The 144,179-nt window shown below is 40.0% G+C and overlaps 2 protein-coding genes across 8 annotated transcripts; one reads left to right on the top strand and one right to left on the bottom strand.

Annotated features, from left to right (window-relative positions):
• Window positions 1-46,661: 46,661 nt before the first annotated feature.
• ash2 (Set1/Ash2 histone methyltransferase complex subunit ash2) lies at window positions 46,662-108,585 on the top strand. Of its 7 annotated transcripts, none has more exons than XM_070102800.1 (13): window positions 46,672-46,759; window positions 48,002-48,127; window positions 48,936-49,025; window positions 56,301-56,479; window positions 56,592-56,764; window positions 59,124-59,268; window positions 81,023-81,209; window positions 81,652-81,833; window positions 83,379-83,523; window positions 86,729-86,867; window positions 95,634-95,740; window positions 102,984-103,128; window positions 108,375-108,585. In XM_070102800.1, exons 2-13 carry the CDS (start codon window positions 48,111-48,113, stop codon window positions 108,474-108,476), a joined length of 1,611 nt encoding a protein of 536 aa, XP_069958901.1. In that variant the 5' UTR covers window positions 46,672-46,759; window positions 48,002-48,110; the 3' UTR covers window positions 108,477-108,585. The 7 variants fall into 7 exon arrangements, with proteins under 7 accessions (XP_069958899.1, XP_069958901.1, XP_069958896.1 ...); XM_070102795.1 differs by having other exon boundaries at window positions 59,124-59,298; XM_070102796.1 differs by having other exon boundaries at window positions 46,674-46,747; window positions 59,124-59,298.
• A 19,606-nt stretch (window positions 108,586-128,191) lies between these two features.
• Window positions 128,192-130,398, bottom strand: LOC128702271 (TWiK family of potassium channels protein 18). The gene has a single exon (XM_053796443.2). It carries the CDS (start codon window positions 130,055-130,057, stop codon window positions 128,921-128,923), a length of 1,137 nt encoding a protein of 378 aa, XP_053652418.1. The 5' UTR covers window positions 130,058-130,398; the 3' UTR covers window positions 128,192-128,920.
• Between the last annotated feature and the right edge of the window lie 13,781 nt (window positions 130,399-144,179).

Below are 144,179 nucleotides of genomic sequence, written 5' to 3'. Positions count from 1 at the left end.
AGTAACGGAGTACATTATGACCTACCGATTTATCTTCAATGGTACATCATTCGGCTCACAGCCGAATGATGTTGGTTAATTAGGCTTAAAGCCTATAAACTACTCAAAGGGTCATCAAGGCTGTGTTATCTTTTCGGCAATATCCTAGATTAATCCTTAAAATATGGATTAAACTCTTAATGCATATACACTGAGAAACATACACCTTTCCGGTTTTGATTCATATGAGGAAGAATACGTATGGATAGATTTTACACGTGCTGTTCCTATTTACCTAACAATAATTATATACTCTTGTGTTAGCCGAATACTGTGGGTCGCTTCTTGCGTGGGGTCGAGTTCTAGTATACCCTTCAATGGGGCCGGGCTCAGTCTGTAAACTGAGTTTTTATTGTCACAGGCTTGCCTAGGGGGAATGGGGGTTGTATTGGTGTCTTCTATGGAAGGTGTTAGTAATGGTGTATGGATTAGGAGGTGGGGTTGTGGTGGATAGGAAGGGGGGATAGCTTTAGTTCCCTTGATAAAGAGCTCTTCACCAGCACCATAAGTTTTATACCATGTTGGAGCCACTAGACGGAACTTAAATGGTTATGACCATAACTATAATTTTTAAAGAGGGTGGACCGGTAAGCCAGTGGAAGGCCTTGGTCACATTACCAAAAGCTCCAGCTGCTGGTCATCATATAATTATCCAAGACCCAAGTCAGGAATCACTTGTCCTGTTTCCTGACAAACCTTACCTAACCAGAGCATAATTTGCTTCATTTATGAATTTATTTTGACATAAGTTGTATCAACTTTGAACCAGGCAACACCATTATTATTATTATTATTAAAGATTAGCCGGTATTCTCCCGGCCCGGGCCTGTTCCAAGTGGTGGCCCGGGCCACCACTTGGAACAGGCCCTAAGTCTCCCATGGGAGGAGGCACAAGTACCTCCTCATCTATGGGACCAACTGTCCCCAGGCCTAGCCACAAGCTAGGTCTCTCTGGTCTGCCATCCCCGCCCCAAGGGGGCTAATGGGAATGACAGTCTTATGAGCTAAAGGCTCGGGCTCAGGCACCTACCCTATCCTAGAAGGGTTAGGCATGGTGTCGATCCAGGCAACACCAACGAAAGCGTACCTTTTACCTTGTATCGTATACGCTCTCCCTCCTTGCACAGTACATTAATGGATAAAATTTCTTTTAAAAACTTTACTAAAACATTGGAATAGCTTGCACGAAGCATTTTCCTCTTGCATATTAAATGTTAAACTTCTCTCAGACTTCTTGCCTGAATATTCGTAGGTAAACTCTTGAACACCAAACTCAGATTATTAGAGGGCGAGTTTCCCCTTTTACAGAGATCATTTTATACCTCAGATGTTAACCTTACCTCTTACGACGGTTTGAGACCACGTTTATTCAGGGTGGTCGAAGAAAAATAATCAATAATGATTATAACACTGCTTGGTTTATCCCAAACATAAATTCTGATGATCAAATTCATGTGCATAGTGATAAAATTTGAAAACATGGGTAATGTATGCCATAGGTAAATATATCCGACCTTTTCGCGGATTTAGCCGCGCTACACATCTGTATTTTTCATTGTATATAAAGAACTTTTACTTTAATCTTCAACGCAATTAAGAATTAATGGATATTTGGCGATTAATAGCAAGGCTGATCCCAGTTTTAATGACTCCCTGGCAGTCTATAGATTTTAAAAATGCTAGTAGCAAGAGTGTAGATAAATGATGTACCAATGCATCGTAAATTGACTATAATGCAATTACAACATGTGTACATGAGTGGCTATAAAGATTCTGGTTGTAAGCCAACACTGCTCTATATCTTGCTGCACACCCTCATCCTCCCCTCCCCCCATCACACCTAATCCTCTAATTACAGTTACTTGATCTCCCTGATAAGATTCGTCTCGAAATTCGGTTGGCAGAAACATAGTAAGTTTATTGGGAAGACAACCCCGCAAATAGACATAAGGAACCTGATACACACACACACACACACTATTCTCTTTTGCCGCTTCCTCACATTGTTTTATTTATAGAGGTTTGTGAATAAAAAAAGTTAAGCTTTCCCAGTCCATATTCAATTTGTAAAGATTTTTTTTTGGTTATCAAGGTGCACTTTAAATATGCTAGTATCAGGCATCAAGTAGAGAGTAACATAGCCAGTTAATGGGTAAGATGTTCATTGCACATGGTACATGGTAATAAAGGTAAATGAAGGCCCTGAAAAAGACACCTAAGAATATTCGCAGCAGGAAGTGTACATGGACTCTCTCTCTACAACACTGGCTGGAAACTCTACAAGAAAAATGATTTCACTGTGTTTTCCTTGTCTGGGAAAAATTCTGTAGGAACTGCTGCATAGTCGAAATTACCACCACAATATTCTGTTCCTTTAACAAACATTTTCACACACGCTTTATTCCCCCCCCCCCCTTTTTTTTTTACTGTTCTCTTAGTCTGCATCATTAGTACTAATGTATTAAAAAACGATACAAGTACGTATTACCTGGAGTTTACCTGGAGAGAGTTTCGGGGGTCAACGCCCCCGCGGCCCGGTCTGTGACCTGGTCACAGACCGGGCCGCGAGTGGATCACAGCCTGATCAACATTTTCTCCTAAGTTTGCTAAAAAAAAAAAAGAGACACTGGCACAGGGCCTAGCCTATATCTTAAATAAGAAAAACGGCACAATACCGCGACTGGAACAATACAACAAATAATCCACATGTAGGAGAGAGGAGCTTACGACGACGTTTCAGTAAGACTTGGACCATTTACAAAGTCACACTAACTCCCTCCTCCTCTCCTTTTGTTAGTGTGACTTTGTAAATGGTCCAAGTCGGACCGAAACGTCGTCGTAAGCTCCTCTTTCCTATATGCGGGTTATTTTTGTATAGCCTATATCTTCCTCGGAAACATGTTTTCAAGTAACGAAAGGGTATCCAGACATATAAATCCAAGTATATGCCAGATCGACCTCTTGGATACATAAGACTTTGTATATAATAAGTTTGGGTCATCCCCAACCTTCGGTGCTGAAGTAAGCACGTGTCATTAAACCCCACAATTATCTTTAATGCAAAATACTCACCTACAATTAAAAAAAAATGCCCACTAAAGCTTATCAGAAGTGTGAGACTAGTTAATGGTACAAGTCGGACCGAAACGTCGTCGTAAGTTTCTTTCTCCTATGTGCGGGTTATTTGTGTATTGTTCTGGTCACGGATTGTGCCTTTTTCTTCTTTCAAGAAAATCTGCTGTTGCAATAACAACCTTCATGAGTACACACAATGAATGTCATCATATTAAGTACAGAAAGTGTATTCAAAGTCACACCCAGAGAATTCCTAAATTTCTCATAAAAAAAATTGAAAATTTAACAAAGGTCATACGGGCTCCATGTCAAAGATCATAAACGTTTCCTCCGTATGATACACACACACACACACATATATATATATATATATATATATATATATATATATAATGTCGTGCCGAATAGGCAGAACTTGAGATCTTGGCTTAAATAGCAACGCTCATCTTGCCATATACGACAGCGAAAATTTGTGTATGCAATAATTTCGCCAAAATCATTCTGAATCTAACGAAAAAAATATATTTCGTTGTGCTTCTTTATTATTAATTTATTGCAAACTTATATAAAATATATTTAGTTGGGTTTGGCTAAAATAAATTGTTCTTGTTATAATAAGGTTAGGTAAATCTTCTAAGATTCTTTTGGTGCAAAATTATAAATTTTTACATCAATATTAATGAAAAAAATATATCTTTAAACGTATAAGAGAAGATTTTAGAAAAGACTTTATTTTAAATGAGTTCTTGCTAATTGACCAGTTTTACATATTCGGCACGACATATATATATATATATATATATATATATATATATATATATATATATATATATATATATATATATGCAAAACAAGCACTCTGAAAGAATAGAGAAATTCCAAGTGCTTTCGTGACTACTCACATTATCAAGGAACTTGATAATGTGAGTAGTCACGAAAGCGCTTGGAATTTCTCTATTCTTTCAGAATGGTTGTTTTGCATATTCTGAAATCACCTGTTTACTGTGATCTTATTGCGCATATATATATATATATATATATATATATATATATATATATATATATATATATATATATATATATATATATATATACACACACACACACACACACACACACATACATAAGGTTCGTCAACAATTCCTTGGCTGGTCTGATTCCTGATGAAATTAGACCTTTCTTTTTTGGTGCAACACTTTGAGCACTTAAAAAGAAGGATGGAGGAATTCGACCAATTGCAGTAGGCAACACGTTACGCCGCCTCGTATCCTAAGCTGCTGTCCGAAGTATTCTTGCAGAGGCAGCCATGATGCTTCAACCAAACCAGCTTGGCTTTGGGGTCTCTCAAGGAAGTGAAGCAGCGGTTCATGCAACAAGGGCGTATATCAACAACCTGCCTGAGGACAATGCAGTGGTACAATTAGATTTCAAGAATGCATTCAATCTCCTGAAAAGAGACGTGGTATTAGCAGCAGTACAAGAACATTTCCTTGGTCTCTCCCCTTTTGTTTCAGCTGGGTATAGCAAAGAATCAATGCTTCTCTTTGGAGAGCATGAAATCACATCATCGGAGGGTGTCCAACAAGGAGATCCTCTTGCACCCTTTCTCTTCTGTATAGCAGTTAGGGAAATCACAGTCAGACTGACCAGCGAGCTAAACATCTGGTTCCTAGATGATGGCACACTAGCAGGTACAAAGGAGTCCATCCTCCATGATCTTACACAGGTAATGACACGGGGACAGGAAATGGGTCTCATCCTGAATCCATCCAAATGTGAAATCATCTCAGTCGGTCAACAAGTAATAAATGCAGTGAGATCAAAACTACCATGAACAGCAGTCACTGCCCCCACAAACAGTGTTTTGCTAGAAGCACCTCTGGGAAGCAATGCCATTGACACAATTCTCAGGAAGAAATTGGAAGAGTTAAGGAGAATGGAACAACGAATAGGCAATCTGGACACCCACGATGCCTTGTACCTTCTCACAAAGTGCTTGAGTCTGCCCAGGTTGACATATTTCCAAAGATGTGCACCTTCATATGATAACCCTATACTGCACGAATACGACAGTATCCTGAGGCAGATTTTTACGAAAGTACTTAATTAACCTTACTCTAGAAGACGGGTAGTGGAACCAAGCTACATTTCCAGTCAGACTAGGAGGCACTGGTGTCCGCAAGTCATCACAGATTGCGCTACCTGCTTTTCTGTCCTCATGTATTGCATCCAGAGGGCTTGTAGCAGCGATTCTCCCTGAACATCTTAGGGACAAGATTGTAGTCCAGGACCAAAAGTTCATTGACGGAGCCATGATCTGGGATAATCTAACGGGCTCTGAAACCAGACCTGCACCCCCCAACAACTACAAACAATCGCACTGGGATGGTCCAATAGTGGAAAATATAGCCTCAACAATGCTTCAGAGTGTGTCAGGGAAGGATAGAGCCCGCCTCCTGGCAGTGAGAGCCCCTCATGCAGGGGACTTTCTGTTGGCTGTTCCCAACTCCAGCCTTGGCACACGCCTCGACCCACAGACCATCCGCATGGGTGTTGCCCTTCGACTTGCCGCCCCTATTCTCGCCGAACACAGGTGTATTTGTGGCAGTGAAGCAGCAGACCGATTCGGGTACCATGGTCTTGTGTGCCGTAAACCCGAGGGAAAGATTGCAAGACATGAGGAGGTTAATAACATTATCAAGAGGAGCCTCACAACAGCCGGATGCCCAGCAGTAAGGGAGCCACCCCAGCTATGCAGATCTGATAACAGCCTGAAGCGTCCAGATGGTATCACCCTTCAAGCTTGGACAGACGGGAAGCAGGTGGTGTTGGACTATACATGTGCATCTACCTTGGCTGATACCTACCTCCAATACACCAGGGAGGAATGAGGGGCAGCTCCCAGCTTCAGGGAGTCCCAAAAGTCTAGAAAATATGGAGAACTTGCCCATCATTATATGTTTGTTCCCATAGGTTCAGAGACCCTTGGCTCATGGGGTAAGAATGCATCTAAATTTCTTAAGGAGCTGGGAAAAAGACTCATCAGGGTAACTAGGGATCCCAGGGCAGCTAGTTTTCTGTTCCAGCTGCTCAGTGCGGCTGTTCAAAGGGGTAATGCCTGCTGTATTTTGGGCACACGCCCCAGCTCTGAGGAGCTGGATGAGATTTTCGCCTTATAATCGGTGATACACACGTAACAACATGTACCGTATATGCCACCTTTATATCAACAATGTATCTCTTAAATCTACTGTACCATATTATGTAATAAAATATTCCTATTGGTAAATAAAAAAAATATGAAAAGATGGGGTGGTAGGGGAAGTGGAACATTCAAACGGCTTCAGGAAGAAATCCAAATATTCTTCCTTGAATCCTTATTATCCACTTCTCCGAGGCTATGGGTCCCACAATTTACACCTGAGGTGGACCCCATTATATATATAAATATATATATATATATATATATATATATATATATATATATATATATATAGGGAGATACCACCTCAAGAACTGTCCTGGGGACCCTCATCCTCAGAGAAAAGAATAAATTTGCTTCAGGGAAAACTCAAGGTTTTCCCTGAAGCTGTTTGAGAATTTTCTCCTGGCACCCCCTATATTTCAAGTATGTTTTATTTAAAGACAAAATACATTGGCCACACATTCACAAAAATACAACAGAGAATAAAACAACATAGGTAACTCAGAGCTACATCTCGAATACTTCGTCCAGCTCCCCTGCGGTGGGCCGCGTGCCCAGAATGCTGCAGGCATTTCCTCTCTGGATCGCAACATTGAGTCTCTGAAAGAGGAAGCTGGCCGCCCTGTGGTCCTTGGTTTCTATGATGAGCTTTTCACCCAGCTCTTTGAAGAACTTTAGAGCACACTTGCCCCATGCTCCAAGGGTCTCCGACCCTATTGGAATGAAGTTATAGCAAGGGGGAAGGTCTTCATATTTTCGGATCTTCTGGGTCTCCCTGTGGCTGGCAGCTCCACCCCCTTCCACTACGGAGTATGGCAAGTAGGTGTCTGCCAATGTGGCGGCACAGGTGTAGTTCCAGGCAATCTGCTTTCCATCCTTTCAGGGTAGCATAGTGGCTCCATCAGGACGCTTTTGACTTCCATCAGACCTCTGTACTTGGGGTTCCCGATGAGCTAGGCAACGGGCTGTGGCGAGGCTTCTCTTTATGATGTCATTGACCTCCTCATGTCTGGCATACTTCCCTTCTACTGTGTGACACACGAGACCATGAAGTCCGAATTGATCAGCTGTCGCCCTGCCGCAAATACACCTATGTTCGGTGAGGATGGGGGCGGCTAGGCGAAGAGCAACACCAATCCGAATGGCCTGTGGGTCGAGGCGGGTGCCCAGGGAGGAATTGGGAACAGCTAACAGGAAATCTCCTGAGTGTGGTGCCTTCACTGCCAGGAGACGTGCTTTGTCCTTTCCTGAAGCATTGGAGAGCATTGTGTTGGCGATTTTTTCCATGATCGGTTTGTCCCAGTGGGACTGTTTGTGCTCTTTGGGAGGAGCTGGTCTACTGGAGGAGTCTGTAAGGGTGTCCCACCGAATCGCTGCTTCAGTAAACCTTGGGTCTTGAGCTCCTACCACGTCTCTCAAGCGTTCGGGAACTATCTTCTTGACTAATGCACTGGAAGCCGAACACAAAGACAGAAAAGCAGGTAAAGCAACATGGTTGCTTTGCGCACCCCTATACCTCCCAGTCGCACTGGGAGGGTTGCCTGATCCCATTGCTGGTCCTCTAGTGACAGGTTCAGTGCCTTCTTAAAAGTTGATCTCAGGTGTGCGTCATATTCATCGAGTGTTGGGTTGTCAAAAGAGGGTGCACACCTCAGGAAGTGAGTCTTGGCATAGTAAGACACCTTGTGAGGAGATACAGAGCATATATATATATATATATATATATATATATATATATATATATATATATGAGGGTACCACCTCTAGAACTGTCATAGGGACCCTCATCCTCAGAGAAAAGAATAAACTTGCTTCAGGGAAAACTCAAGGTTCTCCCTGAAGCTGTTTGAGAATTTTCTCCTACCACCCCCTATATTTCAAGTATGTTTTATTTAAAGACAAAATACATTGGCCAAACATTCACAAAAATACAACAGAAAATAAAACAACATAGGTAACTCAGAGCTACATCTCCAATACTTCGTCCAGCTCCCCTACGGTGGGTTGTGTGCCCAGAATGCTGCAGGCATTTCCTCTCTGGATCGCAACACTGAGTCTCTGAAAGAGGAATCTGGTTGCCCTGTGGTCCTTGGTTTCTATGATGAGCTTTTCACCCAGCTCTTTGAGGAACTTTAGAGCACACTTGCCCCATGCTCCAAGGGTCTCCGACCCTATTGGAATGAAGTTATAGCAAGGGGGAAGGTCTTCATATTTTCGGATCTTCTGGGTCTCCCTGTGGCTGGCAGCTCCACCCCCTTCCACTACAGAGTATAAGAACATAAGAACATAAGAAAGGAGGAACACTGCAGCTGGCCTGTTGGCCCATACTAGGCAGGTCCTTTACAATTCATCCCACTAACAAACATTTGACCAACCCAATTTTCAATGCCACCCAAGAAACAAGCTCCGATGTGCAAGTCCCTCTCAAATCCAACCCCTCCCACTCATGTACTTATCCAACCTAAATTTGAAACTACCCAAAGTCCTAGCCTCAATAACCCAACTAGGTAGACTGTTCCACTCATCAACTACCCTATTTCCAAACCAATACTTTCCTATGTCCTTTCTAAATCTAAACTTATCTAATTTAAATCCATTACTGCGGGTTCTCTCTTGGAGAGATATCCTCAAGACCTTGTTAATATCCCTTTTATTAATACCTATCTTCCACTTATACACTTCGATCAGGTCTCCCCTCATTCTTCGTCTAACAAGTGAATGTAACTTAAGAGTCTTCAATCTTTCTTCATAAGGAAGATTTCTAATGCTATGTATTAATTTAGTCATCCTACGCTGAATGTTTTCTAACGAATTTATGTCCATTCTGTAGTATGGAGACCAGAATTGAGCTGCATAATCTAGGTGAGGCCTTACTAATGATGTATAAAGCTGCAGTATGACCTCTGGACTTCTGTTGCTTACACTTCTTGATATAAATCCCAGTAATCTATTTGCCTTATTACGTACGCTTAGGCATTGCTGTCTTGGTTTAAGTGTGTGTAAGTAGGTGTCTGCCAATGTGGCAGCACAGGTGTAGTCCCAGGCAATCTGCTTTCCATCCTTCCAGGGTAGCATAGTGGCTCCATCAGGACGCTTTTGACTTCCATAAGACCTCTGTACTTGGGGTTCCCGTTGAGCTGGGCAACGGGCTGTGGCGAGGCTTCTCTTTATTATGTCATTGATTATATATATATATATATATATATATATATATATATATATATATATATATATATATATATATATATATATATAAATATATATATATATATATATATATATATATATATATATATATATATATATATATATATATATATATATATAAACATTGGCCGATTCCCACTAAGGCAGGGTGGCCCGAAAATTAAAAAAACTTGCATCTCATTCACTCTATCAGTGTCTTGCCAGAGGGGTGCTTTACACTACAGTTATAAAACTGCAACATAACACCCCTCCTTTAGTGCAGGACTCAAATCCGGCCTGCCGGTTTTCCTAAATCCCTCCGGGGAGCTGCACGAGACTCAAATTTTATATGCCTTTTTTTTTTTAGTGTGGGTAATAACAAACAAACTTTTTTCAAATATAGACAATAAATTCGCTTCGTTTTTGCAGCGATGTTTTATCCACGGTTACAAAATCACTGACAGATTCACCTACTGGTGACACGACAGACGTGTAGTGTGACCTTTGATCTCAATTTAATATATCTCACCCACCTGAGTGTTCTAGCTATATACTGAGTGTAAAGGCCAACACAGGACACAATTTAAATCTGTTATCATCAACTATACTTGAGATAAACTTGACATAACCCTTAGGTGGAGATTTCGCTTATCTTTATACTTAAATTTATTTAGGAATTTATCGATTTGTTTTATCTGTTGAGTTCGAGCGGAAAACAAAACTAAATAAAGACAGAGGGTAAACGCCAGTAATAAAAAAAATTATAAACTTCCAGAATCTTCCGGATATTGGCGGAAATGATCTCCAGATTGTGTGTTTTTCTCGGGAGTTCGTAATATCCCTGTGAATTTTGGCGGAAATTACTTTCACGTAAAGAAGACTTGGCCTCTTGTGCCAGTTATTTAGTAGAAAGATGAAACAGGACGAGATTACATCATATGAAAGAGATGGCAGCACTTATATTTTTACGGCCATCCGCTTATTTTCCATCACTCGTGTGGTATTGGTGTTTGAAATTACTGTCATACTGATCTCAAGTCATACAGCATTGGTGCTTGAGAAAGTTGATATATATATACGTCGTGATGATAGCCACCCTGCTGACTACAGGCACGTTACGTAGTGATGGCAGCCACCCTACTGACTAGCAGACATGTTATAGTGTAGTGGCAGCCACCCTACTGACTCCAACACCGCAGAGTGATATAGTGGTGGTAGCCACACTGCTGACTCGAACAAACACGAAGAGTGATACTGAGGTGGCAGGGGAGGCGGCAGCCGTCCTGCTGACACACAAAGACGAACCATAAATATCAACAAGGAATGACAACTTTCAAAATGCCATGTGGCGTCACAGCCTCATCAGACTTGGTTACAAGTACTTCTGGCAGATAGGCATATGCATATACGATAATCAAACTAAATATGAAATATGCAGTTATTCTTGTGGTTACCGAAAACTATTGAGATAATACAATACCCTATATGACGTCAAAGATGGTATCTTCTTTTTTTTTATCTTATTAATGAAAATAAGATACCAGATATACTAACCAAATTTCCTAAATTTGCTTGTAACAGATAAGTGAACTATAGATATGTATTATTATTATAATCAAGGGGGAAGCGCTAAACCCGGAGGATTATACAGCGCCTGGGGGGGGGGGCTGTGGAAGGCATTCAGGCTTAATTCTGGGAACTGGAGCACAGATCCAATTCCCTAAATCAAGAGCCCCTCACCAACATCAAGGAATCTTCCTTGAGGGGTATAGATATGTAGATATAAATCCATATGTATTCATGTTAACCCCTTGGGGCCTAGTTCCTGGGCCTTTTGTGTATCCATATGCTCTTGCGCTGCCGTCCACAGGATGGATATGGGGTGCACAATAAACTAGCCACTTCGATGGCAAAATCTAATCTAATCTTATTGGGGAAAATAAGATGCCAGAAATTTCATGTACGTATCCAAAAATTATTTGTAACAAAAAAATTTATACATGCCCAAATATATTCCTGTTAAGCATTCTACAGGTTAGTTTCTAGGCATTTTATATCCGTATCCTTTTGTATCCCTTATCACTCCATATCCTTCTACAAAAGGGATATCCAGTGCACAATACGCTACAGTGCCAAACGAAAAAAAAAAATGTATCTTATTCTCATCATCCCAAAGTTTCACCACGTTTACCATTACTGAGTACAATGACGTATGCGAAGTGATCAGAAGAGAGTGACATTTGAGATGGATGGTCGAGTGCTGCCTCCGTGGGTTAAGTCCTTGTAAAACCCGGAGGCCAATAAAGGTGAGGTGGTCTTTACACAGACCTCAACTGCGACTGTATTAAGGTCGCCACGCGCCACATGATACCACCTCTACAAAATATTTTCCTTTATTTTTTTTTATCTTCGGTTAATGAATGACGTCTACAACTTGTTTAGATTTTCATTTTCGCTCGTTTCATATATGTAGATATATCAACAAAATTATCTCCTCTACTTCCACATCATTTAATAAAGACTTCAACTTTTTTAAATACATCCACATAACATATTTTGACATTCTGATAAAAGAAAAGTAATAAAATTAACCATATTATCGGCTTTGTTTCTCAGTGATGTGTTACAAAAGCTTTCTTCAAATTTGTGCACTTACATATTAATGTACCTTTCAATTATCTTAACATCATCCAAAGTCACCGGTTAATGAAGGACGTTGCTGTATTACATAAAGTGCTAAACACATATGGGCCAGTCACATACACGTAAAACTCTCCTCCGTCAGCAGACACGTGTGTCCAGAGACCTAAACATAAGATTTATGTAACACATGACTGGAAAACTAACATAATAAATGCTTCCAAAATACACCAGTACCTACATTTTTGGACAATAAATTGGAATAAAGCAATCAGTGTTAAAGAACCAGACCAAACGAGATGTCGGTGTCCAGTTGCAGCAGCTATTCAATTAAGTGGTACAGGAAAACAAAAACTTTTCCAAAATGGTGTATACATATGAAAGTTGAATTCTGAAAAGCCTCATGAATGTTAGGAAGCTGGATGAAGCAACTGAATCAAACTCTCTGTATACATGGTTCCAAAAGTAGATATGATCGAGGCTATGAGCCAATTATTCCAGTAGGTTGACAGCAAAAGGACGAAGCCAGAAGCTTGAGCTCTACCCTGCACTCAAAGTTCGTTACGTTTATAGTACTCCATGTAAACACTGCCTCGTGCATTGCTTCGTCACCTCATTTACCCTTTTCGTGTTCTCACACATATCGGCATTAACTTTTGAAGACAAAGATATAATTCACCCAAAACTCGCACTTAGGAGAGGGACCTTATTATAAGAAAGACAAGTTTCAGAGAAGGCTTTCATTGAAATAATATTACATTCTTTATACATATAAAGCTGATGAATTAGATACATGTGCAACACTTTGTAATCTTTATCGTGGATAAAGATACCCAAGTGTTGCACAAGTATCTAATTCAGCATCCTATCGGTTCTATGAACCATTTAACAGATAAAGCCTTACACATAAACGTTTTCCACACAAAAAGTTTGTTCTGCAGCTTCTCCTCGTCTTCATACTTGTTGGCATTACGCCATTCTATCCATACACTTTGTTATAAACAAATGCATTTCCGTCTTGTTCTCCAGCTCATTTCTCCTCCCACACACAGACTCTTTACACTGCTCACTTTAGCCACCGTCTGTAATGCTCACACACGCTAATTAGTAACCTACTTCTTGGCTCAAATAATGTACAAGGAAACAAAAGCCTTTCCTTTCCATTAGCTGTATAATTAGAGCGACAAAATCTCAAAATAAAAACGTTATGAAATTCTTATTCTTGTAATTCCGAGTGTAATGGATATCATTAAGTAACTTTTTTAGTCTCGCCAGATTAATAGCAAGATTACACATGTTTGCTGTTAGGTGAGACTTGACAAACAGTGCAGAGACTTCTTAGAAGAGGGCTGATAAAATTTTCTCTGAAAACACGAAATAGAGGTGAAAAGGCTTTTTGAGACAAATATTAGATTTCAAGAACGTTTCTTAAAATATTATTGCCTTAAGAGCTCGTAACTCGAGTCGTCTTTACCCGAAGTCATAGTATGTTGGAAACAAACTTGTTACAAGTTTTGCACTCTGGCAGGATTCCTGGTCTTTTCTGGCTGTCTTATAACATGCAAACTTATATCTAAATTGGATATAAATATTTTTGTGCTTTCCTGTTAGCTTCTCTACATTAATTTCATAATTTACAAGGCCTAGTGTGAGGTCGAGCAGTGAGGGAGATTATTTTCAGTAAACAACGTTTACAAATAATCTAAGGAATGGCGACATTAGTACTAGTGAGAGGCCAACTGACGATGGTAACGTTGTTAAAAAGGAAAATATCTTTGCAAAATGTGGCCTCAAGTAGCCCATCTTTTTAATAACAGTGTTTCACTGTTACTAAAAGAGTCAAGCGGGTGACTGTTCTCGAGTCCTAAATTTAGTGACACGATTTTCTACTGCACTCCGTGGGTTGACGTTTTCTGTACGCGCTTCAAAAAAAAAAAATTACCGCGTTTATATTTTATTTATCGGCGTTGTAGTGTTATACGACAATTTAACTTAACCAAACCTAACCGAATCCTGTGAAAGAATACCAGGACAACAGCCCTTTCATTATCCCTTACCTTTAGGATAAAACAAAATTATCAAGTATTTCTTAGAAAGATCTTTTTAGCTCGTGAATAGCTGTTACGGAAACATTTCATGTAATGAATAGTTTCGCTAATAATGGGAAATCCATATATCTGCAGCTTCAAGGAACAGCAGTATTACTTACTATGAGCAATCTCAGAGAAAACAGGACTGTGCTCCAACGTCATGATCTGTTCGCCACAAGGCACCTAGGCTATTTAGTTACACATTCCATTAACTGTTATCCTTCCTCATTTTATATTGAAGTTCAGCCCTAAGTTATACTGTCACTTCCCAGATAACCACCCACAACAGTCGACTAACATCCACGTATCAATTTGTTGCTAGGAGGGGCAGTAGGTGTAAAAAATTGGATTGTTGAGAGTGTCTAACCAAGTCAAGACTCACAACAATGAAGTTGAAGAAATTTAGATTCAGAAAGAATAGAGGGAAGTAGTAGTTTGGAAACGAGGGAAGTATTAGTTTGGAAACAGAGTTGTAGATAAAGATTGCCTATACGATACGTCTCGCCCCGCCTTTCCGAGTTAAGATAAGATTTCGGTTAAGATAAGATTTCGTTTGGATTTTTAACCCCGGAGAGTTAGCCACCCAGAATAACCCAAGAAAGTCAGTGCATCATCGAGGACTGTCTTATTTCCACTGGGGTCCTCAATCTTGTCCCCCAGGATGCGACCCACACCAGTCGACTAACGCCCAGGTACCTATTTGCTGCTAGGTGAACAGGACAACAGGTGTAAGGAAACGCGTCGATTCCACGCCAGGAATCGAACCCGGGCCCTCCGTGTGTGAAGCTGAACTGAACTGCAGGTCACTACAAGAAAATAGACAATTTACAACATGAGGCTCGTGAAGCGAAGAATAAATTCAGACCATAGCTCGGGGTTTAGCTGCATGGAGATTGAGCCACGGCTCACCATGAGAGCAGCACAACGCAGTACTGGCGTCACGGCTCACCATGATAACAGCAGAGTAACCCCGGGCTCACGGCTTACAACAGCAACACAGAGAAACACTACCAAGTGTCAGCAGCATAGAGGAACGTTTGCGTCACGGCTCACCGTGAGAGCAGCACACAGCAACAATGGCATCACGGTTCATCATGATAGCAACACACGTCACGGCACATCCTAAGAGCGAAGAAGTCTCTTAATAGAAAAGCCAATATCAGGCTACGTCTAAGCTTCTAATTACGTGAAGTATATTACAAAACTGTGTATCCTATTCCGGAGTTCGAAAATGTTACAAATATAGTAATGTCCGTGATTTACTGAATGTCATTAATAATGAGATTTTAAAGTTTTGCAAATAAGGCTTAGATTATCTGGAGCTACAGTTGAATAGAAAGACATTATGGACACATTTATAAGTAAAAGAAATCATAACTAAGACAACGAAAACATAAGTATTAAGAAGAAGAATTAATATAATGTTAATTGTAATAACACTGACTATTGAAATAAACTGCATAGAAAAAAAACTTATAACGCAATAGTCACACTTTGGTGAAATGTGGTGCAAAAGTAAATTAAGGTTACGCCTAAGCTCATTAAAAGATGCAAAAGATGTTAGGTTGCAGCGTGGCATACGGGATCATAGCAACCCAACCGTCGGTCCATCTTGAGAAAGGCTAGTCCAGGGATGAGAGTAAGACACATGTGCAACATCTGGGTATCTTTATTGTAGACGTTTCGCCATCCAGTGGCTTTATCAATACAAATTCTAGGACATAACTTGAAGACAGTAGAACTATGTACAGAAGATGAGGTAATCAGTCCCTCAAACTAGGAGTAGGTGCGAACAGCACCATAGTCGTGGAGATTCTGAATTCAGAATCTCCACGACTATGGTGCTGTTCGCACCTACTCCTAGTTTGAGGGACTGATTACCTCATCTTCTGTACATAGTTCTACTGTCTTCAAGTTATGTCCTAGAATTTGTATTGATAAAGCCACTGGATGGCGAAACGTCTACAATAAAGATACCCAGATGTTGCACATGTGTCTTACTCTCATCTTGTCGGTATTATATACCATTTCGTACACTAGTCCAGGGATCATGGCTCCCGAGGCCCGGTCTCAGACCAGGCTTCCTAAATCAAAAAGGAAATATTACTGGGATAGGCAAACCGTCGGTTTAATATAAGTTAGGTAAGATTCGTCAGGAAACAGAACAATTGTTTCCTGACGCGGGTCCAAGTCATATGATATCCCGCCACTGGAGCTTTTGGTCATCTGACTGAGGCCTTCCTCTGGCTTACTGGTACACCACTTTAAAAAAAAGTTAAGATTATTAATTAATAATCTCTTAGGTTTTCTCTGCTTACATGTTTTCATTTACTGCGTACCAGCTTACTGAACTATTCGGAAACAGAAATTTAAAGGTAAATACTGAAAATAAAAGGCTCATAAGATTTACACGTCATGTGCGTGTTCATGGTACAAGCTCAGCAATCTTGCTAACGTAAAACGCCAATCAAGCTTTCGTTTCACACTCAAATGAAAGAACGGTAATACCTCCCTGGATGGTTGCTCTCTACCAACCCATAGAGAAGCTGCACACTGCTCCCCAGGAAGGCAGGAATGGGCGGGTAGTCGGAGACACTCTGGGAATGTGACAAGACCGTTGTTCACGTGCCCAAAGCAACACAAGTGACATCATCTATGCCAGGAAAAGTGATGACCTCTGAGCCTAGGAGGTGAATGTTGTAATCATAAAAGACGGATGAATGCTCCCAAGCTGTGTAAACAAAATATGATGTGGACACGAACCAGGGTCCACCAGTTTATGTGGACAGGAACCAGTGTCCACCAAGTGATGTGGACACGAACCAGTGTCCACCAAGTGATGTGGACACGAACCAGGGTCCACCAAGTGATGTGGACACGAACCGGGGTTCACCAGGTGGTAGCTCCACACCGGCACTACAACAGTGGTCTCACACCTCTGTACCTACACCACGGTAGCTTCACACTTCTACACCTGCACCAAGATTTTGGCTTCACACTTCTACACTTACACCAAGATGGTAGTCTCACGCCTCTATACCTGCGTGAAGATGGTGACCTCACGTCTCAACACCTGCATCACGGTGGCGGCCTCACACCTCTACACTTGCACCATTTGAACACAGCTTGTAAAGTTCACAGCAATGTAAAGGTGTTATCTAAAATCTTAAACAGCACACACAGGAGTTAGTACATGCTGAAGAACAAACAAGGCACGATACAGTGACTGGAACAATACACAAGTAACCCGCATATAGAGAGAAAAGCTTATGACGTTTCGGTCCGACTATGACCATTCACAAGTCAGTGTGACATTCACATCAGTGTGATTTGTGAATGTGTTAGTATATTTTGTTAAAACGACTAACATTCTGGTGAAATTTAAACCTCGTAGGTAAACAGTATATACTACAATGTTGTAAAAATTATTTTTTTTTTTCGTGTAAGTTCAGGAGAAATTTTACGAAAACAATATTGATATCCACAGACACAAAGACAAAACACTATGATGACCACAATGGTGTCCAGATATTTCAATATCAAAACAGATTAGCTACTTTGTATTTGATCATCTGTTAATGAGGAACATAAGAGGAATCTTCCCATACACTGAGCCCCCCCCCTCAGTAAAGATTGTCATAAGTATGATAACATCGCGTGTTTATAAATCCTCTCAGCTGGTGGCAGATCAACGAGCTGGAGGTTTCTGGACACACACTGCTCGTGACTACAAACAAAAGAGAGTCATTAAGAGAGGTCGAACATGAAAAGGTGTAAGAGGAGGCCAAAGAGTGTGAATCGATTGGGTGGGCTGACCGGCCCACCTCCCTCTCCATAACCCACTCTTCGCCCCCTTTGCATCTTACCCAGCAGCAGCCTCCGCCCACTCTACGATCAGAATGAAAGTAAGGAATATAGTTAAAGACAATCTGAACCTACAAGGTAAAATCAGAATCTAAGTTTTTCTTTATTTTTAATTGTTCCGAAAAGCTATGAATTTCTACGCTGATTCTGGCAATATAGTATATATGATAACTGTGTTATATTTACGTCACTACCAAAAACTGTTACCTGACGTCACTACCACTGTTACCTGACGTCACTACCACTGTTACCTGACGTCACTACCACTGTTACCTGACGTCACTACCACTGTTACCTGACGTCACTACCAGACTGTTACCTGACATCACTACCAGACACTGTGTTAACTTGTGTTAGCTACTTCTCGTGTTACACAGACACTGGTACACATGCCCATCAGCCTCTCACAAAAGGGATCATATTTTACCCAAATGTTCTCTTGGACAGCTGTTTTCGACTGGCTGCCAACGTCTTCCTCTTCAGCTTGCAATTTTATGCTTTTAACCACACTGGAGCGTCCATAACACAATGTTTGCGAGCAGACTTACAGCTGTCCCTGCCAACCAACTACCCACAACTTACACTGAAACTATCTACCACGATTTTCCTTCTGTCAGGAATCTTCTTTGTATATAAGAATTCTCATACATTTGTTTTGTTTCAATGTCTTAAGCTTCTTCCTCTGTCAATAATTTCCTTTTCTGTGTCAGTTCTGCTTATTTTTGTATTCATACTATATCTCTTCTCTGTTACTGTAATATTATTCCAGTTATTTGTGTTCATTTACTACTCAATGTCACTGCTGCCGTTTTGCATTTCTATAATTTCTTTTCGTTTTTACATCTCTCCTTAACTGTAATTAATCCTCCATCTTAATACATTCATATGATTTTTTTAAGTTTCCTAACGAGTTCAGGGTTTCAGTTTCTTTAAACGATTTTACCTCTTCAAGGGGGGCTCCTTGGCGTGGTGAAGAGGCTCTTGGTCTGAGGAATTAGCCCTGTCGTTCTTCTTCCTCAGACCGAACCTAATTACCCCCCATTCTCCCCTCCCCTATCCCATCCTCCCCTTTTTCCATTCCTCCTCCTCCTCCTCACCCCTCCCTTTTGCCCTTCCTCTTTTTGGCCTTTGGGATTTCTCCCTCAGGCGCACTAGTTCCTAGGTAGGGGAAAGGACACCGGGGTCCATCCCATTCCGTTGAGGTTCTTGGCGGTGGCGTAGTTTGCAGTGGAATCTGGATTGCCTGGGGATGTCCCGATCCCTCTCTGGTATCCCGGAGTAGCTTTGGGTGTCTTTCCGGCGACGGGTGTATCTCTGGAAGCCACCTTTCGGATTCCGGGGGTGGTGGCCGAAGGAGGTATGCTTTGTGGCGGATATCCAGCCGCCCTCTCTTTTGTCCACCGAGGTAGCTCGGCAGATGTGAGGTTGCTATCCCGGATTGCTGGTTTACTGGCATGAAGGGTAGGGTATGGCACGGGTTCCATGCTGCATCTGCTCTACTAGCGGTGTTGAGGTCCTCTTGGGCGTGGAGGGAGATTTCCGGCCCTTTCATTCCTCCTGGGAACTATTCCTCCCCGCTCCCCCCTTTTTTTATTCTTTTTTTTTATTTTTATTTTATTTTCTTCTTTCTTTTTTTTTCTTAAAAACAAAAAGCAAAGGAGTAACCTAACCATGGCAGCCCTAGTCCATGAACCCACTAACCCCGGGCCCCTTCTTGATACCGCACCCCATTCTGACCCTGCCTTGTGTTTAGACCACTCTTCGGACACTCCTGATGCCCCTGTACCTCTTGCTGGTGCTGTTTCCTCACCCGCTTCAGGTACCGGGGCTTCGACTGACTCCTTCGATTTGTCTGAACTCCGCTCTCCTTTGACTATGCTTCCGGCTTCTCCCTCTACGGTACGGCAATTTTCGAATCGCCCGCCCATTTCACGCCAGACCAACTCCGGTCCTACTCCTAAACGCCAACGTCAATCTCCTGATGATGCTCCTTCGTTACCTTCCCATTCTACTCGGAAAAGACTGACACGTCAAGCACTCCCTCTCCACGCTCAGTTTCGGACCACACAATGGACTAAATTCTTTACTTTAAGACCGACTTCTTCTTCTGCCTACCTTTCTGACCATAGTATTGGCAAAGCGCTCCTGCGTCATGTTGGTAGAGATATTTCATTTCATGCTCTCAAGAGCGGTATGCGCATCGTCACTGTCCAGAATGCTACCCAAGCTCATGATCTTTCTCTCCTTTCGAATATCGATACTACTCCTATCACTATTGAAAAACATCTTTCTCTCAATTCTTGTAGTGGTACTGTCATTCTGCCCCATACCATAGTCCAACAGAATTTCCAGTCATGTGGCAATGACATTTTTGAACAGCTGGAACTCCAGGATCTCCCAATCCTCAAAGTAGACACTTATGTCCTTCCTGCCCGGGGGCAGAGACGTTACCCTTGCAATGTGGCTCGTTTAACTTTTGACAGCCGAGAACTCCCGTCCTCTGTATATGTCGCTCCCGTCCTCTGTATATGTCGCGGGACATCGGTTACAAGTTCGAAAGGTGATACCTACACCGCAACAATGTAGAAATTGCTGGCATTTTGGTCACCCAGTGAAATATTGCAGATCTATGGCCGAATGCCCAGTCTGTGGTGCCGACGACCATTTTAATACATCTTGCAGTCAACCTCCATCTTGCCTTAATTGTAATGAAGCTCACCCTTCGTACTCCCGCCGTTGCCAGGTCTACTTAAATGAACGTGAAATCCGTTGCCTCAAAGAGGCAGAAGGTCCCCCTTATGCTATGGCAGTTACTCATCTCTGCCTCCAAGGGAGACTACCCCGTGTTTCTTATTCTCGTGTTTCCAAACATCCCCCCACTTCTGGGGTCCCATCTTCTGCAGCCTCCTCTGTTGTTACCACTCCCATAGCCACTACGGCATCTAATCCTTTTGCTGTCCTTGGCTCTGACGTCCCGACTACAACTCAGTCTGTTCTCACATCTTCGCGTCCTTCCTCACAAGCCCCAGTATCGACAAGACCTCGTACGACACCTAATAACAATCCCCCCTCTACTCAGAAGTCCAAAAAATCCACATTGCTCAAATCTTCTTTGCCCCTTCCTTCCCTTCTTCCACCTCCACACTTTACCTTTCCAGTCTCTGTACCTAGTTCTTCCCCTCTCTCTGGCTCTATTACAAGTGTGGAGATTCACCCTCCTCCTCGTACTATGCCTTCCACCCCCGTCCCCTCCCAAGTTTCTCCCTCTTCTGCCACCTCCCAGGTTTCTGCCTCTTCTGTCCCCCCCCCACACTTCATCTCCAGTCCCTTACACTCTTCCCTCCCCCTCTACTTTGGTACAGTCCATTACTGTCCCAATCTTTACTCACCCTCCTCCTTCTATCTCCAATATGGTCTCCCATACATCTTTGAATTCAGAAACACTTGAAGCCATTTCAGAATATATTGCAGAGACTAAACCTTCAATGGACACTGATTCACTTCCTGTTCCTTCTCTTCCCTCTCCTCCATCTTCACAACCCCATTCTTCGCAACGCTCCATTCCTTCGCTACTTGAACGTCTTCCAATGCCACCACACGTTGACTTTTCTAACCCCTCTAGTCTGTAGGTGCCTTTACCTACAGATTCCTGATATTTTCTTCGCCAGTCATGGCCTATTTACAGTGGAATATCCGCGGCCTCAGGGGTAATTGGGGTGAGCTTCAGATGTTGCTTTCCAGGTTTTCCCCTGTTGGTGCTTGCTTACAAGAACCAAAATTACACTCTGCTGTTTTCCAACCTATCTCAGGCTATAATTTATTGTATTCTTCGGATCCTTTCTCAGATGGGACCTTTAATGAAAGTGCCCTTCTTCTACGCAATGATATTCTGTACTGCCAACTATTTGTCCATACCTCGCTGCATTACGCTGCAGCCCGTATCCACTTGAATAAGTGGTTTACAATATGTTCTTTATATCTCTCTCCTTCTCGAGCATTTTCTATCCCAGACTTTGCCTTTCTTGTTTCATCCTTACCACCAACACTTCTGTTACTTGGTGATTTTAATGCCCACCATTTCCTCTGGGGGGGGGGGGGTCTCATTGTGACTCACGTGGCATTCAGCTGGAGGCTTTTCTCGCCTCTCACCCCCTCCATGTTTTAAATACGGGTACTCCCACCCATTTTGATCCTCGTACTCATACTCTCTCTTGCATCGATCTATCAGTCTGCTCTTCCTCCACTGCACTAGACTTCACCTGGTCTGTTCTACCAGACTTACATGACAGCGATCATTTTCCGATCATTCTTACTTCTCCTTCCTATTCACCACCTTTCCGTAGCCCTCGCTGGCAATTTGATTGGGCAAATTGGGATCTTTACTCACACCTCACTGCTTTTAGTGAGGTTCCTTCTTCATCCTCCATTGATGAGCTCCTACACATCTTCTCGACGTCAGTTTATACTGCAGCTGCTCATTCTATACCCCAAACCTCAGGCAGGCATTCTCAGAAGTGCGTGCCTTGGTGGTCTCCTGCATGTGCTCGTGCAGTACGTTTGAAACGTGCTGCATGGGGCAGGTACCGGTACAATAGAACCGCTGAGAGACTTCTTGATTTTAAGCAGAAGCGTGCGATCGCTCGCCGTGTCATCCATGAAGCTAAACGCACTTGTTGGCGAGACTATGTTTCCACCATCACCTCTGCTTCTTCTATGAGTGCAGTCTGGAAAAAAGTGAGGAAATTGAGTGGTAAATACTCTCCTGACCCGGCTCCTGTTCTACGGGTCGCTGGTGTTGATGTAGCAAACCCTCTCGACGTTGCCATTGAACTTGGCACACATCTGGTCCGTATTTCCCGAGGGCTCCATCTATGCCCCTCGTTTCTTTCCTCAAAGTCTGCCAGAGAGTTAGTACCCTTGGACTTTTCTTCTCTCAGAGAAGAACAGTATAATGTGCCTTTTACACTTCAAGAACTGGAGGCAACGCTCTCAGCTTGCCGATCATCGGCAGCTGGGCCTGACGACATTCATATTCGTATGTTACAACATTTACATCGGTCAGCCCTTGTAGTCCTCTTACACCTCTTCAATCTTATTTGGGCACAAGGAGTTCTTCCTCAGCTGTGGAAATCTGCCATTGTTCTCCCTTTCCGCAAACCGGGTACTACAGAACATGATGCCTCCCACTATCGCCCCATCGCTCTTACTAGTGCAGTTTGCAAAGTGATGGAACGTCTCGTAAATTGACGTTTAATGTGGTATTTAGAGACACACAACAGTCTCTCCGCTAGTCAATATGGCTTTCCTAAGGGTCGTTCTACCATAGACCCCTTACTACGCTTGGATACGTATGTTCGTAATGCCTTTGCGAATAATCACTCAGATATTTTTTGACCTTGAGAAGGCATATGACACAACTTGGAGTTATAATATTTTGGCCCAGGCCCATTCTTTAGGCCTCCGAGGCAATCTACCATCCTTCCTTAAGAACTTTTTTAACTGACAGACATTTCCGTGTTCGAGTCAATAATGTTCTTTCCCCGGACTTCGTCCAAGCTGAAGGTGTCCCTCAGGGATGTGTTCTAAGCGCAACACTTTTTCTCCTTGCTGTAAATGATTTGGCCTCTGTTCTTCCACCCAATATTTGGTCATCACTCTATGTTGATGACTTCGCTATTGCTTGTGCAGGCGCTGACTGTCATCTTATTGCAGTTTCTCTCCAGCATGCGGTCGACCGTGTTTCCACTTGGGCCACCACGCATGGGTTTAAATTTTCAAGTACCAAAACTCACCAAATTACTTTCACTAGACGCTCTGTTATCTCCGATCATCCTTTGTATCTCTATGGCTCCCGTATCCCCGAACGTGATACAGTCAGGTTTCTAGGCCTTCTCTTTGACCGTCGGTTATCCTGGAAACTTCACATAACCTCTCTGAAGGCAACTTGTCACAGCCGGCTAAACCTTCTTAAAACCCTTGCTCATCTTTCCTGGGGAGCTGATCGTCGAACTCTGCTTCGCCTACATTCAGCCCTCGTTTTATCAAAACTCGATTATGGTGACCAGATTTATTCCGCGGCCTCTCCTGCTACTCTCTCTAGCCTTAACTCTATCCATCACCAAGGATTACGTTTGTGCCTTGGTGCTTTTCGCTCTTCCCCTGTTGAGAGCCTCTATACAGAAGCGGATGGAGAATGTTCCATCCTTGTCTGATCGCCGTGATGCCCATTGCCTTCGCTACTATGTATGCTCTCACGATCTACACAATCCTTCCATTTATATTATTATTATTATAATCAAAAAGAAGCGCTAAGCCACAAGGACTATACAGCCCTTCCATTTATAGAATGGTCACCGATATTAGTAGACATTCTTTATTCGTTCGCCGCCCCTGTTTGCTCCGTCCCTTTTCTCTTCGCCTACATTCACTCTTGTCTTCCCTTCAGTTACCACCTTTATATGTTCATGTAGCATCTCACTTTTCCCTACCCCCCTGGGAAGTTCCAGCTGTTCGGGTCTGTTCTTTCTCACTCCCTTGCTCGAAAGCTCAACTGCCTACGGTGGCTTCCCGCTCTCTTTTTCTTGATCACTTCCACTCCCATTCTCATGCCACCGCTGTGTACACAGATGGCTCTAAGTCTTCAGACGGCGTCGGATTCGCAGCAGTGTTTCCAGACAGCGTCGTGCGGGGACATTTACTATCTTCAGCTAGCATTTTTACTGCTGAACTGTATGCCATTCTTGCAGCACTTATTCGTATCGCATCTATGCCTGTGTCATCATTTGTAGTAGTCTCAGACTCCCTTAGTGCTCAACAGGCTATACGAAAATTTGATACATCTCATCCCCTAGTTCTCCGTATGCAACTTTGGTTATGCCGTATCTCTACCAAACATAAAGATATTGTTTTTTGTTGGGTCCCTGGTCATGTCGACGTACAGGGCAATGAACAGGCAGACACTGCTGCGCGGTCAGCAGTACATGACCTACCAATTTCCTATTGAGGTGTTCCATTTCTGGACTATTTTGCTGCAATAGCTACCCACCTTCGCACCCGTTGGCAACAACGTTGGTCAACTCTGCTCGGTAACAAACTTCATTCTATTAAACCGAGCATAGGTTACTGGCCATCTTCTTGTCATCAGTGCCGAGGTTGGGAGACCACTCTCTCCCGCCTTCGCATTGGTCACACTCGTCTTACTCATGGGTATCTCATGGAGAGGCACCCTGTTCCTCTCTGTGAGCAGTGTCAAGTTCCAGTATCGATTAGCCACATTCTGTTAGACTGCCCTCTCTATCAACGAGCACGCAGAATTTACCTCCAACGCCGTCTTCGTTCTACTACTCTCTCTTTACCTTCCCTTCTTGCTGATGGACCCTCCTTTAATCCTGACTCTCTCATTGACTTCTTGACAACGACTGATTTACTCCACAAACTCTGATGATACTTTTCGCACTACTCTCAGCCCTTTCTAGTTCAGTCTCTTGCTGCCCTTTACCCTTTCACCATCCACTGCCCCGCTGTTATCCGTAACCTATTACTCATCCATCTCCCTTTTGCCACCTGATGCCCTCGCTTCCTTCCTGCCCTGCAGCGCTGTATAGTCCTTGTGGCTTAGCGCTTCTTTTTGATTATAATAATAATAATTTAAACGCTTTTTATCTGATATAGTTCTCCATGTTTTCATTCTTATCTCTGCCTTTCCTGTTTTCCTTCTCATCACTGCCTTTCCTTGTTTCGATGACTGTATTATCATTAAATTATTGCAGTCACAAAAAAAGGTTAAACCCATATGGATTATTACACAAGAAAACGCTAAACCCGTATGTAAAATTATCATCAAATAAGTTCCTTATTTCTATTTATTTAAATTCTAATCTCTCCTGCCGGTCTTCCCTTCTCGTTCCGTGTTTCATTCACCGCTTCCTGCCGTCCCCCAATTTCATTTGACTCTTTGAGACCACTTCCAACTTTTACGAGACTGCTGGCAAACACGGAATCTCGGATTCTTGGAAATTACAAGTCGGAGATAAACTCCAATTTTGAATGATCAGATAAGTTGAAAGCAATCTAAAAGATATAAAGTAATAATAAAAAAAAATCAGCCGACACAAAAATTCATTGTTGCAGCATGCAAAAATGTTGCAGCATTTGGTGTGGTTGGCGTAAAATGTTGTCCATTCGTTTTTCTGAACAAATAATGTTACAGCCTTTGTTCTTTGTTAGTATTAAACAATTTTAACCGTGTGGACAGGACCTGAATGCTCACACATACATACGCTGAATCTTTGCTCACAAATACACACGTTCAGATGCAAAGGTGAGCACACGCACGCACACAGAAGTGCACATCAACTGCATAACATCGACAGCATATGTAAGGATTGCTAATCTTAGAGCAGATCTAAGGGCCCTTAACAAATATTTTTTTTTAAGACTGTATGTGACAAGAGACAGATCTGTTATGGAACCCCACAAGTGGTCAAATTTTGGGGACTTGAGAAATTCCAGAGGTTTACAAGACTCGTCATAGAGCTGAAGGACATTAAGCTATGAGGAGAGACTAAAGAAACTGAACTTGTCGATCGCAGACAAGAGAAAGACCAAGGAAGACATGATTATAACATAAGAGATACTCATCATTTGACAGTGTAGATAGATAGGACCAGTTCAAATATGCGTTCCATATATGAACTTAAAAATACAGAAGACACACAAAGATGATTAAAAATATTTTTAGTTCTTGTTCTTAGTAGTACACCGCTATGGTCCCGGCCCAGGACCATACCGCTGAACCACTCAGAACTAGAACTAAAAACTTGACAAAATATTTCTTAAAACTCAAGAGTGGTAAATAATTGTTGAGACTAGGTGATGCGGTGGAGGCTAATGCCATGCACAGTGTGAAGACAGGGAGAGAATGCATGCACATTTTCAAGACAGGGCCCGAAAAGTCATGAACCAATAATGTTAGGCGACGATAAAGCTCACGGAGAAGGGAGTGTGGACCTAGCGGCGACCAGCGAAGACGCGGGGCCAGGAGCTGTGACTCGACTTCTGTAACCACAACTAGGCGAGTACACACAAAAAAAAAACTAATGGTGATATAATAACGTACAAAATGCTGAAAGGAATTGGCAGTGTGGACAAGGACAGATTGAGAGATGGTAAACAGGTATACGAGGGAACAGCTGGAAACTGACAAAACAGACGAGTCACCAGGATGCTGGAAAGTATTTATTCAGTCTTAGAGTAACCAGGTAGTGGAACGACAGACAGTGGTAGAAGCAGAATCTATACGAAGTTTAAAGAAGAGATACGAAAAGGCTCTCGAAGCCAGAGTGAACCCAGTAGAGGCTAGCGAAGGGGCGGGGCAAAGAGCCGAGACTCGACCCTTGCAACTACCAAAAGGTGACTACATATAAGCGAGTACACACAAAGAATCAGTATTGACAATGTTACTGTGTCTGGTATATGTGAATGACATGGCAAAGAAATACAGTTATATATATATCCATTTTCAAATTATCTAAAATTATACGAGAAGAATAAAAACGGAGGAGGATAAAGAAAGACTACAAAATAGAACTGGACAAACAGCAGGATTGGTCAGATATGTGGTTACTTTGAATCAACACTAGCAAATGCAAGGCTATGCAAACTCGAGAAAAGGCAAAAAGACTGAACTGAATATACCCTCGGGGAACAGACTACAAACCTCACTCAAAGAGAAAGATCTAGGGGGTGAGAATATTGTCCGATATGTCGCCAGTGATACACATTAACCAAATAATTATTTCTACAAGTACATGTATAATATATACAGGCCTAGCTGATATCAATGGCATACGACAATATAGAAAGCCCCTTGTTATGCAGAGCATTTCGGGCAAATTACGTCAATTTTGTCCCCAGGATGCGACCCACACCAGTCTAATAACACCCAGGTAACTATTTTACTGATAGGTGAAGAGGGACAGCAAATGTCTTAAGGAAACATGTCCTAATGTTTCCACCCGTACCGGAGATCGAACCACGGACCTCAATGTGCGAGCCGAGTACAATAGCAATCGAGCTACAGAACACCTGATAACCTGTGCAGGGCATGATTGTTTGGCAAATGTAAGAGTACCTTTCAGACATCTCAGTAAAGAGTTATTCACGACGCTAAATTATATATGGTATAAGTCAGACCCATCTTCGAGTACGCAGCACCAGTATGCAACCCTTACCTGATACAGCATGTTAAGAAACCGCAGAAAGTGCAGAGGTACGCAGTGAGACTAGTCCCAGAGCTAAGGGGAATGAACTATGAGGAGACGCTAAAGGAATTGAATCAGATGACACTAGAGGATAAAAACTGGGGAGACATGAGAAAGACATATACAATACTTAGTGGACTTGATAGGGGGGGATAGGGATAGTTTATTCGAGAGGCATAGAACAGGTACACGAGGAAAATAGTTGGGGAGTTTAAGACCCAGTTGAGTCACAGGGATGTCAAGGAATATTTCTTTATCCTCAGGGTGGACAGAAATGAAATGATCTTGACGAATTGATAGTGGAAGCAGGATCCATACACAGTTATAAGAATAGGTATGACAAGGCCAACAAGGCTAGGAGGGAGTAAACTGACAAGTTGGAAATGAAGAGGCAGGTCCAGAAGCTGGGATCTGACCCCTATAACCACAAACAGGGGTAGGTGGGTACACACGAGAAAGCGATAGGAGTTTCAATCGGACAATGCGGGATTTAGGAGACTTGGTAGTAAGCCGCGCTGCCGACGGGGATTACCATTTTAGCTGCTGCCATTTTTTTTTTTTTAGAATGGAGGACGAGGGGAGGGGGGGGGGGAAGAGGGATTACTGATAGTTGCAGAACCCCAGAATTTCTCAGTGGTAAATGCTCGTAATCGCCTATTTTCTACTGATTGAGCAGGTATTCGCACATAGTAGCTTTTCGTGACACATTATCTTAAGGTTTTTAGATTTATGGCAGTGTTCCAAGGGTCTTTTTTTAGAGAACTAAACGTGTATGGGTCATTCAGCATTAGGACTGGCAGAGGATCGATTTACCGTCTGTTATCACGATACAGAAACTCCTCTCGTAGCCAAGCTTTCCCTACAAAGTTCATTTATCAGGAGTGGTTAATTATGAAACACTCGGTAACATCCTAACTCAAGTGTAGTAACACCTAGAAATACGAAAGTGTCTCCATGATTTTGATAGTGGAGTCACCTCTGGATATCTGCGAGGGCGCCTCGCAACAAAATATACACTCAGTGGCCACTTTATTAGGTAAACCTGTACATCTGCTCGTTAATGCAAATATCTAATCAGCCAATGATGTGGCAGCACCACAGTGCATAAAAGTATGCAGACATTGTCAAGAAGTTTAGTTGTTCAGATCAAATATCAGAATGGGGAAGAAATATAATGAGTGACTTAGACCATGGAACAGTTGTTGGCATCAGACGGGGTGGGTTGAATGTCAAGGCAACTGTTGATCTCCTGGAATTTTCATGTACAAGTCTCTAGAGTTTGCAGCGATTATGTAAAAAACACAAAACATTCACTGAGTGGCACGCAGTTATGTGGCCAAAAATTTGTCTATGAGAGAATTCAGAGAATGGCCAGACTGGTTCCAGCTGATAACAGGAAGGTGACAGTAGCTCAAATAACCATGTGTTACGAGTATGCAGAACATCTCTGAACACAACACGTCGAACCTTGAAGTGGATGTAACACACAGGGTACCACTCCTTTTAGCTAAGAACAGAAAACTGAGGCTACAGTGGGCACAGGCTCACCAAAATGGAGAGCTAAAGATTGGAAAAAATGTCGCCTGGTCTGTCGAATTGCGATTTCTACTGTGATGTGTAGATAGGTTTACCCTAAGTTCTGATCCTATGGGATGCGGTGGAACGGGAGATTCCCAGCATGAATGTGCAGCCAACAAATCTATAGCAGCTGTGTGATGCTATCATGTCAATGTGGACCAAGATCTCCAAAGAATGTTTCCAGCACTTTGTTTAATCCATGTCACGAAGAATTCAGGCTGTTCTGGTGGCAAAAGAGGGACCTACCCAGCACTAGAATATACCTAATCAAGTGGCCAAAGTGTATATTAAGAAATTTAAGGAAAGAAAATCGTCATCCACAATCAGTTACATCCACAATCAGTTACGGTCTTTTAAGTCATCCTCTGATAGGTTACGCTCGCCTCCACAATCAAATTGTCTACAAGACTTTACTGATACAATTAATATATAGAAGAAACAAAAAAATATTAACTAGCTAGTTCACTATCTTGCAGTGACTATCTAAAAGATAACTATTACTGAATATAAACGAACGCGTTAAGCATCAACCTCTTCAATGAGAATACACAAATACAAAACTGTATAAGCCACAATATACATAACAATAAAAGCTTTTTCTGCATATTGTCTTTATACTGATACTTCTCAGAATTATGCCTCTACATCCAGTACAATAATTATTTTGGTTGAGTAAAGTTGCCAGCTTTCCTATATTTCTTCCACCGAACCAAACTGGGATACTCGCTATTCTCAGAAATAATATAAACAATAATATATCGCCAACTCATTTCTTATAAAAACGCTAAACTATTTATTCGAAAGAGGGGAAAGCGCTAAACCGGTAGGCGTTATGCAAAACCTGGGGAAGGGGAAGCAATCAGATTCAATCTAAGGAGGGGAAGGGTAAGTCTTATTCCTCGGAACAAAAGCCTCACACCAGCATCAAGGCACCCCCCGCTAAGGGACCTGCAAAAATAATCACCATATCCTAGATCATTTGTTAGGAGCATATTGTATTATGGTTAGGTATGGTTTGTCAGGATACAAGAAAAGTGTTTCCTGATGCGGGTCTTAGTCATATGATGATCCACAGTTGAAGCCTTTGGTCATCTGACCGAGGCCTTCCGTTGGTTACCCCTCCACCCCTTTAAAAATTAAGGTTATAACCACCACTGGGGAATACGTCATGTGTTATGGCGTTGGCCTATAAAGGCCAATTTATATTTGTCAATATAAATTAAAGATTTACATTTAACGAATCAAACAAGAAAAAAAGTGTCTGGAAACGCAATCAACTAGTCGTGGGGCAAACAAGCCAATCACTCCTCATTCTACCAACAGATGTAAAAATAAAATATAGCAGGAACCAGTTGAGGCTTTTACACTTATTAGTATAATCATAACTAAGCGCTCAACCCACAAGGGTCAGGCCTGAAACTTTTCAAAAGTATTATTTTTGTCGTATTCGAAGGAAACCTCAGAACCCATAGGGGTCATACAACGCCTTGGTAATGTTAGACAATTTTTTTTTTAAATAAAGTGATACTAATTCCCATTCAATAACTAAAGAATTAGACTGTAGGTGCGAATGTGAAGTTTTATTTTTTTTAATTATTATAATAAAAAAGCGCTAAACCTTTTTCTTTAAGTTAAATCAATTACTGGAGAATAATTTTTCTGATAGGCTTCAAACTCTCAATGTTGGTTAGCTTTTATTAAAAAGAAATCTGGTTTTTACCTTAAATTACGCATATTTTAAAGTGCCAATTTTATTACACGAATTAGTCTCCATATAATAGCTAGAGAGTGCCTCTTCTAATTAGCTTCAAATACTAAATGATGTATCTTTATGGTACATATTTTTGTATCGAATCTGGGCTTTGTACGTGCCAATTTGCTTCATACTTAATGTGCTGATGTATTTTAGGATACTGGTCCAAGAGAAGGCCTTTTCAGCGAGACTTCAAGGATCCTGGTGTTTCTCAGTGGAGGGTTTGAATTTATTTAGGGCTGTGTATGTCTGAATTTGCCATTTATATTGAAGAAACTGGAATATTATCCATTTGATGACTTCTGAATATCTTTTCTGATTCACTTCGTCAGTTTCAATACTTTACTGCGTTAGTAACTTATACTCCACTCTTCACTATTGCTATCGCGTGCATGGACGCACAGGGAGCTGAGGTTATGCAACACGCGGATACCTATCTGGGATCGCACAGTGATCGAAATACGCGTAGTTTCATTGGAATACAGAGGTCAACACACCATCCGGTAAGCGCCGCTAGACCGCCAACACGCCGGATGCTTAGCGTATCACGTGATGTCACATGCAAATATTGTACTTATCGAGCTTTTTTCCTTTTATCTGCGGTATAACATTGATGACTAAACTAAATGGTTTGTAGGTGAAGTCTAGTGTAAACAATAGGGATGAGCCGATACCGATACCCAGTTTTCGACCGATACTATTTTAAAATTATAATGACTATGTCCAATATATATGGAGTACTTATTGCACAATGGATATTAAATAACAGAGGAAAATTAAATGTTAAATATCTTAATTTCTTTGAGGTGATAATGTCATTACTTCATTACTTGGCCTGTGTTGATTACTGGTTTTCAGAGGCACTTGATGTTGTGCCTATTTTTGTGCTTTCCTGTGTGTATTCACCTAATTGTGGTTGCAGGGGTCAAGTTATAGCTCCTGGCCGTGTGTGTATGTGTGAGTAACTCACAATTGTGAGGTAGAGTGTTAGTGTTGACATTTTTAAACACACATGTAATATTACTTTAAAAAGCATCGACTGTTTTTAACCAATACCCAAAATAATTCCACATAAGACGTCTGTTCTTCCCGATTAGGGATCTTGATCCAAGGAATTAGACAAGTTCCCTTGGGATTCAACCCAACTACCACTTATTCCCCACGATCTGCAATTCTCCAATGGGTTTAGCGCTTACCCACAATTCCAAAGCGAGTAGTAGAGGTGTGTGGGGTTGCTAAGCATTAATTCTCGAGGTTCTCTGGAATAAACACTAAGCTGCAGACAGACGTCTCTTGATATCGTTAACTTTGTCCTTAACACGCTGTCATCTGAAACTTGCACAGTTCGGAAGTGGAAACACAGTGTGTGCCAACAGTGCAATACTTTTGTAGTACGTATTGTGACGGTTCCATTATATATATCGGCAGGGTCCCTTGTGTGGGGCTCCCTTATCCTATTATTTTCGCTGTTCCTTGATAGTGTGTGAAATCACGAAAGCGCTTGGAATTTCATCATATATATATATATATATATATATATATATATATATATATATATATATATATATATATATATTAGAGAGAGAGAGAGAGAAATGTGTGCGTGTGTGTTTACACCTGCCCCCGTTCATCTACTAGTAAGTACGTAGGTACCTGGGTGTTAGTAGACTGTTGTGGGTTGCATCCTGGGAAGGGGGTGTTGCATACCTTAGATAAGGCTGGGCTTTGAAATGAGATGATTTAGGAAAACATCTCTCAGCCTGTAAAATTGATGCGTAAAAGAAAAATATATATATGACAATAAATTTTCACACTACCATGAATATAAAGTCTGCTACGTGGTACTGCATACAACACCCACCTGAAAAGAAAAGAAAATCATAATGTAAAATTTCTGGGGGGAAAAATGGAAATTAACATACTGAAACATGTTTATCTTTTTAGCTAGAAAACTTTAAACATTTAAATTTACATTACACATTATTATATTCACAAAAAAGCACTAAGCCAGTAAGGGTCATGCATTGCACGCGTATTACACATAATAGCCTCCACGATAATTTAAGTTGTAACAGAAGTGTGATACAAGGTTTTTAATATGCATTATATTAAAAAAAATGTAAAAATAATTAATCGAAAAGCAGTTAAGACTTTTTAATGGCTGCTTCTGAATTACATTCAGGAGGGAGTGCTAAACCAATAAGGGTCATACAGTACCTAGGGGAAGAAGAAACAACTGACTTTTATCCAAGGAGAGAAGTCGAATTCTTTGGGTCAAGAGCCCCTTACCGGCATCAACAAAGTTCCCTGAGGCGGCACTAATTTTGAACTTATGAAGTGCAGCAAGTTTCTGAAACTTATACAGTATAGTGTGATGAGAGTCGGTGTAAACATTCAGATTCATATAAGTGAACAATAAAAGTTCTAAGAAAATAGAAGTCACAGGAATGTGAAGGACTTAAAACCCACAAAGTAATGCACAAACTCTACTAAAACAAGTGTAAAAGGGATTATGGTATGTAATTTGGTAATCTACTTAAATTACCTAAAACCTGCATTATTTCATTAATTTACCAAAAACGGAACTCACAGGTAAGACCCAAACGAGTGAGTGAGGGAAGTGGGGGATAGGGGAAGACTAGTACTAGAGGGGAAGGATTTTTGTTGTAGATAAAGTGCCAGGGTTAAACCCAGCTGCATGGCTTTCTGGGACAGTGTGGGGACATTGCTCGCTAGCTAAAAACAGTGTTTTTTGTAATCTTGTTAAAGCGCTTTAGTCTTCTAACTGAACTACTGTAAAACAATTTTATCTTATTACAAATTATACAATAGTTACATCCCTATATCACTCTATGAAGTAGTGCGGGAGTTTAGAAGTGTAATATCTTCCACAAAGCTTGCAGATGCCATAAAAAAAAAGTTACTCGGTTGCCACCGCTCATCCACAAAATTTGGTGGCCAGTTTTCAGAGGATTAATATTTTTATAATCAAAACTAAGCGCAAAACCACCAGGGTCATACAGCGCTGAGTTTTCAGAGGAGTTGGCTGATTTTGAGTTTTCTAAAACAGCTATGGTGCTCCTGAATTTCATGGACATTATACCGAACTATTTCTTGAAGTTCACCACTACGTTCCTGTATAACTTCACTACATGAAATAATAAGTGGACACATTCATGAACAGTAAACTGAATAGTTTATCTCGAGCTACCCTTAATTTTGTCTGCTTGATCTTTTAAGTGCAACCGCATTGTGTGGCTATCCAGATTTATATATATTTTAAAAGGTTATTGTGAAATACTCTGTAACACAGGATGGGTTTACAAATAGGTAATGAAAGCTGTCACCCGGAGGAGCTAAGAGAATTCAGTAGACCGATGAGGATATTCTCAAATATTCCAATGGTAGTTCAGCAGTTTCGTATGTGGAAACAACGTAGGACTATGTCAATTTGGTAGTGGACAGAAAAATCTGGATACATTGGAATGCCAAGTCTCAAAAAAAAAAAAAAATGGGATAATGGAAGCTATGAAGCCTTACTAATGGATACATAATGCATATAGGGAATATAAAATATTTATGAGAATAAGTCTGAGTAGAAACAAATGGTATAAAATACCGACACAATGGAAATATAAACACATATGCAGTATAATGTGATCCTTTGACAACGTTTCGCCCACACAGTGGGCTTTTTCAAGTCACAAACAGATCTGTTTGTGACTTGAAAAAGCCCACTGTGGGCGAAACGTTGTCAATAAAGGATCACATTATACTGCATATGTTTATATTTCCAAGTCTGAGTAGATTCATCTGTACCAGTATACTACAAGGGAGTATTTGGTATCGTGCTATCGGATGGCTTAATACTAACTTATACAAGAGAACATATTCCCCTGCCTTGAGGTACATCAATCACTAACTATATCTGCATGGAGCAAATGATGGCAGTTAATATTTGTTGAGACAACACAGATGCAGCAAAACATTACTACTGAAGCTGGAATGAGAATGGAAGACTTAGCGATAAAGCTGAAAACCTGAAAAAAAAAAAAACTCAGACTCTGCAATGAATATCAAGAACTATGTGGCGAACTTTGCAAGCAAGACAGCTAAGAGTCTTATAGCGTTAATAAATGTCATCTTGTATTCGATCGACAGCAGTAAAGACTTCAATAATTTATACAAGGAGTAAATTCACTTTCACCTTGTAGTCACCACTCTTGGATGGCTTGCCCCCTTCCATCTGACTACTTAATAAATTAGACTGCACAAGGCAAATCATCTCAGGTTTTAAACTGGCCTTTCTGAAATGGCCATTAAAACGGGAGAAATGTCCGTGGTCATATTTTTATGCATGAAGCTACTATTCTTAAGGTTAGCTACTTAGGCTTACCTCATCTACAGCTAGAAGGCAATTAGTATATAAGACGCGTAGTTAGCAGTTACACTCCAGATGTACCATTCTCAACGCAATTCTATCAGCAATCATTCATTCCGTGACTGAAATTAATTTGTCGTATACGTAAACAACAAAAGATATTAGAGAAATCATATCAAGTGATCAAACGAAATCTTTGGCTCACAGATGGATAAAACTTGACTACACCTTACATGTATGTTGTTTAACATTAAATAAAGTATATGATTATAAATTAACTCAACAATAAATATACTGCTAAGGCCAGGCTTTGAAATGAGCAGAAGACGGTAGCTCACATGTTTTAAATTAAATGCTAGAAAATTAACTTCACTCCCGAGACTGTTCAACTGCCTCCCAGCACACATAAGGGGGATTACCAACAGACCCCTGGCAGTCTTCAAGCTGGCACTGGACAAGCACCTAAAGTCAGTTCCTGATCAGCCGGGCTGTGGCTCGTACGTTGGTTTGCGTGCAGCCAGCAGCAACAGCCTGGTTGATCAGGCTCTGATCCACCAGGAGGCCTGGTCACAGACCGGGCCGCGGGGGCGTTGACCCCCGGAACTCTCTCCAGGTAAACTCCAGGTTGTAACACTCGAGGGAGAGAGAGAGAGAGAGAGAGATACTAGTCATATATTCCGGCAAAATAAAAATACTATTATTATATATGTGGCGGGTAAACATCAAGTAAAGCCCTCTAGCCAGTTCGGTAAGCTCTCTGCCGGCAATGTTTGCATGAAATGAATGTTTACCGATATAGTATGCAATTTTGTATAATATAAAAAGCTTCTGAAAAGAAAAAGAACATTTACATATTTATGGATTGTCCAAAATAATTTAACATTACAACGAGGTCTATTATTTGAAAAACTGTTCGATTCTAGTATCAGATTTTTTTTTTTTTACATAACGAAGTAATGCTTACCCAGTTAACATTCCAAGACCGGAAGAAAGAATATCAGATTATGTATTTCCAAAGATATCTTCAGTGACGCTTCTTGAAAAATTGGAGCTCAGAAGTGTCAGGAAAGCTATCGTGTGAAAGTTTGTGCCACAATATAGGGAAATTGCAATAACATTTAAAGGCGATAGACACTTTTGGAGCGTTAACAGAAAATGGGGACCCAGTGCGAGCACGTAAAATAGTCACATAATCACTTTTCAATATAGTCACAGTTACACATTCAAGTGTCTACGCCACAATAAAACACTGACTTTGAGTAGGATGGACTGATATATTTATCAGTGTATATGCACTTCAGTCAACCCTCTGAGAACTTCAGTTTTATGGATGATGCACAGTAGCCTTCTTCCATACCCTTTGCAATTACCCAGGGACCAGTACTCCGCTTTTATTACGCCATTTCCACGAGGTATCCGCATGTGATTCATCATAATAAAATCTCTAGGGCGAGTCATTAACCTCGACAAAGGAGTCTGAGCTACCCAACTCCCCTCACCCCTCCCCTCCATCATTCGTCTCCGTGATAAATGCCATCAGCAATATCAGCTCTCACGACAAAATTATATTACGTAAGGTTAACATGTTATGAGGAGGTGAGCTGATGTCAACGATGTCAGGAAGGAAGTGAGAATGTCGAGTTAATGTCAGGAATGTCTGATACATGAGCAAGCCATCACCAGCAGGTATGCAGAGGAAAAACTAGTTAGGCATTCAATGTTTCATTTAGTCACATAATACTCCAATATAGAAACTATGTATTGTGCCAAAACAAAAGCATTCACATTGTTAAACTCACAAACTATAATTTAGTCACTCAGCCATAATACCAACTTACTCCATAATTTGTAATAATTTAGGGCTAAGAATTAATCTAAGTCTGCTCGAAATGCCTAGCCATGCTAGGGTGTCCTAGTGGCCCCCTCTGTAATTAGTATTTTATAACATGTAAACCACACAATATCCAAAATCTGTAAACCCCACATTGTAATCCTTATAGAGAATAACTTGATTGATTGAGAGTATGGGATATCAAGATTCAAGACCGACGAGAAAAGTTAAATTAATTAGAAATTTATGATGAAGATACAACGAATGAGAGGGAAGGTTTCTATAATAGATGCACACAGTGAGAATGAAAGAGAATACAGCAGTATGGTTTCTTCCATTTGGATCCTCCTCCAGGATATAACCCAAAACATTACACAAATTCGTAGGTAACTTTTTCGTTTTATTACTAAGTGAACAGGGGACAGCAAGTGTAAGGAGACTCGTCCACATCACGTTCCGTCCGGGAATCGAATAAGGGTCCTTTCGATTTTGAGTTTAATGTTTTTTTACTGAGGCAGATAAAATTATGAGATAGTGAAAAACACTATCATAAAAAACGGGCAGTATACACAGAAAACGTTAATGATTATGATTAACCGCTTTAGTAAATATAAAATAATGGAAATACAAAGCTGCAATAACTCATTGTAAAGTTAAGTTCATGAGCCAAGGTAACGTACATTTACACGAAAAATCAACAATTAAGGTAAGACTACCCAAGAACACGTAAATGTGAAAAAATTTGCACCACCCTGTGCTTAGACGTACTGCCAAGGATGTAGTTCACAAAAGACAAGACTGGTGTGAAATGGACAATGCTGTGAACAACGCTTAGTAGGCAGAATGTTAAGCGGATATCCTACTGAAGGGTATAACCAGTGTTATGAAGATGACAACCAGTATTGTGAGGATGACAACCAGTACTGTGAAGATGACAACCAGTGCTGTGAAGATGACAACCAGTGCTGTGAAGATGACAACCAGTGCTGTGAAGATGACAACCAGTGCTGTGAATTGAGCAAACAACTCCGTAAAGTGAGTAAACAGCTCTGTGAAGTGAGCAAACAGTTGTGGACACTGCATGAAGAAAAAAGGAAAACGTACAGAAACACAAGAGAATGAGACAACCCGAGAATAACGATACATAATACAAGCTAAAAAATGCGAGACAGAAATAAGGCTCGCTAGTCTGTAGAATTGCCTTGCCACTTGTCAGGGATGCGAGATAAACATAAATCTATTAAATAAAAGAGGAGTTTACCTCGGACGAGTTAAAGGATAGTCCGCCGGGCGCCACAGAGGAGGAAGATGAGAAAACATGAGAAAATAAAGGCGAGCAGCAGCAGGAACAACGAGGTAGCTCAGTGTGAGACAAGGCAGAGCAGCAGCGAAGGTGGGAGGGAACTAGATGGGAGAAGTAACGGCGAGTGTGAACTTGCAAAGCAGTATGTTTGCATTTAATTTCAGCACATGCTAATCTTTCATATCAAGAGTCCAGGTTTTAAGTTAATGAACAGTGTAAAGGGGAAATAGGGAGGGTGTGCTAAGGAAACTGGTAGGAAAAACTAAAGATCGTAAGATGAGAAGGCTGTGAAAGTGGGCGATATGCCAGGACCCAGAGGACCAAGAGCTTACACAGGGTACAAACCACAACATGTTCTGTAACATTCGTTGGGAGGCTACCAGGAAGCTAACACTATTCAGCTGAGAGCAAGAATTACACTCCATATACGTATATATACGTATATATATATATATATATATATATATATATATATATATATATATATATATATATATATATATATATATATATATATATATATATATATATATATATATATATATATATGCACATACGTATTTATGTTTGTATATATTTATGTAATCAGATAAAACTGGACAAGAATCGAACCTGAGGCTAATGCGTGTGTGAGGTTTGTGCTGTGGTGGTTACACTAGTAAGGTTGGTGCTGTGGTGGTTACGCTAGTAAGGTTTGTGCTGTGGTGGTTACACTAGTAAGGTTGGTGCTGTGGTGGTTACACTAGTAAGGTTGGTGCTGTGGTGGTTACACTAGTAAGGTTGGTGCTGTGGTGGTTACACTAGTAAGGTTGGTGCTGTGGTGGTTACACTAGTAAGGTTTGTGCTGTGGTGGTTACACTAGTAAGGTTTGTGCTGTGGTGATTACACTAGTAAGGTTGGTGCTGTGGTGATTACACTAGTAAGGTTGGTGCTGTGGTGATTACACTAGTAAGGTTGGTGCTGTGGTGATTACACTAGTAAGGTTGGTGCTGTGGTGGTTACACTAGTAAGGTTTGTGCTGTGATGGTTACACTAGTAAGGTTTGTGCTGTGGTGGTTACACTAGTAAGGTTTGTGCTGTGGTGGTTACACTAGTAAGGTTGCTGCTGTGGTGGTTACGCTAGTAAGGTTTGTGCTGTGGTGGTTACACTAGTAAGGTTTGTGCTGTGGTGATTACACTAGTAAGGTTGGTCCTGTGGTGGTTACACTAGTAAGGTTGGTGCTGTGGTGGTTACACTAGTAAGGTTGGTGCTGTGGTGGTTACACTAGTAAGGTTGGTGCTGTGGTGGTTACACTAGCGAGGTTTGTGCTGTGGTGGTTACACTAGTAAGGTTTGTGCTGTGGTGGTTACACTAGTAAGGTTGGTGCTGTGGTGGTTACACTAGTAAGGTTTGTGCTGTGGTGGTTACACTAGTAAGGTTTGTGCTGTGGTGGTTACACTAGTAAGGTTGGTCCTGTGGTGGTTACACTAGTGAGGTTTGTGCTGTGGTGGTTACACTAGCGTGGTTTGTGCTGTGGTGGTTACACTAGTAAGGTTTGTGCTGTGGTGGTTACACTAGTAAGGTTTGTGCTGTGGTGGTTACACTAGCGAGGTTTGTGCTGTGGTTACACTAGTAAGGTTTGTGCTGTGGTGGTTACGCTAGTAAGGTTGGTGCTGTGGTGGTTACACTAGTAAGGTTTATGCTGTGGTGGTTACACTAGTAAGGTTTGTGCTGTGGTGGTTACACTAGTAAGGTTGGTGCTGTGGTGGTTACACTAGTAAGGTTGGTGCTGTGGTGGTTACACTAGTAAGGTTGGTGCTGTGGTGGTTACACTAGTAAGGTTGGTGCTGTGGTGGTTACACTAGTAAGGTTGGTGCTGTGGTGGTTACACTAGTAAGGTTTGTGCTGTGGTGGTTATACTAGTAAGGCTGGTGCTGTGGTGGTTACACTATCCTTCAGTGGCTGTTAGACATTAGGCGAGATAAATAGGAAATGCGTGTCTCGCCCTCAGGTATGGGAAGATCAAGCCTCCACCACGTCTTGCGATGAATGACCCACAAGAGTTTAGAGCTAACATTATTTAAAATAAAACAAGTACCATAGTCTGCAATATCAATTGTAGTTTTTATTATAATCATTGGGGAGCGCTAAACCCGTAGGATTATACAGCGCATATGGCGGGGGGTGGAAAGCATTCAGGCTCAATTCAGGGAACTGGAGCACAAGTCCAATTCCCTAGATCAAGAGCCCCTCACAAAAGTAGGCCTACTTTTGTTCTCGACTGAAGAAGCCTACTGTGTAGGCGAAACGTTCCGGAATAAAGTTGCGTAACTGCTGCCCATATGTCTTACCTACCAAAGACAGTCATTATATTATACGTACTCGGAAAAAGCGTAAACGAACGACAATACTTTTAAGTAAAATTGGACAGGAATCAAAGCCAAGGTTATGGGTGTGTAAACCCTGTGCTCTACCATTGAAATGTGTGTAAATTCATGGAATTTCTCATGCAATTCCATTTTTATTTTTTACTGATACCCGTATATATGTTGCTCTCCTGCCTCTTGTACAGTCTGCCGAGGAGGACTCCAGCTGGGAAATGAAATAGTCTCATTTCCATTGTTTTCTTGCCTGCATGTGGGTTTCCTTTTAGCAACGACAAGTGTTCATCAAATATAAATGAACAGAAACGCTAACTGTGGTTTATGCATGTTGCAGGTCCAGTGTTGTACCATTCAACCAAAGAGATTACAATAGGAGGATTTTATAGCCAGTACTTTTGTGACATTGTTGTATCAGTCACCAATGTGACTCACACCACAAAAACTTTCTCTGTACATTATTCTCATAACCTTAAGGCAATACAGTTTATAAACCCATGTCGTAATTTACTATTCTATTTGGGTATCACTTCAAAACTTCTTAAAAGTTTCAGGTCACATTCCACCTTTCTCGCTGTGTTCTTTCCTTCTTTTTCCGAAGACTACAAGTCTCTTGAATAGCAGCCTTCTCTTCTCCAATCCAGTTATCGAAGAATGTAAGACCAACCATTTCCTCTGATAACACCATAGGTGGCGTCTGAAGGCTGAGGACAGTGTTCGCCAAATGACGACTCGGAATTTGTCGTTTTAACATTCGTCGTCAAGTCCAATTCCTTTCAGGGAATAAGCTTTTGCTCGGATTTTTAACCCGGAGGATTTGCCACCTAGGATAACCCAAGAGAATCCATGCATTATTGGGGTATCAGTCTTATTTCCATAGGAGTGCTTTAATTCCCCCTCCATTCAGGATGAGTCACAATAGTCTACTAACACCAAGCACCTACTACCTACTTACTGCTAGGTGAACATAAGTTTTATGTAAGCTTAGCGTACATAACATACAAAACTTTAACAATGATTTTCAGGGCACACATGTTATAGGCACATAACTAGTCAAACTGACTTATTTCTGTAAAGAGACATTCTCCTATTATTTCACAAACTAATTTCATAATTAAAATTGGCATACGGTAACATCAGGAGATTGTTTCCTTTGTGGTAAACACATCGTACTAAAAGTTTAAAGCTGACCAAAAGATGCATTTTTCCGATTATTGCACAGTCCAACAAAATTTGTGCCTACACAGCCTAAACCCATGAAATGTTCCATCCATTTCAAACGACGGGTCCCCTCAAGGGAGGTTCCTTGATGCTGGTGAGGGGCTCTTGATCTAGGGAATTGGATCTGTGCTCCAGTTCCCTGAATTGCCTCCCACCCCCCACATGCACTGTATAATCCTACGGGTTTAGCGCTCCCCATGAATATAATCAAACGACGGATCAGCCATTAAAGAATTATGTCGATCACAATTCTATTTTATTCAGATGAAAGAGCTAAACCCGCAGGGTACATATAGCGCCTGTGGAATAAGAAGCATTCAAATTCGATCCAAGCAAAGAATAGTCTAGTTCCTTGGATCAAAAGCCCCCTCACCAGCATCAAGGGAAAAAAATGTAATGCAACATTGTAACATTGTATAACATTTCGAGATTAAACGTGGCAAAATGGTATCTACACACTGCATTAAATATACCAACCTTCTACTAAGCAGGATACACGACTGTTGAGATTTTGAAGCCATCAAAGGAGCATGTCTCTACCTACCACACGGAAACAAAAATTTGGGAACAGCTTATGCAGCATTGTGCGTACTGCACTAGGCTTCCAAATAGTTCCACAGATCTTACCCAAGATACATTACACAAACACTGAAAATTTGAAGCCGATTGAATAACGTGCTCTCAAATAACAAATGAAAATTTGCGAGAAATCTAACGAAAAAGTGCAGAAAAAGTTGTTTGGGAAAATAGGGAAATCTATCCTCGTTAAATTTAAAACACCATAAAACCGCGGATTTTCAGTTATCCCATGTTTTCCTCATTTACATTTTATGTACAATTCTCTGCAATCCTGTAAGAAAAAATGTGATTATTTTTAAATAAAAACATAAAACTGGTAAAAACAAAAATGGAAAATTTACACCCAATTAGCCAAAATTAACACAAAAATACTTCCTATTGAGATACACAATTTACGGTTTGAAGCTGATCAAATGAGGAATTCACTTTTTATTACACGAGAAACAATTTATTTAGTAAAAGTGACAAACTGAAATTAACACACCTCAGTGTGGCAGCAAGCTGTGTTTTAATAAAGTCCGCCAACGGTTAAAGTTTGAAGCCGATCAGACAAGGCATTCTCCAGTAATTGATCTGATTCCAACTATTTCCGTAAGATGCTGGGAATAGGTTAAACAACTTTGATCATAGGGTACGTCAACATGACAACTGTTCCAAGAATTTTGTCCTAGTTACCGTACAAGTGTTGAAAATTTGAAGCCAATTGGATGAGGCGTTTTTGAGTTATGAGCAAAATAAAATCGAGAAGTTGGAAGAAAAAACAAAATTCAGACACCCTCTTTCAACTGGTCTATGTACAAAGTTCTTGTATTTTATTCCAGCCAATCATAAACTTATTTTGGTGTCTTCTCTCACAAGTGGTGCCTTCCGTATTTGGTAAGGTCTGTACCAGTTAAGTTTCCTGTGATCTCTGCAGTCATTGCAGGTGTGACCCTGCAATTGTCCCGGTGTGACCTCGTATATAGGGCTTTTCAGAGAGCAGGTCCGGAACCGGGTTAATAATGTAGCCCGATCATAGTATAGGGAACATGAGGCATTAACGAAGAAACTCGTTCATAAGTCACAATACTCTGGATGGAACAATTCACAACCACAAGTTGGAGACGAAAACGTGGGTTAGTTGCGAATCATTCACAGACTATTATCTCTATTAAAGATAGTGAAATCTGAGGATACAACTCCTCTATCTGGCTAGACAACTGCAAAAACAGCTGGGATTCAAATGGACGGTGGGACTGCAGCTATACGAGATATTATCTGAAACTAAATTAGAAATTAACAGCTCCACTGTGTTGATTTGAATAGGGATCTATGAGAACGCCAGCTTGATAACACAAACATTTTGCCACCATACCCATACGTATGAACCTCCAGTTATCTAAAGCATGACCCTTTTCCATCTTCCATCAGTTTTACGCAGTACGACCCAACAACTGCTTATGGTCTGGCACAGCTCTCTAAGTTCAGATCAGAAGTGCAGGCCCCGAGTTAAATGTGATGACTTAAATTGCCTGTAGTTTACCTTACAAACTTAGTATACTTCCTGAAGCATCTTCTAGTATTGCTACTTCCTGTGTCCTTCAAAAGGGAAGGGGGGCGCAAATACTGGTAAAGGATTCTTAATTCACGTACTATGAACTATCATCCCCTCCTATATGACCTTTCTGGGTTTAGCATTTCCCTCTGTATACAATAATGTTTTCTTAAGATGGCCCTCTTAAGATACTGTAGCCCCGTACTCTGTGCATATTTAGGCAGAGCTGGATTCGCTACACCGAAGATAACGTTCTTTCTGCTTTACTTACTTCAACTGAAATCATTAGCACTGGATACAATATAATTCACAGGATATTTTCCTGCCTTAGGTGACATCAAAGCCCAGCTTTACCTAAGGTATACTGCCATTCTACAGAGAGCTAGCCACAATACTCTGAGCACCTGGGTACATATTTACTGCTGGGTCATCAGGGATTTGCACTGCCTGGCATATTATAATCATGGGGGAGGGCTAAACCCGTAGGGTTATACAGCGCATGTGGGGGGCAGGTGGATGGAAGGTCTTCAGGCTCAGTTCAGGGAATCAGAGCACAGATCTAATTCCCTAGATCAAGAGCCCCTCACCAGCGTCAAGGAACCTCCCTTGAGGGGAGGACTGCCTGATATAGAATCCTGGTCTTTTTGGTTGTGAGCAATGAGCTGAAACGTAGAAATATGTAAAAACCAAACTTTCACTTTTTTTAACATTATATACGTTTGTTTGTCTTTGGGAATTTGAAATGACCCCTAAACCTACAGGAAACATCTTGAGCCTGGGGAATGGGAGGCATTCAGGTTCAAGGGAAGGGGATGGTAAATTCAGTTCCTTTGATCAAGAGCCCATCACCAGCATCAAGGTACTTCCCTCTAGGTATAGGTAATTATAAGTACTTTTAATTAGCTCTAAAACCCATAGGGGTCATACAGCAATTTCGAATACCGAACTGTGACATCATCGCAGTACAGTACATGTTGGCCACCCGCGACCATCGTACCTCAATGGAGGCTAAGCTTCCCAATGGAAGTTCAAGTGAGAAACTGTGAAAAAGCAAATGAACCTACCAGGATTCTGCCTGTTGTAGTTTGGCCAGAGATGAGTTCCCCCGCCCAGTCTTTGGCTTCTGTGACAAAGTTGCCCTCCATGAGATTCTTGGGCTTGGGCTGGCCAGGGGGCTTTCCCTGCTGCGCTAGCAATTTGTCCTTTTCTTGTTGTTTTTGATACTCGCTGGGATCCCTGTTCCGGCAGCAGAGGAAGGAGAAGACTCGCCATATCAGAACTATGAAGATCCCTGCTAGGAACGTGAAGATACTTGACAGCAAGAAGCACCACCATTTTCGAACTTTTAGACACTCCTCCTCCGAGAGATGGGTTTTACCCGAATCGTCGGACATCGTTAACACTTCATGTCACTCTGCCTCGCAGTCAAATAATGCAATAGGTGCATTAAAGTAGAAAGTGTACGTTGTCTATCACATCGTCAGGTATATGAAAGGGTGAGTTCCTCTCGGGACAGCCACAGTAACTGCCAGACTCATAGCACGTCGTCTACTCTCCGTCGTTGAGCTTGCTTTGAGGCGCCAAATCAATATTATCTTCTGGCCAATGGCAGGACGTTAAATCAATGACGTTGCGCAGAAAATCTCACGACGTCATGGAATTGTAACCAATGATAACGTCGCAAGTCCGTGGGCCAATGGCAAAGCTAGCCAATGAAAATTCTGATATTAACAATGACATCATACTATACCCACCAATCACATGTGAGAATATTGTAAATACATATGGCGGACTACCTTTAAAGAAGCCGCTAGAAGCTTTGGATTATTCTTAATATAACGTGCAGTGTGTTTCAAGGTTCACTTATTATTGCATAAGAAAGTTCTACTTTTACTCTAATGTTAATTAACACGTATTAAAAATTACTTTTACTAAAAATATACATCCAAAAGTGCAGCTTTGGGTTTGAATGAATTAACAAGTAGTTTATATCTTCAGTGTTTATTATACAAAAGAATAGCAATTTTTATAGGCAATTTGAAATATATTTATAATGTAAATAAATATATTATATATATATATATATATATATATATATATATATATATATATATATATATATATATATATATATATATATATATATATATATATATATATATATATATATATATATATATATATATATATATATATATATATATATATATATATATATATATATATATATTATATATTTTATTAGGTGAAGAGAACCTTAAACTTAGGTCCCGACGACCACTTTTATGTAGCCTGTCAAAGGGAGGTTCCTTGAAGCAAAGCAAGGGGGGGGGGGCTTTTGATCCAAGGAAATGGACATGTGCTTCCCTTCCTTAGATCAAACCTGAATGCCTCCCATTCCTCCTCCCCAGGGAGATGCACGAGTCCTACGGGTTTAGCGCTCTCCCAATGAATAAACAATACAGTTTTGAAACTAATAGTATTTAATGTGTACAATGGTTTGAGGGTACAAAATAATAATATGAGCATGCACATGTATTAAATTGTGTAGAATTAACCTTGGATAACCCAGTCAAGTGCTATATTATGACTTCATTGGACCCATGTTATACATTTAGGGAAGCTATTTTAAGGTTTTATAAGTATGTTTATATTTATGAAAATGGATTTTCTTATTACAAACAATTACAAATTTGTATGGTATTACTGAGAGTAAAGATGTGGACATACATGTGTGCCCATATGATCATTATGGATATAAAAAAAGTGATATTTTATGATAGCTTAACCTAGGATATCCCAACAATTTTCCATTGGGTATAATTCAATTGGTATCACTTGGTGCAAATTCACTTGCATGCCATAACCCTACTTCTACCCAGATTTTGTTAAAGGCTGTAAAAATTTGCTCGTGACACGAGTGGGTGGTTACTATGCACTTTCTTGTAGGTTTAACACTTCTTTTTTATTATAATAATAATACTGTGCACTTTGCTCACAGTGCTTTGTATTGGGCATTGTGAAATCTACAATGTACCATCAAAACAATAGTAATTTAATATTGATTCAGATTTTTAACCCAGAGAGTTTGTCACCCAGGATAACCCAAGAAACTCAGTGCATCATCGAGGACTGTCTGTCTTATTTCCATTGGGGCCCTTCAATCTTGTCCCCCAGTAGGCAATCCACACCAGTCGACTAACACCAGATGAACAGGGATAACAGGTGTGTGTGAGGCAAGAGCATTGTTTACAGTAGCATTACCTTCTCGGCTTCATTGTAAGATTTTCCGTGTGTGTGTGTGTGTGTGTGTGTGTGTGTGTGTGTGTGTGTGTGTGTGTGTGTGTGTGTGTGTGTGTGTGGTGTGTGCGGTGTGTGCGGTGTGTGTGTGTGGTGTGTGTGGTGTGTGTGTGCGTGTGCGTGCGTGCGTGCAGTTGCAGTCGTCATTATGACTTTACAGTATCTGAAATGCTCTGCATACTAAGGGGCTGTCTGCATACCCTCCTATGTCACCCATCTCTGTACATTGTACCGTGCTGAAATAAAGAATCTTTAATCTTTACTGAATTGTTCTCCTAGTCTTGTATCTGACCCATAGAAGATATGCAACAGGAGGGCACTAACACTGAAAACAAAGCTGGAGGAAGGGAGGGAGACTGTACTCTTACTCTTTACAATTTCTTGAAGCTGGATTATTTTTAGATGTTATACAGTTGGAAACTAAATTCTTCAAATACAGTGGACCCCCGGTTAACGATATTTTTTCACTCCAGAAGTATGTTCAGGTGTCAGTACTGACCGAATTTGTTCCCATAAGAAATATTGTGAAGTACATTAGTCCATTTCAGACCCCCAAACATACACATACAAACGCACTTACATAAATACACTTACATAATTGGTCACATTCGGAGGTAATCGTTATGCGGGGGTCCACTGTATAAAGAACTGGCAATTGCACAGCTGTTGCTGTTTTTTGGTAATACTATGTCCCCATTTTGCTAATAGTGTAGTATACTTTGTTATTGTACAGGATGGACTACGACTCGGATGATAATGAAATTCTTGAATCGGGAGTTGTGGATGCAGGAGAAAAAGGTGGACTTTCCTCATGTGGATATTGGTAAGCCATCTTTTTTAACACACCGGCTGTGTACCATGGAGGCAGGGCGACCCGAAAAAGAGGGAAAAAATGTACAGTAGGGCCCCACTTACATGGCAGATTTCATTCTAGGCTACTGCTGTAAAGTGGAATGCCCCTTTTTTTTTTTCCACTTATAAATGCTAGATAACAAGTTTACACTAACACATTAAGTTAGCAATAGTACTAGGCATTAAAAAACAATAAAAAAAGTAAAATACACACACAGTACACTCATTACTTTTTTTTTTTTTTAGCAAGTCGGCCGTCTCCCACAGAGGCAGGGTAACCCAAAAAGAAAGAAAATACCCCGAAAAAAAAATACTTTCATCATTCAACACTTTCACCTCACTCACACATAATCGCTGTTTTTGCAGAGGTGCTCAGAATACAACAGTTTAGAAGCATATATGTAATAAAGATACACAACATATCCCTCCAAACTGCCAATATCCCAAACCCCTCCTTTAAAGTGCAGACATTGTACTTCCCATTTCCAGGACTAAAGGCCGGCTATGTACAGATAACCGGTTTCCCTGAATCCCTTCACTAAATATTACCCTGCTCACACTCCAGCAGCTCGTCAGGTCCCAAATACCATTCGTCTCCATTCACTCCTATCTAACACGCTCACGCACTCTTGCTGGAAGCCCAAGCCCCTCGCCCACAAAACCTCCTTTACTCCCTCCCTCCAACCTTTTCGGGGACGACCCCTACCCCGCCTTCCTTTCCCTACAGATTTATATGCTCTCTATGTCATTCTACTTTGATCCATTCTCTCTAAATGACCAAACCACCTCAACAACCCCTCTTCAGCCCTCTGACTAATATTTTTATTAACTCGACACCTAATTTCCACACTCCGAATTTTCTGCATAATATTTACACCGCACACTGCCCTTAGATAGGACATCTCCACTGCCTCCTCGCTGCAGCACTTACAACCCAAGCTTCACACCCATATAAGAGTGTTGGTACTACTATACTTTCATACATTCCCTTCTTTGCCTCCATAGATAACGTTTTTTGTCTCCACATATACCTCAACGCACCACTTGCCTTTTTTCCTTCATCAATACTATGATTAACCTCATCCTTCATAAATCCATCCGCTGACACTTCAACTCCCAAATACATCTGAAAACATTCACTTCTTCCATACTCCTCCTCCCCAATTTGATATCCAATTTTTCTTTATCTAAATCATTTGATACCTTCATCACCTTAGTGTTTATTTGTAGTAAGTCAGGTGTGGGAGGTATGGTGGCCACCCAGAGCAGCCCATCCCACCCCACCCACTCTTAATATACAGCCTCTCCTCACTTAACGATGGAGTTCTGTTCCTAAGACCACATCGGTAAACGAATTCGTCGCTAAGTGAGGAGGATATTATAATGGTAGTGGGTTTGTGTCAACCATGTTTAATATTGTTTTAATGTCACCTTTGCACTATTTATAACATTTCTGGTATATTTTTAAATGTTCATACAGTAGTGTACTGATTGTAATAAATAGAACAGAGGAAATCAGCTCTAATATACATTATTTAGGTATGCATATTTGTCAGAGAGCCCATCGTAAGTCTGAATCGTTGGTAAACGAGTACGTCACTAAGTGAGGAAAAGCTGTATAATTTTTACAAAAAATATCATAGATGGATTAATTTAAATATTTACATTAACGTAATATACATACGACATTTAATGCGCCTCAGTTATTATCATTGGGTATTATTATTATTATATTATTATCAATATGGCATCCTCAAGACTAGTAAGTCATTCTTAGTTATTTTAATGTGTACCTGCATGCCAGCACAATGTGTAAGTTTATTTAGGTACAGGTTCCAGAAGGTCGGCTGAAAACCGACTTGTACGAAAGCTTAAGTAATATTTCCCATAAGAAATAATATAAACCAAATCAATCCGTTCCAGACACCCAAAAATATTAACAAAAAATTCATTTTATAGAGAATAACTATAGTTTTACATACAGAAAACACTAATGAAATGGATAAATGAACATTTAAATCACTTTTACCTGTATTGAAGATTCTTGTTGGCGTATGGAAGACAGTGAGGAGGGGAGTGGGAGGAGAGATTATCTCTACCACCATCACTACCACCCGCTACCACCATCATTACCACCCTCTGCCACCATCACAACCACTACCACCACTACCACAATCACTACCACCCTCTACCACCATCATTACCACCATCACTACCACCCTCTACAAGTAACAAAGGCAGAGAGAGTCACAAACTACAAGTGGCTACGTTCCGCCGGTAGACGGACTCATCTGGTATGGACAATTTCCGAGCAGACGTAAGAAAACGAGGAAAATTTCGCCGAAAAAAGTGGTCGAAAACTGAATTGTACGATAACCGGACCAGACAAAACCCAGGGTTCCACTGTATTTATATACTTGAAATTTCGGAAAGCTTCCAGTCATAATGGAGAGAGAGAGTACTCACGGAGAATGTTAACAAACTGGGTGGGGTGCAGTGGCCGTATTAGAAAGTCCGGTGGAGGGAACTGTATAGCGAGTTTTGGTCATAATTTGAAATGTCCGTGTTAGCGGAACACCATAAGACAAACCGCCTTAACCCTTTCAGGGTCCGTCCCATAGATCTATGGCTTCACGTTGAGTGTCCAAACCGTAGATCTACGCCAAAATTCTAGCGCCGTCAAATTTAGTGCGAAAGCGCTCATAGGCCTACATGTGAGAGAACGGGTCTGCGTGGTGGGTGTGCGCCATAAACAAAAAATCTAGGCGCCCGCATAGCATTGTGGGAACGCCGGCTCAGTTACCCTTGTTCACCATGCCTCGTCGCAAGTCAGCTCTCACTCCCCGGAAAATTGGGACTCTCCTCTTCCTATCTGATAGTTCTGACACTGATGGAAGTGGAAATGAAGACGAATTCTATGGCTTTGATCAGTTAGTGACCGAAAGGAATGACCAGGATATCGATAATAGTGCAGAAAACCCTGATGATCCTCAACCTTTTACCTCTGGTGTGGGCACTCGTGACTCACGGTCGGTTGTGCCTCAACGCAAGAGAAAACTAATATTTTCGCGTGGCCAGGCCTCTGACTTCGGTAATGATGATGATAGTGATGTGGATTGTGATTTTATTGCGCTCGACGATCATTCGAGTAGTGATAGTGAGGAATCATATTCACCAGTGAAGCGTCAGTATGTTCGCCACCGCATGCGCTCGGGTAGTGTACCCTATGCTGTGCCCAGGGGACGGAGTACATCCCGGAGTACATCCCGTGGCCCTACACCAGTTTTAGGTAGTGATAGTGAGGATGATGTGGCTACACTTGGCATGGATAGACCACAGGCATCAGTGGATGGTGGTAGTGGTGATGGTAGTGGCACCGCCATGCGTGACTCACCATCCCACGCTGGGACCCACGCTGCTGACTCGTCAGTTCAAGGACAAAGCGGAGCGTCAGCCACCAGCCCACCACAACCACAACCACCAGCACAACAAGCCTATGATGTCCAGTATCCACCAGCAAACCGTATGTGGGGATTGGCAGCAAAATCGCAATTTTGCTCCCAAGCCTCACCACTTTGATGACTCTCAAAGTGGAATTCTACCTACTTGTCCCCTTGGAACCACGGCCAATGAACTGGAATTCTTTGAATTATTCTTTGACCAGCCATTGATGGAAACTATTGTCAGGGAAAGTAATAAGTATTTTGAGTACACCATGGCAAATACGATCATATCACCACAGTCAAGACTACACTGGTGGAAAGAGACGACTGTTGCAGAAATGTATTTGCTTTTTGCAACAATAATGCTTATGCCTCATGTCTATAAGCATACTGGTCCAGAGATCGGCTAATTTCTACCCCGGTCTTCAGTGAAATCATCCCAGTGAACAGGTTTATCTTACTCTTACGTATGTTGCACTTCTCTGACAAAACCAGGCCTGACAGAAGTGACAGGTTATATAAGATTAGAAATGTTTTCATGTATCTCAAACAAAAGTTCAGCATATACTTTTATCCATTCAAGAATGTTGTAATTGACGAGTCTTTGATTTTGTTCAAAGGTAGACTGTCATTCACGCAGTATATACCGAGCAAGAGGAAACGCTTTGGTATAAAACTGTTTGTACTCTGTGACTGTGACAGTGGCCTGGTGTTGGATATTGTTGTATACACGGGAAGTAAAACATTGAAAGATACCAAGATGTTATTGGGTATCTCAGGTGACGTAGTGAGAAACATGATGGCACCTTATCTTGGTAAGGGGGAATACATTATATACCGATAACTGGTACACAAGCCCATTACTCAGTGATTTCATGTGAGTGAACAAGACAGATGTGTGTGGCACAGTGCGTTCTAATCGTAAACATATGCCCAGGTTCAACGCAGGTGCTCATGGTGATGACGTGCAGGTGTTTACTGCAAATGACATCATGGCATTACGGTGGCATGACAAATGAGATGTCACATTGTTGACAACCATTCACTGTAATGAAATGCAAGACAGTGGCAAAGTTGATCAAGTGACTAATGAACGTATTCGAAAACCAGTGACAGTGATTGATTATACACAAAACATGCGCTTGGCTGACAAATGTGACATGCAGATTGGTTTTGTTGACTGTGTTCGTAAGAGTTACAAGTGGTACATGAAACTTTTCTTCCATCTCATGGACATTTCAATGCTCAATGCATATAATATGTACCAAATAAAGACTGGCAACAGACCACCGTATGGTGAATTTTGTTTGTCTGTTGTCAGACAACTCATAATGAAGTACCAGGTAAGAACACCTGCTATACAACAAGGTCCTCGAATTACTCAGGATATACCCAAGCGTTTGAGGAGGGAAGGTGATCATTTCATAATACAGCTTCCTTCAACTCAGAAGAAATTTGCTGAAAAGAGATGCATTGTCTGTGCACAAACAAAACGACGGCAACAAAGACGCAAAGACACTCGGTTTATGTGTGAGGAATGTAAGGTGCCTCTGTGTATGGTGCCTTGTTTCAAGGAGTTCCACAAGCCCCAGCAGTTCTAAAACCATGTCCAGTGATTGTAAATATGTAAATATATGATAGAACATTAGTATTATACAAGATTTGTGCATGTTTATTGTAATAAACAACAGTGGTAAACAATAATATGATAATAACTTTAGTGCGATTATTGTGTTCAATACAGTGAGTTTATATATATACATTATATACAGTATTGGTCTCTCAGGCCCCAAATGTTAGTAGGAAAAGAAAAAAATTGGAAAAGAAAAGAAAAAACTATAAAAACCGCTAAATAATGTAATGCTGGTATGTGGAATTCGTCGATGTTGCCGCCACCACATCATTTTGGTGGACAAACTTCTTGGCACTGTATCTCGGTAAGTACTGATCAGAATTTTTTTTTTGTCTTATTACCTTCACAAAAATATGCTCTTTAATTCTTAAATATTTTTTTTTTTTTTTTTTTTTTTTTTCAAAATTTCTTGGACACTGAAGCACCACTTCAGATTTTGGCCTTGGACCCTGAAGGGGTTAAAGTGGGGCCCTGCTGTACTTGCAGTATTACGGGGGGTGTAGTCTGCACTTATTGATTTTTGTTGCCGTAAATTTAGTGCAGAAGGGGGATTATTTATTTATTTATTTTTTTAACACTTCAGTCGTCTCCCACCGACACAGGGTCTCCCACCGAGGCAGGGTGACCCAAAAAGGAAGAAAATCTCCAAAAAGAAAATACTTTCATCATTCAATACTTTCACCTCACTCATACATAATCACTGTCTTTGCAGAGGAGCTCAGATATGACAGTTTAAAAGTCAACCTCCAAACTGCCAATATCCCAAACCCCTCATTTAACCCTTAAATGGTCTAAACGTATGTATACGTTTTTTCAACATTTGAAAGTATGTAAAAAAAGTAGATATTCTTTTTGTTTTTCTACATTTGAAAATGTGTAAAAAATTGATTTACTTTTTTTTTGTTATATTTGAAAATGTGTAAAAAATTGATTTACTTTTTTTTTGTTATATTTGAAAATATGTAAAAAAAAACTTAGATCTACTTTTGTAGCACTACACATGTGAACGTAGCTCTGCTTGGACCGTTTACGGGTTAAAGTGCAGGCATTGTACCTCCCATTTCCAGGACTCAAGTCCAGCTAACTGGTTTCCCTGAATCCCTTCACAAAATATTACCCTGCTTACACTCAAACAGCTCATCAGGTCCCAAAAACCATTCGTCTCCATTCACTCCTATCTAACACACTCACACATGCTTCCTGGAGGTCCAAGCCCCTCGCCCACAAAACCTCCTTTACCCCCTCCCACCTTTTCAAGAACTACCCCTACCCCACCTTCCTTTCCCTTCATATTTAGATTTATAAGCTCTCCAAGTCATTCTACTTTGATCCATTCTCTCTAAATGACCAAACCATGTCAACAACCCCTCTTCAACCCTCTGATTAATACTTTTAGTAACTCCATGCCTCCTCCTAATTTCCACACTCTGAATTGTCTGCATAATATTTACACTATACATTGCCCTTAGACAGGACATCTCCACTGCCTCCAGCGGCCTCCTCGCTGCAACATTCGCTGCAACCCAAGCTTCACACCCATACAAGAGTGTTGGTACCTCTATACTTTCGTACATTCCCTTCTTTGCCTCCTTGGATAATGTTGTTTTGTCTCTACAGATACCTCAACGCACCACTCGCCTTTTTTCCTTCATCAATTCTATGGTTAACCTCATTCTTCATAAACCCATCTGCTGACAAGTCAACTCCCAAATATCTGAAAACATTCACTTCTTCCATACTCCCTCTCTCCAATGTGATATCCAATTTTTATCTAAATCGTTTGATACCCTCATCACCTTACTCTTATCTATGTTCACTTTCAACTTTCTACCTTTATACACCCTCCCAAACTCATCCACTAACCTGTGCATAAAATTATATGTATTCTTCAGAACAGTACCATGGTAAGATATGAGGAGACTTCCTCACATGTTCTTATATGATTAATCAGGAAATAGTTATTTATATTTTGAATGTTGAAATAAAATCAAGAAATATTGTAGGCTTATACCACATAGGATGTTTATGTACAGTATCAACAAATTAGATGGAAACAGTGAACTCGGTGGTAGACGGCCGACTTGTTAAAAAAAAAAAAAAAAAAAAAAATTTAGATGCATTTCTCTCATCAAGATTTCATGTTTCAGCATTAAAAATTTGTGCTTTATAGTGGTAAGCTCCGGAACTTGAACGCAGTTGAACTGATGTGCTGGCAGTGTGGTTCCTGGTTCCATGAATCTTGCATCAGTTATCAGCTTGGAAAACTGGTGCCATTTATGCTGAACTATTCTTTCACCTGCAAGAACTGCTCTTCAACTGGTGTTGAGGCCTTTCGCAAATCTCAGGCACGTAAGTATTATAATGCCATTTTCATTTATTATTTTAATTAAATTGAACAGTAGATTTCCATTATGCTTAATGAACTTTCCTTTAAAGGTAAATTCTCATTCCTTTCACGCAGAACTTCGAGACATGTGTATAACAGCTTTAGCAAACTTGCAGCATGCAAGCAGTAAAGATGGGAAAGGAAACACAATGTTTAGCCTGCAGAGGGATGTCATACCCTTCTTAGAACAAAACTGGGAGGCGCTTACCACTGCTGCACGACGTTCCACTCAGTCATGGCATACAACAGTGAGTGTTTCCTTATAAATGTGGTATGTGAATAATTAAAGATGTGTTTAAGGAGACTTGTATATCACTGGAAAAATATACTGACAAATATGTGAATAAGATGCACTTTGTGGGTAATGACACTTACTGAGAATAAATGCAATGTGTTGTATTCCCACTAAGGAGACTTGGCCATAGTCACCACCTGATATGGACTGAACCCACATACTTTGGTTTTGACCTACATATTTCTCCCTCTCATGCACTTATAAAAAATAGTAGAGATGACAAGAAAAAATGTGGTAATAGCTATATCTAAGTACAGCATATCAGCTAGCAAAAGTCAGTTAGATAGGAAGATAGTATGAAAATGTCCCTTGCATCATCCGTAGTTGCCAGGAAAACACACTTCTTTATCTCCTTCCTGTGCCTTTATCATCCTGAGTAAAGTGGTAGAGAGACCTTATATGTGGGCAAAGTACTAAGTATACATGTAAGTTTATAAATTGTATTGTTTTGTGGAATTGAACAGATTGAAAGACGAGGTAGTAAGTGCTATAACGACTTAACTTTTTTAATATTTATGTGATAAACATATTAACAAAGACAGGATACAATGACCATAACTCTACTTCTGCAGCTACAACTAAGTAACAAGTGAATAATTAGGCAACCAACAAATCCTAAGTAACCATCAGGGTTTTACATACAGCGACTTCAGATTTGAAAGAGTGACGGTGGCACTAAAATGTGAATGCTGGGTTAATACTATGGTGTTTCCTCAGTCGCAGAGATTCAACATTTTCTGTTCCTACATAGTCTTGTGTTTATGAATTATTGGTGTTAATCTGTTATAATTGGTAAAATTTCGTTAATTTACATTATTCTAACATCAGTAATATATATTTGGCATAGGCATGTAAAATAAAAAAAAACATTAGAATTGAGAGGGCAGGTTTAGCCAATGCTACAGGTGACTATTATAATTTAGATTAGCCTAACCTAAATAATGTGGGACTGACAGTTATTCTGTTCACTGTATATATTTCACAGGAAAATAACAATTCATATTTTATATGAAGACCAGTGTGATACACTAAGTGTACAATATTATGTTTCACTGAATAGTATATATAAATCTTCTCTTACTTGTGAGGCCCTGCCATTGTTAATGACACTTGACTCTAGGCACCCTGTGATATAAGAACATAATAAGAAGAAGCACTGCAACAGGTCTATATAACCCATGATAAATTGAACATTTGCCTGGGATTGATATGTGGAAAACAAACTTCCAGGTCTTCTTTTACTGAAAAGTAGAAAGCAAACAAACATTTTCTGTATGTGCAGCTAGAAATCAACTGATTATAGGTTTGTGTTAACCCTACACTGTTGGGAAATGACTGATTGTAATTTTTTATACCAATAACCATTATCACTTATTAAAAAATAAGTTACACATTACAGGTAAAATTGATACTCTAGTGTTTTTCCTTTATCTTGTACACACACTTTTTTTTTTTTAACATGTCAGCCGTTTCTTACCGAGGCACAAAAATCACATACACAAATCACGTGCAGAAAACACACACACAGCACAACACATACTTGCACACAGTAATTCTAAAAGTACTCTTTAAACAGATTCTGTTGCATCTGAGGGTGATGTTGCAAGTTATGCCAGGTGATAGAGACCATAACCATACATAAAATAGAAGTATACTGTATCCTAATTACTATTCTTGCCAAGAATTTTTCACATTTGTTAAGGGTGTTTTGATATAACTAAATTTCCACAAAATGGGTGAATTTTTATCACGAGACTTGTATGACAACCTAATAAGTGACCTTAAAAAATGGATTGGATTTTTTATATTCTACTTCAAAGCTGCAAAGAAATAAAGATGTGAGCTAGGAGGGAAACTGTCACCAGGTTCACAATAAAACCCACACACCATTTTTTATGGTCATTTATTAGGTTGTAATACAAGTCTCGTGATAAAAATTCACCCATTTTGTGGAAAATGAGTTTCAAAGCACCCTTAACAAATGTGAAAAATTCTTGGCAAGAATATTTTTGCAATCATTAAGGTTGTTTAAGTGTTACTAATAACACATAATATATGCAAGAATCACATATTGCTTAGGCCAAAACTGGAGACTATTTTCCCATGACACTGAAGCATCCTTAATGAACGTGAAAAGATCTTGAAAAATTTTCCATTCCTGGTCCTTTGCATTGATACTAGCGAGAGGCTCTTGATTTAAGGAATTGGTTTTGTGCTTCCCTTCCATTGATTTAACCTCTATTTCTGAAGGGTGTTTTGATACAAAATTCAATGTCCAGGATGTGAAATGTCTAATGTGTAATGTTTCACAGTTGCAGAGAATGCTTATGAAGGAAGTTGATACATATTTCACGGTAGAAGAGACAGGCGAGAGTGGTGAACCTTCACAGCACCATCCTTTCTTTGGTCTCCTCACAGCAGATCTGACACTCATCCGACCAATTGTTGATGCGCCTGGTGGGTGGCGGTCACCCCCATCCGGCTCCTGTATGTATCCTCCCTATACTGTTAATGCCACCACCAAGAGCTGTAATCTCATTTTGTCATGCACCCTATAATACATAAGCTTTAATTTTTATATTTATTACATAAAACAATAAATATATATTGATTGTTGGATCCAGAGATCTATTAAATTGGCTTCAACTTATTTTTAACTGCACTTCTATAAGCATCTAATATGTTTTACTGTACAGTAAGTATTGTTGAAATGAGTCAACATTGAATAGAAGTTATTAAATATTAGACTTGCTTATGTAAATTCAGTTGACGGTATATTATTTTATAACATTTGATTTTTAAGTGAATGTCTATGAAGGAGAACATATTGTGATCTTGCATCTTCCAGTTATGCTGACTCAAGTTATATTAATGTTTACTGTACATCTTTTATTTATATTGTACTTTATGTAAAATGTGAAGTACAATGTTTCCTCTCTTGTATCCATTACTTTCATTCAAAGCAGTGATACTTGTCATGATTTTTAAAACAATACTGACATTTTACTTCATTCATTGATACTTTCACTTAAGTGTTCTTTTAGTAATACATAATGTACATAGTTACTTTTTGCTGATGATACTGTGCTTATGGGAGATTCTAAAGAAAAATTGCAAAGGTTAGTGGATGAGTTTGGGAGTGTGTGTGTAAAGGTAGAAAGTTGAAAGTGAACATAGAAAAGAGTAAGGTGATGAGGGTATCAAATGATTTAGATAAAGAAAATTTGGATATCAAATTGGGGAGGAGGAGTATGGAAGAAATGAATGTTTTCAGATACTTGGGAGTTGACGTGTCGGCGGATGGATTTATGAAGGATGAGGTTAATCATAGAATTGATGAAGGAAAAAAGGCGAGTGGTGCGTTGAGGTATATGTGGAGTCAAAAAACGTTATCTATGGAGGCAAAGAAGGGAATGTATGAAAGTATAGTAGTACCAACACTCTTATATGGGTGTGAAGCTTGGGTTGTGAATGCAGCAGCAAGGAGACAGTTGGAGGCAGTGGAGATGTCCTGTCTAAGGGCAATGTCTGGTGTAAATATTATGCAGAAAATTCGGAGTGTGGAAATTAGGAGAAGGTGTGGAGTTAATAAAAGTATTAGTCAGAGGGCTGAAGAGGGGTTGTTGAGGTGGTTTGGTCATTTAGAGAGAATGGATCAAAGTAGAATGACATGGAGAGCATTTAAATCTGTAGAAGGAAGGCGGGGTAGGGGTCGTCCTCAAAAAGGTTGGAAGGAAGGGGTAAGGGAGGTTTTGTGGGCGAGGGGCTTGGACTTCCAGCAGGTATGCACGAGCGTGTTCGACAGGAGGGAATGAAGACGAATGGTATTTGGGACCTGACGATCTGTTGGAGTGTGAGCAGGGTAATATTTAGTGAAGGGATTCAGGGAAACCGGTTATTTTTATATAGCCGGACTTGAGTCCTGGAAATGGGAAGTACAATGCCTGCACTCTAAAGGAGGGGTTTTGGGATATTAGCAGTTTGGAGGGATATGTTGTGTATCTTTATAAATATATGCTTCTAAACTGTTGTGTTCTGAGCACCTCTGCAAAAACAGTTATTATGTGTGAGTGAGGTGAAAGTGTTGAATGATGATGAAAGTATTTTCTTTTTGGGGATTTTCTTTCTTTTTGGGTCACCATGCCTCGGTGGGAGATGGCCGACTTGTTGAAAAAAAAAAAATCTAGATTTTTCTTTGGTTGATGAAATATAAATAAAAGATTTTAAAAGACTCGCCAAAGCTACAAGACACACTAATGTTAAAGACAATAGGAATTTCATGTTGATAAAAGTCTGTCTAAAATAATTTTTGAACACCATTTCTGGGGCCCACATTCACCTTTAATTCTCTAATGAATTTTGTTAAAAAATTAGTTCTTACTTGGTCTGAGACAGCCAGTTTATTGAAAAACAAAAAAACAGCATAAGTGGCTGCAAATAGGTATAAATATTAGTATCTTGTGGGCTGTGATTAGCTTTAGTTAATTTTGACTGGTGTGAGAAACTTTAGCTTAATTCGCTTTTAATTGACTTTAATTATAGGTAGTTATGAATGAGTTGAGTAATTCAAGAATACATACTGGTCATAGACTATTCATTTTATAGTAATTAATTTTAACTTTATATGAACTCTTATTGCAAAACTTAATATTTCTATCCTTAGTCTTGTATTATTATATTCACTTATAATTATTTTGGAAACCTCACATTTCTGCAACTACAGACAGTACCTTCAAAATAGGAATTCTCTTCAAATTCAAAGGGTATTTAACTTCTCAGTTGTTTAGCTTTATAAAAATCTCATTAACTCTTGTGTAGGGATGCGTCCCCTCAACTTAAGTGTTTGTTGATCTTGAATTATTGTCTCCTGCTGCAAAGTTATATTTCTCTTCTGTTGCTACACTTATGGCTCTTGTTTTCAAATCTTATAAATTTTATTTTACTGTGAAATGCTAAGAGCTGTTATCCTAACTTCGCTTATTTAAAAGTTGATCAAACCCTATCTAAGGTAATCTACCAACAATTCAGGATGAGACTCAGTGCAGTTAACACAGGTACCTGTTCACCGAGAGGTGACCATGAAGCTGCAGGTGTAAGGAGACCTACCCCTATGTATTGATCTGCCTAGGTATCAAGCAATGGTCCCTTTGGTTATGAGCCAAGTTCTCCACCAATGAAGAACATGATGCCTGTATACCCCCCTCCCCCTTTCTTACATACAATCATTGATGTATTTCTAATCTTAAAATAGTAGGCTATGCTGTCTCATTTTTCTATTTCATTGATTTATATAGCTCAAATAATCTCCCCCTGTACTGCCTTTTTTAGTCCTTCAAATTGTGTTTGTGGGGTTATCTTCTGGAAAATATCTAATATCTTAATTTGTTTTTCCACTGTCTGCATATTAATGAGTGGGCATTTTTACCTTTGCTGTGATTTTTCTCTATTTAATAACGGTGGGAGGGTTCAGTTGCAGAGGATGAGAGGAAGGGAATCAGGAAAGGAAAGGGAAGGAAGGCAATTTAGTGCTTTCAATGTTTTTTTCATGGATCCATTTTGTGTATTTATACTTTTTCTATTTTATTTATAAAATTTTAGCAGCTACAAGCCTTTATTTTTTTATAAAAAGCTGTATCCCACACTGTGTGCCTCAAATTATATATGGCACAGAGATATTTTTTTAATTTCAATAATACACTATTCACAAGGATAGTTTTGATATTTAATTCTGTAGCAAAATATTTCAACATTAATAAAGAGAAGGGGTGGGGGAAATGGATTACTGTATGTGCACAAGTTTAAAACAAGAAAGAATGAAAAGGATATAGCAATTACAAGGGATTAGTTTTGAATTATTATTATAGTAAATAAAGTGCTAAATCTGCGAGGGTCACACAGTGCTACAAGGATCTTACTTTAATAAGTTGCCATTGTTTTCTTTTAATAATGATTATTAAAAACTTGATAAAAATGATACCCAAGAACCAGTATTTTCCTACTAAAACAAATCAGCTTGTATCAGACAGTAAATTTAAAATGGCATACAGTATATGGTCATCTTTGTACACTATGCTTTAATATTCTATATTTTTAGCTTAGTTGTTGGTCCCATAAACTTACGAGGTTCCTTATTTGTGGAATTTGAATATATTATGTTTCAACTTTCGAACAACCCATGAACAGATTCGATTATCCCACATTTTCTTATAGTACCTATTTTGTTAAGGCTTGGTGCATGATCCCTAAATTGAAAACTAACCATACTGTTTAATCCAAAATGTGCTCCACAGCTGTCTCTCAGTTAAATCTTTCTTCAGTGGAGTTTGTTTTCTTATGAATGTCAGTTTTAACCAGATTAGAGTAATATTTCAAGAGAAATGTTCTCTTAATCCCTTGACTGTCGCAACCCCAAATCCTGAGGTGTCTCCTGGTTTCGCAAAAATCCCCCCCCCCCCCCCCCAAAAAAAAAAAAAAAATCTTATGAAATGATAGAGAATCTTTTCCCGATTGTGATGACACCAAAAGTACGAAATTTGATGGAAAACTTATGGAATTACGCTCTCATGAAGTTAGCAACCTTGGCGATATTTATGAATCAGCAATTTCGCCCAATTTGAGCCCTATTTTCGGCTAATTCCATTGTTCCAGTCGACCAAACTCATAGCTGTTTCTTTAGAACTCCATTTTTTTTCTATCGATTGAGTACAAGAAACTGCCCATTTACCGATTTCAACTACCCAGTAACGTGGTCAGAAATTTGCAATTTGGCCAATTTCACGAAAATTAAAAAATATGACAATTTCAAAATAGGGTCCAGAATGAACAATGCAGATATTCCTGGCTCTAAAGCAACATTTTCTTTGTTCATGAGTCGTGTCTCCAGGCACCTCTGATATTACTCTTGCTTTCTATTTTGAATTTTTATTCAAACAAAAAATAGACGATTTACTGTTATGCAGACTACTGCAATACTGTAATAATTGTATAAGTAATGTCAAACCATTTATGACTGCATATTAGAATGGCTACTTGGACATTTATTGGAAATTGACATCATTTGTTTACTTTTGAACATCGGCAAAAATCAAACATTTTCCCTACTTTGAGCTCCATTTCAAGGTTCTTTTCATAGTAAAACCAATCAAAATCACCTCTGTTTCTATAATATGTTTTCCATTCTATCAAATGAGACCAAGAAAACGAGAATACAACCATAAATACTATACGAAAATAGACCACAAAGTCGGCATTTTAATTAAAAAAAAAACGGTCGAAGTTTTTTTTTTCTCATCATGCACTGCATGCTGCAGGATTTTTTTTATATAGTGCACACTAACCACACAGACCCATTCTCTCACATGTGGGCCTACCAGCTTTCTCCTGCTTGATTTGAAGCCGCTAGAATTTATGAGTATACATGTATATACACGTCAAAAACAGTGGCTCGTAAGACGTATATATACGACCAAAACAGTCAAAGGGTTAAAAAAAGAATGAACCCAAATCTGAAACAAAATTTATTATGCAGAAAGATTTTTGTATTCACTAATTTTAGTGCAGGACTTCTAGGAACATAATCTTCAGTGAATTGGTGGGGATATCAGTAATTAAGCTGTTATAGTATTAGGTAGCTTCTTCATTCTGTGTTTGGACTCGGCCAACCATGGGTCACGAGAATAAGCATGCTACTTAAGTTACTGTTTAGTATGTATTTGTCTGTAGCTGGCTGATAGAAGGATAAAAGATAATATGACATCTACATGTAAGAGCATATGAAAGTTGATAGGGAAGAGCCCTGAACAATAATGGAAAAAAAAAAACTGTAAATGGAGAAAAACTGATGCAGAAGGGATACAAGAAAATATTTCTTCACAATTAATGACACACTGCTGGGATGGGATCCAGATGGCAGTAGTAGTTTGTGTTAAAACAAATGGAAAATTGAAAAAAAATATATTGTTGTAAATAGGTTATCATGAGCATAGTTCTGCTCTTGTAACTGCAAATAGGTAACAACAAATTTAACACTTGGGAAATATAATTATTTTTTTTATATACCACTTCATGTAAAGGTTTTGAGTGATAAGTACTTGTACATTCAGCCAGCTTATATTATGTGTTGAATCGGAGTGAGTGGAGGCAGGGGATTTTTATGGTTTGAAATGCCATTCAAGTGTGACCAAGGTAACCTTTTATAAGGAAGGAATGATGCAGTTAAGAGGGTCATATGAATTCTGATGTTTGCATCCTTAAGGCATGACAGGTATTAACTGAGTAGTGATGAATGCATTTTTTTTTTTTTTTGTCATCCTGTTTGGTTGGGGTCAGCTTATGTATAAAAGAAAAAAAATACTGCCTCCATGAGTTAAAGCAGTTCCTCCTTAAATTACATACTGATAAAATATCTTCATTCTGGCATAAAGAAAAATTACTACACATTATCAATTATTTATAATTTTAGAGCAAACTAAATTTATGTGCCATATCTTAGCTCTACAACAGTTTAAACACGGACCCAGTTCTCCGAGAAAAGTCAGTTTAGGAGAAAAATATGCTTGGTAAGGCATATGATTACGAGTGAATGTTAATACAGTGGAACCCCGAATTTCAGCCATAATCCGTTCCAGAAGGTCGGCCTAAATTTGAAGCAGTATTTCCCATAGGAACTAATGTAAATACAATTAATCCATTCCAGACACCCAAAAATATTAACAAAAAAATACATTTTTTAAAGATTAATTATAGTTTTACATACACAAAACAATGAGAACTAAATAAAATAAATAAATGAACATTTAAATCACTATTACACACATTTATTGAAGACTCTTGTTGGCTTATGGAAGACAGGGAGGAGGAGAGAGGGAGGACTGATTATCGTTTGGAAGGGGAATCCCCCCCCATAAGGACTTCAGGTATCAAAGCCCTCTCTGGGGTTACTTCCCTCCCTGCCTGCTACACACACTGCATGCCTACTACATTCCCTGCCTCCCTTCCACACTCCCTGTTTCTCTGCTACACTCCCTGCCTCCCTGTTATACTCCCTCCATGCTACACTCCCTATTTCCCTGCTACACTCCCTCCATACTACACTATCTGCTTGCCTCTTACACTCCCTGCTACACTCCCTCCCTCCCTTCCACACTCCCCATTTCCCTGCTACACTCCCTTTTGCAACATTAGCTTCCTTGATTTCTACTTTCTTTGCCAGGATGGAAGTTCTAGCACTCAAACACCACTCTCATATTTTTCAATAACTTCTTAAATTCTATCATATTTTTCACTTTCTTTACCACTTTCTTCACACTCTTTGGGCCCATGGTGGCTTATTTCAGAGTTGCACTTAATAAACAAGCACAAAAACCAATGGATTTTAAGGAAATGTTTGGATGAATGCGTAGAGTATGTGCTCATTCACCGAGAGACACAGGGAGACTGACTCACCTATGCAGCAGCGTCCTGCCGGGAGGTGGGCTGATGCATGTATTATGGCCGATTTACGAGGCACCGGCCGAAATATGGAGCAAAATTTTGGCCCAAAAACTAGCCTAAATATGAATCGGCCGATAAACGCAGCGGCCGATATTTGGGGTTCCACTGTACAGGTATATCTGATATCATGTGTAACAATGGCAGATTTTGTCATTTTAAGGAATTTTAGTGGAGGTGGGAAGTACAGTGATTGCACTCTAAAGGAAGGGTTTGGAATATCTGCTGTTTGGAGGGACATCTGAACTGTTGCATCATAGTGTGAATGATGGTGAATGTTTTTTTTTGGGGGGGGGGGGTCACCCTACCTCAGTGGGATGGCTAGCATGTTAAAAAAAAAAAAAAAAGGCAACAGACATTGATGAGTATCATTTTTATATTTGATATACATGTATACTGCAGTTGTGTGTTTTTCCCTTGAAAATTTTCATTCTATTTCTAAGGTCATTTAGTCAGATGGAACCCTAACTTAAGTATGCCTCTGGCTTTGATCAGTCCAAACCTAAAGTGTTCAACTAAGCTTAGATACTACACTAAAAGTCTATTTAGGGTTACTTACACATTACTTGTCCTTGTCTTGTGTATAACTTTTATTTACCCCTGTCACTCCAAATTTACCTATTAAACTATCAACAAAAGCCTTTCCAACCTTAGCATTTATGTTTCTCACAACAGTTCTTTTCTTGCTTGGTTCAAAACTCACTCAACATTCTCTTAACACTGCCCAAAATTTTTCTCTCCTCCACACTCCTCTCTCCCTAGGTACATAAATGCTTAGAGTAACCCACTTCTTAGTTTACAATTTTATTCTAATCATTGTTCTTGAGTTTAAATAGTTATGCCCTCTCTTTTCTTTCCATTGTTGCTTATTTAATATTACTGTTGTTCTCTTGTTCTCTCACGTACACCTAGTTTAACTCCACTTCTCTTGGTTGAAAGTCTCCAGCTCCTTTAAGCTTTATTGTGCTTAGTGCCAGAACATCCACCTTCTTTAACTCATTCAGGGTCCAGACCCCTGATTTGAAAATTGCTCTCAGGGTAAAAAAAAAAAAAAAAAAAAAAAAATTTTCTTATGAAATGATAGGGAATCTTTTTCTAAAAGTAATGACATAAGTACAAAATTTAACAGAATTATGCTTTCACAAAGTTATCAGCCTCGGCAATATTTACGCATCGGCGTTTTTCACCTACTTAAAAGTCTATTTTAGGCCAATTCCATTGTTCCAGTCAACCAAACTTTTAGCTATTTCACTAGTATGCCTTCCATTTTATTGATTGAATACAAGAAACTGCCCATTTAACCATTTCAACTACCAAATAAAGTGATCAGAAATTGGTGATTTGGCTAATTTCACACAAAATTAAAAAACTGCCAATTAAAAATAGTGTCTAGAATAAATTGGGAAGAATAATTGGGAAGATGGAGGGAATATTTTGAGGAATTGTTAAATGTTGATGAAGATAGGGAAGCTGTGATTTCGTGTATAGGGCAAGGAGGAATAACATCTTGTAGGAGTGAGGAAGAGCCAGGTGAGTGTGGGGGAAGTTCGTGAAGCAGTAGGTAAAATGAAAGGGGGTAAGGCAGCCGGGATTGATGGGATAAAGATAGAAATGTTAAAAGCAGGTGGGGATATAGTTTTGGAGTGGTTGGTGCAATTCTTTAATAAATGTATGGAAGAGGGTAAGGTACCTAGGGATTGGCAGAGAGCATGCATAGTTCTTTTGTATAAAGGCAAAGGGGGCAAAAGAGAGTGTAAAAATTATAGGGGGATAAGTCTGTTGAGTATACCTGGTAAAGTGTATGGTAGAGTTATTATTGAAAGAATTAAGAGTAAGACGGAGAATAGGATAGCAGATGAACAAGGAGGCTTTAGGAAAGGTAGGGGGTGTGTGGACCAGGTGTTTACAGTGAAACATATAAGTGAACAGTATTTAGATAAGGCGAAAGAGGTCTTTGTGGCATTTATGGATTTGGAAAAGTCATATGACAGGGTGGATAGGGGGGCAATGTGGCAGATGTTGCAGGTGTATGGTATAGGAGGTAGGTTACTGAAAGCAGTGAAGAGTTTTTACGAGGATAGTGAGGCTCAAGTTAGAGTATGTAGGAAAGAGGGAAATTATTTCCCAGTAAAAGTAGGCCTTAGACAAGGATGTGTGATGTCACCGTGGTTGTTTAATATATTTATAGATGGGGTTGTAAGAGAAGTAAATGCGAGGGTCTTGGCAAAAGGCATGGAGTTAAAAGATAAAGAATCACACATAAAGTGGGAGTTGTCACAGTTGCTCTTTGCTGATGACACTGTGCTCTTGGGAGATTCTGAAGAGAAGTTGCAGAGATTGGTGGATGAATTTGGTAGGGTGTGCAAAAGAAGAAAATTAAAAGTGAATACAGGAAAGAGTAAGGTTATGAGGATAACAAAAAAATTAGGTGATGAAAGATTGGATATCAGATTGGAGGGAGAGAGTATGGAGGAGGTGAATGTATTCAGATATTTGGGAGTGGACGTGTCAGCAGATGGGTCTATGAAAGATGAGGTGAATCATAGAATTGATGAGGGGAAAAGGGTGAGTGGTGCACTTAGGAGTCTGTGGAGACAAAGAACTTTGTCCTTAGAGGCAAAGAGGGGAATGTATGAGAGTATAGTTTTACCAACGCTCTTATATGGGTGTGAAGCGTGGGTGATGAATGTTGCAGCGAGGAGAAGGCTGGAGGCAGTGGAGATGTCATGTCTGAGGGCAATGTGTGGTGTGAATATAATGCAGAGAATTCGTAGTTTGGAAGTTAGGAGGAGGTGCGGGATTACCAAAACTGTTGTCCAGAGGGCTGAGGAAGGGTTGTTGAGGTGGTTCGGAGATGTAGAGAGAATGGAGCGAAACAGAGTGACTTCAAGAGTGTATCAGTCTGTAGTGGAAGGAAGGCGGGGTAGGGGTCAGCCTAGGAAAGGTTGGAGGGAGGGGGTAAAGGAGGTTTTGTGTGCGAGGGGCTTGGACTTCCAGCAGGCATGCGTGAGCGTGTTTGATAGGAGTGAATGGAGACAAATGGTTTTTAATACTTGATGTGCTGTTGGAGTGTGAGCAAAGTAACATTTATGAAGGGGTTCAGGGAAACCGGCAGGCCGGACTTGAGTCCTGGAGATGGGAAGTACAGTGCCTGCACTCTGAAGGAGGGGTGTTAATGTTGCAGTTTAAAAACTGTAGTGTAAAGCACCCTTCTGGCAAGACAGTGATGGAGTGAATGATGGTGAAAGTTTTTCTTTTTCGGGCCACCCTGCCTTGGTGGGAATCGGCCAGTGTGATAATAAAAAAAAAATAATAAACAATGTAAACATTCCTGGCACTAAAACATTTTTTCTGTTCATTAGTTATGTCCTCAGGCCTCTCCTATTTTACACTTGCTTTCCATTTTGAATTTTTATTTACAAAAAAAAAAAAAAAATATTAGACTGACTATTATGCAAACTACTGCATTATTGTAATAATTGCATAAATAGTGTCAGCACATTCCTGAACGCTTATTAGACTGTCCAGCTGGATAAGTGATGTAATTTGTGTCTTATGGAACATTAGCAAAAATCGAATATTCCCACTATCTTGAGCTCGATTTCAAGCTACTTCCAGTCCTAAAACCAATAAAAATCATCTCTATTTCTGTAATATATTTTCCATTCTATCAAATGATACTAAGAAACCGAGAATACAACCTTAAAAACCATCCAAAATATACCACAAAGTCGCTGTTTTCAACCAAATACATGGGTGCAGTTTTTCCCCCCATTATTCACTGTGTGGGGCAGGATTTTTTTATATGGTGCATACTCACTGCATACCCATTCTCTCATATCTAAGCCCAGATTTACTGCTCACTGCTTTTCTGAGTGAGCTGAGCTTATCCCATTGTACTACGGCACAGATTCTGAGCTCCAAGCCATAGTACTACGGCACCGACCTCAAAAGAGTTACAGTGGTCCCCCGCTTTTCGTAGTTCCCGGCAATCATAAAATTCGCCAATCATAGGGGTATTTTCGTATGAACATGGACTCGCTTTTCATAGGTTGACTCGCGAGTCGTAGTTCGTCCGGGACGCGTACGCACGGCGTGGGCCAGGGCGGCAGCCAGTCTGGCATTGTTTACCAGTGAGCGAAGGTCCCCTCGCGTGCTCCAGCGAAATATTTCATAATATTCCATTTATTTTAGTGCTTGCAAGTACTAAATAAGCTACCATGGCTCCAAAGAAAGCTCCTAGTGCCAAGCCTGTGGTAAAGAAGGTGAGAAATACGATTGAATTTAAGAAAACCATCATTGAACAGTATGAAAGTGGTACAAGTGTGGCCGAACTGTCCAGGATGTATAAGAAACCCTACACAACCTTATGTTCCATAGTGGCCAAGAAAAATGAAATAAAGGATGCTGTTGTTGCAAAGGGAGTAACTATGCTGACAAAAATGAGATCACCAGTACTGGAAGAGGTTGAGAAGTTATTATTGGTGTGGATAAATGAGAAACAATTAGCAGGAGATACTCTTATGACTTCGTTTATTTGTGAAAAGGCTAGGCAGTTGCATGAAGATTTGGTAAAGAAATTGCCTGCAAATAGTGGTGAAGTGAGTGAATTTAAGGCCAGCAAAGGCTGGTTTGAGAGATTTAAGTGGTGTGTGGTAAGGCATGGTAAGGCTGCCAGTTCGGACCACAAGGCGGCTGAAAAATATGTGCATGAATTCCAGGAGTACATAAACAGTGAAGGACTGAAACCTGAACAAGTGTTCACTTGTGACGAAACAGGCCTCTTTTGGAAGAAAGTGCCAAAGAGGACCTTCATTACACAGGAGGAAAAGGCAATGCCAGGACATAAGCCTATGAAAGACAGGCTGACGCTAATGTTCTGCACTAATGCTAGTGGGGATTTCAAAGTGAAGCCATTACTAGTGCACCATTCTGAAAATCCCAGTGTTCAGGAAAAACAATGTTATGAAGAGTAAATTGTGTGTGTTTTGGAAATCTAATAGTAAGGCATGGGTCATGAGGGAAATTTTTGTCGAGTGGTTCAATGAAGTGTTTGGCCCAAGTGTGAAGGAGTATCTCCTGGAAAAGAAATTGGATCTCATGTGCGTGCTAGTAATGGACAATGCACCTGCTCATCCTCCAAACTTGGATGACCTAATTTTCGAGGAGTTTGGGTTCATCACAGTAAAGTTCTTGCCCCCGAATACCACTCCTCTCCTCCAACCCATGGACCAGCAGGTTATTGCAAACTTTAAAAAACTCTACACAAAAGCAATGTTTCACAGGTGCTTGACTGTGACCACAGATACTCACTTGACCCTAAGGGAATTTTGGAGAGAACACTTCAGCATCCTCCACTGCATAACCCTTATAGGTATGGCTTGGGAGGGAGTGACTACCAGGACTTTGAACTCTGCCTGGAGAAAATTGTGGCCAGATTGTGTCGACAAGAGGGATTTTGAAGGATTTGGGACTGACCCTAATGAGCCTATGTCTGTTGTAAAATCAATTGTGGCACTGGGGAGTTCCATGGGGTTGGATGTGAGTTTGGAGGATGTGGAAGACCACAATGAAGAGCTCACCACTGAGGAGCTGCAAGAGCTTCAGTGGGAAGAGCAACACATCACAGCTCAGAATCTTGCTGCAGAGGAGGAGGAAGAGAGATGGAAGAAGGTGCCTTCTTCAGAAATTAAAGAGATTTTTACTATGTGGGGTAAGATGGAAAGCTTTATGGAGAAACATCACCCTAACAAGGTTGTTGCAAGCCAGGTTGGCAACATGTACAGTGACAAAGTCTTGGGCCATTTTAGGGAAGTGTTAAAGAGATGCCAGAAACAGAGCTCTCTCCACAGTTATTTTGTGAGACAGGACTCCAGTGACTCAAGGTGGTCCTAGTGGCATTAAGAAACAGAGAAGAGAAGCAACCTCAGAAAAGCAAATGGTACCTGAGGTGTTGATGGAAGGGGATTCCCCTTCCAAACTATAAATAATCCACTCTCTCTCCTCCTCCAGTCTTCCATACACTAAGAAGAATCTCCAATAAAGGTAAGTGTTATGCTGTTAATGTTTCATTCATCATTTCCCATTGTATTGTTTATGTACTACATGTATATTTCATGTTAAAATTTTTTTTGTTTTAATATTCTGGGTGTCAGGAACGGATTAATTGTATTTACATTATTTCTTATGGGGAAAATTGATTCGTAAATCGTAAATTTCGTTTATAGTAACGGCTCCAGGAACGGATTAATTACGAACAACGAGGGACCACTGTAATTACAATGGAACCTCGGTTTTCGTATGCCCTAGTTTGTATGTAAAACTATAGTTATTCTCTATAAAATGTATTTTTTGTTAATATTTCCCATAAGAAATAATGTAAATCCAATTAATCCATTCCAGACACCCAAAAATATTAACAAAAATACATTTTATAGAGAATAACTATAGTTTTACTTACAAACTAGGGCATATGAAAACTGAGGTTCCACTGTAATTCATAACACTGATAATCTTTCTTCCCAAATGTACTACACCCAGGCACACTCAAACAGCACAACTTCAAAATTCCATTCTTTCTCTCTTACTAATTGATAGAGGAGTAAGGGTTATTAGCTCCTTGCTTGTGGTATTTTAATTGCCTTCTACAACATGCACTGAAGAATTCTAATTCACTGCCCTTTAGTATTGAAAGGAAATGCTACAAGTATGCTAATTTACGTATTTTAGCAAAAAACTGAAGAATGTCAGAAAATGCCTCAAACTGCTCTGAAAAGTCGAAATATGCAATAAAGCCATGTTTAAACACATTTTTTTCTATATATTGTACGAAATTCAAAGGAAACTCAAATGAGTGTGTTTACACGTACATAAATATGCACAATTGCATGTGTAGTGTATTCTGAGTGTAAGTAGTAGTAGCTACGTGTTTATGAGACAAAGAGAGGCCTGCCAGTGTAAAAACAGATTTCTATTTCGGTTTTATTATTATTACAGTTATGGGGGAACACTAAACCCATAGGGGTCATACAGCACCCAGGGGAATGGGAGGCATTCAGGTTTAATCCAAGGAAGTGGAGCACAGGTTCAATTCCTTAGATCAAAAATTCCTCACTGGCATCAAGGAACCTTTTCTGAGGGTGAATAATACTAGAGTATATAAAAACCTCAGAATAATAACATATAAAATAAGAGTATATAAACTTCATAACAATACTATTCTTGTGCAAGGCCACAATTTAAAATGAATGAAAACCACTATTTAAGAAAAGAAAGAGGATGAACATCATTACAATGAGTTCATAACCTTTGCAGCTGGTATAATTGTGATATAACTTAACACTTTATCACCTAACCTAGACTGATGTGACAATGAGGAAGTATCACTTGGCTTCCATTGATCTGACCATGAAGAATGCAACGTCCATTGTGCTGGCTCAACAACTCTATTACCAAGTGTTGTGTAGAAATTACTGTTGATTTGAGTGCAAATTATCATGTTGAAATTAAACTATTCTTCAAACACATTAGTTATGAAAATGTAACAAGTTTTGATTCAGCGGTATGCCTCTTTATATAATTTTTTGCATAGTGATACTAATTCTATCTTTTGTATTATTATAATCACAACTAAGCACTAAACCCATAAGGCTCTACCTTTTGTAAATGGTGGTATTTCAATCATTTATTTTCATGTAATTGCAAAATTATCAAAGTACATGTAGTTTTAAATGTTTCATTATATTGTATAAAATTTGGCAAACATTGTTTTGCCAAACTTAAGTAGATTTTTCCTATAATCTAGCAAAATTCACTCTTCACACAAACACAAAATGAATATATTTTATTAATGATAATTACTGTAATGTTAAAATAATGACAATGCATGAGTGATAACGATCAAAATAGTATATGTTTAAGTATAAGTGTTTGTTGTGTAGTTCTGCCAAGTTGAAGCATTTCCTCCAGTCATTTTGTTATAAAAAATTTGTTATGATTAGATTGAGCTTATAAATTTTTATGAAACTTTTGGTAAAGTTAAGAGATTAGTTTGAACAAAATTTTAACAAAATGACAAAAATCATCATTTATATTATATTGATCAACAATCAAAGAACTTACAGCACTTAGTGTTCCCAAGAATATCAACTTTATGATGCCGTTAGTATGCGTTGGTGTGTGAGCTGGTCAGAGGGGGGGGCACCAGGAGCTGGTAAGGTGCTTGTTCTTGTATGTATGTCATACGTAGTTTTTGCTTATTCTTGTGCGTAATATTTGTTAGTATTTTATACGATTCCAGTAAGGATGCATTTGTGGTCGTTGCTGTTGTAGAAAAGTAACTTTAAGATGACGGATAATTTTCGTAGTGCTGTAGCTCATAGATTCAAATTATTTTTATAAGTATGTATAGCTAAAAGCAAAAGCTTTTCAATGCTTCATTTGTTTTTGAATCTATCATTTGGGTATTGTAATTAAATCCTCATAAAAAACTTTTTATTTACTTCATCTAAGAATTAAGTTATAGTTTAGAATCTACTTCAAAAAATTTTGAAGCTTGCATGTACAGTACGTATATCAGAAATCAGAATGCATTCAGTAATACACACACACACACACATAGGTACATACAGTAGAACCCCCGTATCCGCTGATTTGGTATCTGCGGTTTTAGTTATCCACTGTTTACTGTGGCCCAAAAATATCTTTTAATTTTGCATAATAATGGCTTCAAAGCCTAAGAGAAGTTGTGCATCAATGAAAAAGTGATAATTCTCAATTTGTGCATAATTTATCAATTAAACTTTATATTAGGTATGTACAGGCCTTATATATAGGGTTTGCTACTCCTTACGGTTTTGATATCCGCGGCAGGTCCTTGAAATGTATCCCCTGCAAATACGGAGGTCCTACTATACATACATAAACAAACATACACACACACTAGTAGCGACTAGTGAAGAGGTGGGGCCAGGAGCTATGACTCGACCAATCCAACCACAATTAGGTGAGTGCACACATACATATATAAACAAACAGAATTATAAATATATAGTAAAATGGACAGTCTTCTAAAAAAATTATTGTTCTCTATTTTTATAGTCAGAAAAATCGTTCTGTTATGAAAAATATATTTGTTGATGATCTACTTAAAGCTTTGATATGTATTGGAGTGGATTTTGTCATTGTATGGCCTGTCATTTTTTGAAGCTAATAATGTTGCAGCAGTCATAGTTTAGAGCAACTGAATTATTTATGTATTCACACAAGATTAATTTTTGTCAGTTGTAATTCCAGAGAAGAAAAAAATTTGAAAAGAAAACGTCGAGTTTAAAAATGTATTAGAGATACGGTATGTAAAAATAAGTAATACCTTTCCATACATGTACAGTATGCAGTTTTAGTTAGTTTTAGAGGTACCTGGTCTTTGTATAGTAGAATATTTCTCTGTTGGTTTAACCCTTTAACCCTTTGAGGGTCGACAGGCCCTCTCCGAAACTTGTTCTCAGGGTCGCCCAAATTTAAAAAAAAAAAAATTATTTTCTCTTATGAAAAGATAGAGAATCTTTTCCCGATCATAAGGACACCAAAAGTTTGAAATTTGATGGAAAACTTACGGAATTATGCTCTCGCAAAGTTAGCGGTCTCGGCGATGTTTACGCATCGGCGATTTTGCCCACTTTGAGCCCCATTTTCAGCCAATTCCACTGTACTAGTCGACAAAAAAACATGAATATTTCACTAGAACTCCATTTTTTCTATCGAATGGGTGCAAGAAACCACCCATTTATGAAATTCAACTATCCAGTACAGTGGTCAGAATTTAGCAATTTTGCCAATTTCACACAAATTTCAAAAGATGCTAATTTCCGAATAGGGTCCAGAATAAACAAGAAAGACATTCCTGGCACTAAAATGACATTTCCTCTGGTCATTAGTCACGTCTCAAGGCCCCTCTTATATTCTTTTGCTTTCCACTTTGAATTTTTATTCTCACAAAAAATATAAGATTTACTGTTATGCAGACTACTGCATTAGTGTAAAAAATGGTATAAATATTATTGGTGCACTTGTGAAAGAATATTAGGTTCACCAGTTGACGTGTATTGCACGCTTGGCACGATTTGTTTACTTTTGAAATTTGGTAAAAATCGAACACTTCTGCTACTTTGAGCTCAATTTCAAGGTACCTTTCATTGTAAAACCAGTCAAAATCATCTCAATTTCTGTAACATGTCTTCCATTCTATAAAATGAGACCAAGAAAACTAGAATACAACAATAAATACCATACGAAAATACAGTGCAAAGTCGCTGTTTTATTACAAAAAAATGGTCAAAGTTTTTTTTTCTCATTATGCACTGTGTGCTGCAGGATTTTTTTAGACTGTGCACACTGACCACATAGACCCATTCTTTCATATGAAGGCCTACCAGCTTTCTCCCACTAGATTTGAGGGCACTAGAATTTAGGCGTACTAGTACGTCAAAAACCCTGGATCGTAAGCCGTACTAGTACGTCTGAAACCCTCAAAGGGTTAAGGGTCGAGAGGCCCTCTCCCAAACTCGTTCTCAGGGTCGAAAAATTTTCGAAAAAAAAAATGATTTTTTTCTTATGAAACGAGAGAATCTTTTGTCGATCATAATGACACCAAAAGTATGAAATTTGATGAAAAACCTACTGAATTTTGGTTCCGCAAAGTTAGCGGTATTGACGATATTTATGCATCAGCAATTTTGCCCATTTTGAGCCCTATTTTCAGCCAATTGCAATGTTCCAGTCAACTAAAATAATAGCTATTTTGCTAGAACTCCATTTATTCTATCGAGTACCAGAAACTGCCCATTTAGCAATTTCAGCTACCCAGTAAAGTGGTCAGAAATTGGCAATTTGGCCAATTTCTCACAAATTTCAAAATAGGGTCCAGAATAAATAAGACAGACATTCCTGGCACTAAAATAACATTTCATTTGTTCCTTAGTCACATCTCCAGGCCCCTCTTACATTACTTTTGATTTCCATTTTGAATTTTTATTCTCACAAAAAGTAGAAGATTGACTGTTATATATACTACTGCATCATTGTAAAAATGGTATAAATAATATCAGCACACTTGTGAAAGTATATTAGACTCACCAGTTGACGTGTATTGGATGCGTGGCATGATTTGTTTACTCTTGAACATCGGCAAAAATCGAACATTTTCGCTAATTTGAGCCCAATTTCAAGGTACTTCTCATCATGAAACCAATCAAAATCATCACTATTTCTGTATTATATTTTCCATTCTATCAAATGATACCAAGAAAACGAGAATACAGCCATAAATACCATTCAAAAATACACTCGAAAGTTGCTGTTTTAGACCAAAAACACGGTTGGAGTTTTTTTTTTCTCATTATGCACTGCGTGCTTCAGGATTTTTTTATACTGCACACACTGACCACGCAGACGCATTCTTTAATATATAGGCCTGCCAGCTTTCTTCCACCAGATTTGAAGGTGCTAGAATTTATGCTTACAAGTACGTGACCAACCCTGACTGCAATGACCGATCCTCAAAGGGTTAAACACTGGTTTAATAGGAAGTATCATGATTCACATTAGTGTCTGGGTAGTCAATGAGGTGCTCTGGTCGACCATCCCTGCTTCTTGGCCCCTTATTTTGTACAATCAGTCTTTTTGATAGTGTAACTTAATGGTAAATTGCATTTTTATATAGACTGCAATGTATTTGACTGATATATCTTCTCAGGATAGTATTTCAATGCCTGCTGTGCTTGCTAGTGACTTGAATATTCAAAATACACTTGTAAATATGAAAAGAGTGTTAGTCTCTTATAGTATAAGTCAGTGAAGTGGGAGAGAGATCCAAATTATAGTATACTGTAGTTTGTCAGTGAAGTGGGAGATTTACTAATTGTTGAAAAGGCAATTGGGTATGAAGTAATTCTTAATTTATGATAGTGCAAAGTATTGGAAGAATGACACTACATGATTTGAAGGTGCAATAAAAAAAAGCAGACTTCTCAAGTATTATTTAGAAAATGATTTTGTCAGCAATCTACGCAGACAAAAAAAAAAAAAGCCATATCTGGAGTATACCTGGAGAGGGTTTCGGGGCTCAACGCCCCCATGGTCCAACCTGTGACCAGGCTTCATGGTGGATCAGGACCTGATCAACCAGGCTGTTACTGTTGGCCACACGCAACCCGACGTACGAATCACAGCCCGACTGGTCAGGTACTGACTTTAGGCGCCTGTCTGCTGCCTTCTTGAAGACAGCCAAGGGTCTATTGGTAATCCCCCTTTTGTATGCTGGGAGGCAGTTGAAGTCTTGAGCCCCTGACACTTACTGTGTTGTCTCTTACCATAAACTACTAGGAAAAATTTTGATGCTGTTTTGTATGATTTTTTTTTTTTTTGCACTGATGCAGTAAATGTGTGCCTCTTTCTAGGGGAGTTCAGTAAAAAAAAAAGCTAATTTTACAATGCACTGAAGAGCAACTGACACTGTACACAACTGGCTACTCAGGTTTAAGAAGCACTACCATGTTTGTTAGATTATATCAGTTGGCATAGGGGCACTTGCAGATAATATTGCTTCTTACAATTATTTAGAAGACTGCCAGTTTGGCTGAAGACTATGATTTTACTTAGAGCAAATATATATAGCATATAATGGCAGTGCAACAGAATTATCTTAGATATTGCAAGACAATTTTGTTTGCATAGAAGAGAAATGCATGGCTGGGGTTAAAGAATCAAAGAAAAGATGTTTTGACTACACCAGTTCAATTGGAGTACTCACATATTTGTTAAGTAAACCTCCTGATTTAAAGACTGGAAATGCAGGACAAAATCCTTTGGGTCAGTTGATTTGGAAACAGTCTATTGGTTGCAGAATTGTCCACTATTGTCAGGATCACAGCAAAACAGTCTCATTTCTAGCCACCACAATTACCATTTCTGGTCACCATTTTCCATCTATTAGTCCATTAAATCAAGGTCTTACTCTACATGTAAGTGGCATAAATGTTAATCAATGAGCACTCGTGCTCAGGCAAATGCTGAAAGTTATTTACAAGGCATACAGAAAAAGGCCTGGAATGATATAACATGTTCCCTGCAAGTGGGCTATTGGTGATTACTAACAGTACTTTTGATTACCTGTTTGTAGCTACAGGAACCTGTGTCATATCTTCATTTTGTAATCTATTTTCTTAATTTCTAGTGGTTTTATGCAAATATTTCTACCTCTTGTATCCCTCTACATTTTTTGACCACTGAAAAAATCATAATACTCTAGTATCTTATGGAAGTACTTTGCTTTACAATTGTGGCTTCTTCTTCTTGTTAATTGTACTGTACTGAGAAGCCTTTATCTATTGTTTCATATTTGTTTTTAACCTTACATATGGTTATCATGTCTGCTCTTTTCAGCCTATCAGTCACTGAGGCATTTTTATTTTTTCAGTTTCATTGTTATTTGTCCTTGGACATTTTTCTATTTTGTTTTCAGTTTTTTTGGGGGTGTGAACTCCACACCAGAGCTATGTATTCTACTTTTGGCCTAATGTACCTGAAAAACATTTTCAGCATTTCCCCCATATACATTATATCTGAATACTGTTTGGCATTGTAGTACAGTGCAGTACAAGTTTCTCTAAATTTGATTTAATTGCTGAAGCCTGGCTAGTAACAAAAGGGCACATACAGAAGTAAGTCAGGCAGGTTATGTGCCTTTACACAAGAGTATTCATAATATTCCAGAAGATGAAATAGCATCCTTCTCTTAAAAAAAAAAAAAAAAAAAAAAAAAGTCACTTTTGAAGATGGCCAACCATACAGTGGGCTGCAGAATGTAATCCTTTCTTGGTGCAAAATTTATGGTCTAAAAAGTTAATACACTGGTTTCTCAAAGAAAAAAAATGGTATCTGCAAGTTTTGGGAAGTTTTATCATTTTTGGGTAGGGAGGGAGGGTAGGCAGCAGCCAATCCTAAATCCATACTGAAAATACCCATTTGTTATTAACAGAGCTAAACTTGGCCATAATGATCAAGTATTAGTTGTTCTTCTAGATACAAATAATATCTAGTCCCAATAAATGAAACATTTTTCTTTGCAAAAGGTAATTTTAAAGATTTCTGAAAACTAGTATTAAAGGTATTTTTGTAGAATAATTATTAAATTACATATGGTAGCATTAGTTGGTAAGGCACCGAAAAGATCATGAGAAAGTTTTGTTTGCACGTTAGCATGTTCCTGGTACACACAATGTATTGCTTATTTGTTGAGCAACTGCACTTTTTTTTGGGAGTACAGTAAACCTTAGGAATATTTTAATTGAGTAATATAGCTGCATGTTGTTGAGTCTTAAAAAGTACTTTTTTTTTTTTTTTTACCTAATATATGGTACTGATGGTTACCTGGAGGTCATTCCGGGGATCAACTCCCCCGTGGCCCGGTCCATGACCAGGCCTCCCGGTAACATCAGTATTAAAATTATTGTTGATAATGAGTTCTCAACTAAAGAGTCCAACAGTGATGAGCATGGAAAGATTTAATACATTTTGAATTATGCTGTTGTCTTTTATATTTTGCAAATATCTTGCCTTTATACCTATAAATCTCAGTTACTTTTAGTTGGTACATTAATATACTCATATAATATTTTATAAAATATTTACAGTTATGTTCTTGAAAACATATCCTTTTACACAGCTCAGCAACAGCAGTCAGGAAAGGGTCGAGGAGCAAAGCGAAAAATGCCAGAGACCACTGCTGGCAATAAAAAGGCTCGAGGAGACATGCCAGCTCCTAAACTACATGGTTATCCAGTAGATCATCCTTTTAATAAAGATGGTTACAGATATATTCTTGCTGAGCCTGATCCTCATGCCCCTTTCAGGTAATGTTTTTTTTCTCAAGCAAAACTGTAAATTGCTTTTTTTAATACATCACCTAGGTGGGGTAACCTAAAGATTTCAAAGTGTAGGTAATGTACTTCTCTCTTAAATTTTCTTTTCATAAATTCCTCCATAGATATTGTCTTGCTCACACTCCAACAGCACGTGAAATACCAATGGTTACCTCCCTGCCGTTTTACTGTTGTAACTCAAATCTACACGTTCACTTTGTACATACTCTGCCCCCTTTTTCCTCCAATCTTCCATTGTATATTTCATTTCTCATCATGTACTGTATATCTTGCCTTTTTTTTCCTGCAATTAAATTTGTTTGTTTTTGCTTTGAGATCATATCTTATCAGATGTACAGTATTTCTAAGAGTTTCCTCATCCGAAGTAACCTCTGTGCATTTTAATTCTTAGCTTTATTCTCTCTCTTTTCAGACAAGAGTTTGATGACAGTAATGATTGGGCAGGTAAACCAATTCCTGGATGGCTCTATCGTGCTCTCAGTCCTGGGGCTGTGCTCCTTGCTCTGCATGACCGTGCTCCACAACTTCGTACAGCTGATGATCGTCTGGCTGTGACGGGAGACAAAGGTTATTGTCTCATCAGAGCCACTCATGGTAAGTTGGTAGGAATTCATAGTCACATCAGAGGTACCATTTTATCAGAAGATAATTTGCTTCTCCTGTGTCATAAGGAGGCTTACCTCTGCATGCATGTACTACTGGCAACGTTGAAGATGAGTAGTATTCAATAAAAGAGTGATTTACTAGTGTAGAAAATGTAGCAAGTTTTGAAGTGGAGCTAATGTGAATGTAACCAAAGACAACATTAGTGTGGAAGAATACTCCCCTAAATAATGCTTCTAAGAACTGTTAAATAAAAGTTCTTAACTGTTTATATGTCAGGCTCTTGAAACTTATTTCATTGTTCCATCTGCTGCTGTGTGCTGTTGTTACTACTACTGGTTCTGCTTCCTATTCATGATACTGTGCAGAACTTTTTACTCTTTCCTCTTAATGAAGCTGCTTTTCCTGTTGCATTGGCAACAAATAAGGTAACCATACAGTATTAAATGGCCACTGCTCTTTTTCCTTGTAAATGTAAGTTGCACCATTAAGAAAGAAAACAAAAACAATCTGATGCTGTACTGTACTGACAAAGTTTTCCATTGGTTAGCAGAAGAAACATGATGTTCATTGGTAACAAATTCTGTTTTCATATTAAAACACTAGACCTCAAAACAAAAATAATATAAAATGCAGTTACCTGCTTTGGAAGGCAGTATGAGGATATTAAAAGAGTCTCAAATAGAGTACAAGAGTTTTGAAAAGTACCATCATTGGTGTCACATCTCTTCTTTAGAAAGTATTCATAATTAACCAACTATTTTCCTGAATGACTGTAAAGAAAGAGAAAGTTTCACATGGAAAATGCATTAAGCACATTCTGAATGAAATAATATGGTTCATTTTCATATACTTATTTGCTAATGCAAAGCAAAAAAAGGCACTGTAAAAATTCAAGGACAGTCAAAGCTATTTGAGTTGCCCTTCAATAAAAACATTGGTTAACTGAAATATGTATATCATTAGGAAGCCCATGAATTTGGTGGTTCACCTGATGCAAGGAAAGGTAGGGTAGATGCAGTGTTTTTTAGATCAAGAGCCCTTTGCCGAGATCAGAGCATCCTTGTTAAAGGAAAGCAAGGGGGAAAGGAGGAGAAAATACAAAAGAAATAGTAAGGGGATTTTTTTTTTTTTGTTTGTTTTAAGATTTTTTAACATTATTTATATCATGAGATATGCTGAGATAAGACAGGTGGAATACCTTATTTAAATCACCTTAATGCTATTGAAGTGTAAATGGTTTGTGTACCTTTTGACCTTTTGGTATTAAAAATACTATAAACAAACATCATTATAACATTCTTATCATGCTTTGCATTCTTTACTTAACTGAATGATTTATCAGCATGAAAGTTTAATGTCAGTGTATGCTTAGGATTGTTTTATAACGGAGATCTTCATTTTATAATGTCTTATATCATTAAAACTGCATTAATGGTAAACACTTCCAATTTTCTTTAATAGCTTAATGATCCAGCCCTCCTTATATACAGATAGTCAGGAATAAGAGAATATTTAATGCAGTATTTATAACAGGTGTGAGTCGTGGAGTATGGTACTGGGAGTGTACCATAGAAGAGCAGCCAGAAGGTTCTCACACACGCATAGGTTGGTGCCAACAGCTTGCTAACCTTCAGGCACCACTTGGATATGATAAATTTGGATATTCATGGAGGTCAAGGTAACTTATGTTGAAAACTGTGCTCACTTGTAAGGAAACATCGAGAATATTAACATTGTAATTTTAGAATACAGTACAGCCTCTCCTCACTTAATGACTGAGTTCCATTCCTAAGACAACGTCGGCAAACAAATTCATCACTAAGGAAGGAGCATACTATAATGGTAGTAGGTTTGTATCATTCATCTTTGATATTGTTTTAATGTCACCTTTGCACCATTTATAACATTTCTTGTGTATTTTTAAATGTTAATGCAGCTCTAATATACATTATTGAGGTATACACACTGGTCAGAGAGCCATTTTATAAGTCTGAATTGTCAGTACACGAGTACATTGCTAAGTGAGGAGAGGCTGTAGTTGTAAGTGGTACTAAAACCTTTAGTTCTCATATACACACACATTTTGGAAGGAAGGACAAAGGTAAGTCAGATGTGAATCTTCAGTATGAAGGCATAAAATACAGTTTGAGTACATCCTGCTGTGTGAGGAGCTGACGTTAAACTGTGTTAGCAGCAGATATCACCTGTGAGTGGTGAGCTAATTGACAGATCAGTTGTGTAAATGAACTTTGTAGCAGCTGAAGTAGTAAAGTTGTGATTTTGCTTCATGGGGCGAGACAAAAATTGACTTAGTGACAGACACTGAAGTTGGGTTCCATAAGACAAAAGATGTTCACTGTAGTATTTAAAATAAGAAAAATAAATAAATTTTAATACTGGAGAAAAAGAGGAAGCACATTTACTGTCTAGTCAGAAGCATGCTGACACTTCAGATGGCCCTCCAAACTGCAATATCTCCACCCTTCCTTCAAAGCGCAGGCTCTGTATTTCCCACATCCAGGACTTTACTCAAGCTAACCAAGTTACCCTGGATGCTTTCATAAGTGCAGCTTTGCTCATACTCCAGCACGTGAAGTTGTAAAAACCACTTGCCTCCACTCCTGTCTACAGCATTCACATATGGTTGTTGGATGTCCAGGCACCAAGTGTTCAAAACTTTTACCCTCCTACCCCTTCCCTCTCTCCAACCTTTCCTGGGATGACCCCTACCCATCCTTTCTGCCAACCTAGATTTATAAACAATTTTTGTCATACTATTTTGCCTCATCCTCTCTAAATATCCAGACACCCCATCAACTCTCCAAATAATACTTTTGATAATCCCATGCCTAATCACCAAGCTTTGAATTCCCTGCATGATATTTACATCACACATTGCCCTTAAACATGACATCTCAACTGCCTCCATCCACTGTAGCATTTACAATCCATGCCTCACACCCATATAACAGTGTTGGCACCACTACATTCTGGTACATTTCCTGTTTTGCTTCCATGGATAAAGCTGTTTATCCCTATAAATGCCTCAGTTCACCACTAGCCCTTTTTTTCCCCCCTTTGTCAGTTCTGCAGTTCACCTCATCATCCTTAGACCCATCTGCCAGTAAGTATGCTCACAAATATCTGAATACATATACGTACAGTGGAACCTCAGTATGCGACCTTAATTCATTCCAGAAGGCTCCGTTTGAGTATCGAACAAGTTCTTCCCAACCAATTTCTTGTTTGGGTGGCTGTTATCACTAATCATTGTAGGCCCCATGGTGACTTATTTATACAAATACTACAAAAAACACCAAAAAATGCGAAGAAACACGAAATGGTTTACAGCGAAGTTCTGGCAGGTCATATTTGTTTGGTCGAGTGCTGAGCTCTTTTCGAGTAAAGAGCTTGTTGTATACTGAGGTTCCACTGTACTTTCTCCAGTATATATATACACTAAAACAATGGTTATAAATGACCATAATTTTTAAAGGGGTGGACCAGTAAGCCAGCGGAAGGCCTTGGTCAGATGACCAAAAGCTCCAAAGGCGGGTCTTCATCTGACCAAGACCCGCATCAGGAAACACTTATCCTGTTTCCTGATGAACCTTACCTAACCTAACCCTCCAGTATGATATTGAATCTTTCATTGTCTGAGATAAATATACATACGTACATATATCCATGATGGTCAAAGGAAATTTTTAACAAAATTAAAAGTAGCTTTTAATCATCAAGAAAACAGTGAAAGATACCAATAATTGTTCATGTATCATTATTATTACATTAATTGCTTTTTTATCTTCTTCCCTATATATTGCAGATTTAAGTTCTTGATGAAGTTAATATCTTTATTTGTATGTTATAATTTTTATTTTGAATGTTCATGTATTGGTGACAGTTATTTTTTACTATTTTTATGTTGAGTTTGACTAAATATATATATTTACATACTGTATATTTAAACAATAACAAATGTTTAAACATTCTTGAACAGTGTTTAGTATTATTCCTTATGGATGTTTAGCTTTTAAACTAAAAGGAAAATGCCATGATATAATTAGTGAATCTTCAGTAAATCATTTTACTTACATAATTCTCATCTCTGGCCTTTGCACAGAAAAGCTAATATTTTATTTTTTATTTTTATTAACACGTCGGCCATTTCCCACGAAGGCAGGGTGGCCTGAAAAAGAAAAACTTTAATCATCGTTCACTCCATCACTGTCTTGCCAGAGGCAAGACAGTTATAAAACTGCAACATTAACACCCCTCCTTCAGAGTGCCAGCACTGTACTTCCCATCTTCAGGAATCAAGTCCAGCCTGCCAGTTTCCCTGAATCCCTTCATAAATGTTACCATGCTTACACTCCAACAGCACGTCAAGTCCTAAAAGCCATTTCTCTCTCTTTGCTCCTATCTAACACGCTTACACATGCTTGCTGGAAGTCCAAGCCCCTCGCACACATAACCACCTTTACCCCCTCCCTCCAACCTTTCTTAGGCTGACCCCTAACCTGCTTTCCCTCCACTACAGATTTATAGACTCTCAAAGTCATTCTATTTCATTCCATCCTCTCTACATGTCCAAACCATCTCAATAACCCCTCCTCATGGATATATAGTAAGTGGATTAGAATAAGAGAATAAACAACTTAGAAACAAAAGGAAGGGGAAGAGTACGTATGTAAGTGTGATTACTTTGCTCTGGGTGTTGCTGTACTTACAGTAAGAACAGAAATGCATACTTAAGTTAATCATTTCCTTTTATCGTAATTAATGCAGTAAATATTTTAAAGATACATCTTGTATTAGCTTGCATCATATTTTATAGATCACTGAATGATATTTTCTATTCCTCACCTTAGTATGTATTTCAGGAAGGGGACAGTGTTTCATGAATCACGAGGGAAACATTACTATGATGGAAGTTTTGGTGAGGGAGATGTGCTGGGCATTATGATTGACCTTCCAGAGAAGAACCCTGTCTCACAATTCCCACCAACATACAAGGATAAGGTAAAAAAAATTTTAAGTGTGGTTGAAGAGTAATGAAATACTTGTTTACTTAAAATATTCACAAGGTTTACAAGTTGATCATTATGTTATCAGTTCTCTGATACCAGGACACAGGCTTGGTAAGTTAACAGGCCAGCTTCAGTTATATTGCTTTTAAATTTACTTTTTTTTGCAGTATGTACTTTCAAGATACAGTCTGCTGGGAAATACTTTACCCTATAAAAAAAGCAAATATCATATATCAGGATAGTGGATCTGTTGGCTACTTATGTATTACTGTAGATGAACAGGGGGATATCATCAATGCTGATGGTGACACTCTTCAAATCGCTAGTGTTCCCTCACTTAGAATATTGCTCAGTGCTGACGGCCCCGTTCAGGGGAGGAGAAATATCGGAGCTGGAACAAATACCGAGATTGTTTATGGCTCCTATTGAGCCAGTAAAGCACCTAAACTACTGGGAACACCTACAAGTCTTGAACATGTACCTCTGTCAAGACTTTTAACAATGACCTTGTGAGCAGTATTCAGAACTTCTTAGAGCCGCCTCTGAAACCTCCTACTACTCTAAATCCAAATGACTTCCATAATAATCATAAGTCTTATAAAAGCCATACCTATTACAATGATTCTAAACTACGAACATTGAAACGTACTGCTCGCAGACTAGGCCTAGCCTATAGAAACCATCGTACCCCTGAAATGCTGAGCCTCTTCCAAACTGCCCTTGCTGCTGCCAGAGAGCGTATGACAGAGCTGCGGCAAACAGACTGGGAACAATTTGTCAATGGTCTCAATGCTCACACCCCACTTAGCCGGGCATGGAGGGACATAAATAGAATTAAGGGTAACAGAACTGGGCAGATCGTGCACCCTCATCCCTTGCATAGGGCGAATGAGTTAGTCAGTGCTTGGGCTGCTACATCTAGCTATGACAGTCTTCCCAGTACCACACAGGCGAAATTAATGGACAAATATGATGCAAGAGAGAGACTTGTTTGCTTTATGCTCAGCAAGGCAGATGACTGCAACATTCCTTTCACTAATTATGAACTTGATGCAGCACTAACTAAGGGCAACTCCACGTCGCCTGGTGAGGATGGTATTACTTACAACATACTCAGATTGCTGTGTCGAGTACCAGGTAATCCTTTACTTGAATTATATAACATGAGTTATGTCACTGGGGAGCTCCCTAAATCATGGACCAATAGCCTCATTATTCCCATTCCGAAGCCCAATCAACAAAACTCATTTCGCCCAATATCCCTTACTAGCTGCTTGTGTAAAACATTCGAAAGGATGATTCTTAATCGTCTTATGCACAGAATTAAGGAATTCTTGTCACCCCGGTTGCATGGCTTCATGCATGGAAGGAGTGTGCATCATTGCATTACCACCTTTCTCACTCTGCACACTGACAGCTCATACACTACGTTCCTTGACCTTAAATCCACTTTTGATGTAGCCAACAGACATGTAATCATTAGTGAACTTGCCAGAATGGATGTTGGAGGATGGCTTCTCCGCTGGATTAAAGGTTACCTGTCCAACAGAAAGTCGTCTGTGTTGTTCCAGGGACATAGAAGTGTAACTAAAGATTTTGAATTAGGAACCCCACAGGGAGGTGTGCTTAGTCCCACCCTTTTCAACATTTTGATTAATGCCTTACTTAATGCCATGCCTAGCCAGCCCCATCATTATATGGTTAGTTTTGCTGATGACATAATGATTTACACCACCGGATTCTCCAACACCCAAAACATTCTTAATCATGTACTAGCCTCGTGTCAGGACCTGGGGTTAATAATCTCAGGGGATAAAACAAAGATACTCAACAGGCGTCCTCCTCGGCAGAGAGGCACAGTTCATCAGATCCAGTTGCATGATGGGTCTCTTCTAGAATATGTAAGCAGATACAGGTATCTAGGCTTTGAGGTTCCACTACTTGGACCTGTTGTAACGAGACTTTGTCGCCAATACAAAGAAAGGCTGACAGCACTTAGAATTGTGGCAGGTTTACATCCCAGGTATGGAGGTAATGTTAAAATTGTGAAAATGATGTATCTTGCTTATATTAGATCATTGGTTGATTATGCGGCGCCACTACTTGCACTCGTGTCTGACTGGAAGCTTGGAGGGCTGGAAAAACTGCAAAACGAAGCAATGAGGATCATCCTAGGATCTCGTACTGCCAAAATTTTAAATATGCGGAAAGAACTTAATATTCCAAGCATTAGAGATCGTGTTACTGAAAGAAATATCCTTATTGGGGTCAATATGCTTAGGCTAGCCCATTCAAACCCCTGCACAGAAGTCCTCCAAACTTTCCTCAGCACTGGTGAACATCCTTCCAGATGGATCGAAAAAACTGGAACCGACCTCCGCATGAACCAGCTACATGATCTATATCAAGTTAGACAACAGAGACATTTCCCTGCTCCATGGGATATTACCCCATTCCAAACTACCATTCCTCCATTTCCCCCCAAAACTCTTCTTAAATCACAACCAAAGCTTCGTCTTGAAGCCAAACATGATGCCTTAAGCTGTATTGATAACTTAGTCACACACAACACTCTTTCACAAATTATTTACATTGATGGTTCTGTTCACCAGTCCACTGGTGCAGCTGGTAGTGCTGCTGTTGTCACACAGAGTGATGGCTCTCATAAAGAAATTGGAGCATGCATCAATAACTGGGCCTCTACCCTTCAAACAGAACTGTTTGCCATACTCCTTGCACTCAAATGTGTCCATGTATCTAAGGTTGACACTTTAATTGTAACTGATTCTCTGTCATCCATAAATGCTCTCAACTCATTAAGTATAAATTGTGGCATGCTTGTGTCAGAAGCCAGACATAGGTATGGTAAGATTGTGGACAGTGGAGTCAGAGTGCACATGCTCTGGATTCCATCTCACATTGGTCTTCAGATGCATGATAGAACTGATAAATTGGCTAAGCTGTATGCTTTCAAAGAGAGGGTATATTACAATCTTGGGTTGTCAGTTAGCAGTTTGAGAACAATAATACGAAAAGAACTTCAAATGAACTTTATTGACTTAAGACTTTGGGAGATTGAAACAAGTCAGTCCATCTATCATCATTCCATCATGCAGGAGGAGCCACATGTCTATGGTGCATCCAACAAGATAAGCAGACTCTTGGATGTCACTACTGCCCGGCTCTGGCTGGGTTACAAGTATCTATGGCAGGTTAAATCACCACCACCAGATGTAGACCAAACGAAATGTAAACTTTGCCAGATGGACAATTGTCACACCTTGCATCATTATGTATTTGAGTGTGATCAAATTAATGAATTTAGAAACAACTCACTCAGAAATGTTCAAGAAATGGCTAAGTATTTTATCCACAGTGGTATATTGCAGACCATTCTGGAGAAATACCCTGACTTTGCTAGCTGTAAATATTGCATTACCATGTGTGTGTGTGTGTGTGTGTGTGCATGGGTGTGTGCATGGGTGTGTGCATGGGTGTGTGCATGGGTGTGTGTGTGTGTGTGTGTGTGTGTGTGTGTGTGTGTGTGTGTGTGTGTGTGTGTGTGTGAGAGTGTGTGTGAGTGTGTGTGTGAGTGTGTGTGTGAGTGTGTGTGTTCGTGTGTGTGTGCTTGTGTGTGTGCGTGTGTGTGTGTGTGTGTGTGCATGTGTGTATGTGTGTGTGTGTGTGTGTGTGTGTGTGTGTGTGTGTCTGTGTCTGTGTCTGTGTGTGTGTGTGTGTGTGTGTGTGTGTGTGTGTGTGTGTGTGACTCAACAATCAACATTTGCACCAATAACTCATTACAGTTGTGACCGGGTGTGGAAGTGTGAATTGCTCATTACACTATAATTTGTTCATGATTGTAGCCATGTATAAATGTAAGTAACCATTCTTACAGAATTCATTACCTTTGTAACTTGTGAGCTCATTACCTTTGTACCTAGTTCAGCTATCAAAACTTTGGGGGCCCAGTCCCTGGACCCATTACATACCTCTGTAATCTGTAAATACCTTTGTAACTTGTCATGATTGTGACCAGACCTACCTGGAGTTCATTACCTTTGTAAATTGTGAGTTCATTACCTCTGTAACTTGCTCAGCTTTCAAAACTTTGGAGTCCAGTCCCTGGACCAATTATGTACCTCTGTAATCTTTTGACTACCGCCCACAGGATGGGTATGGGGTGCATAATAAACATATTAAACTAACTAACATGTACTCATTGGAGCGGAGGAGAGAGAGGTACATGATAATATATACCTGGAAAGTACTCGAGGGCTTGGTCCCAAATCTATACACTGCTATAACAATATACTGAAGTGAGAGATATAGGAGGAAGTGCAAAATAAACCCAGTTAGCAGCAGGGGTGCGGTGGGGACAATAAGGGAACACTGTATCAACATCCGGGGTCCCAGACTTTTCAACATCTTACCAGAAGATATCAGAAACACTGCTGGAACAAGTGTTGAAGCCTTCAAGAGGAAACTAGACAAGTATCTTCAGGTGCCAGACCAACCAGGTTGTGATGGATATGTGGGGCAGCGGGCCTCCAGCAGCAACAGCCTGGTTGACCAGGCGAGCCATGTGACGAGCCTGGCCCATGGCCGGGCTCAGAGAGTAGATATACTCTTGAAATTCTTCAAAGGTCTATCAAAGGTAATGGTATTCCCTGATACCTTTTTGCTTTTTAACTGCAATAAGTGTGGCATTAACTAGAAGTTTGCTTCATTTATTTTTTTTTATTATCACACTGGCCGATTCCCACCAAGGCAGGGTGGCCCGAAAAAGAAAAACTTTCATTTCTCCATCTCAATCATAATGAAACATGTACCATTGAAGAAACCCAGAAGAAGATCAGATATAGAGAGAGAGCATAGGAAATGTTACAGAAGAAGAAGACGGGTTACTGAACTGCTTAAAAACACAAATATGCTACAACAGAGGAAAGATAGACTTAGCAGAGAGATCACTGAATTAGAGCAAAAACTTAGGATGTCATATCTCACATTAGAAGTACAAAGGGAACAAAGGTCCATACAGGATATTGCAAGGAACCCAAAATATTTCTATTCCTACACAAAATCCAAGCTAAGAACTACCTGTAGAATTGGACCACTACTGAGAGGAAACTCGTATACTGACGACAAACAGGAAATGAGTGAAATCCTAAAAGAACAGTATGAGTCGGTGTTCAGCAGCCCACTGACAGCAAGGTAGAAAATGCAGAAATATTTTTCACTCCAGAAGAAGGCCACACAGACCAACTAACTGACATTAGTACAAATCCCATAGATTTTGAAAAAGAAACGGAAAACATGCCCACTCACTCAGCACCTGGACCAGATTCATGGAATGCTCAATTTATAAAGAACTGCAAAGTACCACTAGCACGAGGCCTCAGTATTCTTTGGAGAAAGAGCTTAGATCTAGGTGAAATACCAGAGGCCTTAAAAAGTGCAGACATAGCTCCTTTGCACAAGGGAGGTAGTAGAGCACTAGCTAAAAATTACAGACCAGTAGCCCTAACCTCTCGCATCATAAAAATCTTCGAAAGAGTGATGAGACGGCAGGTTACAAATTTCATGGAACAGCACGACCAACATAACACGAACCAGCATGGTTTTAGAGCAGGACGATCATGTCTGTCACAGCTGCTGAACCATTATGACAGAATTACGGAGGCACTGGAAGACGACCAAAACGCAGATGTGATTTACACAGATTTTGCAAAGGTGTTTAACAAATGCGATCATGGAGTGATAGTGCACAAAATGAAGGCCATGGGAAAGGTAGGCAGATGGATTTTCGGTTTCCTAACACACACAGGGGGGCTCTGGTGGCCTGGTGGTTAACGCTCTCGCTTCACACGGTGAGGGCCTGGGTTCGATTCCCAGCCCGAGTAGAAACATTGGACGTGTTTCTTTCCACCTGTTGTCTATGTTCCCCATCAGTAAAATGGGTACCTGGGTGTTAGTCGACTGGTGTGGGTCGCATCCTGGGACACTGACCTAAGGAGGCCTGGTCACAGACCGGGCCGTGGGGGCGTTGACCCCCGGAACTCTCTCCAGATAAACTCCAGAAACACAACACAAAAAGTAGTAGTGAACAGGGCAAGATCCAGCATCAGCGAGGTCAAAAGCTCAGCGCCCCAAGGCACTGTCCTGGCACCTCTGCTGTTCCTCATCCTCATAGCAGACATAGACAAAAACACTCGGCACACTTTTGTATCATCATTTGCAGATGACATTAAAATAAGCATGAAAGTCAGTACAGTAGAGGACACTGAAAAAGTACAGGAAGACATAAACAGGGTTTTCCAGTGGGCAGTGGAAAACAACATGACATACAGTGGTGATAAGTTCCAGCTGCTTAGGTATAGAAAGAATGAAGAACTCAAAAGGAGCACTATATACAAAACTCAAGAGGGTCACCAAATAGAACGTAAGGAACACGTAAAAGACCTAGGAATAATTATGTCAGCCGACCTTTCTTTTAAAGACCATAACAAGACAAAGATCACGACAGCCAGGAAAATGACTGGGTGGGTATTGAGAACTTTCAAAACAAGGGAAATAATGCCGATGGCGACACTCTTCAAATCACTAGTGCCCCCTCACTTAGAATATTGCTCAGTGCTGACGGCCCTGTTCAAGGCAGGAGAAATATCGGAGCTGGAACAAATACAGAGATCGTTTACGGCTCACATTGAGCCAGTAAAGCACCTAAACTACTGGGAACGCCTGCAAGTCTTGAACATGTACTCATTGGAGCGGAGGAGAGAGAGGTACATGATAATATACACCTGGAAGGTACTCGAGGGCTTGGTCCCAAATCTGCACACTGTAGTAACATACTGGAGTGAGAGAGATGGGAGGAAGTGTAAAATAAACCCAGTGAGGAGCAAGGGTGCAGTGGGGACAATAAGGGAACACTGTATCAACATCTTACCAGAAGATATCAGAAACACTGCTGGAACAAGTGTAGAAGCCTTCAAGAGGAAACTAGACAAGTATCTTCACCAGGTACCAGATCAACCAGGCTGTTATGGATATGCGAGGCAGCGGGCCTCTAGCAGCAACAGCCTGGTTGACCAGGCAAGCACCAGACGAGCCTGGCCCATGGCCGGGCTCAGAGAGTAGATAAACTCTCGAAACTCTTCAAAGGTACATCAAAGGTATCCATTGTTCTTGCCAATGAATTCTGTTTTTCACACTTCATTTTTTAATGTCATTTCCATGTTTTATTATCCCACTGGTATGCATCTTCTTAGGAAGAATTAAATTTTTTTGCATACTTGTGTGATAGCCAAATGAGCATGTAGAATTTAAGAAATATTAATTAAAGTATTTCTTCAAAAGTCTTCTTTAATTCAGAGTGGTTGAAATGCTTAAGAAAGCTTCTACTTGGGACCACATTATCAATGAAAATAAGATTATGTACTGTACTACCAACATGAAACTTCAACCCACTTCTGTTTGTATGCCAGATGCTTTTGTTCCCATTTTGATAACACCATCGATGCCATGACAATCTTGAATAGTTACTTGCCTGGCAAATCTCAAACTGGTTTGGTGGATTATTGAAGCTTTTACGATGCATCCTATTACAACCTAGGATTTCAAATGGCCTGTTATCCCAGGTGTAATGGGAGCAAATAAGCACAGTAGAAAAAGTTTAGACTTATATTATCCTTCACCAATTATAACAGCAATATATACACTATGTACAGTGATAAATATAGTGCACTCCACGGAAAGCAAGGCAGAAATAGAAGCCACAAGATAGCAGACCGTGCTTCAACCAGCTCTAGAATGGGAATGACAAGGGCAGACAGGAGAGCGGTATCCACATAACCTCTGCGATTGTCAATCCCACCTTCTTATTGGCTAGAACCTGGTCACTAGTTGAACGATGGGGCCCCATCATCAACTCTTAGCAACCTGGTTCGCTGGTTGGGGGAGATAGCCTGTAAATGAGGGTGTGTCCATGCGCCGAATAAAGGTTACGTACTCTTTGCATGCCACACCCCCACCCCCGAGAAGGCTCAGGATTAGGCTGCCACCTCCCAGTGGTAACCGTGCCGCCATGGCACCAAATAATGGGACCCGCCTATCCTCTCCACCATCCAACTCTTAGATAGAGCTCAGCTTTCCTAGTGACCAAAAGCCAAACCCTAAACTCAGAGTGAGACAGCCAGGGTCCAAGAATTTTCAAAAAAAATTTTTGTTTTTTCCTATGAAATGGTAGAGAATCTTTTTCTGAAGGTAATAAAACAAAAATTATGAAATTTGATGGAAAATTGACGAAATTATGCTCTCACGAGTTTTGCTGCATCATTCACTCCATCACTGTCTTGCCAGAGGCATGCTTACACACAGTTATAAAATTGCAACATTAACACCCCTCCTTCAGAGCGCTGGCACTGTACTTCCCATTTCCAGGAATCAAGTCCACCCTGCCGGTTTTCCTGAATCTCTTCGTAAGTGTTACCTTGCTTACACTCCAACAGCATGTCAAGTCCTAAAAACCATTTGTCTCCATTTGCTTCTATCTAACATGCTCATGCAGGCTTGCTGGAAGTCCAAGCTCCTTGCACACAAAACTTCCTTTACCCCTTTCCTCTAACCTTTCCTAGGCTGACCTCTACCCTGCCTTCCCTCCACTACATATTTATACACTCCTGAAGTCATTCTATTTCATTCCATCCACTCTACATGTACAAACCATTATATATCTAATTAAAATTTTTTTGTCTTTCAGCCACTAGTCAAATTCCGATCCCATCTGTATTATGAAGATAAGGATGATGTACCAGAAGCCCTGAAGAATTTGAAACCTCTCCCAGGGAGTAAAATGATATTTTTCAAGTAATTATTATTCATTATTTAGATTAAATAAAAATTATAAGAATAAGACATGGAAAACTTTAATTCTTAAAGAATGGTGTAAGGAGGTAGAGTATTTCTCAGGTAGGAGCAGGCATCTGTGTTTGACTGGAGTGAGAAGAAATGTTTTTGGGAGTTGCACTGGTGCAGTGTCAATATGAAAGTATTTTAAGAAGAGATTCAGAGCAAATTCCATGGGAAAGTGGAAAAAAAAATCTTCCTCCATAAGCCATGCATGTCATAAGAGGCTACTAAAATGCCAGAAGCAAGGGGCTAGTAACCCCTTTTGTATAAATTACTAAATTTAAAAAAGAAAACATGAGTTTTTTTTTTTAAGGTCACTCTGCCTTGGTGGTATATAGACAATGTATTGAAAGGGAAAAAAAAATTCAGGGGAAACCAGTTAAGTGGATGCAAATTCTAGAAATAAAAATTATAGTGTTTGCATTTCGAAAGTAAGGTGGTGGTGTGTTTTGGTGATTGCCAATGGAAAGACCGCTAGGAAGTTAATGATAGTTAACCCTTTCACTGTCACACTCCCTGAAATTTAAAAATACTGACAATGTCATGATTAAAAAAAAAAAAACATTTTCTGAAATGGTAGAGAATCTTTCTAAAGGTATGGACACCAAAAAAATGTGAAATTTGATGGATAACATATGGAATTACACAAGTGCATAGCTGGCAATCCAGGAGGTTTGGTGATTTCACTCACTTTGAGTCTTAGTTTAAGCCTATTTCAGTGGGGAAGCTGTTTTGCTAGCATGCCTTCCATTCCATTAATCGAGAACAAGAAACTACCCATTTAAGCATGAGAATTTTAATTTAAAAACAAGAGTACAAATGAACACTGTAGGCATACAGTCACTGACGCATCCTTTCCTCTGTTCATTAATCATGTCCCCAGGCCTCTCCTATATAACACTTGTCCTTCATTTGAAATCCATCATCACACAAAAAAATTGAAGTTTTACATTATTTCTGGGATAATAAAATAGTCAAAAATCAATGGTAATGGTTTAAGCCATCCCAATAACTGAAACAGGCCTAGTAAAAACCCATAAAACAGACTGGGTGGGCTAGGGGTCAAGCCCTACCTTTCCTCAGGAAAAATGCCGAATATTTCTGCCACTTTGAGCCCTACTTCAAGCTATTCCAATTCTAGTCTGAAACTGGCCAAAATCATCTCAGTTTCACTAGTATTTCTTCCATTCTGTCAAATGATACCAAGAAACAGACAAAACCATAAAAATCACCCAGGAAAACATCAAATTCACTATTTTAAACCAAACACTGCATGGGCCAGAATTTTTTTTAATACTATGCCTAGGTTAGTGTTTAGTCTGATTATATTATTTTATGCTGTGCACACTCATCACACAGATCCATTTTTTCATGTCTAGGCCAAAATTTACCATTCACAGCACATTTCAGGGAAACTATACCACTGATGGGGCTTGAACCCACGGTCAGTCATAAAACTTCAGACCGACGTAACTTTCTGACTGAGGGTTCAAGCCCCACCCATGGTATGGTTTGTTTGCAATCATGTCACTATGATTTTGTGAGTCATATTTGAGGGAGCTGTGCTTAAAGTGTAGATCTACATGAAACACTGTAGTCAATGACATAAATCTATGTGGGAGACAGTGAAAGAGTTAATGTGTTATCTTCCTTAAGTCAGCCCTGCAAAATATTCAATACAATATAACAGAGTAGAGTAAATTACATGTATCAGCAACTACTTTGGCATTTACAATCAAAATAAGCATAAAAGCACATTAAATATTGAAGTAAGTGACCATTCATGCATAGACATGAAAAATTCTTAAGAAAAAAATGAAGAACCTTGGGTTGATTAAGGAAGTATTTAAAATTAATAATGGTAGGTGAATGGAATGGTGATGAGAAAGTTCGAAGATTTTTTTTTTTTTCAACAAGTCGGCCGTCTCCCACCGAGGCAGGGTGACCCAAAAAAGAAAGAAAATCCCCAAAAAGAAAATACTTTCATCATCATTCAACACTTTCACCACACTCACACATTATCACTGTTTTTGCAGAGGTGCTCAGAATACAACAGTTTAGAAGCATACACATATAAAGATACACAACATATCCCTCCAAACTGCCAATATCCCAAACCCCTCCTTTAAAGTGCAGGCACTGTACTTCCCATTTCCAGGACTCAAGTCCGACTATATGAAAATAACCAGTTTCCCTGAATCCCTTCACTAAATATTACCCTGCTCACACTCCAACAGATCGTCAGGTCCCAAGTACCATTCATCTCCATTCACTCCTATCTAACACGCTCACGCACACTTGCTGGAAGTCCAAGCCCCTAAAAAAGAATAAGAATAAGAAGTTCGAAGATAAATGTTATAAAAAAAAAATAATGCAAGGCAACCAAAGGTATAATTCAAAGGGCTGAGTAAGGATTATGTGAGGCTTGTATGAGCATGTTATATCAGACTGAGGAGACAAAAGTTTATATGGTCTTATGTGCTTTTGGGGTTAGCAAGGTAACATGAAGGCATTCAAAGAAACCAGTTAGCTTGACTCAGTTCCTGGAGGTGGGAAGTATAGTGCCCTAACTCTAAAGGAACCAGGAATGGTAGGAATACTGCACTTAGGAAAGTCATTTTAATTGTGACGTCTGTGCATTTCTGGCACAGAATGGGGAAAGTGCTAAGCCTGTAGGGGTCATACAGCACGTGTATGACCCCTACAGATCAATAGATCAATAGTTACCCCTCATCTAGCAAGACACCTTTGAATAAATAATAGCAAATATATTCCTTTGTTTGGGTCACCTAACCTTGGTGGAGATGGAAAGTGTGTTGAAAATTATAGTAATAATATTAGATCGATTGCTTTATTTCTTTTTTTATTAACACACTGGCCATTTCCCATCAAGGCAGGGTGGCCCAAAAAAAGAAAAACTTCATCATCATTCACTCTACCACTGTCTTGCCAGAGGCATGCTTACACTACAGTTGTAAAACTGCAACACTAACACCCCTCCTTCAAAGTGCAGGCACTGTACTTCCTATCTCCAGGAATCAAGTCTGGCCTGCCGGTTTCCCTGAATCTTTCATAAATGTTATCTTGCTTACACTCCAACAGCATGTCAAGTCCAAAAAACCATTTATCTCCATTTGTTCCTATCTAACATGCTCACGCACGCTGCTGGAAGTCCAAGCCCCTCGCACACAAAACCTCCTTTATCCCCTCCTTCCAACCTTTCCTAGGCAGGCACCTACCCCGCCTTCCCTCCATTACAGATTTATACACTCTCAAAGTCATTCTATTTTGTTCCATCCTCTCTACATGTCCAAACCATCTCAGCCCTCTGGATAATAGTTTTGGTAATCCCGCACCTGAGGGCAATGCCCTCAGACACGACATCTCCACTACCTCCAACCTTCTCCCTGTTGCAACTTTCACCACCCATGCCTCACACCCATACAAGAGCGTTGGTATAACTATACTCTCATACATTTCCCTCTTTGCTTTCATGAACAAAGTTCTTTGTCTCCACAGACTCCTCAGTGCACCACTCACCTTTTTCCTCTCACCGATTCTATGATTCACCTCATCTTTCATAGACCCATCTGCTGACACTTCCACTCCCAAATATCTGAATACATTCACCTCCTCCATACTCTGTCCCTCCAATCTGATATCCAATCTTCCATTACCTAATTTTTTGGTTATCCTCATCACCTCACTCTTTCCTACATTCACTTTTAATTTCCTTCTTTTACACACCCTACCAAACTCATCAACCAACCTCTGCAGCTTCTCTTCAGAATCTCCCAAAAGCACAGTGTCATCAGCAAAGAGCAACTGTGACAACTCCCACTTTCTATTAGATTCTTCATCTTTTAACCCCTTCCTCTTGCCAACACCCGAGCATTCACTTCTCTTACAACTCCATCTATAAATATATTGAACAACCATGGTGACATCACACATCCCTGTCTAAAGCTTACTTTTACTGGGAAATAATCTCCCTCTCTCCTGCATACTCTAACCTGAGCCTCACTATCCTCGTAAAGACTTCATACATTTGCAACATCTGCCACATTGCCCCCCTACCCACCCTATCATATGCCTTTTCCAAATCCATAAATGCAACAAAAATCTCTTTACCCTTATCTAAATACTGTTCACCTATATGTTTCACTGCAAACACTTGGTCTACACACCCCCTACCATTCCTAAAGCCTCCTTGTTCATCTGCTATCCTGCTCTCCATCTTACTCTTAATTCTTTCAATAATAACTCCACCATACACTTTACCAGGTATACTTAACAGACTTATTCCCCTATAATTTTTACACTCTCTTTTGTCCCCTTTGCCTTTGTACAAGGAAACTATGCATGCTCTCTGCCAGTCACTAGGTACCTTACCCTCTTCCATACATATATTAAATAAAAGCACTAACCACTCCAAAACTATATCACCACCTGCTTTAACATTTCCATCTTTATCCCATCAATCCCAGCTGCTTTACCCCCTTTCATTCTACCCACTGCCCCATGCACCTTCCCCACACTTATAACTGGTTCTTCCTCACTCCTATAAGATGTTATTTCTCCAAACCATACCACGGGTGGGGATAGAACCCGCGATCAGAAAGTTTGTTTGCAATCGTGTCATTACGGTTTCATGAGTCATGTTATTTCTCCTTGCCCTATACACGAAATCACAGCTTCCCCATCTTCAACATTTAACAATTCCTCAAAATATTCCCTTCATCTTCCCGATACCTCTAACTCTCCGTTTAACCCTTTGAGGATCGCCAGGCCCTTTCAGAGACTTGTTCTCAGGGTTGCCAAAATTTAAAAAATAAAAAAAAAAAAATATTTTTTTCTTATGAAAAGATAATCTTTTCCCAATCATAATGACACCAAAAGTATGAAATTTGATGGAAAACTTACGGAATTATGCTCTCGCGAAGTTAGCAGTCTCGACGATGTTTACGAATCGGCAATTTTGCCCACTTTGAGCCCTATTTTCGGCCAATTCCAGTGTACTAGTTGACAAAAATCATAATTATTTTGCTAGAACTCCATTTTTTCTATCGAATGAGTACAAGAAACCGCCCATTTACCGATTTCCGCTATCCAATAAAGTGGTCAGAATTTTGCCAATTTCACACAAATTTCAAAAGATGCCAATTTCCAAACAGGGTCCAGAATAAACAAGAAAGACATTCCTGGCACTAAAATAACATTTCCTCTGTTCATTAGTCACATCCCTATGCCCCTCTTACATTTCTTTTGCTTTCACTTTAGTGTAGAAATGGTATAAATAATACCAACACACTTGTGAAAGAATATTAGATTCACCAGTTGACGTGTATTGGACGCTTGGCATGATTTGTTTACTTTTGAACTTTGGCGAAAATCGAACATTTCTGCTACTTGGAGCTCAATATCAAGGTACTTTTCATTGTGAAACCAATCAAAATCATCTCAATTTCTGTAATATGTCTTCATTCTATAAAATAAGACCAGGAAAACTAGAATACAACCACAAATACCATATGAAAATACAAAGTCCCTGTTTTAAACCAAAAACACGGTCAAAGTTTTTTTTCTCATTACGCACTGTGTGCTGCAGGATTTTTTTTATACTGCGCACACTGACCACATAGACCCATTCTTTCATATGTAGGCCTACCAGCTTTCTCTTGCTAGATTTGAGGGCGCTAGAATTTATGCGTACTAGTACGTCAAAAACCCTTCGCATAAGCCGTATTAGTACAGCTGAAACCCCGAAAGGGTTAATAATTCTCTCCTATTTTTAACTAACGAATCCATTTGTTCCCTAGGCTTTCTCAACTCATTAATCTCACTCCAAAACTTTTTCTTATTTTCAACAAAATTTGTTGACATCTCACCCACTCTCATTTGCTCTCTTTTTACATTGCTTCACCACTCTCTTAACCTCTCTTTCTTTCCATATACTCCTCCCTCCTTGCCTCACTTCTACTTTGTAAAAACCTCTCATATGCTAACTTTTTCTCTCTTACTACTCTCTTTACATCATCATTCCACCAATCGCTCTTTCTTGTAACCACAAACTTCTGCTGAACACTAACACTACATTCTTAAACTTACCCCACACATCTTCTACCCCATTGCCTATACTCACACTAGTCCATCTGTCCTGCAACAGTTGTTTATATCTTACCATAACTGCCTCCTCCTTTAGTTTATAAACCTTCACCTCTCTCATACTTGCTGCTTCCATTTTCCTTGTATCCTATCTAGCTTTTACTCTCACTGTAGTTACAACTAAAAAGTGATCTAACATATCTGTGGCCCCTCTATAAACATGTACATCCTGAAGTCTATTCAAGTCTTTTACCAATTCGTAGTCCAACAAACTACTGTCATTATGCCCTATATCATATCTTGTATACTTATTTATCCTTTTTCTTAAAATTTGTGTTACCTATAACCAAACCCCGTTCTATACAAAGTTCAATCAAATGCTCCCCATTATCATTTACACCTGGCACCCCAAACTTACCTATCACACCCTCTATAAATGCTTCTCCTACTTCAGCATTTAGGTCCCCTACCACAGTTACTCTCATTTGGTTCACAAGTTCCTACACACTCGCTTAACATCTCCCAAAATCTCTCTCTCTCTCCTCTGCACTCCTCTCTTCTCCAGGTACATACACACTTATTATGACCCACTTTTCACATCCGACCCTTATTTTAATCCACATAATCCTTGAATTTATATTCCCTCTTCTCTCTCCATAACTGATCCTTCAACATTATTGCTACCCTTTCCTTAGCTCTAACTCTCTCCGATACTCTTGACTTAATCCCATTTAATTTCCCCAATGAAACTCCCCTACCCCCTTCAGCTGTGTTTCGCCTAGGGCTAGGACATCCAACCTCTTTTCATTCATAACATTAACAGTCATTTCTTACTTATCATCTGCACTACATCCATGCACATTCAAACATCCCAATTTTATAAAGTTTTTCTTTTCTTTCTTTTTAGTAGTTTATACAGGAGAAGGGGCTACTAGCCCATTGCTCTCAGCATTTAGTTGCCTCCTACGACACGCATAGCTTACGGAGGAAGAATTCTGTTCCATTTCCCCATGGATTGCTTTACAAATTAAAATTCAAGTACAGTGTAAATGTATATTCATTAATGATTTTTTTTAACCAACTATTAATTTTTCAGAAATGGAAAATGCTGTGGTGAGGCTTTCCGGAATGTCTATGGGGGTACATATTATCCGGGAGTCTCTCTATACAAAAACATTACTGTATCTGTCAATTTTGGACCAGACTTCAAGCATCCTCCTTCCTCCTATGAATATAGAGGGGTAAGTCAATCATCTGTTAAAAGAAAACATTCAGAAATGTCAATATTAATCATCTTGATTTTTGTTGTTTATTCTTACCCACAACAAGTGGGGCTCAAATGTAGGGCATGCCAGCCCTAAAACTAGCAGGTCAGTGTTAGTTTATGAAATCAATACAGGTCAAAAAAGAAGAAGCCTATGAATTGTCTGTGGCTAGTTTTGATAGTATTTTCTATTCTTACAACCCAGCAAAATATTTCTGGTGATTGTTTAATATCCCAGGCTATTGATGCTTGGAGCCCAAATGGCTATTACAACCACCATTAACCTGAATTGGGTCTCACATATGGCCTTGTTTCTTGTAACTGAGATCTGCATATCAGAGCTATGACCACCCTCCACTGGGGTTGGCAGTGGCTGAGGAAATGCTCTCACACCTTGTGTGACTGTGATCATTATCTTGTCAGGTGTTCTGACTATAGTATTCATATGATGTAATGTAGTATATTAACATCTACCTTGGGTTCTTGTTAGGCCTGTTGATGGGATCAGGAAGTTTTCTTTGCGAGTTCTTTAATAATCTTGCTTGTGGTCGTCTTATTAGCTTATGACAACATGTATTGTCTTCAGCATTATACACAGTTTCTTGATACACATACCACATAGATATTTTCATATCTAGTGTTTTTAGTGAGCTGAGCTCATGGCGTAGATCTACGGTTTGGACCCTGAACGTAAAGCCGTAGATCTACGGGACGGACCCTGAAAGGGTTAATAATCTTGCTTGTGGTCGTCTTATTAGCTTATGACAACATGTATTGTCTTCAGCCTTTCTTGATAGTATTTTTGTTTTTAGTTCTCTGGGTATGCTCTAGCTTGTCTGCATATTTTTATTTAGATGTAGACAATACACCACTGCTTCATATTGCAGTTTTGGTTTAACCTGTGTACAGCTTTTACAGTACAGTGGAACCTCAAATATCGAACTTTCTTCGGTCCAGAAGTCTGTTCGAGTGCCTTTACCGAATGAATTTATTCCAATCAGGAATAATGTAAATTAGATTAGTCCATTTCAGACCCTTAAAAATACACTTATAAATATTTTTGTAAGTGCTCTTATATTATATTATCACACTGGCCGATTCCCACCAAGGCAGGGTGGCCCGAAAAAGAAAAACTTTCACCATCATTCACTCCATCACTGTCTTGCCAGAAGGGTGCTTTACACTACAGTTTTTAAACTGCAACATTAACACCCCTCCTTCAGAGTGCAAGCACTGTAATTCCCATCTCCAGGACTCAAGTCCGGCCTGCCGGTTTCCCTGAACCCCTTCATAAATGTTACTTTGCTCACACTCCAACAGCACGTCAAGTATTAAAAACCATTTGTCTCCATTCACTCCTATCAAACACGCTCACGCATGCCTGCTGGAAGTCCAAGCCCCTCGCACACAAAACCTCCTTTACCCCCTCCCTCCAACCTTTCCTAGGCTGACCCCTACCCCGCCTTCCTTCCACTACAGACTGATACACTCTTGAAGTCACTCTGTTTCGCTCCATTCTCTCTACATGTCTGAACCACCTCAACAACCCTTCCTCAGCCCTCTGGACAACAGTTTTGGTAATCCCGCACCTCCTCCTAACTTCCAAACTACGAATTCTCTGCATTATATTCACACCACACATTGCCCTCAGACATGACATCTCCACTGCCTCCAGCCTTCTCCTCGCTGCAACATTCATCACCCATGCTTCACACCCATATAAGAGCGTTGGTAAAACTATACTCTCATACATTCCCCTCTTTGCCTCCAAGGACAAAGTTCTTTGTCTCCACAGACTCCTTTTCCCCTCATCAATTCTATGATTCACCTCATCTTTCATAGACCCATCCGCTGACACGTCCACTCCCAAATATCTGAATACATTCACCTCCTCCATACTCTCTCCCTCCAATCTGATATCCAATCTTTCATCACCTAATCTTTTTGTTATCCTCATAACCTTACTCTTTCCTGTATTCACTTTTAATTTTCTTCTTTTGCACACCCTACCAAATTCATCCACCAATCTCTGCAACTTCTCTTCAGAATCTCCCAAGAGCACAGTGTCATCAGCAAAGAGCAACTGTGACAACTCCCACTTTATGTGTGATTCTTTATCTTTTAACTCCACACCTTTTGCCAAGACCCTCGCATTTACTTCTCTTACAACCCCATCTATAAATATATTAAACAACCATGGTGACATCACACATCCTTGTCTAAGGCCTACTTTTACTGGGAAATAATTTCCCTCTTTCCTACATACTCTAACTTGAGCCTCACTATCCTCGTAAAAACTCTTCACTGCTTTCAGTAACCTACCTCCTACACCATACACCTGCAACATCTGCCACATTGCCCCCCTATCCACCCTGTCATACGCCTTTTCCAAATCCATAAATGCCACAAAGACCTCTTTAGCCTTATCTAAATACTGTTCACTTATATGTTTCACTGTAAACACCTGGTCCACACACCCCCTACCTTTGCTAAAGCCTCCTTGTTCATCTGCTATCCTATTCTCCGTCTTACTCTTAATTCTTTCAATAATAACTCTACTATACACTTTACCAGGTATACTCAACAGACTTATCCCCCTATAATTTTTGCACTCTCTTTTGTCCCCTTTGCCTTTATACAAAGGAACTATGCATGCTCTCTGCCAATCCCTAGGTACCTTACCCTCTTCCATACATTTATTAAATAATTGCACCAACCACTCCAAAACTATATTCCCACCTGCTTTTAACATTTCTATCTTTATCCCATCAATCCCGGCTGCCTTACCCCCTTTCATTTTACCTACTGCCTCACGAACTTCCCCCACACTCACAACTGGCTCTTCCTCACTCCTACAAGATGTTATTCCTCCTTGCCCTATACACGAAATCACAGCTTCCCTATCTTCATCAACATTTAACAATTCCTCAAAATATTCCCTCCATCTTCCCAATACCTCTAACTCTCCATTTAATAACTCTCCTCTTCTATTTTTAACTGACAAATCCATTTGTTCTCTAGGCTTTCTTAACTTGTTAATCTCACTCCAAAACTTTTTCTTATTTTCAACAAAATTTGTTGATAACATCTCACCCACTCTCTCATTTGCTCTCTTTTTACATTGCTTCACCACTCTTTTAACCTCTCTCTTTTTCTCCATATACTCTTCCCTCCTTGCATCACTTCTACTTTGTAAAAACTTCTCATATGCTAACTTTTTCTCCCTTACTGCTCTCTTTACATCATCATTCCACCAATCGCTCCTCTTCCCTCCCGCACCCATTTTCCTGTAACCACAAACTTCTGCTGAACACTCTAACACTACATTTTTAAACCTACCCCATACCTCTTTGACCCCATTGCCTATGCTCTCATTAGCCCATCTATCCTCCAATAGCTGTTTATATCTTACCCTAACTTCCTCCTCTTTTAGTTTATAAACCTTCACCTCTCTCTTCCCTGATGCTTCTATTCTCCTTGTACCCCATCTACCTTTTACTCTCAGTGTAGCTACAACTAGAAAGTGATCTGATATATCTGTGGCCCCTCTATAAACATGTACATCCTGAAGTCTACTCAACAGTCTTTTATCTACCAATACATAATCCAACAAACTACTGTCATTTCGCCCTACATCATATCTTGTATACTTATTTATCCCCTTTTTCTTAAAATATGTATTACCTATAACTAAACCCCTTTCTATACAAAGTTCAATCAAAGGGCTCCCATTATCATTTACACCTGGCACCCCAAACTTACCTACCACACCCTCTCTAAAAGTTTCTCCTACTTTAGCATTCAGATCCCCTACCACAATTACTCTCTCACTTGGTTCAAAGGCTCCTATACATTCACTTAACATCTCCCAAAATCTCTCTCTCTCCTCTACATTCTCTTCTCCAGGTGCATACACGCTTATTATGACCCACTTTTCACATCCAACCTTTACTTTAATCCACATAATTCATGAATTTACACATTCATATTCTCTTTTCTCCTTCCATAACTGATCCTTCAACATTACTGCTACCCCTTCCTTTGCTCTAACTCTCTCAGATACTCCAGATTTAATCCCATTTATTTCCCCCCACCGAAACTCCCCTACCCCCTTCAGCTTTGTTTCGCTTAGGGCCAGGACATCCAACTTCTTTTCATTCATAACATCAGCAATCATCTGTTTCTTGTCATCCGCATTAGATCCATGCACATTCAAGCATCCCAGTTTTATAAAGTTTTTCTTCTTCTCTTTTATAGTAAATGTCTACAGGAGAAGGGGTTACTAGCCCATTGCTCCCGGCATTTTAGTCGCCTCATACGACACGCATGGCTTACGGAGGAAAGATTCTTTTCCACTTCCCCATGGACAATAGAAGAAATAAAGAAGAACAAGAGCTATTTAGAAAAAGGGGAAAAACCTAGATGTATGTATATATATATGCATGTGCGTGTCTGTGAAGTGTGACCAAAGTGTAAGTAGGAGTAGCAAGATATCCCTGTTATCTAGCTTGTTTATGAGACAGAAAAAGAAACCAGCAATCCTACCATCATGCAAAACAGTTACAGGTTTCTGTTTCAGTCATCTGGCAGGACGGTAGTACTTCCCTGGGTGGTTGCTGTCTACCAACCTACTACTTACAAAAATACACTTACATAATTGGTTGTGTTGGGAGCAGTTTGATTTTTGAGGTTCCACTGTATTTCCTCATCCATCCATCAGTGCTGTTTTCAAGTTTGTCAGTGTCATATAGGAGTGTCTCACCATTTCATGCATGTGAAATTTCTGGTCACAGTCTCTTACTAATGGCAAAATCTAGATACTACTCAGAAATTTGTGGAACATCATTTGTATCTAAATTATGGAATCCTTTATAAAAAATAAATATTTTCAGTGTTTGGTCAAAGGAGGAATTAATGCTATCAAGGGCTCTTGATCCATGGAATTGTTCCTATTCTTCCCTTGTGTTGAATGTGACTGCCTTCCATAATGATGAGTTTAGTGCATCTTCATAAATATAATAATAATAACTTGTTATAGCATGCCACTAGTATGGCTCATTTAAAGTGAATTAACTACTTTATCAATGAGATTTTTCTCAGTATCATAAATGACAACAGTATGATAAGTTAAAATAAACATTTTTTTTCTGTACATATCTTGTGTCATTTAAATGTACTGTGCTGGATAATTTAATTTTCTCATGCTCATCTTGTCTCTGACAGTTACATGAAAGGTGTGAGGAATCCATGGTGGAGAGGACACTTGCAGACATGACCTACCTAGTAGAGAATGAGGGAAAGTTAAGACTGGATGTGTTCACCTAAATGATATCTTGCTTATGGTAATCTTAAGCTGTAAACTTTCCAACAGTAGATTTCTTATGCTACAGAAACCTGAGAGTCAGAATTTGGAAGATTTATTAAAGGATTTTTTTAATAACAGATGGTGTCATTAGCCTGTAGTTTGGTGATGCATTTTTTAAAGCACACGATTTCTAATGAATGTGGTAACCTAACTGAGCTTACTACAGCCTCAGTAGGACTGCCACTCAAGGAAGGTTCTTAATTGCTGGTGAGAGGCTCTTGACCCAAGGAATTGGACCTGTTCTTCCCTTCCACAGATCAAACCTGACTGCTTCCCATTCCCCAAGTGCTGTATGACCCTTATGGATTTAGTGCTTCCTGTAAATATAATAATGCATTGGCCTGGATTATTATATTTATGGGGCAGGGGGGGGGGGTAGCCAAACCTATAGGGGTCCATTAGGCCTGGAATGCATCTATAGCATAAAACAAGGGACACCTTATAATAATTTCTTCTTAAGCAAGAAGACAAAAAGCAGTGGAACTTGGGCAGGGAGGTACACAACATGAAGCTTGACTGTAGGATTAACAAAGGCAAGTCCAAGCAACAGATAATAAGTCTTAGCAATGAACCTAATTTCCTCCCATATCTCAGGAGCTGTATGACTTGAAAATTGAATATAATAATTTTAATGTTTGTGGTGTGTTTAGGTAGATTTAATTTTAAACATGTTTTACGCTATTTCTTTAGCATATTATCAGGAGTACAAGAAACCCCCATTTACTAATTTGGACTACCCAATATGGTGGTCAGAAATTGGCAATTTGGCCAATTTCACGCAAAATAAAAAAGATGCCAATTTCAAAATAGGGTCCAGAATAAACAAGGTAGACATTCGTGGCACTAAAATATCATATGTTCTGTTCATTAGTCACATCTCTAGGCCCCTCTTATATTATTATTGCTTTCTATTTTGATTTTTTATTCATACAAAAAAATACAAAATTTACTGTTATGCAGACGACTGCATTATTGTAAAAATGGTATAAATAATATCAGTGCACTAGTGAAAGAATATTAGACTCCCCAGTTGACGTGTATTGGACGTGTGGTGTGATTTATGTACTCTTGAACATTGGTAAAAATCGAACATTTCCGCTACTTTGAGCTCAGTTTCAAGGTCGTTTTCATCGTAAAAGTAATGAAAATCATCTCTATCTCTGTAAAATGTTTTCCATTTTATCACCTAAGACCATGAAACCGCGAATACAACGATAAATACTATACGAAAATACACCTCAAAGTCGGCGTTTTATTCCAAAAAAACGATCAGAGTTTTTTTTTTTCTCATTACGCAATGTGTGCTGCAGGATTTTTTTTATGTGGTGCACACTGACCACACAGACCCATTCTCTCACATGTGGGCCTACCAGCTTTCTCCCACTTGATTTGAAGCCGCTAGAATTATTGAGTATATATACGTCAGAAACATTGGCTCGTAAGACGTATTTATACGTCGAAAACAGTCAAAGGGTTAATACTTGCGAGGAGCTATTGACCTAAGGCCCCTCAAGGAAGGTTCCTTGATGTTGGTGAGAGGCTCTTGATCAAGGGAATTGGATCTGTGCTCCGGTTCCCTGAATTAAGCCTGAATACCTTCCACAGTCCCCCCCACAGGCACTGCATAATCCTACGGGTTTAGCGCTCCCCCTTGATTATTATAATAATATTGACCTAAGGAATTTGACCTGTGATTCCCTTGGATTGAACCTATTTCCCTGGGTGCTGTATAACCCCTACACGTTTAGCACATCCTCAAGGATATAGTAATGTGCATCAGTGTGTTTTGTAGTAGAAGGGATGATTCTCAGGTTCCTGCAAAGAGCACACATGCATAACCTTTCTTACCTGGCTTCTCCCATGATACTGAGGCACAGTATCATCCTCATGTTATCTCCAGAGACAGTAGTTAAGAATGCACCAATACATGCCTCCTAAGTATCCTCATAATTTCACACTATTGCTCTTCTGTGCAAATACAGTTAGGAGCCACAGTGACTGAAAACAAACATAAAATAACCTGATCCTTTATTGAGTGCATAATAAAGGTTTAGGCTCTATTATTCATTTTCATATAAGTGATGGTTTGTCTCCTTTTCCAAAATGCGCCACAATTCTATAATGAACCCTTCCTGGCTGGGTCAAAAACGATGACTCACAGCTGCTCTTCAAGCTGGTGGATTCTTATTCTAATGTATGTAAAACACTAAATCCATGTGGATCATAAAGCACAAGGAATAGTAAAGGCTCAATCCTCCTGCCACTAATCCCAAGGCAAGACTTATTGCCAAACACTACTTGCTGATTCCTCATTTTCAAGCAACCTGGGGTCCGGCTTTTTGTACAATGATGTCGGAAAATATCGTTTGGCTGCTTCTTTTAATTGAGATGTCTCCCAGTAGTTCTCTCCCTCTAATGTTTTTGCTGTCTAGCAGCATTGCTGGTCTACATTGGTAGAATACACTGCCAGTTGGTGACAGCTGCTGCTAACATCAAGAAGTGAACTACAAAGAGGTGAACAAAGAATCAGTAATGGTAATATTAAATGATCATTTATGGAAAGAAAAGAGGGAATATAAATGTATAAATTCAGGGATCATGTAATTAAAATAAGCATGGGTAGCAAAGAGCTGAATAAAGATGAAATGGTGACAGAGGAAAATACAAATAAATAGGAAAGTGAAGAAGTAAGTGAGCAAAGACAAGAAGATACAGCTTTGTTCTCTGACTTTTGGTTCATTAGTGCACACCGCACTGGGTGTCCTCTGAGATGTTTTGTTACTTGTGGGCTCCTTGCCAGTAGTGGCTTTACTGTGGGTACTTTTAAGTTTTTTTTTTCATTTCCCACCCCTCAAGGGAGTTCCTCAATGCTGGTAAGGGACTCTTGATCTAAGGAACAGGACCAGACCTCCCCTTCCTTGGGTCAAACCTGACTATTTCCCATTCCCCAGGTGCTATATGATACCTACAGATTTAGTACTTCATGAATATAACAATTCTCTTCCTTAGATCAAGCCTGAGTACCTTCCATTTCCCCATTAGCTCTATGAACCCTATTGGTTTAATGCTTCCCCTTGAGTGTACAGTAATTAAAAACTCTGTCAACATCTTTTCCTGTGAGGGACAGTTGCAGATCAAGGGCACTTGCATCAAGGAACTGGAGCTGTTCAACTTTCTCAAATTAAGCCCAATTATTTTTCCCTTCCTGCCACTCTATGATCCTTTTGGGTTTAGCACTTCCTCTAAATATAATTTCATACCTCTATAGTGACTCTTCAGCACTGTATGACCCTTATGAGATTAGTGCTTAAAAAAAAAAAACTAACACATCAGCCATTTCCCACTGAGGCAGGGTGACCCAAAAAGAAAAAAAAACTTCCATCACTGTTCAACACTTTCACCACTACTCATACATAATCACTGTCTTTGCAGAGGCGCTCAGATACGACAGTTTACATGTCCCTTGAAACAGCCAATATCTGAAATCCCTCCTTTAAAGTGCAGGCACTGTACTTCCCACCTCCAGGACTCAAGTCCAGCTAAAAATAATATAGTGATTTATAGTATACAGTGAGTTTCAATACTATTAACAGTTCTTCACACTGATTTTACTGAGAACAAATATTTAAGGGTAAATACTTTGGTAAAAATATACATTTACTTCTATCATACTTCATTCTATTTCAGATAATTATTTTAGAAAACTAGGTCAGAGTAAGAAGAGTGGTGTTTCTGTGGCTAGACTAGGGGAGGCACAACTAATTTATGCTCAGACCCAAGGTTGTAAGCTATACCAGGAAAATAATAAACACCAGAAAACAGACAATATATGTAGTACTATCTAAACTTAACATAGAATGTCGTGAACTTGTTGGCACAGTAACAGTAGATTCAGTGGTGTGAGATTTTACCAGTGCTGCTAGATGAAGTTAATGATAATAATCAACCCAGGCAGAGTTAGCCTTTTTGCAGCTCAAGTTGGAAGTAGTATTTTAAATACTACTGCAGTTGTTTGCAACAATAGACTTTATTATTGTGTGCTTGGTGGCTTCCCTAGTGAATGAGCAAGATGATGTCACAATGTCACTACTTAAACACTCGCAACACACATGGCACTTGCTGCACTCCAAACGAGCTTTGTACATTATTTTATTTTTTTACCTTTTGTCTGGATCAGTGACACTCATTGTCATGCTTAAAGAATCTGAGCCCCCCCCTCTCTCTCTCTCTCTCTCTCTCTCTCTCTCTCTCTCTCTCTCTCACACACACACACACACACACACATTAACCAGATAACTGCTGCGGCATATGGGCGCTTTGCAAACCTGAGAATAGCATTCCGGTACCTCAGTAAGGAATCATTCAAGACTTTATACACTGTGTACGTCAGGCCCATACTGGAGTACGCAGCACCAGTTTGGAACCCACACCTGGTCAAACAAGTCAAGAAATTGGAGAAAGTGCAAAGGTTTGCAACAAGGCTAGTTCCAGAGCTAAGGGGAATGTCCTATGAAGAAAGGTTAAGGGAAATCGGTCTGACAACACTGGAGGACAGGAGGGTCAGGGGAGACATGATAACGACATACAAAATACTGCGTGGAATAGACAAGGTGGACAGAGACAGGATGTTCCAGAGATGGGACACAGAAACAAGGGGTCACAATTGGAAGCTGAAGACTCAGATGAGTCAAAGGGATGTTAGGAAGTATTTCTTCAGTCATAGAGTAGTTAGGAAGTGGAATAGTCTGGCAAGCGATGTAGTGGAGGCAGGAACTATACATAGTTTTAAGACGAGGTACGATAAAGCTCATGGAGCAGGGGGAGAGAGGACCTAGTAGTGGTCGGTGAAGAGGGGGGGCCAGGAGCTGAGTCTCGACCCCTGCAACCACAATTAGGCGAGTACAATTATGTGAGTACACACACACAGATAAAGCTCATGGAGCAGGGAGAGTGGACCTAGTAGTGACCAGCAAAGAGGTAGGCACCAGGAGCTGTGAATCGACCCCTGCAACCACAAATAGGTGAGTACACATGCATGCACACACACACGTGTATAGTACGCAAAGTCATGGAGAAGATTATCAGGAGGAGAGTGGTGGAGCTCCTGGAATGGAACAAGACTTTAAACAACAACCAGCATGGATTCATGAAAGGCAAATCCTGTGTCACAAACCTTCTGGAGTTTTATGACAAGGTAACAGAACTAAGACACGAGAGAGAGAGAGAGGGGGGTGGGTTGATTGCATTTTCCTGGACTGCAAGAAGGCCTTCGACACAGTTCCTCACAAGAGATTAGTGCAGAAGCTGGAGGATCAGGCGCATATAACAGGAAGGGCAATGCAATGGATCAGAGAGGCAACAACGAGTCATGGTACATGAAGACGTATCACAGTGGGCGCCTGTGACGAGCGGTGTCTGACAGAGGTCAGTCCTAGGACCAGTGCTATTTTTGATGTATGTGAATGACATGATGGAAGGGATACACTCTGAAGTGTCCCTGTTCACAGATGATGTGAAGTTAATGAGAAGAATTAAATCAGGCAGGACTATAAAGAGACCTGGACAGGCTAGACACATGGTCCAGCAAATGGCTTCTCGAATTCAACTCTGCCAAATGTAAAGTCATGAAGATTGGGGAAGGGTAAAGAAGACCACAGAGTATAGGCTAGGTGGACAAAGACTGCAAACCTCACTCAAGGAGAAAGATCTTGGGATGACCATAACACCGAGCATGTCTCCGGAGCCCCACATCAACCAGATGACTGCTGCAGCATATGGGCGCCTGGCAAACCTGAGAATAGTGTTCCGATACCGTAGTAATGAATCGTTCAAGACATTGTACAATGTGTACGTCAGGCCCATACTAGAGTATGCAGCACCAGTTTGGAACCCACACCTGGTCAAGCACGTCAAGGCTAGTTCTGGAACTCAGGGGAATATCTTACGATGAAAGGTTGAGGGAAATCTGATTGACGACACTGGAAGGCAGGAGGGTCAGGGAAGACATGATAACGACATACAAAAATACTGCATGGAATAGATAAGGTGGACAGAGACAGGATGTTCCAGAGAGGGGACACAGAAAGAAGGGGTCACAATTGGAAGCTGAAGACTCAGACGAGTCACAGGGATGTTAGGAAGTATTTTTTTAGTCAGAGTCGTTAGGAAGTGGAATAGCCTATCAAGCAATGTAGTGGAGGCAAGTACCATACATGGCTTTAAGACGAGGTATGACAAGGCTCAGGAAGCAGAGAGAGAGAGAGACAGAGAGGACCTAGTAGCGATCAGTGAAGAGGCAGGGCCAGGAGCCGAGTCTAGACCCCTGCAACCACAATTAGGTGAGTACACCCACACAAAAAAGGCAAGTGTCTATCGACAAGTGCCTATGATAACTAGTAACTAACACATATACACACCTACGTTTATTCTTGTACGTGTTGAGATACTACCCTGAGGGAGGTAAATTTAATCCTCATGCTATACACTCCATCCTTTCAGGGATGGGAGAACTACCTTGAATTGGAATTGGAGCTACCATCCCCTTCTTTGGATCAAACCTCATTACCTCATTTTCCAGTGTCTGTGCGACCCTCAGGATTACAAAAACTGTAGTGGTATGACCAGGATGATAAGTATGATGGGGAAAAAAGAAAGATAATTTTCAGTTACAAATCAGTAAATTTAAACTAGCCAACAAAACAACTTTTAGCCCAGGTTAGGTAACACATGTTGTGTTATCTAACAATCATAAGTATTATAATATGCACAGATTTTAAGTGTGGTGCGTATCAGCGGCGGCCACTACATGCTTCTGCCTCACCTCAGAGAACTCCTCTCTGTTGCTAGTATTGCAACATTGTGTAGTTCCTGATGACGCAGATGAGTTTGAAAAATCTAGAGCTATATATTTCCATCTTCATGTGGCTTGTTCTGCATTGTGAAGATCACCTGTTTGCGAGAGAGAGAGAGAGTGTGTGTGTGTGTGTACTCACCTATTTGTGGTTGCAGGGGTCGAGTCATAGCTCCTGGCCCCGCCTCTTTACTGATTGCTACTAGGTCCTCTCTCTCCCTGCTCCATGAGCTTTATCATACCTCGCCTTAAAACTATGTATGGTTCCCGCCTCCACTACTTCACTTTCTAGGCTATTCCACGTCTTGACTACTCTATGACTGAAGAAATACTTCCTAACATCCCTTTGATTCATCTGAGTCTTCAACTTCCAATTGTGACCTCTTGTGTCTGTGTCCCATCTGTGGAACATCCCGTCTTTGTCCACCTCGTCTATTCCACGCAGTATTTTATATGTCGTTATCATGTCTCCCCTGACCCTCCTGGCCTCCAGTGTCGTCAGGCCGATTTCCCTCAACCTTTCTTCGTAGGACAATCCCCGTAGCTCTGGGACTAGTCTTGTTGCAAACCTTTGCACTTTCTCTAATTTCTTGACGTGCTTGACTAGGTGTGGATTCCAAACTGGTGCTGCATACTCCAGTATGGGCCTGACGTAAATGGTATACAGAGTCTTGAACGAATCCTTACTGAGGTATCGGAACGCTATCCGTAGGTTTTCCAGGCTCCCGTATGCTGCAGCAGATATCTGATTGATGTGCGCCTCAGGAGATATGCTCGGTGTTATACTCACCCCCAGATCTTTTTCCTTGAGTGAGGTTTGCAGACTTTGGCCATCTAAACTATATTGTGTCTGCGGTCTTCTTTGCCCTTCCCCAATCTTCATGACTTTGCATTTGGCAGGGTTAAACTCAAGGAGCCAGTTGCTGGACCAGGCTTGTAGCCTGTCCAGGTCTCTTTGTAGTCCTGCCTGATCCTCATCCGATTTGATTCTCATTAACTTCACATCGTCCGCAAACAAGGACACTTCTGAGTCTATCCCTTCCGTTATGTCATTCACATATACCAAGAACAGCACAGGTCCTAGGACTGACCCCTGTGGAACCCCGCTTGTCACAGGCGCCCACTCTGACACCTCGTCACGTACCATGACTCGTTGTTGCCTCCCTGTCAGGTATTCTCTGATCCATTGCAGTGCCTTTCCTGTTATGTGTGCCTGATCCTCTAGCTTTTGCAGTAACCTCTTGTGAGGAACTGTGTCGAAGGCCTTCTTGCAGTCTAAAAAAATGCAGCCAATCCACCCCTCTCTCTCTTGTCTTACTCCTGTCACCTTGTCATAAAACTCTAGTAGGTTTGTGACACAGGATTTTCCCTCCCTGAAACCATGCTGGCTGTCACTTATACACTTGTTTCTTTCCAGGTGCTCCACCACTCTCCTCCTGATGATCTTCTCCATGACCTTGCATACTATACACGTTAGTGATACAGGTCTGTAGTTTAGTGCCTCATGTCTGTCTCCCTTTTTAAAAATTGGGACTACATTTGCCATCTTCCATACCTCGGGGAGTTGCCCAGTTTCAAATGTGTTGAAGATCTTTGTTAATGGTACACACAATATCTCTGCTCCCTCTTTAAGGACCCACAGAGAGATGTTGTCTGGTCAACCACCTTATTTATCTATCAGCTAATATGATATAATAAACTTTGAGGTGTCGAAGATTCGCATAGAGTTACATGTCGTTCTTCACCTCGCGAAAAAAAACTTTTTTTTTTGAGACTCCTATTTCTGCATTTATTACTTAATTAAATGGAATAATATGGTTATATGTACCTCATCCAACACTTGCACCAAGTGGTGCAAGGACATTTTTCCCCCTGCTCTGATTTGTCAAGTTCCTAGCAGCTTCTTCACCTCCTCCTTGGTTATATGTACCTCATCCAACACTTGCTGGTGCACCCCCCTGCTCTGATTTCCTGGAGTCCTACTGGTTTCCACTGTAAATACTTCTTTAAATCTCGTGTTGAGCTCCTGACATACCTCCCGGTCGTTTCTTGTGAATTACCCATCACCCTTCCTCAGTCTGATTACCTGGTCCTTGACTGTTGTTTTCCTCCAGATGTGGCTGTACAACAGCTTCGGGTCAGTCTTGACTTTCGATGCTATGTCATTTTCGTATTGCCGCTGAGCCTCCCTTCTTATCTGTGCATATTCGTTTCTGGCTCTTCGGCTAATCTCTTTATTTTCCTGAGTTCTCTGTCTTCTGTACCTTTTCCATTCTCTAGTACACCTAGTTTTTGCCTCCCTACACCTTTGGGTGAACCAAGGACTCGTTCTGTTCTTCCCATTATTTCTGTTTCCCTTGGGAACAAACCTCTCCTCTGCCTCCTTGCATCTTGTTGCGACATAGTCCATCATTTCTTGTACTGGTTTTCCTGTCAGTTCCCTCTCCCACTGAATGTCTTGAAAGAAGTTCCTCAAGCCTGAGTAGTTCCCCCTTTTGTAGTTTGGTTTTTCCCATCCTATTCCTGCTGCTCTCTCCACTTGGAGCTCAACTATGTAGTCGAAGCACAGAACCACATGATCATTAGCTTCCAGGGGCCTTTCATACATGATATCCTCGATCAGAACTACTCAAGGTGAATACAAGGTCCAGTCTTGCTGGTTCATCCTCTCCTCTCTCTCTGGTAGTGTCTCTAACATGTTGATGCATGAGGTTTTCCAGTACCACATCCATCATCTTGGCTCTCCATGTTTCGGGACCCCCATGGGGCTCCAGGTTTTCCCAGTCAATCTCCTTCTGATTGAAATCACCCATAACTAGTAACTTTGCTCCACCCATGTGTGCTCTCCTGGCCACCTCGGCTAGTGTGTCGACCATTGCTCTGTTGCTCTCATTGTATTCTTCTCTTGGCCTCCTGCAGTTCTGTGGTGGGTTGTACATTACTGCAATTATCACCTTATGTCCCTCAGACTGGATTGTTCCTACTAAGTAGTCCCTTTCGCCCGTGCCGTCCATTCCTTCCATTTTCTCAAACCCCCACTGGTTTTTAATGAGCAGTGCAACTCCTCCTCCCCCTCTCCTCCCTCTGGCTTTCCTGAGGATTTGATATCCGGATGGAAAGATTGAATCTGTTATTATTCTGGTGAGTTTTGTTTCTGTGAGTGCTATTATGTCTGGGGATGTCTCCTTGATTCTTTCGTGCCACTCCTCATACTTATTTGTTATTCCATCTGCATTTGTATACCACACCTTCAACTTCTTTTCTAAGATTGTGGTCTGGGAGGTGTATTGGGGTTGGGGAAGTGGGTGACCTGATAAGGAACTATGGGTGGTTGCTGTGGGGGTGGAGTTTGTAATGCACTGGGTGGGGGCATTGGATGTGGCATGGGTGTTTTGGTTTAGAGTGTTTGGTTGCACTGGGGCTGACCTGGTTGGGAGGCTTCTATAGGAAGTTGTGAGGGAGGCTGTATTTGATCTTCCTGTGTCTGGGATCTCCTGTGTGTACTCACCTAGTTGAGGTTGCAGGGGTCGAGTCCAAGCTCCTGGCCCCACCTCTTCACTGGCAGCTACTAGGTGTGTGTGTGTTAGAGCGTAGTGAATTTTCGCTCACCATGAGGCGGGCTAAAACAACACGGGTTCGATCCCCGCCCTAGTCGCAGTGTTATATATATATATATGTATGTATATATATATATATATATATATATATATATATATATATATATATATGTGTGTGTGTTAGTTACCATTTTGTCCTAGGCACATGTCGATTAGACACTAGGCCTGTTGTAGGTGTGTAGGTGTGTGTGTGTGTGTGTGTGTGTGTATGTGTGTATGTGTGTGAGTGTGTACTCACCTAATTGTGGTTGCAGGGGTCGAGACTCAGCTCCTGGCGTGTGTGTGCGCATGTGTGTGTGCATGTGTGTGTGTGTGTGCATGTGTGTGCGTGTGCATGTGTGTGCGTGTGCATGTGTGTGCGTGTGCATGTGTGTGCGTGTGCATGTGTGTGCGTGTGCATGTGTGTGTGTGTGTGTGTGTGTGTGTGTGTGTGTGTGTGTGTGTGTGTGTGTGTGTGTGTGTGTGTATGTGTGTGTCATACCGAATAGGTAAAAACTTGTGATTTTGGCTTAAAGAGCAACGCTCTTGCTGATTAAGGCAAGTGAAAATTTGCGTATGCAATAATTTCGCAAAATTCATTCTGAGCCTAACGAAAAAAAATTATTTGTGTTTGTTTATTAAATTATTGTAAACTTGTTTAAAATATATTGAGTTGGATTAGTCTAAATTTAATTGCGCTTGTTATAATAAGGGTAGGCAAGTTTTCTAAGGTTCTTTTAGTATAAAATTATTAATTTTTACCTATTCGGCATAACACGCACACACGCACGCGCGCGCTAAGACTCGGGGCCAGGAGCTAAGAATCGACCCCTGCAACCACAAATAGGTGAGTATAGGTGAGTACACACACACACACACACACACACGTACAATGGGAGTCAACCATCAAAGTGATACTGGAAGGTGTTCCGAGGGTCAACTCCCTCTCGGCCTGGTCCATGACTAGGCCTTTGTCAGGTTTCCCTGATATCCCTTCTTCATAATGGGTATGTCTTAGTGAAATCGTTCACCATGTTCATTACTAACGTTACTGAGGTGCGACAGGGAAAACAAATCAAGTTGAAACTGGAGGAAATGAACTTTGAGGGACATCCGACATCGCAGAAAATGATTTGCTGTCAACAGCTCTTCTAACAGAACCTGTATTCCAAAAATATTAAGAAGTCACAACACACGACCCGCACTTAGGAGAGGGAAAGTAATGACGTGTTGGTTCGTCTCTGATCATTTGCCTTCGACAATGGATAAGCTTATTTATTAAAAATAAATGGTATTAATTCATTTTTATGTGTCTGGTTATTGTTCTAAAAATTATTATATATTGTAATAATTATTTAAAGTAATAACAAGATATGGGAAATAAGTTTCAATGAGTTGTCCCCTCAACGGAGGTTCCTTGATGCTGGTGAGGGGCTCTTGATCTAGGGAATTGGATCTGTGCTCCAGTTCCCTGAATTGAGCCCGAATGCCTTTATCCCCCCCCATGCGCTGTATAATCCTATGGGTTTAGCACTCCATGATTATAATAATATAACAATTCAACGAGTTATTATGCTATTTCGAGGCTAATACCGCGCACTTATCAAAATTCCCATGGGATAACACCCCTAGGATCAAAAACCTCGGACAAAAAGTCCTCAGTAAAAGGAAAAATATGGACAATAACCCTCACTTGGTTGGGTTATGTTATATTATGGTAGGTTTGATTAGGTCAGTCCAGGTTAGGATGGGTTAGTCTAGGTTACATTGGGTTACGTTAGAGAGGGGGGGGTCTAGGGCTTTAGTTCTTAAGAGAGGGGGGGGTCTAGGGCTTTAGTTCTTAAGGTGGGCAGGGGGTTGTCTTGCGAGGTTTCGTCTAGGAGCTTCAGTCCTAGTTATCTGTGTGTGTCCTCCGAGGGTTTTGCCCAGCATCCATCGACAGTACCATTGCAGTACATGGCCACGCTGCTCAATGATCCTGGTGGTTACCTTTATCTGGGTGGTAAGGAGAGGCTAGTTTAAACTTACCTAACCTTCGAAGGCCAAGGTTAGTCATTCCAGGTTGTCCTACCCTAGAAGAGGCCTGTCCAGGGGGATCTACCATCAAGTACCGCTGCTTTATTTTTAACATGATGTATATGTTAGGGTGTACGTGAGTGGTTAGAGTTTTAGTTCCTGACCCAGTCAGTTTATTATACATATTTTCAGCGAGCGAAGTAACTGTATCTTGTCTAAAAATTTTGATCACTGACACCGGTTGAATACAGTACAAAACTGCTGTCTTTGTCAGTGGTAAACAACATGATTTGATATTCCGTCTGTGTTTATGTATCGGGTGTAAAAAGTGAGACACATGTGTGGATATATTTAGCTTACTGCCGACTCAAGGTATTTAAGACGCCGTACGCGTGCCAAAGGTCGCCTTTGGGTGAAGCCACAGCAAACGTCCCAGTCAGAGCGGATTTGTAAAACACTTAGCTTGGAAACTATTCCTTTATCCACCAGGTAAATGACGTATTTGGAATTCTGAGACACGTTTTTTGTTGCTTTTTGTGTGGGTGGGAAATCTGAGCTGAGCGAGGTGAGAAGTGTTGCCGCCTCCATTCCCCCCCTCCATGTTTATCTCTGATCTTAGGCTCCCGCACTGTCTGATGTGCTTCAGGACCTCAGAGATCATGCCATCACCATCCTGGCTACTGCCAACCTCGCTGCTGCCATCGCTGTCTTTACTGTCATAACTATCACCACCAATTCAGCAACTGTCACCAACAATACCACCATTAAAACTAACAACTTTATCACCTCCACCATTACCAGTTCAACCACTACCAACAGTAACACAATCAACACAAGTAACCGCATTACCGTCAAGAACGCCACACACATCAGCATAAAAAATCAACTCTACCACCAGCACCAATAAAAGTACCGACGACTATAACAACCAACCTCTACCACCAGCACCATCCACAGTTCTATGATGTTCCTCTTTCGGTTTCCCTAGCAGGAAACCGGCGGTGAATGACCCACACACAGGCTTAGAGCTTTCCAACAATAATGAGGCAGTAAGAGAGGTAACTGTGGATAACCCTATGTTCCTCCTCTCACGTTAACTCGAAATGCCTAGCCATGCTAGGCGTTCTAGTGGTACACTCTGTAATCATTATTTAACTACATGTAAACCACACAACAACCAAATTCTGTAAATTCAACATTGTAATCTTTATAGAGAATAAACTTTGAATTGAATTGAATTGAAACTTGTAGCGGCAAAATTCTTTTATATAAAATCAGTATCTATTGATATATTAATCACTATTTGAGGCTTTATAGATAAACTGCCACTGTTAGCAATTATTATAATACTCGGTGGGGAAACGAGAGTGGAATGGAAGGAGTACAGAACAGAAGGAATACAGAATGGAAGGAGTGTAGAATGGAAAGGGTACGGAATGTAAAGAGCACAGAATGTAGAGTATAGAATGCAAAGAGTACAGAATCGAAAGAGTACAGAATGTTAAGAGTGCAGGATGGAAGAGTGCAGAATGGAAGGGAGTACAATATGCAAGGAGTGTAGAATGGAAGAGTACAGAATGGATGGGGTACAGAATGAAAAGGGTACAGAATGGAAAGAGTGCAGAATGGAAAGAGTGCAGAATAATGAATGAGAAACTTTAATATGCTATGAAAACCGGGCACTGAATTTCAATAGGAAGGCCGCTGCTCGTGTGGTGATGCTGGTAATGTAGCAGGGCAAGATAACTGCCAGCCATGTGTGGTGCTGGCAGAGTTAGACAACTAACTCACACTCATGTGTTTTCGTTTCGGAGTTACTCTTACAGATGTGTAAAAGATGGTAGTGGGTTCGTCAAGTGTCGCTCCAGTCCCTCAATGATAGAAGAGGGGATGTCGACCGCTCAGAAAAACGTCATGAGCTACACATGTCCATCACAACCACATATTCAAACCTTGTTTAAATGTTTTGATGCATAATTATATTTAATATACGTATTTCCTGAGGTCATATAACTATCTCCGCTCAAAGGATGATTTTGTTATTTTAGGTTAGGTTAGGCTTGGTTTAGGTAGGCTACGTAAAACTATAAAAAAGCCTACAAATAAGAAAAAATGGCCTCATTATCTCTGACAATTGAGGTGGTCGGAGGACCCCCCTCCAAAAAAAAAAAAAAAAAAGTTAAAATCTGAACTATACGTTTACCTCTGGTGGTGCGAGAATGGCCTCATATATACACACAAAAAAAATAATCATTTATAAATGTTGTACATCTCACTTTGTTACGCTAGAGCCAAAAAAAAAAAGAGAGAGAAATAAGGCCAACTTTTATGGAGGCGGTAAAGTTATTCTCTGCTGCTGCAGTTGTCTGCCAGAAAAAGTAAATCTTTTTTTCCCCTAAAGAAATACAATTGCTCGGAATACAGCTCGATAAAGATACATACACTAGAATCGCATATCCTTATGTGCAACTAGTATCGAGTGAAACCTGTCCTCTACCCTAAGTGGCTGGTCGTTGCCAAATGTAAACCATCTTTTTATGTATATTCGTTAACTATATGTAAATATAGATTAAACAACGCCAGGTTAACCTCCATTAACCTAACAGGGTAACTAGTAACTAATTTTGGTCCAGTTTGAATCCACAGAAAAACTATGGGTAATACGGACACGTCAACACTGCTTTGTTATAGTGAATTATAACATGAAACACTGCTACGCTATAGTGTAGTAAAATATGAAAGGAAGATGATTTTTACCTGTCATTTGGAGCAGTGACAACACTCAAGTGTGTCATACATAGGTGACAAGTATATATGACAGGTATATCTATCTTCACATGTCTCGATGCGCACCTCATCTTAATTCACCACTAATTAATTATAATGATAATTATCATTCTTCTTCTACCTCTTATTATTATTATTATTTATTATTATTAGTAGTAGTAGTAGAAGTTGTGGTTATATTTATCCCCTCAAAAAAAAAACAGTATGGGAAATTCAAAGCAACACTAATAATATAATATATATATATATATATATATATATATATATATATATATATATATATATATATATATATATATATATATATATATATCTTAGGGTACAGGTTATAATCCAAAATTAGCTCTGGAGATGGTAAAGTGGGAGTCTTGAAACAGGTGGTGAGAATGCTCCCTCATAACTTTAGCACCACACCCGCGACCACCAGCACTCTGGCCAACATTTTTGAAGCATAAGTTAGTCACATTTTGTAAGTATTAGATTTGATGTTAATGAGAGCACCGCTGGAGTTGCTTTGCCTCGATATTAAAAATAGTGAAATATATTCACATCGAGATAAGTATTTAAACCTGAAAAACTCAAGTAAATTTCTCGAAAATCTTAGTTATTAAATGTTTGACTTTGATGTGTGTGTGTGTGTGTACTCACCTAGTTTTGGTTGCAGGAGTCGTTACAGCTCCTGACCCCGCCTCTTAACTGGTCGCTACTTGGTAACTCTCCCTACTCCATGAGCTTAAAGTTATGTATGGATCCTGCTTCCAAATCACTCCAGATTATTCCACTTCCTGACAACTCTATGACTGAAGAAAAACTTCCTAACATCCCTATGACTCATCTGAGTCTTCAACTTCCAGTTGTGACCCCCTTGTCGCTCTGTCTCATCTCTCAAACATTATGTCCCTATCCAACTTGTCGATTTCTCTCAGTATTTTGTATGTCGTTATCATGTCCACCTATCTCTCCTGTCCTCCAGTGTCGTTAGGTGGATTCCCTCAACCTCCCTTAGCTCTGAAACTAGTCTTGTTACAAACTTTTACATTTTCTTTAATTTCTTGACGTGTTTGACAAGGTGTGGGTTCCATACTGGTGCTGCATACTCCAATGTGGGCCTGAGGTATACGGTGTATAGAGTCTTGAACGATTCCTTACTAAGATGCCGAAACGCTATTCTTAGGTTTGCCAGGCGCCCATATGCTGCAGCAGTTATTTGGTTGATGTGCGCCTCAGGAGATGTGCTCGATATTATATTCACGCAAAGATCCTTTTCCTTGAGTGAGGTTTGCAGTCTTTGGTCCCCTAGCCTGTACTCTGTCTGCGGTCTTCTTTGACCTTCCCCAGTTTCCAGGACTTTGCACTTGGTGGCGTTAAACTCCAGGAGCCAGTTGTTGGACCAGGCTTGCAGCCTGTCCAGATCCCTTTGTAGTTCTATCTGATCCTCACCCACTTGACCTCTCCGTATTAGCTTCACGTCGTATATGCCATTCACATATACCAGAAACAGCACCGGCCCTAGGACTGACCCCTGTGGAACCCCGCTCGTTACAGTCGTCGACTCTGACACCTCGTCGCGTACCATCACTCGTTGTTTCCTTCCTGTCAGGTATTCTTTGAGCCATTGCACTGCCTTTCCTGTTATTCCCGCCTGCTCCTCTAGCTTCTGCACCAATCTCTTGTGTGGAACTGTGTCGAAAGCCTTCTTACAATCCAAGAAAATGCAGTCTACCTACCTCTCTCTGTCTCTTTCTCTCCTGCCTTACTTCTATTACCTTGCCGTACAACTCCGGTAGGTTTGTGATACAGGATTTGCCCTCCCTGAAACCGTGCTTTTTTTTTATAAGCTCATTCCTTTCTAGATGCTCCACCAGTCTTTTCCTGATAAATTCTCCATGACTCTGCATACTATACATGTCAGTGACACTGGTCTATGTAGTTTTATGCTACCTGTCTGTCTCCTTTCTTAAAGATCGGGACTACATTTGCTCTTCCACATCTCGGGTAGTTGCCCTGTTTCAATGGATGTGTTGAAGATTGTTGTTAAAGATTGTTGTTAGCGGCACGCACGGCGCCTCTGCTTCCTCTCTCAGGACCCACGGAGAGATGTCCTGTCCCGCCACTTTTGAGGTATCTAGCTCACTTAGCAGCCTCTTCACCTCCTCCTCGGTTGTGTGTAGTGTGTCCAGCACTTGCTGGTGTACCCTATCATTCCAGACTACTGTGGTCCAGTCTGTCTCTACTGAAAACACTTCCTTAAATCTCGCGCGCGCGCGCGCTTGTGTTTGTGTGTGTTTTGGAGGACAAGTGTTTGTAGTAGGTATGTGATGAATGGTTTGAAAAATCGACAAGTTGAAGATTGCATAAGTGTCTCAATCTTCAACTTGTAGTAGGTATGTCGGACAGTTGTGTCTTGGTGCAGCAGGTGTGTCCCGTAGCTAATTTACGTAACGTCGTTTCAGTTTTGTAACTACAGTTGAAATTTATGTATGGCCCCTACAAATTTAGCGCTCCTTCGTGAAATACATACGTACATAACGTCGCTATCACTACCTTTTCCTACCTTGATCACATCTCCATAAAAAGCAAAATGGTTTAAATTTAGGCAGGCATGAAAGGGTCAAAACGGGAGGTTGTGATTGAGTCTCAGGCCAGAGTGTCAAGAATAGTGGCACCGCTTGGCTCCCTGTTATTGATGGTGACACCTCTGTTAATCCTCGACATTTCTCCGGATATTCCAGGAGATGACCTCACCTCTGATTCATTTCCCCTACACACCCTTCCTCCAGCTCTATATTAATATATATATACGTTCAGAAAAGTCACTATGATACGACACACACTTGCCACGTTGACATACAAGGTTCTGTAAAGCTCCTAAATTTTCCTATCAGATAAACTTCTTGGTAAAACTTCAGTGAAATCAATAACAGCCTTACACTGGATTAATTAAATACTTCACATAATCTTATTATGTTCTAAATATGTAGTACTCTTCTTATGTTTTGTATTCTTCGTGTGGGCTAATGTCGGGCATACACATGCACGCACGCACGCACACACACACACACACACACACACACACACACACACACACACACACACAATAATGGATGCAGAATAAGTGGTAGTGATGTGGAAGAGAACAAATGTACTTCTAATATTAGAGAAAATGGACAGACTGGTAGCGTTACACCACAGGTTATTATTACTGATATAAAAGACTATCCTCTACCCTGGGTGTTCCTCTTCCATCTTCAGCCTTATCACTTAGTTCTTTACAGTAATTTTCCGTCTTAAGTGGCTATTAATTGATTTTTTTTGCCTTTTGTATGACTGTATTTCAATTTCAATTTGTTTACCATCTTCCTTCCATACTTATGCATATTAACTAACTTTACAGCTGGTCTACCTCTTCTGTCCTTTGTGTTTCTTGCTTCGACTTCCCTGCAACACCTGTTGAACTAAGGGTTATCTTTATATTTTGTAAGCTATGTTTTAATGTCATCATCTCTTGGGCTATTTTGCTTCCGGTTTCCTTATTAGATACACTTTTTTTTTCAGGGAATTCCTCACACCTTCATAGTCTCATTCAGCAGCGTGGTTTCTGACCTCTCTCTGCGTTTCTCTTTCTCTGGTCTAACTTCTCCACTATATACACAAAGATATACCGATAAGTGTACGTCCCTCAATTTAAATATACTGATAGTCCACTTTAATTCCTATTTTAGTCTGTAGTGAATGTCACCTATATTTGATTGGTTTCGCTAACATCTAGTTTTAGCGGTTCTTCTCTACCTCTTATTCTCGGAACTTTCCTTACGTGTTTGGCTCTGCTGCCTGTATTACTTTTGCTATTCATATTTCTGGCCCTTACATGTGGCCAAGTTTTCCAAGTCGATTTCTCATTGACTAAAATTCCCTATAGTTTGTAGCTCTGTGTAATTTTTTATGTTTTTGACTCAATTGGGTTCTAACTTTACACTTGTGTTTCTACTGCGAATAGGAGAGTACAGTTATATACTGTGTTTGTATCACTTACAGCGGACGTAGGATGGAGCCCACACCACCCAATGTGACCCACACTTTAGCGCTCTAAATATGTGAATTACAAAGATATGCTTTGCTTACTCTTCATGTGTATCTTTTTCTTTTTTTCAAATACGTTACTTTCTGTTTTAAGCCGACACAAGTGAGGTGGCTGACGAACAGCTGTGCGAGTAGTGGTACACTCGTCAGTCCCTCAATATTGATGCTTTAAAGCAAGGTCCAGATCACAACCTTCCCTCTTCATCACCCGAGCGCTCTCATGTTAAACCAGGCTTTCACATGACGCTGTCCTAACATCAATATCTCTTTCTAATAAAAAGAACATTTTATTTCTTCAATTATCATAAGCCACAACAAGGCAGCTAGATGTTAAAACAAACACAGGTCGGAGAATACTTCTTTATTTTCTATTTCAATAAGTAGAACGCACGGCGGCTTCTAATCATCATAGTTGTTTTTGTTTAATTACACAGAACATGAGGGAGTACGACCACCTTTATATAAATAATACATTTAACATAAAAAATATTACATTAAAGTCAGTTACATGTAATTCCTCAATAGTTCACTATTCACAGTTATTAGATACTATTTACACATTCACATAAAGAAATGAAATGCAAAATTCAACAGTGTATCTCAATGGATTATTGTTATATTTGAAACTTGTGTATTGGAGATTAATTTGAACTCATAACCTGACTGAGCTCCTACACACAGTGACTCCACAAAAGATACATTATGTTCGTAAACATAATGTACCGCACATTTCTGTGGTCACAGCTCAATGCTAACAATACATACATACACATGCCCTTTAAATGCATACACTCTGAGAAACACGAGATACACTCTTCAGGTACAACACTCTTGATATACACTCCTAAGGTACAAAAACTTCATAAGATATACAAGGAGACTGTCCTCTTGGTCCAAGTTTAGAGAAAATTGTTGGAAATTTTAGTACGTATGAAGAACAGTCACTGTACGTTGTACATCTACTAGCCACCATACCAGACCAGCGGCACTTCACGCTTTATCTAACTTCGTACATATAAAGTGGCCCAGACCGGTATTTAAAAGTACAGTCTTAATTATCCATGGTCACCACGGACTACCGTCGACGCATGGACTTGCGTACAGACTTTGTACGCCCGTGAATTGGCGGACGAGTGTCGTGGTATGGTTGATCTTCTTGATAGAGACCAAGTTTCAATCCACAAACTAACACCTTCTCTTTAATATCATGTTTCAGTCCTCTCAACTTTAGCATAATTTCTTCCTTCATGAGAGTGTAACACATAGCGATGATGCCCATGCCTATCAAGAGGTACATAAAGTTGATAATGAGTTTTGTCTGGCTGTCTTCTGTGGCCTCGCCAAAACCACCACCACCGAAACCCGGAACGAAATCTCCGATCCCGATCTTAGCAAGGGAGGTGAAGGAGAAGTAGCAGGAATTAAGGTAGGACCAGTTCTCCCACTCAGCGAACATGATGGTGCCTGTGGTCATATAGAAGATCATGACCCACATACAGGCAGTGGAGGGCACGATGATGGTTTGTTCCTCGCCTTGTTCCTCGCTCAGATCCCCTTCATCCAGCGTCTTGGTTTTGTTCCTATTAACGCATTTATACATTACGCGGTACAGGAATTTGAAGGACTTAGCAAACACTCGACCCATGTTCATGAAGTAGACGATGTAGAGCGGGATACCAAGGACAGCGTACATGATGGTAGCGATCTTGCCCCACTCCGTCTTGGGTGTCATGTGACCGTAGCCGATCATTGTAAACACGCTCAGACAGAACATGAGAGACGCTGGGAAGTTCCACACCTCCAGGTGCGACCGACCGTCATACCCGGACTTCACTACTTTTACAATCTTTTTCTGGAACTCGTATAGCGTGTCATTGACGTCTTCGTACCATTGGTCTTTGTGAAGCACATTGAGGTGTTCTGTGAAATTCCACAGAGTTCGAATTGTGTTATTGTGGATGTGTGACGTCCGATTTGTCATCCAGTATTCTTCCTTACCCTCAATGGCTATAAAGGCGAAGGCGCCCATTATGGCATAGGATACCACCAGGCCGCCCACGCCCACCTGTGTACACATAAACGACACGAACTTTCGACAGCAGTTTTTGCAGCGCGCCCTTGAGCCCTGGGATGAAGACGAGGACGTACCGTAGGATCGCTGAGATGAAACTCCATGAGAGCGCTGCGAGGTGCGTCCCCGCTCCACACCCATCTTGTCAGGATAGTCCAAACTTGAGTCTGTACACAGAAGAATCAGGCGGTCCTACCTTGAAGACCCTGCGCCCACCTCATACCCGGCCGCAACTTTATACACTGGTAATAGCCTACAGTGTTGGCTACGAGCACGGCCCTCTACTGGTGTGATGTGTGCCCATAACAACACGTTTATCCCCAAGTTTCTTTATACCTGACTAAAGTAATCACTGGGAAGGGGCCGTGCACCAGGAGTCCCATGTTTACCCGAGGGTTGAGCCTGAGTGCTTGGTATAATATTATCCCGAGGCGCAGTATGTGTGCGGATTGCCTGGGGGCACAAGCAACACTGCAACATCTTCGTGCCCCGCCTCACCCCTCACCAGCCAGCCCCTACGTCACCCAGCCTACGCACCTTGCTTTTATCACTCCCACTTTGTACGCTTTAGTCAAAGAAATTTTGCTGAAGTACACGAGGGTATGGGATGAAGGTGATACTTAAATCAGACTTGCATGACATCTGCTAGCTCTTAATCACTATTTAACATTAACCCTTCTAATACACCCTTACATACATGCGTAAACATACCCACGAGCACACATACACAAAAGCATAAGTGGATGTGTATACATCCACTTCCCCCTCACACACATTACACACACATTACACACACACACACACACACTCACAATCACATAAAACATTCACGCACACAATTACACAGATGGTAACTAACACACAATTGGTCAGACAAGTGGCTAGCAGAATATAACCCCAGCAAATGCTAAGTTATGAAAATTGTGGAAGGGGCAAGAAGACCGTAAGTAAACAGAGCCGTATAGCGGAAACAGAGACTGTAAACTTTAAGTTGAACATAATGCCGAACATATCACCAAATCTAAAAGTAGCTTTCAGGACTCTCAACGAGTCATTCACATGCCTATATACGAAATATGTTACGTCTATCTTGGAGTATGAATCACCAATATGCAGCCTTATACAGCATGTGAAGAAAGTTAAAGTATAGAGGTATGCAAAGAGACTAATCAAAGAGTCATGGGGAATAAGCTATGACGAGAGGCTAAAGAAACCGAACCTGACGACATCCGAGGATACAAGAATTAGGTAAGACATGATTACGACACATAAAATACTTACAAGACTTGATAGGGTAAGTAGGGATACTGTTAGCGGTGAGAAACGGGTATAGCTGGTTGCTAAAAGACTCGTACGAGTCACAGGGATATTAGAAAGTATTTCCTGAGCCTCATGGTGGTCAGGAAGTGAGGAAGTGAAATAACCTGAACCAAGTATGGAGGCAGGCTTCGTATATAGTTTTAAGGATAGGTATGAAAAGGTCCACGAGTCTAGGAGGGAATAAATCCGGAAAGTGACAATAGGTAGGGCCAGGAGCAGAGACTCGACCTCTGCAACCACAAATAGGTGAGTACAAACAGGTGAGTATACACACATGCTCCACGCCCTGGCATCAGTCCAGTTAACGTATCATAAGCATACACACAAGCACAGAAATTGCTAACGTGCCGGCGGTCATGTGTCATACATAACCACCAGTACACTTCTAGTGGTCATATGTCAAGCACAGGTATATACGAGTTATCAGTACACTCCTTGTGGTACTGTATTATAAACGTGTACAAATGAACCACCAATATACTCTTATGGATGTATCATACAGTTGTGTACATGATTCACCATAACTTTGCCAGTGGACTTGTACTGTACGAACTACTAAACGAAACTTATAATTTCATAGTAAGTGAGAGAGAGTTGGCTTCCCTCTAGTGTTATGACTGGCATATAGTAAGTGAGAGAGAGTTGGCTTCCCTCTAGTGTTATGACTGGCATATAGTAAGTGAGAGAGAGCTGGCTTCCCTCTAGTGTTATGACTGACATATAGTAAGTGAGAGAGAGTTGGCTTCCCTCTAGTGTTATGACTGACACATAGTAAGTGAGAGAGAGCTGGCTTCCCTCTAGTGTTATGACTGACATATAGTGAGAGAGAGTTGGCTTCCCTCTAGTGTTATGACTGACATATAGTAAGTGAGAGAGAGCTGGCTTCCCTCTAGTGTTATGACTGACATATAGTAAGTGAGAGAGAGCTGGCTTCCCTCTAGTGTTATGACTGACATATAGTGAGAGAGAGCTGGCTTCCCTCTAGTGTTATGACTGGCATATAGTAAGTGAGAGAGAGTTGGCTTCCCTCTAGTGTTATGACTGACATATAGTAAGTGAGAGAGAGCTGGCTTCCCTCTAGTGTTATGACTGACATATAGTAAGTGAGAGAGAGCTGGCTTCCCTCTAGTGTTATGACTGACATATAGTGAGAGAGAGCTGGCTTCCCTCTAGTGTTATGACTGGCATATAGTAAGTGAGAGAGAGTTGGCTTCCCTCTAGTGTTATGACTGACATATAGTAAGTGAGAGAGAGCTGGCTTCCCTCTAGTGTTATGACTGACATATAGTAAGTGAGAGAGAGCTGGCTTCCCTCTAGTGTTATGACTGACATATAGTGAGAGAGAGCTGGCTTCCCTCTAGTGTTATGACTGGCATATAGTAAGTGAGAGAGAGTTGGCTTCCCTCTAGTGTTATGACTGGCATATAGTAAGTGAGAGAGAGCTGGCTTCCCTCTAGTGTTATGACTGACATATAAACACAGCTGCTACATGCTCAGAGAGGCCACCTCGGTGTACTGAAAAACTAAGATTTTGAAATTCCGATTTTCTGGACAACGTTAAGTTGTTTATTGCAGGAACAATAAATAACTGTTTATTGTTCCTACAATAAACAACGTTAAGAAATTTATGAAAAGTGACTCTAATGGAGGCAGATGTGTTACACTGACTGAAGACTTTAATCGGGTTAATAACCCAGAACAACCCAGGAAAGCAAGTGTGGCGTATTTCCGCTAGGGTTCTTTTTTTTTAGGCTATCCTTCTCACCTAGGATGCAACCCATAACAGTAGACTAATTCATTAAATTGTAATCCATAACAGTAGACTAACTCCCAGAGATGTAGTTACTGCTAGGTAAAAAGGGTAATTGGTGTTAGGGACTCACCCATACGCCTCGTCTCGACCAGGTTTCGACACTAAGAACTTTTGTCTGTATAGTAACAGTAACTCGAAGGCGCTACCACATGGTCACCCAGTAAGCTTTGAGATAACCACCTTAAGACATCCCAACGTTTTTTTTTTTTTACAAGTTAGTGACCCGTGAGCAGTTTATTATGACCGCAGGAATATAGTTTGTGTGTATAATTGTAGATCTGAACAAGTATAAGTATTAATTTCAAACCGTTATGTGCTGTAGGGAAAATTTTATTGGTAGGTTGATTCTGATCTGGGCCACTTAATATGTTTTGGCTCAACTTTGGTGTCCCATCCCCCTGGCTCCTGACATGTGTGACGTGTGGTACTTAGTCATTCGGAAGCCCCCAGCATGGGAGGTCTTGTGCTGTCTTGCAAGCTGTGGTGCGTTTAGACATCTGTTGTCAAGCTCTGTGAATGTTAGGTTAGGTAACACTCGTCACTAGAGTTTTTGGACATCCGACCAAGGCCTATAGTAGACCTACCAGTCCAACCCTATAGAAATTAAGGACATCATATGATATTTGAGAATGCTGTGTGGTAATATTACATGAACAAGACTCTGTTCTTCACGTTCTCATTGAAATAAAGTTGCATATATTTCATCTTTGCAAGTAAAGTATTTCATGGTTCCCCACAACATGGCTGCCTTCAGTACCTTCTGTCTGTATATGTTGCCATCTGATTTCCTCCTCCTTTCGCATGCTAAATCCTCATCGAGACTTGGCACATGTTAAAAATTAAGGTTTATGTAGCAGAATGAGCTAATATAGCCAAAGGCTGCGCTAAATTAATTATGTTGAATGGGAGTGAGTTGATTTTCCAAGCGAGCCTGATTTCAGAGTGAAATATGGCGCGATCTTTCCCGAGATTTTGATCGTGCAATTGTTGGACAGAATAATATATCTATTTCTACAAGTACATGTACAAAGTATACAGTCCTAGCTGACAACAATGACATACTACTATATAGAAAGCTGCTTGTTATGCAGAGCATTTCGGGCAAATTAGGTTAGTTTTGTCCCAGGATGCGACCCACACCAGTCGACTAACACCCAGGTACCTACATTACTGATGGGTGAACATGGACAACCAGTTAAGGAAACACGCCCAATGTTTCTACCCTTGCCGGGAATCGAACCCGGAACTCACCGTGGTCCGTGGCCACCAGGCCACGGACCACTTAGCTACTATAGCCAGAGTTTTAGTAAGTTAGGGGTATGGAGAAGGATAGGTAAGGATGGAATATGAAGGAGTGGTGGGTGGGAGTGAGGAGAGGTGGGGGGTAATAAAGGTTAAGTGGCCCAACCACTTTGGCGTATATTAATAGGATGTGTGCGCGTCTGTTGTGCATACTACTCAAATGATTGTGTAGCTCGGCTGGTAGTACGCTCAGCTCACACACTAAGGTCTGCAGTTCGATACCGGTATGGGTTATTCTTAGGTTCTTATTGTAAAACATTGAGCCCATTTCCTTACGACACCTACTGTCCTTGTTAAACTAGCAGCAAGTAGGTACCTGAGTGTTAGACGACTGGTGTGGGTCGCATCCTGGAGACAAAATTAACCTGTCAGAAATGCTCTTCATAACAGGGACTTTCTATACAGCATGTGTGCGTTGTATCATGTACTTGTAGAAATAAAGATTATTAAGTATATGTGGAAAATTGCATTTATCTGTATGTATCATTATGTACATAACAATAAATGAACATAGATAATTATTATTTATCACTTAGACAAGTAGGAATTTGGGACACTTAGGTCGCAAAAAATGTCCCCTTTCGATACCTACCACTGTCATATCCACAAGTTGCTCTGGACCTATTAATTAAATGAAATATACATACACCCAGCAGCAACAGCCTGGTTGATCAGGCTCTGATCCACCAGGAGGCCTAGTCACAGACTGGGCCGCGGGGGCGTTGACCCCCGGAACTCTCTCCAGGTAAACTCCAGGTAAACACCAGGAATACTGGTAAATATATAAATTTGTGGACTGTATATTAAAAAATGATTATATATAAATTCACATATACATAACAGAAGGAAAATATATGTTAATATCACTCACCAATTTGACTGGATATTAAGTTGTATCATACTCAGAAAAACCTCACTAACTAAATTTATGAAAACACTGGCCAGAATTATACACAAATCTAGAGAGCTTATCTGAGGTTCCTGGAGCTGTCTTGTCCAGTCGTCTGATATCTCAAGTTATGCAGGAATGCATGTCCAACAATTTCGCCTCCTATTTGAGAGGTGTCAGCCCAATTTTAACCTCTAGAGCACGAAAATTCCTTCCCAATTACACTAACGTTGTATCCAATTCAAAACCAAGATGGCGAGTCTCGTCTGCGCAGACGCAGGCTTTTCGTTTTCTATGACATAAATATTATTAAATACAGGAATGGAACAGACTACCCGCACATGTCAAAGCCAGTCATAGCATGAACCAGTTCAAGAAGACTGCCAAAAGGTGTCTGATGAATGTAGCTACAGAAAGGGAGGGGAATGATTTTCTATTTTTTAGCTAACATACGTGTAAATTTTACCATATTCCTAGTAATGACCCTCGTATTGTAGATAGTCTTAATGACCTTGGTGTAGTAGATAGTCTTTTTAGTATGATAATAAGATGTTATCTTCATTGTAGAATAATAAGAAAATATTATAACCTTTATATTATAATAATAAGGTAAAAGGAGCCCAATGGAAATAAGTCACTCTGTCTGACCTTTTTGGGTTATCCTAGGTTCTCTACACATATGCTGCTATGTATGATAATTTTATGTAACTGTATTTGTGTATACCTGAATAAACTTACTTACTTACTTACAGTATGGCCATCTATTTACATATAAATACTGAATTTCTGGAAAATATATACAGTATTTTCCACAGTATATATAGTTTACTTAAAATGTAGTGTATCTAATGATAATTAAACTCTATGATTGCTGAGTTAAAAAATTCTATTTTCTAATCCTTTTTTTTTAAATAGAAACAAAATCACTACTGCATCCTGAAATAAACAAATTCACTCAGTATATTACAGTTCACGACCTAGGCTTTACAAAAAAAGAAAACGTACGTAAAATCTACATGTAGAGAAAACGAGTCTATGACATGTACTTAATTAAAATAATCCACAGCCAGCCACACCTACTCGCCCAAGCACCTACACGTACCCTTATAAAACTATAATTATCAACATCTTGGCATGTCTAGGCATAAGCGGTCTACACCGCCTGGAAAAATAGGTGTCACAGAAGGCGAGTATATATGGGGTTTTCCGTGACCCCAGTGAAAATAAGTCACTTTCACTTTTTTAGGATACCCAAGGTAATCAACACATACATATGCTGTTATGTATGATAATTTATGTGCTATATTTATGTGCATCTGTACCTGAGTAAACTTATCTTACCCAGAATAATAGTGAAAGGGGACGATAATGCTTGATCTCAGTTGTGATGAGGCTTTTCTTTGTGCCCAGCACATGTTTCACAGTCGAAGACTGGGTATAGAAAGATATTATTATGGATCATAAACTGAAATGATGGGAAGCTTATGGTGAACGCTATCTCAGCCGGTAAAGTTTCCCTAGGGAAGCTGTGTGAATACGTCGTACGCATCCATCATGGACTGTGGACATATGTAGTTGATTTCTTCTCTTAGGGAGACTTTTTTGTGAAGGAAGGGGAGTTGATAGTTTTTGTTTTGCGTTTCGGTCTCTGTTATGATTTATTGTAGTCTGATATTTAGCTAAGTAACAATTTAGCTCAGTCCTCAGTATACATTTTGGGTTGTATAAGCTTATAAAATGCTAAAGAATACAAAAGCACAATACCGTGACTCGAACAGGACACAAGATAAGATAAGATAAGATTTCGTTCGGATTTTTAACCCCGGAGGGTTAGCCACCCAGGATAACCCAAGAAAGTCAGTGCGTCATCGAGGACTGTCTAACTTATTTCAATTGGGGTCCTTAATCTTGTCCCCCAGGATGCGACCCACACCAGTCGACTAACACCCAGGTACCTATTTGCTGCTAGGTGAACAGGACAATAGGTGTAAGGAAACGTGTCGAAATGTTTCCACCCGCCGGGAATCGAACCCGGGCCCTCCGTGTGTGAAGCGGGAGCTTTAGCCACCAGGCCACCGGGCGTCTTTAAAATAAATAAATTTCATTTTTTAATTTCAATTTATTTATTTTAGCATGATACAAAGTTTGTAAAAAGATTAGATTTTTTAGATTTTGCCACCGAAGTGGCTAGTTTATTGTGCACCCCATATCCATCCTGTGGACGGTAGCGCGAGAGCATATGGATATACAAAAGGCCTAGGAACTAGGCCTCAAAGGGTTAACAGGAATACATATGGATTTATATCTACATATCTATAGTTCACTTATCTGTTACAAGTAAATTTAGGAAATTTGCTTAGTATATCTGGTATCTTATTTTCATTAATAAGATATCTTGACATGTCACATAGGTTATTATACTGTCTGTCTCTGTATTCCTCAATAAGTGGACAATTAAGCACAGTGTTCAAGAGAGTGACCATATGCCTGATCACATAATTTACATTTAGTTTGATCATCATCTGTGTGTCTCCCAAACTGCCAGAAGTACTTGTAACCAAGCCTAAGCCTGGCCACTACAACATCAGTCAGTCTGTTCACATTGCAAGTTGCTCCATAAACATACTTATCTACGTTCATGTTATCATAGTGGGTTATAGATCTACTCAGGCTTCTAACTGCATTCCTATAACAATCATTTTCATTATTTACTTCTCTCCTAATATTATTCCTAATGCTAGACACAGTTATACCAAAGTTATATTCTACATTCTCCTTCTGGGTACTCTTCTTGGCTAACATATCAACTTTATCATGAAGGAGTAATCCAATGTGTGATGGGATCCATAGCAATTGTACATTAATTCCTTTGTCCCTAATTTTTGAGTATCTATACCTGGCTTCCTCAATGAGCATGTTGTTGGAGTCATTATATGAGTCAAGAGCCTTCAATGATGACAGAATCAGTAATGATGATAGAGTCAAGCTCAGTGTCATAGGTTAGCTTTAGCGCCATTAGGATTGCAAACAATTCAGTTTGCAGTGTAGACGCCCAGTTGTTAATTCTTATGCCTAACTCAACAAATTTATTATCGTTCTTAACTAGGGAGGTGGCAACAAGAGCAGATGCAGCCCTGCCAGAAGACTCCTGTTTAGATCCATCAGTGTATATAACTTGTGATAACTTATTACTAAAGGTTGGTTGAGAAATTTCTTCTTGAGCAGTTGCTCTAACAAGAGATTTAAGGAAGGGATTACTAGCAATGAGCTTCTTGAGAGGGACTTGTAGGTATGTGATATTAAATGAACACATCTTCCATGGAGGGGTGAAATGCTCTTGTTGCCTACAGTGGGTGACATTTGGGTGTGCATGCAGAAAGCTCCTTATTATGCAGGGCATTTCGGGCAGAAGGGAATAAAAACCAAGGATAACCAAAGAAAGCCAGTATATCTTAATTCCATTCGGGTCATTAGGTCTATCTCTAGGATTGCGACTCAACTGCTGCCTAACTCTAATGTATATTTACTGTTAAGTGAGAAAGGGCAGTGGGTGTTCAAAGACTTGTTATTTTGTTTTGCCTCACGCAATATTCACCTCGGATCCTTTTAGTTGTGAGCCTGAACTCGTGTTTTCCCAATTGGGTACAACGGTTAAGTGACTTGCTTGCACATGAAGTCGTTTCGAATAATTAGGAAGATACCTCCACCCATGCAGTGAGATTCTTCTTGTAGTTGCATAATGTAAAACAAGATTTATCAGGCGTTAGCTAGGATTCCGTTATAAAAACGAAACTTGGTCTTGAAGATTAGAAAAGTCATTTAAGTTCGAGTAGTGAGGTTTTTAAGAGTTTCATTTTGGTTGCAAAGAGCAGACCTAAATCTGATTATGACACTTTTTAAGGTTCGATTTTCCGCTAAATTTCGAATTTTGATGCATCTAATGCAGCGAAACCGACTTTGTTTATATGATGTATATTAAAAGTGATTTGAAACGTTCCAGAATCAGTTTTCCTTCTATTTGTAGCATCAATTTTCTTACCTTATATGTCTTGATCTCTTTCAGATTCTGATTTGGTCTCTTTGTCGGTGAGGACGTGAAGGTATTTCGGGAACCCACAGCAACATACGTATATGATTTTCAAGAATTTCAATAACGTTAGCAAAATATGACTCTTATATCATAGAAATAAATCTAAATATCTCTGGGGTAATAAGAAGCAAAGAGGAGGAGGGCTTTGCTGTCATAAGATAAATTTATTTTATTTCAGGACTGTTTAGGAGCAGTGGAGGCATTCTTTGGCGTACCTGTGAGATTTTTTTTTTTAGGTCTTTCTGTGTTGTAAGCTTTCAGTGAAGTTGTCACCAGGGTTTATTTCCATAGGACTGTGCTGAATGGTGTCTATCGTTTCTCTGTCCTCTATGACCACTGAACGGTTGCCCCAGTCCTGACAATTGTTGGTTTGTAAGTGGAGAATCTTTGGCTTACATCTCCAGAGTCCCGTACCTTGTACCTACATATAATACGTAGAGTATTTTCATTATATATATATATATATATATATATATATATATATATATATATATATATATATATATATATATATATATATATGCAAGGAATTCGCGAGAGCATGCGAAATATACACAAACACTGATCTCTGGCTGAAGGAGACTCGAGTCTCCTTCAGCCAGAGATCAGTGTTTATATATATATATATATATATATATATATATATATATATATGCAAAACAACCACTCTGAAAGAATAGAGAAATTGCAAGCGCTTTCGTGACTACTCACATTATCAAGGAACTATGATAATGTGAGTAGTCACGAAAGCGCTTGGAATTTCTCTATTCTTTCAGAGTGGTTGTTTTGCATATTTTGAAATCACCTGTTTACTGTGATCTTATTGCATATATATATATATATATATATATATATATATATATATATATATATATATATATATATATATATATATATATATATATATATATATATATAAGTAGTGAAGTTTTCTACAGAGCAAGGAACTTCCGGTTTAGGCTTTCCACGGAGCGAGGAACTTCCGGTTTAGGCCTTCTACAGAGCGAGGAACTTCCGGTCTAGGACCAGCGGCTGGAGGGTCACCTTTTCACACCTAGGTGTTACTTCCGGTTTTGACCATGACCTCGCCCTCGAGACTACCTCACCCTTGACCCCCCCAACCAATACCCCCACCCACGACCCACCCCCCTTCGCGACACCCCGCCGTCGCGCCGCGCGCCCGCCCCGCGCCCCCGCGCGACCCCCCCGCCCGCGCGCCCGCCCGCGCGCCCGCGCGCCCTTCGCGACCCCCGCGCGCCTTCTGCTGCGCCTTCTGCAGCGTCATCCGGATCGCCCCCGCGCCTCGAATTTTTTTCCGATTTTTTTCAAATTTTTTTGAATTTCATTTTCTTGTGCTCTCCATCTCCTCGGATCAAGTTTTTAAGGTTCCCCCTCCCACTTTCACCCCCCATCCCCCCAAAATTTCTCAATATCAAAGTCTCCACTTCCTCGGATCCCCCCATCCCACTTTCACCCCCCAACCCAAAAAATTTCTCGATAATACAAGTTTTTGGATTCCCCCCCTATGGGGGTTTCTCCATCTCCTCGGATCAAGTTTTTTGGATCCCCCCTATGGGGTTTTTCGAAATTCTCCATCTCCTTGGATCAAATTTTTAAGGTTCCCCCCCCTCCCACTTTCACCCCCCCCCCCACCAACCCCAAAATTTCTCGATAATACAAGTTTTGGATTCCCCCCTATGGGGGTTTCGAAATTCTTATGATCTCCTCGGATCAAGTTTTTCTCGAAATCAAAGTCTCCATCTCCTTGGATCAAATTTTTGGATTACCCCTCTCACTTTCACTCCCACCCCAAAATTTCTCGATAATACCAAGACTCCATCTCCTTGGATCAAGGTTTTTTGGATTCCCCCCTCTGGGGGTAAGCATTCAAATGAACTCCTCCTATGGGGGCATGCTTACTACAGGTCTAAACAAGTGTGACGTCAGTATTCCTCTCATTAATGTATTTACTCGACGGTCAGTGACGTCACGCGATGACCCCCACACACACAGGCTGAATCATGACGATCCTTTTAGTTCATTCAAGTTAATAAGGGGATATAGTACCTACATCATAGGGAAAACATTTTCACTCTTAACCCAGGTTAATCCAAATAATTTCACATTTTTGTTTCGTTAATACCCACAACAATCCAACAATTTCTTTACAACACAAGTCTAGACATTTTTTTAACTATTTCATCTCAGGTCACTCCCCCACGAAGTAACCTCCTCCCCACCCTCCCGAACCCTCACACTCCAACCAACACCTCACAATTTTCACTCATAACCCCCAATTTTTCTCGTTTTAACCCTTTTAGTTCATTAAAGTTAATAAGGGGATACAGTACATCAGAAAGTCACCACAACACTTATAACCACTTTTCGATAAATTCACTAGTCACAATTTTACATATTACGAAGTTAATACGCACTTTTACTTTGAACACCTTCAAAACACTCTCTTAAATCATTTGAATACTCACAAAAATACCTTTATACATTTCCAAACAACACTGAAATACTCCAAAACATCATTCGAACACCCCCAAAATCACCTCTGAATACTCCCAGAACACCTTCATAAGTACTCTTGCACATCATTTGAACACCTTCATAAGTACTCTCATAATCATTTGTACACCTTCAAAAAACACCTTTGAATACTCACATAAACACCCTTGAACACCTTCAAAACACCTTTGAATAACCTCAAAACACCTTTGAACACCTTCAAAACACCCTTGAACACCCTTGATCACCTTCAAAAAAAACAACATTTGAACACACTCAAAACACCTTTGAACACCTTTGAACATTTCCAAACAACACTGAAACACTTCCAAAAACACCATTTGAGTACTCCCAAATACACCACTGAATACTAAAACACCACTGAATACACTCAAAACACCACCAAAATCACCATGAAACACTTCCAAAAAACACAATTTGAGTACTCCCAATTACACCACTGAATACTACTAAAACACCGCTGAATTCAATCAAAACACCCTTCAACACCTTCAAAACACCTTTGAACACCTTTGAACATTTCCAAAAACACTATTTGAGTACTCCCAATTACACCACTGATTACTACTAAAACACCGCTGAATTCAATCAAAACACCCTTCAACACCTTCAAACACCCTTGAACACCTTCAAAACACTCTTGAACACCTTCAAAAACACCTTTGAACATTTCCAAAACACTATTTGAGTACTCCCAATTACACCACTGAATACACTCACTACTAAACACTTCCACACACTTTGAGTACTCCCAATTACACCACTGAATACTACTAAAACACCGCTGAATTCAATCAAAACACCCTTCAACACCTTCAAAACACCTTTGAACACCTTTGAACATTTCCAAAAACACTATTTGAGTACTCCCAATTACACCACTGATTACTACTAAAACACCGCTGAATTCAATCAAAACACCCTTCAACACCTTCAAAAACACCTTTGAACACCTTCAAAACACCTTTGAACACATTCAAAACACCTTTGAACATTTGAATAACAAAACACTATTTGAACACTCACCTTTGAATTCCAACACCAATTACACCACTGAATACTACTAAAACACCGCTGAATTCAATCAAAACACCCTTCAACACCTTCAAACACCCTTGAACACCTTCAAAACACTCTTGAATACCTTCAAAAACACCTTTGAACATTTCCAATCAACACTGAAACACTTCCAAAAAAAACACAATTTGAGTACTCCCAATTACACCACTGAATACTACTAAAACACCGCTGAATTCAATCAAAACACCCTTCAACACCTTCAAAACACCTTTGAACACCTTCAAAACACATTTGAACACCTTCAAAACACTCTCATAATCATTTGAACACACTCAAAACACCTTTGAATAACCTCAAAACAACATTTGAACACACTCAAAACACCTTTGAACACTTCCAAAAAACACAATTTGAGTACTCCCAATTACACCACTGAATACTACTAAAACACCGCTGAATTCAATCAAAACACCCTTCAACACCTTCAAACACCCTTGAACACCTTCAAAACACTCTTGAACACCTTCAAAAACACCTTTGAACATTTCCAAAACACTATTTGAGTACTCCCAATTACACCACTGATTACTACTAAAACACCGCTGAATTCAATCAAAACACCCTTCAACACCTTCAAACACCCTTGAACACACTCAAAACACCCTTCAACACCTTCAAAAACACCTTTGAACACCTTCAAAACACATTTGAACACATTCAAAACACTCTCATAATCATTTGAACACACTCAAAACACCTTTGAATAACCTCAAAACACCTTTGAACACCTTCAAAACACCCTTGAACACCCTTGATCACCTTCAAAAAAACAACATTTGAACACACTCAAAACACCTTTGAACACCTTTGAACATTTCCAAACAACACTGAAACACTTCCAAAAACACCATTTGAGTACTCCCAAATACACCACTGAATACTAAAACACCACTGAATACACTCAAAACACCACCAAAATCACCATAAACTAAGATCAACACCCACATCCCACAACACCCACAACCCACAACACCCACAATTTTTTCTCGTTTTATCTAATTTCATCAGAAAGTCACAACACCCACACCTCCCATTTTTTTTTCTCGTTTTAACCCTTTTAGTTCATTAAAGTTAATAAGGGGACACACTACATCAGAAAAAGTCACAAAAACAACCCACTTATAACGTCTTTTCGGTATCTCTAGTTCGACAACAACACCCACATCCCACAACACCCACATCCCACATCCCACACACACACACACACACACACACACACACACACACACACCCT

This window comes from Cherax quadricarinatus, chromosome 83, assembly GCF_038502225.1.
Source record: "Cherax quadricarinatus isolate ZL_2023a chromosome 83, ASM3850222v1, whole genome shotgun sequence".
Taxonomy (NCBI): Eukaryota; Metazoa; Arthropoda; class Malacostraca; order Decapoda; family Parastacidae; genus Cherax; species Cherax quadricarinatus.
Note: the sequence above shows the minus strand (reverse complement) of the source record. Positions and strands in the feature narration are given on the sequence as shown.

Coding starts and splice junctions, on each gene's coding strand:
- LOC128702271 (XM_053796443.2), bottom strand. CDS start 130,057: ATGGGTGTGGAGCGGGGACGCACCTCGCAGCGCTCTCATGGAGTTTCA.
- ash2 (XM_070102795.1), top strand. Junction 56,480..56,591: donor CTTTCGCAAATCTCAGGCAC/GTAAGTATTATA, acceptor CCTTTCACGCAG/AACTTCGAGACATGTGTATA. Junction 81,834..83,378: donor TCTCATCAGAGCCACTCATG/GTAAGTTGGTAG, acceptor TATTTATAACAG/GTGTGAGTCGTGGAGTATGG.